Genomic DNA, 103,913 nt, shown 5'->3' with positions numbered 1-103,913 from the left:
GCTCAGTCTTTACTAGTATGTTTACAACTATATTTTATTACAATACGTGTTAAATATTGTTGTCCTTTGCTAGGAAACTTAAAAACCTTAAAGAACATCATTTGTGAGCTCTCAGTTGGCACAAATTACCGTTTCTTAACTTTTTGTGATAACAAGTGAAAACTCTAAAAATCAACTGAATAAGCTTTTATGCTGAAAAGTATTCTTAGGCCGGGCGCGGTGGCTCACGCCTGTAATCCCAGCACTTTGGGAGGCCGAGGCGGGTGGATCACGAGGTCAGGAGATCGAGACCATCCTGGTCAACACGGTGAAACCCCGTCTCTACTAAAAACGCAAAAAATTAGCCGGGCATGGCGGCGGGCGCCTGTAGTCCCAGCTACTTGGGAGGCTGAGGCAGGAGAATGGCGTGAACCCGGGGGGTCGGAGCTTGCAGTGAGCCGGGATCGCACCACTGCACTCCAGCCTGGGCGACTGAGCAAGACTCCGTCTCAAAAAAAAAAAAAAAAAGAATACTTAAATGATCCTGCTGATCACGGTGTTCTAGTAAGAAAGTGCTCTGCTAGTGATGTTACAGCATATTGCACATGAATAATATTTGATATCTTGCTACTCTTTTGTTATACTCTGCCTCAAACCCAAAGGAAGATTAAAAAGAGAAAAAAGGTAAAGGTATGAAAGAACCTTTGGTGACTCAGGTGGCTTCAGATTTACGAGTCACAAAAACTTGCAAGCAGGTTCTAGGAGACTTCACTGCATCCATATATGCTGTTATATATATATATATATGTATATATATATATATTTTTTTTTTTTTTTTTTGTGAGATGGAGTCTCACTCTGTTGCTTGGCTTGCTGCAACCTCCACCTTCTGGGTTCAAGTAATTCTTCCACTTCAGCCTTCTAAGTAGCTGGGACTACAGGCACCTGCCACCATGCCAAGCTAATTTTTGTATTTTTAGTAGAGATGGGGTTTCACCATGTTGGCCAGGCTGGTCTCAAACTCCTGACCTCAAGTGCCCACTCCGGCCTCCCAAAGTGCTGGGATTACAGGCATGAGCCACCGCACCCAGCTTGTTATAGTCTTAAAACAGCCTACACCAGGGGTTGGTAAACGTTTCCTATAAAGGGTCAGATAGTAAATATTTTATGTCACTATGCAACTCTCCACAGTAGCATGGAAGCAGTCATAGATAATACATAACTAAATTAGTGTGCTGTGTTCCAGCAACGCTTTATGGACACAGAAATTCACTGAAAATCCATATAATTTTCACATGCTATGAAATATTACTCTACTTTTTTTTTTTTTTTTTTTTTTGGTGGGGGACAGGGTCTGTCACTCAGGCTAGAGAGCAGTGGCACCATCCCAGCTCAGTGTAGCCTAGACCTCCTGAGCTCAAGCGATCCTCCTATCTCTCAGCTTCCTGAATAGCTGGGATCACAGGCACATGCCACCATGCCCAGTTAATTTTTGTATTTTTTGTAGACATGAGGTTTCACCATGTTGCCAAGGCTGGTCTTGAACTCCTGGATTCAAGCAATCCACCTGCCTTGGCCTCCTGAAATGTTAGGATTACAGGTGTGAGCCACTGCACGCAGTGATTTATTTCTAATAGATGTAAAAATCATTCTTAGTTGTTGGGGCAAATAAAACAGGCTTGCAGGCCAGATTTGGCTTGGGAGGTATAGTGTGGACTGGTCCACATGATTGGAGAGTCAGCAGGTTCTTACTCTCAGACTTCCTGGTCCTCACCAGTCTATTTTGTAGTGGCTTCTTCCTTTCAGCCACTGTTGATGGGACTGTAAGGCCACTGCATGTGACTGACACCAAAAGAGAAAGGTTCTTTTAATAAATCTTTCCATACTATCTAGAAGATTTTTTTTCAGTTTTATTTCTTAAACATATAACAGGGCATCATAAAATGACATAATAAAACTAGATAGGTTATAATAGATTTTCTTTTGTTTTTAAGAACAATGTTTTTAGGCCTAGTAATATTACTTAATAAAAAGAACAGATATTTAAGGGACTGTACATTTTTATTTAATAAACCACATGGCAAAACAACACTTTAATAAATGTATAGGAAATTACAATTTGTAAGTTGCAAATACAGTACATATATATATATATACTTTGATCTTAATTAACATGGACAAACCCCAGCTTCAAAATCTTTCTAAAATCAATTATATGCAAAATACCTGGTTTCTGAAAGGGCGTATGATAAAGTATATACAATTTCTTAAACTGTGATATGGCTTATTTAATAACATGTATTTATTGAGAGAAGCATAAACTTTCCAAATATACAGTATCTTCCAGGTAGAAAGACGACATACTGGCACATTTCAATTTTGTGTTGCAGTTATTTGAGAATATACTAAATTACACTATTTAAATGGACACTGTCATAGATTTAACTGGGAAAGTCTTCATAAATGTTTTCCAGTCTTATCAGAAATCAAATTGGTCCTCAGTGATTGGAAGAGCAGGTTAAACCCTCTATAAGCGAGAATTCAATGACGGGTGGGCCCGAGTGCACACATGTAATTCAATACTGAGGAACTCCCACAACACTGTCTTCTAATTTGCATGCTCCCACGAACATCACAAATAATATACCTGATTGGCAATCAGTAAAACAAATCTCAAGCCCTGGCTGTCAAGATTCACACGACACATCTGGAGTTAGGTTTTGCAAACTGTATTTTGGCTACAGAGATATTGAGCTTTATCAATTATTTGGAGATCAGACTTGCCTCCCCTCAACATAGCATATAGTGATGTGTGTTCATTTATGACTAATAACCAACTGGCTCATGAGCTTGGCTTGGTTCAAAGACAAACTGAACCAAATGAACTAATCTTATATCTAGGAAACACTCTGTAACTTTAAATTTGCTATATACAAATCAGAGCCGACAGCAAAACCACCTAAAACCTTATTTCAAAGGGGCTCATATTCTGTAAGAACACCATATTATGTTGAACCAATAACATATATGCATAAAAGGAAAACAGATTTAGCTAACTGCTTGTTTCAGAATCAAATGATTAATTCTACAAAAGCTGTGAGAATGGCTGTTTTGAGAAACATGACGCAGAGTCTTCTTAGCAATGATATTCACTAGTGGTTGTGCAGTGTAGTCTCTTTGTCTACCACACTTACTCTACGAAGTCCAGCATGCAGAGAAATCTGGATCAGAAACAACCAGCCATTTTAAAAAGGTTCTTTCCTACCTGGAAATACATTTCTAAGTGCCTTGTCTCTGAAAGATGATTTTCCTCACATTAAAATGAGAGAGAAGCTCATGTGTCTGATCTTGATTATGTCTATTCTGGAAAGTCTACCAAAGACAAACACTGTCAGGTGGGACACCTGGGTTCAAGAGGAACACTAAGTCTCATAAGAGCAAGAAACTTGGTTTTAGAGAATGGAAATAAAGCACCCAAAGTTGAAAAAGAAAACAGTAAAATAAGAAAACCGGTGATGTTGCAAAAAACACTGATGGGAACTCTTAAGTTGTAAAAATCTGCACTCACATTACATAAGGCATAGCTAATGGAAACGTATGTAGGAATTACAATAGCTTCCAGTTCTGCATATCAAAACCTTCTGAGATATGCTTTCTTCAATTACACTCCCATTACCTTTCTAAGGCAGCATATTTGTTAGTGGAATAATAGATCTTTTCCTGAAACAGATCAAAAGGCTGCATCTGGCCATAGTTGTAAAACACAGGTTTATGTACACAAGTAACTCTGATTATTTGCAAATATTAATTAAAATATGTCACACCAAAGAACTGCCAAGTTTTTATATTGTGGTCTGTGGCCCTGTCGTAATCTGTTTTCCCAGTGCAAAATTAACAATGCTATGTGTTCATCCAACTTAGTCACTGCTTTTCACAGGGCATAGAGCTCGTTGAGAGCTCAGCTGAGAAGTGTAATGAATGGTTGTAACTCAACAAGTGAAGGGTAGACCAAACGCTTTTTGTCAGAAGTCATTCAGTCCTTGGTCCTATCTGCTTTTAACGTCCTTTTCTGTGGGTTTTGTTAAGTTACAAAAAGTGAAATCAAATTCTCAAATCTCATAGACTCAGTAAGGTACAGATATAAACTAGGTAGTTCTTGCTACAAAAACAAAGTACAGGAAACTTTATGTGTACCTCACTTTAAGCAGAACACAATAGTTAAGATTTACAAAAGTTTAAATCTTAAACTTCTGGCCGGGTGCAGTGGCTCACACCCTGTAATCCCAGCACTTTGGGAGCCCAAGATGGGAGGATTTCTTTGAGCCCAGGAGTTCAAGACCAGCCTGGGCAACATAAGGAGACCCCATCTCATTAAAAAAAAAAAAAAAAGACTTACAAAGGTTTGCAGTGTTTCTGTATTTTACAAAAGGATTATTTTTGGCTGGGCACAGTGGTTCATGCCTACAATCCCAGCACTTGGCAGGCCAAGGCAGGCAGATCACTTGAGCTCAGGAGTTCAAGACCAGCCTGGGCAACAAGGTGAAACACTGTGTCTACCAAAAATACAAAAAATTAGCTGGGTGTGGTGCTGCATGCCTGTGGTCCCAGCTACTTGGGAGGCTGAGATGGGAGGATCGCTTGAGCTCAGGAGGCAGAGGCTGCAGTGAGCCGAATTGTGCCACTGCACTCCAGCCTGGATGACAGTGAGATAGCATCTTAAAAAATTTTAAAAAAAAATTCTTTTCAATACTCAAATGAATTTTAGCCTGTTTTATCAAATACATTTTAAAGGAACAGGTCGATATAAAAAGCGAGATATGCCTTTATAAGATAAAGAAAAGTTTATAAGAAGCTCAATAGATATAAAAAAAGATTAGAGTATGATGAATATTTTTTTCCTTTCTACTTGCTAGATACTCAAAAGTTCATAAATATGTCCAGATGTCCACTGAAATATCTCTCATTTATTCTTACTTGGTTTCTATATGTAAGAATATTTTGATTTAAATAGTTTATATGCTCCTGAAATTTCTGAGAAATTCAAGTCATTATTTTAAATGACTTTTCAATAGGAATCCCATCATGTACATTTTCTTTTCCTTTTTTTTTTTGAGATAGGGTCTCATTTTGTTACTCAGGCTGGAATGCAATGATGTGGACATGGCTCACTGCAGCCTCAACCTTCCGGGCTCAAGCACTTCTGCCACAGCTTTACAAGTAGTTGATACTATAGGTGTGCATGACGCCTGGCTAATTTTTATATTTTTATAGAGACAGGGTCTCCACAAAAGACCATGTTGGTTGTGAACTCTTGGCCTCAAGTGATACTCCCACCTTTGCCTCCCCAAATGCTGAGATTACAGGCATGAGCCATTGTGTCTGGCCACATAAATTTTCAGTTCAGTTCAACAAACATCTACTGGGTTTCATTAGAGAGACCATCAATCCTTTTATTGACACCATTAACTCCCAACAATCTTATAGGTAAATCTGGGTTTTCTTATCTTAGGTTTGCTTATAGTAAGGTACTTGGTAAGAAGATAAAATGTTTCCTATTCTTCATTTATATTGTAAGTCATCTGCATCCTTATCTAGAATTTCAACTCACAATTTGCCTGGTACATTGTTACCCTACTCTGATTCTTAGAGGAGCCCAAGAACCATATCCATTTTTGGTGTAAGAAACTGTCACTGTTGAAAAGGGACTCCAAATGTACATAAAAGATAATCTTAAAACCAATGGTTGCAAAATGAAAGATGAACAGTTAAGCTCCTTCTTTAACAGAGGCATTTACAATCAGGTTGCCTTCAGTTTGGAAACCTCTATGTTTAGTTTCCCTGCAACACAGATTTAATGTCCATCCCTATCTAGTGCTTTAAAACACACACATACAGGCCAGGCATGGTGGCTCATGCTGTAATCCCAGCACTCTGGAAGGCCGAGGCAGGCGGATCACCTGAGGACCTGAGGTCAGGAGTTTGAGACCAGACAGGCCAACATGGCGAAACCCCGTCTCTACTAAAAATACAAAAAAATTAGCTGGGTGTGGTGTACCTGTAGTCCCAGCTAGTTGGGAGGCTGAGGCAGAAGAACCACTTGAACCCAGGAGGCAGAGGTTGCAGTGAGCAGAGGTCACACCACTGCACTCCAGCCTGGGTGACAGAGTGAGACTCTGTCTCAAAAACAAAAACAAAAACACACACATATATAAGGTCAAAAATCCTTTACATTTCTGTTTTCTCAAAGTAATGTCTTCCCCCCAACCCCTTGGACATTTCTGCTATGGTATTATTGGAAGACCTCAAAATTGTATTTTAGGGTTTCTGGAGTCCACGGAGAATCCTAACCCATATCATAAAACATTAAATATATAATAAAACATAACCCACATCATAAAACATAAAATTCTCTCTGGAGTAATGTTGTGAAACTGTATGTGAAAGGTGGGAATTATAAACTGAACCCTCTAGCGTCTACCCTGAAAGGCACACACAGATGACCTGGTGTGGAGGCAGGAACCAACGTACCACACTTTTTGTACAAATTTTTGGCAGTTCTTAAAGGGACAGAAGATTACTGTTTACATTTTGCAGTCTCTTGCCTTTTTAAGACAATTCCATGAATGATAAAAGTGATGTCGGGAAGACATAAACCTGAAACTCCAACAGCCATCCTTGCTCCTTTATTTTGTTTTAAATCATTATATAGTAATTTAAGTTTAAGACTAACTTCAGCCATTCAGAATAATATTGCAAGTATTTCCTAAATCATTTAATAACAGCGACCACAATAAGTAAAGATTTGGTTCTAAGATTACAAATAATCAAAAATGTTAACTTTGAGGTTCAAAACCCTGTAGCATCTGGAAAAGGTTGTTTATAAAGTATAACCATAACAATAACATTAAAACTTATTTGTGAAATAAAACATTTCTGAAACACTTCGAATACATGCTTATTCCACTTTTGGGATAACTACTAGTACTTTCTGAAATATGTTGGGTAGTGATTTCTGTAAAAAGAAAGCAGCAATTCCAGAAGCTGGGTGTCGAGATTATTGTACATAATAAAAAAATTCAGTTTTCCAGCACTGGCTTAATATAAAATGGACTTAAAAAGTATTTTTAAATGCAAATATTGAATTCTTGATGCTTCCTTTAAGATATGTACTCTGTCAAATTAATGAAGTATGATCTTGGATTGTCTTCTATGAGGTATCTGTAGAGTCACGTCTCATTCTGTAAACAGTGTTTGGGAAACATCTTCATCTGAAAATTATGGCAAAGTCTCCTTTTACCATTAAACAGAGACTAGCACTGTCAGGCTGGGGTGACTGTTTGAGAGACTGATGCTTGATATGGACACAGCTGTCAGGGATTCCATTTTCTCATTTAGGTTTGCATTTATTGCTCTCAAGTCTGTGACTGCAGGATAAATAAGGCGGGAGTCCCCAAAATGTATAAAATTAGGGACTAGAACTCTGACAATTTGCACAAGTTCTGTCCACTTCTTGCCTGTAACTCTGAAGCTGAATAGTACATCTATACATGCCAAATGTGTTCAATAATAAATGGTTTGCTTTGGACTGTACTTCCTCCCATTTAGATGAACTTCCAGGAACTGCAATGTCAAGAAAGTATCATTACTATCCATTGTACAGTTACATCTTGAATAAGATACAGGGAAAAAAACAACTGAAACATACTGGGAATATATTTTAATTAGTCTGATTTCTACCCCCTCTAAGCTATTCTGTTAGATAAGTATGTCAATTTACACATCCTTAATGGCTTCTCATTATTCTAACTTCTCCAGTCTACTCTCACGTAGAGAAAGAATACCAGACATCAATTACAATCCTGTCATTAAAAGATCTTATGCACATTAAAAGTAAAACCTCATGCATGTATTATTTTGATTTAAAAAGCATCAATAGCATGAATCTGTGAAATGACTCGAAGAAATAAAAACGTTAAGAATCTAGCTTTTCCGCCGGGTGCGGTGGCTCACGCCTGTAATCCTAGCACTTTGGGAGGCTGAGGCGGGCCGATCACCTGAGGCCGGGAGTTCAAGACCAGCCTGACCAACATGGAGAAACCCTGTCTCTACTAAAAGTACAAAATTAGCCAGGCATGGTGGTGTATCCCTGTAATCTCAGCTACTTGAGAGGCTGAGGCAGGAGAACCACTTGAACTTGGGAGGCAGAGGTTGCAGTGAGCAGAGATTGTGCCATTGCACTCTAGCCTGGGCAACAACAGTGAAACTCTGTCTCGGGGAAAAAAAAAAAAAAAAATCTAGCTTTTCCTATGTAGAAAAGAGCATGGGAAACATTCTTTCTTTCTTTTCTTTTTTTTTTTTGAGATGGAATTTCGCTCCTGTTGCCCAGGCTGGAGTACAATGGCGCCATCTTGGCTCACTGCAGCCTCTGTGTCCTGGGTGCAATCAATTCTCCTGCCTCAGCCTCCCAAGTAGCTGGGATTACAGGCACATGTCACCACGCCCAGCTAATTTTTGTATTTTTAGTAGAGATGGGGTTTCATCACGTTGGCCAGGCTGGTCTTGAACTCTTGACCTCTGGTGATCCACCTACCTTGACCTCCCAAAGTGTTGGGATTATAGGGATGACCCAACGTGCCAGGCCAGGAAATATCCTTTTTTTTTTTTTTTTGAGATGGAGTCTTGCTCTGTCACCCAGACTGGAGTGCAGTGGCGTGATCTCGGCTCACTGCAACCTCCACTGCATGAGTTTAAGCAATTCTCCTGCCTCAACCTCCCGAGTAGCTGGGATTACAGGCATGCACCACCACGTCTAGCTAATTTTTGTATTTTTAGTGGAGACGGGGGTTTCACCATGTTGTCCAGGCTGGTCTCGAACTCCTGACCTCAGGTGATCCACCCGCCTCAGTCTCCCAAAGTGCTAGGATTACAGGCGTGAGCCACTGAGTCGGCTGGGAAATATTCTTAATGCCTTTAATCTGAAGGTTAAAATCAATTTGTAATATCTCTAAGAGACAGAAAATTATTGTTCTGGTATCAATACTGACCTGCAACTTACCCTTTAAAGAGCCTTTTGTTTAAGGCTCTTAACAAAAGCCTTTGTTTTTTAAAGACAAGGCTTTTGTCTTAAAACAAATCTTTTCAGCAGAAAAGTCTTCCTACATAATTATAAGCAGGGATGTTTAGTTTCAAAGGCAGAAGTCCACCAACCCCAGGCCCATTTACTACCAGCAACATACTTAGCTGTATGTGAACTATGGCAGTAGATTTTCCTGAAGTGAGAGACCAGATATTTAAATCTTCGACTGAATATACATCTTCTATTTTCATCAAGGCTTCTTTGACATAGTCTACATTCAAATGGCTTGGCACACCTATCAGGAATATATAATTTAAAAGTAAAATTTATTTTAGAAAAAAGGAACTTTTACATTACTGATAAGACATTTCTCAAAGAAAACAAATGGCTTTGCTAAATTCAGTTTAAACAAATACTTTAAAACATTAATACTTTAAGATAAACCATGTACACATATATTTTTATTGAAAATGTAAGATATATACAAGAGGGTAATGCATACTTTAAAGACATACTCATTCTCACTAAAAAGGAATGCCAATCAAACCAGAATACTTCATTAACAGATAAGCTAAGACAAAAAGGAAAAAAGAAGGAAAGAACATATAATGATGATAAACCTATTGTTAAGAACTTTTATTTTCATGCTTACACATAATATCAGTAAGGGAAGGAAGCAGTAAATACAACAAAGTCACAAGTTAAGTGGGAATTAAGGAATTAATACATAATCTAGAATTGCATTTTTGTCCTAGTGCTACAGTTTATTAGCAACATGACCTTAACCAAAGTATGTTATCCCTCTGAATCTCAATTTTCTCATTTGTAAATAGGGATAATTTACCACATTATCTGCCTTACCTACTCTGCTTAGCTATTATAAGTGTCAAATGGGTAAAAGATGGGAGAGTGCATTGATTCTTAAATGTTATATACATGTAAGGTACTGTTATATAGCCTAATAGGTATTAGTAGAAAGTAAAAGATGTAATTCCTATTCAGAATGTCCCCTGACTCCCAATCTGCTTTAGGGATGTAATAAACTCATAATGAGGATATTAGTGAGATCTTACCTTCTAGTATTATAACTACTGTATCCCATATGATTCGAAATGTTGTAAAAGCCACAAGTAATGAAAATACGTATGTACAGATGGGATCAGCAATCTTGTATTCTGGCTAAAGGGTAATAGATCAAAATTTATGATTAAATATAGACAGACATAAAACAGACTACGAAGCAAAGCAAGGAATATGTCCCTTCTTCCTTGATTTTCTTTAGCAGAATTATAGAATATCTTTAAAACTTGGATATTGTAATTGAAAAGCATCTTCACTCTATCCTAGACTATTTACATTACTTGCCTCATGGGACCTATTTCCAGAAATGTAATCACTTGTTCTATTGCTCCTTGTGCCGTCTCTAAATCTTCTAGAATATCAGAGCGGGAAAGAATTTTGCGTCTGTGTGTGTGTGTGTGTGTGTGTGTGTGTGTGTGTGTGTGTGTGTATTTTTAAAGACAAAGTCTTGCTATGTTGCCCAGGCTGGTCTTGAACTCCTGGGCTCAAGTGATCCTCCAGCCTCAGCTGGGATTACAGGCACAGCCACTGCACCCAGCTCTGGAAAAAGTTTTAGCAGCCACTAGTCTAAGCCCCTTACAATAAAGAAGAGGGAACTCAAGTTTAGAGTTGAGGCATTTGCTCTCAAGGTGAAAGCATTAATGGCAGAGCCAAGACTAGAACCCACCCAGGTCTCTGGATTTTTAGTCCAGTGCACATTTTACTACTAGCAATTCAATCACGAGTTTTAAAATTGAGTTATCTGGGCAAGGATGGTGGCTCACGCCAGTGATCTCAGCACTATGGGAGGCTGATGTTGGTGGATCACTTGAGGCCAGGAATTCAAGACCAGCCTGGCCAACATGGCGAAACCTTGTCTCTACTAAAAATATAAAAATTAGCTGGGCATGGTGGTGTGTACCTGTAATCCCAGCTACTTGGGAGGCCGGGGCACAAGAATCACTTGAGCCTGGGAGGCAGAGGCTGCAGTGAGCCAAGATAGTGCCACTGTACTCCAGCCTGGGCGAGAGACTGAGACTTTGTCTCAAAAATAAATAAATACATAAATAACAAAATTGAATTATCCAGTGAAGGCACTACAAAAGCCAAATATAGATAAGTTACCCTGTGATGTGATATCATCTTGTTTACTGCTAACAAAAGAACTATAATGACTGTCAAGTAAACTTACATCAATGTGAAATGAATAGAACTGGCATTGATGTCCAGTATACTGATAAGACAATCAGCCTTAGTTTTCATGTTGAAATTAAATACATTTTAAAATAGAAAAATTACCAATCATATTACCTTGAATCGTATGATGTATGCAGCTATTAGCACACCAACACTCTGTACCAAATCTCCCAAAGCATGTACAAATGCAGCTCTCACTGCCAGGCTATCCTGCCCATGGTTGCGTTCACACCCAGAACCTGTGGTAGGGGAATTTGAAGGCAGGGAGTGGGAATGGGAGTGATGGTGACCAGACTGGTTCAACAGAAACCCCATTCTGTTAAAAATAAAAGAAAACATTATTATTTTTCCTAATATTGACAAAAACATTTGTTACTAGTCAGACACTAATGAGGTAACATGGAACTCATTTATTTAATAAATTTGGAGCAACTATTATTTATCAGGTACTGTTCTAGGTGCTGGGGTCAAAACAATGATAACACAGACATATCCCTATCCCCATGGAGCTTATGTTATAGTAGAGAAGGCAGAGAAGCCAACAAATAAATACATAATGTACAGCCAGGCAATGTGAAATGCTTTGGAGAAACATAAAGCATTGTAAGGGAATGGAGTATGATAGGCAGAGTGGTAAGGGAAGGCCTCTCAGATTATCTCTGAGCAGATACCTGAAGGAGGTCAGGGAGCAAGTGGTAGAAGAGTGTTCTAGGCAGAAGAATAGCAGAGCAAAGGCCCTAACATGAAAATGTGCTCCGTGGACTTGAAAAAAAAAAAGACAGCCACTGTGGCCAGAACAAAGTGAGCAAAAGTGCTAGGAGATGAGTTGTAGAGGTACACAGAGTCTTATTAACAAGGATGCAGTAAAAATTTGATTTCATTCTAAGTATAAATAGAAGCCACTAGGGCAGGGATTGGTAAACTGTGGCTGGTAGATCAAATTTGGCTCACCGATTTTTTTTTTTTTTTTGTACATAAAGTTTTATTGGAACACAGCCATGTTCATTTGTTTACATGCTAAGTGTGGCTGCTTTTGTTTTATAACAACAGTGTTGAGTAGCTTTGAAAGAGAATATATACATCTCAAAGCTTAAAATATTTACTATCTAGCCTTTTACAGAAAAAAATTGCTGACCCTAGTCTAAATGATTAAATCTGTAACTTCAACTTTATTATTTTTTGTTTGTTTTTGAGACAGGGTCTTGCTCTATTGCCCAGGCTGGAGTGCAGTGGCCCAATCAGAGCTCAATGCAGCCTTGATATCCTGTGCTCAAGTGACCTTCCCACTTCAGCCTCCCAAGTAGCTGGGACCACAGGCACGAGCCACTGTGCCAGGCTAATTTTTATTTTTAGTAGAGATGAGGTCTCACCATGTTAGCCAGGCTGTCTTGAACTCCTGAGCCCAAGTGATCTGCCCGCCTTGGCCTCCCAAAGTGTTGGGATTATAGGTGTGAACCACTGTATGTGGCCTAACTTAAAACTTTAAAAAGTTTCTCCCCTAAAAAGTTTTAAGGGAAAAAAATTGATAGCTTAAGAAAAAAAATCTAGTTAACACAAAAGTATTCTAAAAGTTAAAAACAAAAAACTTTGTCCTACCTAAATTCATAATTTTGACTCAATCTCCAATATACCTGGGCAAACTAATGAGGAATTTATAATGTCCATAGTGTTTTATTTATCAGAAAAATTAATGAGCTATATCATTTTTAAAATATCAAAATATCACTGAATATTACTGAATGCATATGCAATAGTCTCTGAGTTCTCAGTACTTGAAAATATTAATGTGAAAAAATACAGCTTACATTACATTAACTGCAACTCCAACAGCTGCGGTGATGAGCATTATATCTCCATTTATTTCATAGTTCATATGGATAGTTCTTTGCACAGCTTCATATAAGAGGAATCCCATAAGTATATACACCAACAGCACACTAATCATAGCTGACAAAACCTCTAGAGGGAAAAATACATATAACAAATACATTTTCAGCATGGTTATTACACTTCATACCAACTAAATATTATACAGTCTTTTTTATATTCTTTCCTCTAAGGAGATAAAAGCACTATATCGTTTCTGTCACGTCAATTTTCTTTTTTATTTTTTTGAGACAGGGTCTCACTCTGTCACCCAGACTGGAGTGCAGTGACCTGATCATGATCATGGTTCACTGCAGCCTTGATCTCCCAGGCTCAAGTGATCTTCCCATCTCAGCCTCCAAGTAGCTGGTACTACTGTAGGCACAAGCCACCACACCTGGCTAATCATTTTTCTTACTTAAAATGTGTTTAGCACTTACAGAAAAAAAAAAATGTTTAGCAGCTTGACTGATCTGGATCCTCCACTAATTTACCCTTACCTCTCCCTACCCTCCACTCATCTCTCTCCAGGGTCAAATTATGCATATTTACAGACCATGCACAAGGTAAAAAATGACAAAATGAGAAAAAATATTTGTAACATATGTGATCACGACTAATTTCTTGATATAAAAAAGTACACTCAAAAGTCAGTAACAGGCCAGGTGTGGTGGCTCATGCCTGTAATCCCCTAACACTTTGGGAGGCTGAGATGGAAGGATCCCTTGAGCCCATGAGTTTGACATCAGCCTAGGCAACATAGTGAGACTCCATCTCTCTTTGTTCTTCCCTTCCCTTCATGTCAAATGGGTAATGTGCCAACATTATAACAAGGTTCCAGGGTGGCACATGTCACACATGTATGCGAACACTTAATTACCAAGCTCATGAACTACAAGAGGATCAAGGCTCTATCTCTAAAAAAAATTTTTTTAATTAGCTGGACATGGTGGTGAGTGCCTATGGTCCCAGCTACTCGGGAGGCTGAGGTGGGAGGATTGTTTAAACCCAGGAGGTCCAGGCTGCAGTGAACCATGTGCTACTGGACTCCAGCCTGGTCTCCAGAGTGAGACCCTGTCTCAAAAAAAAAAAAAAAAAAATCAATAAGAAAATTCATAGTAAACAGAAATGGCCAAATTCTCAAAATCAGTCATAATAAATGAAATTCAAATAGGAATAAGATTTATTTCCTCCTACAAAACTGGCAAACTTTTTTTTAAAAAATCAAGTTTGATAATAGCCAGAGTTAGCAAGGATCTACTGGTGGAAGTATCAAATAGTATTACCTTTTTGGAGAGCCAATTGGTAAAACTAATCAAAACTTAAAATGTATACATTCCTTGATCTAACAACTGTACTTTTAGGACTCTACCTGATAGAAACACCTCCACGTGTGCAAAGATACCTACAAGGCTTTCACTGTAGCATTGTCTGTAGTATCCAAAAAAAAAAAAAAATCTGGAGACATCCTAAATGTCCACCAAAGAGGAACTTCATAAGTTATGATTTATATCTATATATAGTGGGGATACCACACAACCATTTATTTTTCTAAAAAGGAAAACAAGAAAAATATCAAATTGATAATCACAAGAAAGTATTACATTTGGGAAGTGGTACTAGAACTTTAGGGGATTTATTTTTCACTGTATTATTTTTGGTAATATTTGAAGTGTTTTAAGTTTTTACCATAAACACATATTACCTTTAAGCTAAAAAAAATTTTTTAAGGCATGCAAATATTCATGCCTTCATGAAGGCTATTAATTAAATGCTGTATATAATAGCAAATTATTGGAAACAACCAAAAAAGTGATTAGTAGGGACCCTGTAACATGGAATACTATGCATGTATAAAGAAGAAAAAAGCTTATTCTGGTAAGGAATAATGCCCAAGACATAGTATTATGTGAAAAAAAGCAAAGTACACACTGTGTATGATATATTACCATTTGTGTAAAAAAAAAAAAAAGAAAAAAGAGAATATATGAATAATCACCTGTAAATGCAATCTCCAGAAGGATTATACAAAATACTCATAAAAAACTGGTTATCTCGGGTGAGGAGAACTGGTGGCTGGGAGACAGGGATGACCTTGCCCTATATATGCTTTTGTACCACTTGAATTTTCTACTATGTAAATATAAAGCAAAATAATTTTATATATTTTCAAAACAACAAAAAGAGCAACGTGAAGTACATTTAAAAACAATAAGGCCAGATGCGGTGGCTCATGCCTGTAATCCCAGCACTTTGGGAGGCCAAGGCGGGCAGATCATCTGAGGTCAGGATTTCAAGACCAGTCTGATCAACATGGCAAAAGCCTGTCTCTACTAAAAATACAAAAATCAGCTAGGCCTGGTGGTGGGTGCCTGTAGTCCCAACTACTTGGGAGGCTGAGGCAGGAGAATCGCTTGAACTCAGGAGGCGGAGATTGCAGTGAGCCGAGATCATGCCACTGCACTCCAGCCTGGGTGAAAATTAACATTATTATGTGAAACAAGCATTAACCCTCAAACAATAAAAGCAAGAAAATAATTTAAGGAATATTTTTCCTTTAGAGAAACCTGACGCTAATCCTGTAAGTGTTAATAGGTAAAATAATCTGGAAAACTGTTACGTAGGACAAATCATTGCTCAAAAGTTGTTTAAGTATATTGGACTTTGACACATTTTCATTCCAACTTATAAATTATAACACAAAACAATTATCTAGCAATTATAGGCTATTTCCTGAAGACACCTAATGTAGCTAAAACTCCTATAAAAACTGCCAGGCACGGTGGCTCACGCCTGTAATCCCAGCACTTTGGGAGGCCGAGGCGGGTGGATCACAAGGTCAAGAGTTCGAGACCAGCCTAGCCAATATGGTGAAATGCCATCTCTACTAAAAATACAAAAATTAGCCGGGTGTGGTGGCAGGCTCCTGTAGCCCCAGCTACTCGGGAGGCTGAGGCAGGAGAATCGCTTGAACCTGGGAGGGCAGAGACTGCAGTGAGCCAAGATCATGCCACTGCACCCCAGCCTCCCCGACAGAGCGAGACTCTGTCTCAAAAACAAAAACAAAGAAACACTCCTATAAAAACCTGTGCATCAACAGAACAGATATTAGAATAAAACAAAGACATACCATTTCTATTCAAAAATCATGGAACACCTATTACTAACATACAGATAATCATACTTTGAAAGAGATATATTAATATACTTTTAAAAGAGATATAAGCTGGGCTGGGCGCGGTGGCTCAAGCCTGTAATCCCAGCACTTTGGGAGGCCGAGACGGGCGGATCACGAGGTCAGGAGATCGAGACCATCCTGGTTAACACGGTGAAACCCCGTCTCTACTAAAAAATACAAAAAACTAGCTAGGTGAGGTGGCGGGCGCCTGTAGTCCCAGCTACTCCGGAGGCTGAGGCAGGAGAATGGGGTAAACCTGGGAGGCGGAGCTTGCAGTGAGCCGAGATCGTGCCACTGCACTCCAGCCTGGGCGACAGAGCGAGACTCCGTCTCAAAAAAAAAAAAAAGAGATATAAGCTGAAAGAGAAAAGATCAAATGAAATATACAAAGTTATGGAGAGACCTCTATATTAAGTACAGACTATACGCTTTTTGAGGATATGGTCCAAGTCTTATTCCATGTCATATTTACTGTAGTACTTAGGAGAGTAGTTCACATATAGCAGGTATTCAAATATTTATAGATGATTTTGTAGAATGAAATTAGTCAAGGGTTAAGCAAGGGAAGATGATAAAAGGCTATACAATTAAGAAAATGAAGCTAAATATGAATAATAGGTTATTACTTAATCCCCCAAAAAACAAAAAGTAATAAGTTGAAAGAGAAGGCGTAAGCCAAATAAAAAAAAGAAAATACATGGGATTTCTTGTCAAAGTTATAACTGCTGATGGTAAAGTACACATATAAAAATACTGTAAAGAGGTTGGTGGCAGTGGCTCATGCCTGCAATCCCAGCACTTTGGGAGGCCGAGGTGGGCGGATCACCTGAGGTCAGGAGTTCAAGACCAGCCTGGCCAACATGGCAAAACCCCATCTCTACTAAAAGTACAAAAATTAGCTGGGTGTGGTGGCAGCCACCTGTAATCCCAGCTACTCAGGAGGCTGAGGCACAAGAATTGCTTAAACCTGGGAGGTGGAGGTTGCAGTGAGCTGAGATTGCACCACTGCACTCCAGCCTGGGTGACAGAGTGAGACTCCGTCTCAAAAAAAACCACAAAAAACAAAAAAAACAAAAACAAAATAAAACTGTAAAGAAGAAATAATTTTAAAAATTCGAAACTGTAGAATCTCGTGTGCTTGTGGTAGCCTCCTACCACCAGGAGAACTTTAACCAAGTATCAAGGCTGAAGCCAGCAGTTAGCTCACCATAGTTTTTAAGGTGCCCTAATCAAAATTTTAATACAAAAATTATAAAGCATGTGGTGGCTCACACCTGTAATCCCTGCTACTTGGGAAGCTGAGGGGGCAGGATAACTTGAGGTCAGGAGTTCAAGACCAGCCTGAGCAACATAGTGAGACCCTGTCTCTCCACCCAAAATTGGCCAAGTGTGGTGGTGTATGCCTGTTGTCCCAGCTACTTGGGAGGTTGAGGCGGGAGGATCACTTGGAGTTTGAAGCTACAGTGAGCTATGATAGTGCCACTACACTCTAGCCAGGGTGAGAGTGAGACCCCTGTCTCTCAAAAAAAAAAAAATTACAAAGCAATACACTTTACATTTACAAAGATTCACAGCCACACAAGTTAATGACATAGAGATGTGCTTGGTTATGAAAATTTAAAACCCATAATTAAAAATTAGTTCAAAACCCCTTATATAAATTAGGTTGTCTATACTTTCCAATTTTTCTGGGATAGTCCCAGTTTATGTTTGCTGTTCTGGCATAATTATGAATAGTGCCCCGTTTCACTCTCAAAACTGTTCTGGTTTGGATGATAAATTACAGTTACTCTAGTAGGTCTGTCAGATATAATATTGGATGCCCAGTTAAATTTGTATTTCAGACAACAAATAATTTTTTAGTGTAAATATGTCCTATTCAATATTTCAGATATATTAGGCATGCTGTGAGTATGCTAAATCTGGCAAACCCCACACTCCAGTGATTTTACTAAACCACTTAAAAATCACCTTTTTGTGAATTCTCAGATAAGGCAAACCTACATTCAAGATAAAGTGAAATGAAAGTCAAACAAAAAGCATGAACAGAGCTCCCTGGCAGAAGGACTCCCACCCTTACAAGGCCCACTATATTCTGGCAGCCTGCGGCTGAAAAGTCAGTCCTCTATGCCACAGTTTTCACCTACATGAGCAGGATAAGAGATTCTAATACCTGCCTACAGTTAACAGTAAAGGAATTCAGCTGATTTCTAGAAACTCCCAAAATAGCATATTAAGATACTGCTATCAATGATATTCCTTTTCTAGTCATTAATAAAGAATATGCCTCATTAATAAGGAATATCGTTCCCTTGGTGAAAAGCAAAGACACTCGTCTGTTATCTTTTATTCTAATCACCTGCCAAAATGTCTTCTGGGATACAGTAGTAATAAATGCAAAAGGGAAAAAAAGAAAGTAAACTTTTAAGTAGATTTTTAGGGCTGAGACTTATAATTGGAAGTATAAAGCACAGACAATACTATCTAAAAATTCTAAGAGCAGAAATATAATCATTTATTCTGATAAAACAAAAAACTCTTTCATTTGAATACATTAAGCTTTGGTGAAATACCATAAATAGGACTAACTTAGGGTTTAAAAATTTTTCCTTCATGATATTCTTAACATGATGGAATGCAGATAAAAATAGGCAAGATTCTGCTCCCTCCCACTCCCCTATTTAAGAGAGAGGGAAGCTTTCAATCAACAACCAAATTATATTATTTTATATATATAATAATATAATTATATATATCCTATTTTCTCCTTCTTGCTCTGGGTTGGTCTTCTGTCACATAACTTACAATAAAGTTTTCCACGACAAAAGGAGTACATATCGGATGACTACTTCATTTTCTTAAAAGAGACGCAGGAACTTTCACAATTAAAATTCTGGATTTCTGTGAAAGCTACCACCCCATTAACTTCAGGTAAATTCGTTTTTTTAAATAGAGGCCGGGTATCACTATGTTGGCCAGGTTGGTCTTAAACTCCTTGCCTCAAGCAATCCTCTCACCTCAGCCACTTTAGGTGAACTTGAATGGTCATATTTCAATCAAAATAGAAATTTAGCATTTAAAAGTCTTGAAAAATGGCCGGGTGTGGTAGCTCATGCCTATAATCCCTGCACTTTGGGAGGCTGAGGAGGGCAGATTGCTTGAGCTCAAGAGTTTGAGACCAGCCTGGGAAACATGGTGAAATCCTGTCTCTGAAAAAATAAAAATAAAAATAAAAAAAAAGTCAGGTGTGGTAGCACGTGCCTACAGTTCTAACTACTCGGGAGGCTGAGGTGGAAGGATAGCTTGAGCACAGGAGGTCAAGGCTGTAGTGAGCCTTGATCATGCCACTGCACTTCAGCCTGAGCAACAGAGAAAGACCCTGTCTCAGAAAAAAAAAGATTTTTATGAAAATACTACAAAACCCATTAGTATAGTTTTGTTTTGTTTTGTTTTGCTTTGCTTCTCTCTGTCACCCAGGCTGAAGTGCAGTGATGCAATTTCGGTTCACTGCAACCTCTGCCTCCCAGGTTCAAGCAATTCCCTTGCCTCAGCATCTCGAGTAGCTGGAATTACAGGCACATGTCACCACGCTCGGCTAATATTTTTTGGTATTTTTAGTAGAGACGGGGTTTCACCATGTTGGCCAGGGTAGTTTCGAATTCCTGACCTCAGGTGATCCACCCATATCGGCCTCCCAAAGTGCTGGGATTACAAGCGTGAGCCACCACACCCAGCCTAATATAGTTTTAAAATATATTTTGCCAACTAAGTCTACACATATATATAATTAAATCACTCTACTTGGCTGAACTGGAGCATGAAAGGAGGCAGTAAGATGAGTGATTATGTGTATTTGCTACAAGATCACGGGTCTTTTCATTCAGCTGAAATATAAACAAATGTTTATAGTCAATGATCTAATAAAAACTAAAACACATCCTGAATTTCATATATAGAGAATAAACAGTTTGAATGGCTAATAAATGCTAAAAGAAAAAGTTAAATAGGAGAAAACATAGATGATTATCAAGTTTTAATAGTGCCATAAAATATGAAAATTGTTTACTGTATATTTTAAAACATCAATACATTGCCAAAACTAGGAGTTTGCAAGGTTCACATGAAAAACACTGGAGTCCTTCTCTGTCATCCTGTTATTTTCCATCAAGTACCTTATTCTTCCTCTTCCTAGCATTTATTACAATTTGTTATCACTTTTATGTTTGTATACATACGTACTACCTATTTCCCCACCTATACTATTATTCATTCATTCAACAAGTAACTATGAGGCACTATAACAATTTGCTTCAACTAGGTAAACCACACACAACCCAAGCATATTTATTTTCAGGGGTGTTATATAAATGTACTGACCTACCATACCTGTTAACTTTGCTAAGGCTATGATGCCAGTAAGGAGTACCGTTCACTTAACAAAACTCAGTCAGTTTCACTTAAACTATGTAACACTTGTCTTTCCATTGCTGAAAAAAACTATATATAGCAAACATTCAGAGGTCTATAAAAATGAATAGGGAAGGAGAGTGGAGCTATATTCTCTCTTCTACTTCCTTCTGCGCTATTTTTCTTTTCTACCTTCTTCCAATAGAGGATAGGAAGGAAACAGAAGGAAAAAGAGTGGGCTATATTGGATTTGCCTAGGACTTCTAAACTAGTACACATTTGTGCACCCCTAATGAGAAAATTCAAAACTCGAAATGCTCCAATATTTGAAACTTTTTGAGCACCAATATGATGCTCAAAGGGGCATTTTAGATTTTGAATTAAGGATGCTCAACCTGCATTTGTATTTCAACTCAGGCTAAAGACATCATATAGGATTTCCAGTGGCCCACTGTCACCACCAGAATGGCAAGCTAAACTCCAAAGTTTGTCTTTCGATCTTCTCCCCTTCCATTATAAATAATCTCCTACTCCTGCCTTATTGCTCCCCCTACACCACACCCAAGGTGCCTTCTACTCTCAAGGTGATGTCTAGCTATCCATCGTGGACTACCTCACTCATGCCTTCTTTCAGTTTCAATAAAAACTCCCATCCCTAGGAAATTCTAGGAATTTATTCTTTTCCTATAGATGTTTATTTGATGTGATTAAATTCTCACTAAGACGTGAATAATTAATAGGCATAACTTTTGTCAGTGGTGGGAGGAAGTTTGTCAAAATCAATCACTAGGAGATTATGGGTTTTTTTTTTTGGCTGTGTGTTTGTGGGAAGACTTTTTAGCTGAATACTTTTCTATCCCTAGAGCATGAGGGGATTAAAAAACCCAACTACACAGAATTAGCATTGTAACCAGGTACCTAACCCAGGACAATGCATCATCTAGCCAGCTCTGCCAGGGTTTCTGCTCAGTAAAACTACACATCATTAGGAAAGACACCTATCCTATACTGTCACTTAGCCATGAGCCTAGGTTTTGTTTTTTTTTTTTTTTTTTTTGAGACGGAGTCTCACTGTGTCACTCAGACTGGAGTGCAACCTTCAGCTCACTGCAACCTCCGCTTCCTGGGTTCAAGCGCTCCTCCTGCCTCAGCCTCTTGAGTAGCTGGGACTACAGGTGCATGCCATCATGCCTGGCTAATTTTTTTGTATTTTTAGTAGAGACTGGGTTTCACCATGTTAGCCAGGATGGTCTCAATCTCCTGACCTCATGATCTGCCCGCCTCGGCCTCTCAGAGCGCTGGGATTACAGGTGTGAGCCACTGTGCCCGGCCCAGGCTGAAGATTTTTATTACCATAGTGCAAATCTTGCTTTTTATTTCAAATACAAACAACTCTGCATGCTACAGTCCTTTCACATGATTGTTATCTTTATCTTATCTAATTCGCACAACCTCTTCAGCCCACCATCTGGAAGAAAAACCATATAAATATAGTCAATTACTTTCACCAGAAGGACAGAAGGATAGAAGGATAGAGGCAGAAAGTAAGCAAGGGGGTGGAGCCTGTTCTCTTTAGAATGGCATCTCCTCTTTGTCTGGAAGAGAATGCTATTCCTCCTGAGAACTTGTGGGATTTCTCCTGCAGTGTGGTTTCATTACATTCAAAATTATATTAGCTTCCAGAATAAGATTACATGCCCACAATCAAATAAATCCAGGCATTTAAAAATAACTCACATATGGCTCCTACCCTGCTCTCCATCTTCCTACACAAAGCTGTGATTGTAATTCATTATAAAACAATGAAATAAAATAGATGAAAAATAAAAACCTGAATGATTTTATACAATCCATAGTCTCACATGAAGGAAAAGTAGCAACAAAACAGAACTGACTCCTGGAATAGCCACTGTATCCCACAAATCTAAGACTACCCTTCTTTCACCTTGACTGATTTTTGCTAAAATGAACTGTTACATTGCAAATAAATTACCAAAGACTTACAAGTTTAAAAAGCATGTCTTTAAAAACTGTTATTTAATCATCAGAGTGAATCATCTTTTTTCCTACTATTTAGCTGAGATAAGAATTCTGATTGGGGGAGAATAACAGTAGGCCATTCTGGACCATGGTGCATCTTGAGAGATACGAAAAATCTGGGTAAGATGATATACAGGCAGGAAGAAGAGGTAAGGAAAAACAGAAGGCTGAAGTTAACTTTTATTGGGAATTTACTCTGTGCCAGAACCATGTTAGGTACTTTATTTTCCTTACCACATTATTTACTTTTCACAATTCTGCAATACAAATATTATCACCCCTAGTTTACAGAAGAAGAAACCTCTAGTTCAAGAGAGTAACTTACTCTCCAAAAGGTCATATAGATGGATCTCAGATTTGAACCAAAGATGATTTATTTAACCACGAAGTTCTAAGTGGTAAGTACTAAAGCAAACAAACAGGACCCGCCGGCTTGAGTATTTTTAGTCTATTCTGTGAACATGACCACAGTTTTAGAATTAAAGAAAAATATTTTCAAGTTCCAAATATTTAGTCCCCAAATTACAAAAACACCACTACTCCAAGTTTGGCAACTGGTTTCATTTACTCCCAAAACAAATGATTTAAGGATTATGCACTGTTCTAAATTGTCTGTTTCACAGCTTTCATGCCCTTATTTATTCAGCCTGAATACGCAAACTTACGTTTTTGTCCTGTTTTAGACAGTCTTGCTCTGTCCCCTAAGCTGGAGGGCAGTGGCATGCTCATAGCTCACTGTAGCCCTGACCTCCTGGGCTCAAGTGATCCTCCTGTCTCAGCCTCCTGAGTAGCTGAGACTATAGGTGCGTGCCACCATGGCTGGCTAATTTTTTTAAAAGTTTTTGTAAAGATAGGGGTCTCGCTTTATTGCCCAGGCTGGTCTCAAACTCAAGGGCTCAAGAAAACTTCCTACTATGGCCTCCCAAAATGCTGTGATTATAGGAGCGAGCCACCACGCCTATCCAACAATTAGTGCCAGACACAGAGTTTAATATTACCTGTTCCTGTCCTGATTTACTCATCGTCTAGGAGACAGAGTTTCACAAAAATAGCTACAAAGGCCGGGTGCGGTGTGGCTCATGCCTGTAATCCCAGCATTTTGGGAGGCCGAGGCAGGCGGATCACGAGGTCAGAAGATTGAGACCATCCTGGCTAACACGGTGAAACCTTGTCTCTACTAAAAATACAAAAAAAATAAAAATTAGCCAGGCGTGATGGTGAGCGCCTGTAGTCCCAGCTACTCGGGAGGCTGAGGCAAGAGAATGGCGTGAACCCGGGAGGTGGAGCGTGCAGTGAGCCCTGATCGTGTCACCGCACTCCAGCCTGGGCAACAGAGCGAGACTCTGTCTCAAAAAAAAAAAAAAAGCTATAAAAGATGTGATAAATGCTGTTAACCACATATAAATTGTTATGAGAACATGAAATAAACTTAGAGGATGATACTACTAATATCTGTCATTCACAGACACAAATCCTTTTTTAAAAAAAAATCCAAACTTATAAACAAATCAAACAGGGGTGATTTCATTCTAAAAACAATTCTTCATTACATATTTTTACATTAGTGACTTTTTACTTTTCTTTTTTTTGAGACGCAGTTTCACTCTTGTTGCCCAGGCTAGAGTACAATAGCACAATCTCGGCTCACTGCAACCTCCACCTTCCAGGTTCAAGCGATTCTCCCGCCTCAGTCTCCTGAGTAGCTGGGATTACAAGCATGTGCCACATGTATTTTTAGTTGAGATGGGGTTTCTCCATGTTGGTCAGGCTGGTCTCGAACTCCAAGCCCAGGTGATTTGCTCGCCTCGGCCTCCCAAAGTGCTAGGATTACAGGCATGAGCCACCACACCCAGCCTATATTTTTTTGTTTTTTTGAGACAGGGTCTTGCTCTGTCACCCAGGCTAGAGTGCAGTGGCCTAAACATGGCTCACTGCAGCCTCAACCTCCTGGGCCCAAGCAATCTTCCTATCTTAGCCTCTCAAGTAGCTGGGACCACAGGCGTGTGCCACCACATCTGCTAAATTTTCTTTTGGGGTCTCACTATGTTGCCCAGGCTGGTCTCCAACTCCTAGGCTCAAGTGATCCTCCTGTCTTGGCCTCCCAAAGTGCTGGGATTAGAGATATGAGCCACAGTGCCTGGACTATTAGTGACTTTAAAAGGTTCCATTCATCAGGCCTGGTGCAATGGCTTATGGTTGTAATCCCAGCACTTTGGGAGACTGAGGTGGAAGGATAACTTGAAGCTAGGAGTTCAGGACCGGCCTGGGCAACAAAGCAAGACCATGTCTGTACAAAAAATTAAAAAATGAGCTGGGTATGGTGGTATGTGCATGCAGTCCTAGCTACTCTGGAGGCTATGAGGGTAAGATTTCTAGAGCTCAGGAGTTCAAGGGTGCAGTGAGCTATGATGGTGCCACTGCATTCCAGCCTGGAAAACAGAACAAGCCCCTGTTTTTAAAAAAAAAAAAAAAAAAAAAAAAAAAAGACTCCATTCATCTAAAGATAATTTACACAAAAATTTCAGAAATACATCTGCCTGTTTGTCTACTATCAGTTTCTATACCCCTTCACATGTATAATATACTTTTATTGAATACTACTAGATAATCCAAATTAGATACATGTATCAGCTATAATTTGACATTAACCACAATATTAGAAGTAAATATTAAAAACTCTTTATTACACAAGGAGAAGCAAAGGTACAGTAAAACTATTTACCCTAGATCAACAGGACAAAAGAAAACCCGAAATTAAGTTTCATTTCCTCATTTTGTATTTTATTCAATAAAAGCTAATCCTTTTAGAATATCATGGACTCACTGGGCACGGTGGCTCATGCCTATAATCCCAGCACTTTGGGAGGCCGAGGCGGGCGGATCACAAGATCAGGAGTTTGAGACCAGCATGGCCAATATGGTGAAACCCTGTCTCTACTAAAAATACAAAAACTAGTTGGGCGTGGTGGTGGGCGCCTGCAGTCCCAGCTACTCGAGAGGCTAAGGCAGGAGAATCGCTTCAATCTGGGAGGCACAGGTTGCAGTGAGCCAAGATCAAGCCGCTGCACTCCAGCCTGGGTGACAGAGCAAGACTCCATCTCAAACAAACAAACAAACAAACAGATCGTGAACTCAAAACAAAACAACAACAACAAAAAAACCAGGCCGTGCATGGTGGCTCACGCCTGTAATCTCAGCACTTTGGGAGGTGGGAGGCCGAGGTGGGCAGATTACCTGAGGTTAGGAGTTCAAGACCAGCCTGACCAACATGGAGAAATCCCATCTCTACTAAAAAGACAAAATTAGCCAGGCGTGGTGGTGCATGCCTATAATCCCAGCTACTTGGGAGGCTGAGGCAGGAGAATTGCTTGAACCCAGGAGGCAGAGGTTGCAGTGAGCTGAGATTGTGCCATTGCACTCCAGCCTGGGCAACAAGAGCAAAACTCAATCTCTAAAAAGTTAAAATAAAATAAAATAAAAATAAATAAAAATTTAAAAATAAGAAAAAATAGCTAATCTTTGGGTTACAGAAGAAACAAAAATGATTCCTTCTTCACTCCAGACCATTTGGAGGAGCTGAGAGGGGAAGTCATAGTCTCCAGAGTAACTAAATGGACAGTACTTGATCATGTAAAGCTAATTCTCTATTAAGAAAATTCCAGATTCAGTTTAAACTATACAGAAAGAACTAATGGGAAGAGGAGAAAACTAAAAGGTGAATAGCAGATAACAACATCACTGTTTTACCATCAAGTAGAATTGCCCCTTCAATTTCTTTTATTTCTACCTTTTTAGCAAAACTATTCTCACTTGGGTGAGAACCCATTTTTATTGGTACTTCAAAACTATTCGTAGGCAAAAGTCAGTGTCAAAAACATGTAGTAACTCAAAAGAAACAAAAGGTGAAAGTAGAGACTGACAAGAATCTCTCCGGCTTTCTCCCACTGGGCTCATCGTATTTCTCTGTTCCATTACGTAAGGGACTAAAACTGACAAACTGTTTTATCACTAACACCTAAAAGCAATAAATGTGATTTGTTACCATATTATGATGAAATTTAACCAAAAAATTTTAAAGATCGGATATCCTACAGTTTACAGTGACATTTATGTATATATGCCTAAAAGCTACATATAAACCTTGAATTCATTGAAAATTATTTCCAAAGAATAAATGAAGGCTGCTTTTGAAGTGCCAGGCATTTTTCTAATTACTTTACAAATATTAACTCATTTAATAATTGTAATAACTCTATTTTGAGGTAGGCACTATTATTAGCTTCCTTTTACAAATAGAAAATGGAGGCACAAAGATGTCAGGTAACTTGCCCAAGGTCAAACTGGTAGGAAGTTAGGGGGCCAGGGCTTGAGCCAAACTATTAGTCTCAGGGTCTGTTCTCTCGACGACTTCTCTTTGTTGTTTCTCATGGGTCCTTGTCAATACCAATCAAAAGTCTATAATCAGCCAGGCGCGGTGGCTCATGACTGTAATCCCAGCACTTTGGGAGGCTGCGGCGGGCGGATCACCTGAGATCAAGAGTTCAAGACTAGCCTGGCCAACATGGTGAAACCCCGTCTCTATTAAAAATACAAAACTCAGCTGGGCATGGTGGCACACGCCTGTAATCCCAGCTACTTGGGAGGCTCAGGCAGGAGAATCGCTTGAACCCGGGAGGTAGAGGTTGCGGTGAGCTGAGATCACGTCATTGCACTCCAGCCTGGGTGACAAGAGCAAAACTCCATCTCAAAAAAAAAAAAAAAGGAAAAAAAAAAGTCTACAATCAATAGTCCATACATAAATATAAACCAATCTAAAGCCTACAGAGGCCGGGTACGGTGGCTCAAGCCTGTAATCCCAGCACTTTAGGAGGCCGAGATGGGCGGATCACGAGGTCAGGAGATCGAGACCATCCTGGCTAACATGGTGAAACCCCATCTCTACTAAAAAATACAAAAAACTAGCCGGGCGAGGTGGCGGGCACCTGTAGTCCCAGCTACTTGGGAGGCTGAGGCAGGAGAATGGCGTAAACCCGGGAGGCGGAGCTTGCAGTGAGCTGAGATCTGGCCACTGCACTCCAGCCTGGGCGACAGAGCGAGACTCTGTCTCAAAAATAAATAAATAAATAAATAAAGTAGAAAACACATCCATATAACAACTAAAATGGCAATTACAGCTAAGCTATGGTTTGATATTTACTATTGTCAGATAGAGTATAAAATTTCATTCTTCAGTATAGAAGAAATTTCCAGGAAATCTAATTTTCTGCTTCCTCGTGCAGAATGCCAAGACAATATCCTGTGTTCAATTTTTATTCAAAAGGAGCAAGGGAATATTACTTCTTTCTGAAGAGTTAAGTGGTTGTTCTCCTTCTTTAAGCTCTGACATTTTCAAACCAGAAGCTTCTATGTACTGTTATAAAGTGATCTCCTGGAGGTGGAACTCTATATAGAATCACTGCCTCCAGGTCTAGAGTTGGGTATACAGTATACTACCTATTGCATAAAAAAGGGTGGTAAGAAGCAGGATATGAACATATATATGTATTTCCTTATGTTTTCAAAAGGAAGTGCTGGAAGGATAGGCCAGAAACCAATTAAAAGGGTCTACTCCTATGGAATGGGATGGGGGGATGGAGTGGAGGGGAATGAAAGCAAGACTTCTCTGTGTTTTCTTTTAAAAAATAATTTTTGGCCAGGCACGATGGCTTATCCCTGTAATTCCAGCACTTTGGGAGGCCAAGGTGGGTGGATCACTTGAGCCCAGGAGTTTGAAACCAGCCTAGGAAACATGGCAAAACCTCGTCTCTACAAAAAATACAAAAGTTAGCCAGGCATGGTGGTGCACGCCTGTGGTCCCAGTCCCAGCTACTCGAGGGGCTGAGGTGGGAGGATTGCTTGAGCCTAGGAGATCAAGGCTGCAGGGGGCTGAGATCACTCCACTGCACTCCAGTCTGGGCAACAGAGTGAGACCCACTCTCAAATAAATAAATTAATTAATAAAATAAAATTTGACTTTTGCAACATGTTTTGCATATTTACAAAATAAGTCAACAGAGAGAAAACCCATCCCTGTCCCACGCTGCCATGTCATCAAAACAAAATCAACAACAATGGTAACAAACCAAGTTTCTTGTAGGGATTCCCTCTGTAAAGTTCTTCAGGACCTGAATCTCCAAGTCTGGAATTAAAGATCACATAAGCTACCCTACTTAAGTGTGTCCAAATGTAAATATATCTCTCTCCATAGAACTTTAAGAGATTACTCTGAAGCAATGGTACTGTGGAACTCAGGGACACCAACTGCTTTGGTTTACAGCTTTATTAATCAAATTCTATGTATCTTTGAATCTTCCTCAAGCAAACTAAGTTTTTTCTCCCAAATCTCTACCATTACTTCATAGAGCAGAATAAGTGAAATAAGGTCTATATCTAGATATCCCCTCATATCTAGAGGGGATACAGGGGATTTAGAATACAAAACAGAGAAAAGAAGATCCCAAAAGTTTCAGTGTGAAGCTTGAGTACCTCCTTAGCTCTGGAAATACCCATCTATCTATATCTTTAACAATTCCCTACCTTTCATTTTTTTAGATGACTTTAAAAAATTGAGATAAAATTCATGTAACAAAATTCACCATTTTAAAATGTACAATTCAGTGGTTTTCAGTACATGTACAAGGTTATGCAGCCATCATCACTACTAATTCCAGAACATGTTCAACACCTCAAAAAGAAATACCATATGCATGAAGTGGCTACTTCTTTTTATTTTTTAAGTTATATTTTTCTGAGGTTCTTAATAGTAAGACTTGGCTGGGGGCAGTGGCTCATGCCTATATTCCCAGCACTCTGGGAGGCCGAGGTGGGTGGATCATGAAGTCAGGAGATCCAGACCATTCTGACCAACAATGTGAAGCCCTGTCTCTACTAAAAATACAAAAATTGGCTGGGTGTGGTGGCGTGTGCCTGTAGTCTCAGCTACTCAGGAGGCTGAGGCAGGAGAATCGCCTGAACTCAGGAGGCGGAGGTTGCAGTGAGCCGAGATGGCGTCACTGGACTCCAGCCTGGGGGACAGAGCGAGACTCTGTCTCAATAAATAAATACATAAATAAATAAGGCTTTGGATTTCCTAGATTGTTCTTTTATAGTTTTTAACTTTTTCCTCCTGTTCCTATCACATCTTCTTGTTCTGTAGTCTGGAAGACTTTCTTGACTATGTTTTCTAGTTTTTTTTTTTTTTTGGTGATGCGATCTGGCTGTCACTGAGACTGGAGTGCAATGATGTGATCTCGGCTCACTGCAACCTCCACTTCCTGGGCTCAAATTATCCTCCCACCTCAGCCTCCCGAGTACCTGGGGCTACAGTGTGTGCTACCACACTCAGCTAATTTTTGTATTTTTGGTAAAGACGGGGTTTCGCCATGTTGCCCTGGCTGGTCTCAAACTTCTGGCCTCAAGCAATCCTTCTGCTTTGGCTTCCCAAAGTGCTAGGATTACAGGAGTGAGGCCTTTTTTTTTTTTAGAGGTGGAGTCTTGCTCTGTCCCTCAGGCCTGAGTACAGTGGTACAACCACAGCTCACTGCAGCCTCAAACTACTGGGCTCAAGCAATCCTCTTGCTTCAGCTGGGACTACAGAAACATACCACCATACCTAGCTAATTTTTAAAATTTTTGTAGAGATGGGCTCTCACTTGGTTGCCCAGGCTGGTCTTGAAGTCCTGGCTTCATGCAGTCCTCCCACCTCAGCCTCCCAAAGTGCTAGGATTACAAGTGTGAGACACTGCACCCAGCCTAGGCCTTCTGTTAAAAATAAAAATTTTGGCCAGGCACAGTGGCTCATGCCTGTTATCTCAGCACTCTGGAAGGCCAAGGCAGGAGAAACACTTGAGCCCAGGAGTTCGAAACCAACCTGGGCAAAAAAGTGAAGCTCTGTCTTTACCAAAAAATAAAAATAAAAATAAATAAGTAAATAAAATAAAATAAAATAAGATAGCAGGGCCCAGTGGCGTGTGCCTATAGTCCCAACTACTTAGGATAAGCTGAGGTGGGAGGATCCCTTGAGCCCAGGAGTTTGAGGTTGCAGTAAGCTATGATGGTGCCACTGCACTACAGCCTGGGTGACAGAGTGAGACCCTGTCTCAAAAAAATAAAATAAAATAAAATAAATTTTAATTTCGGGAATGGCTGGGTGCAGTGGCTCACGCCTGTAATGCCAACACTTTGGCAGGCTGAGGTGGGTGGATCACTTAAGGCCAGGAGTTCGAGACCAGCCTGGCCAACATGGTGAATCTCCACCTCTACTAAAACAAATACATATATATATATATTAGCCTGGTGTGGTGGGGCATGCCTGTGGTCCCAGCTACTTGAGAGGCTGAGGCACAAGTTGCTTGAACCCAGGAGGCGGAGGTTGCACAGTCAAGATCCCACCACTAGGCCAGGCGCAGTGGCTCACGCTTGTAATCCCAGCATTTTGGGAGGTCGAGGCGGATGAATCACGAGGTCAGGAGTTCAAGACCAGCCTGGCCAACATAGTGAAACCCCATCTCTACTAAAAATACAAAAATTAGCCGGGTGTGGTGGCACGCACCTGTAATTCCAGCTACTCCAAAGGCTGAGGTGGGAGAACTGCTTGAACCCCGGAAGCAGAGGTTACAGAGAGCTGAGACCATGCCATTGTACTCCAGCCTGGGTGACAGAGTGGGACTCTCTCAAAAAAAAGATCCCACCACTGCACTCCAGCCTGGGTGACAAAGCAAGACTCTGTCTCAAAAAGAAAAGAAAAGAAAAGAAAAAAAATAGGCTGGGCGCAGTGGCTCATGCCTGTAATTCCAACACTTTGGGAGGTCGAGACAGGCGGATCACCTAAGGTCAGGAGTTCAAGACCAGCCTGGCCAACATGATGAAGCCCTGTCTCTACTAAAAACACAAAAATTAGCCGGGCATGGTGGTCCACACCTGTAAGCCCAGCTACTCCGGAGGCTGAGGCACAACAATCACTTCAACCCGGAAGGCAGAGGTTGCAGTGAGCCAAGATCGCGGCACTGCACTCCAGCCTGGGTGACAGAGTGAGGCTCTCAAAAAAAATAACTGGTATAAATAAAAAATAAATTTCAGGAATAATTTTAATTTCAAAGAGCTATTCTTGTGTTTATTTTTCTAAAACATTTTACTGTTTTATTATTCTGAGCACATTAATAAGATAATTTAAAAACTTTTCTCCTGGTTCTGTTCTTTTCTTTTGAGACATTGTCTCACTCTGTTGCCCAGGCTGAAGTGCAGTGGCTGGATCTTGGCTCACTGCAAGCTCCACCTCCCAGGTTCAAGTGATTCTCCTGTCTTAGCCTCCCAGGCAGCTGGTATTACAGGTGGGCACCACCATGCCCAGCTAGGTTTTGTATTTTTAGTAGAAACAGGGTTTCACCATGTTGGCTAGGCTGGTCTCAAACTCCTGGCTTCAGGCGATCAGCCCACCTTGGCCTCCGAAAGTGCTAGAATTACAGGCGTAAACCACCGCGCCCAGCCTCTTCTGGTTCTTTAAGTTACCTCTCTTTCCTTTAGGGTTAATTTTTCTGTTAGTTTAGTTTTGATCATTTTAGTTCATGCTGCTGGTTCTTCCCACATGCTGGAAGATTCTTGGTTGTCTATTCATACTTAGGGCAGAAGGATAGGGAAACTATCCTTTATAAAAAGGAAACGCTGGAAGGATAAGCCAGAAATGAATTGAAATAATATTTTTTGGTAGAGACAGGGTCTTCCTATGTTGCCCAGGCTGGTCTCGAACTTCTGGGCTCAAGGGATCCTTCTGCATCAGCCTCCCACAATGCTGGGATTGCAGGCATAAGCCACCATGTCCAGCCTAAAATGGTTATTAATATGGGGTGTAGGGCAGGGCAGAGAACTATATTCCTTTAGGGTGAGTAGATGGAGAATCAGGATATGAGGTGGCAGAACTCTGAATTCTAGTAAAAATAAGACTTATTTTGGAACATCAACATCCACACTAATTCTCAGTTTTCCCCAAACATTTTGTTCAGTTTTTTTTCTAGAAGAAATATCTGGTGTTTTACCTGGGGGAAAGTGTAAGCTGCCCGAGTAGAAGTAGGAGTAGGAAGGGAGGCAGGGGCATAGTGACCACTGGGAATGGCTTCCCATTTATTCAATTAATCTTCCCTGTTTTCAGCCCCAATTCTCATTTCTGCTCATCTCTGTCCCTAAGCCTTAAGATCTGTTGGGCTGGTCCAGTTCCTAGTTCAGAGTATGTTCTACACATTGCTTCTTGGCTTGTTTTCTCCTTCAACCCACTCCTATCTACTTTACAACTTCCAAAAATTTCTGGAAATTTGTTTATTGGTAACCCAATCATGTAATTCTCTTTGGTGTTTTGGTACCTCTATGTTTTTATTTTAATGGACTCTCAGAGAGACAGGAATCAAATGGTGCTGTCTGGTCTACCTTCTTGGAACTTAGTACTTTTAAGGAAAGGGAAAGATTTGACTTTCTATAGAAAATTCCAGAGACACAATAGGACCAGTCAGTTCTATTCTCTCTTATTTTTACACAGTACTTATTTATGAAGAAGCAAAGTGACTATGTAGAACAAACACTAAGTACTTCTTTAACAGAATTTTCATCATTATGGGTTCTTATATGTGTAGCATCTTCTATATTCTGTTATTGCATGTTTCTGAGGGAGTGCTTTCATCAGAATTCCAAGGGGTTTATAACCTAAAAGAGTTTAAGAACCACAGGACTATATAAATGTACTCTCTCAAACAGCGTTAAAAGATTCCCATTCCATGATGATATGTTTACATTTTAGATCTTAACTGCAGGTATTTAAATCACAAAAAAATTAATATTTAAAAATAATTTTGAAGCTGTTTAAAAATCCCAAGGCAACCAGTAAACAAATGACTATATAATATGTTGAGAAGCAGTGGGGTTTCTTTTAGGAACACATTCTTTTTTTTTTTTTGAGACAGAGTCTTACTCTGCTGCCCAGAATGGAGTGGACTGGCATGATCTAGGCTCATTGCAACCTCTGCCTCCCAGGATCAAGCGGTTCTCCTGCCTCAGCTTCCTGAGTAGCTGGGATTACAGGCATGCACCACCATGCCCAGCTAATTTTTTGTATTTTTAGTAGATACAGGGTTTCACCATGTTGGCCAGGCTGGTCTTGAACTCCTGATCTCAGGTGATCCACCTGCCTCAGCCTCCCAAAGTGCTGGGATTACAGACGTGAGCCATCACACCCACCACGAACACATTCACATGCATTATGCAGTAGCTTAACAAAAGAAAAACTTCACTTGGGGCTTTAGCTCTTTTGTACAGTAGCTGAGAGTACTGAGGGCTGGGGATGCTAAATAATTTTTCCACCCAATGACCTGGATAGCTACTTGGAATATCACCATTTAGGTACAGTGTCAAAATTTTGCACCAGAAGACCTAGTCACTAAGTAAGAAGTCCTAGATGCTGTGGGCCGGTTATGGTGGCTCACACCTGTAATCCCAGCACTTTGGAAGGCCAAGGTAGGAGGATGGCTTGAGCACAGGAGTTTGACATCAGCCTGGGCAAGGGATGACTCCCTTGTAGGGAGACCCTGTCTCTACAAAAAACACAAAAATTAGCCGGGCATGCTGGTGCACACTGATAGTCCCAGCTACTCGGGAGGCTGAGGTGGAAGGATCACTTGAGCCTGGAAGGTGGAGGTTGTAGTGAGCTGAGATCACACCACTGCACTCCAGCCTAGGCAACAGAGCAAGAAGATCACACCAATGCACTCCAGCCTGGGCAACAGAATAAGACTCTGTCTTAAAAGCAAAAACAAAAAACAAATACAAAGAAAACACAGGTAAAGAAACAAAAAGTTTACTGCACTCCAGCCTGGGCAACAGAGCAAGACTCTGTCTTAAAAGCAAAATCAAACAACAAATACAAAGAAAACATAGGCAAAGAAACAAACAAAAAATCTACAGTCTAAGATTTTTTTAGGCTAAAAAATAACAAAGAAGATGAGGAATTGATTGATATATTAGCCAGGAGCATCAGTATTCCTACAAAATGAAATTATCAGATATTAACTCTAGTTCTTTGAGGCAAGTTTTGCTGAAGCTACTTAAATGTCAACTTTTGCATTCTGACTCTGGATAAATGTTACTTCATATAATAGTTCAGGTAATTATTTTATATATATTTTCAAAATAAGCAAAAAATTTAAAAACAGTAATACAGTAAGAAGCAGAGCTGTGTAGATCACAATGTATGATTTTAACTCTATAAACTTTAATATTGTTCAAAACAGGCAAATAAAAATATGTGTGCATTTGCACACTTATGTTGATACAATGGCTGCAGTCAAGTTCAGCCACACAGTATACATTTACATGTGATAGCTCTGCTTAAAATCTAAGCCATGGTAGCTTTGGCTGAAATATCTGAAGTAAAAGGGAGAAGCTAATGCTCACTAATGGGTTAAACCCATGTGGTTTTGCTTTGTTCAATTAACTGAAAGTAAACTTTTTTCTGATGATATCTTCAGGACACAGGGAACAACGTTTGAAGATTAATGATTATCATATAATTTTATATGTGTAAACTGTTTAGCTGACTGGGCTGAATGTACCCTGGCAAAGATGTTTTTGAATAAATCTTGTTTATCTATTTTCATTTGCTTTGTTCAAACAATGTATCACTGGAACGAGTTCAGTTAATCAGGGTTATAGTTCATTGTGGTTTTACTATAAAACATTATAAAACAAAAGAAACGCCAACTACCTACCTAAGCGATGAAATCCAAAGGTGAATCTTTTGGTTGGTGATTTTGATGATAGCCACAAAGCAAGCAGGGTGAGTATGATGGCGCTTAGGTCAGTTAACATATGAAGTGCATCTGTCATGATTGCTAGGCTATTTGCAATGTATCCACCTTAGAGTTACAAGTAGGAGGAAAAAAGGAACAAGTTAATTTTTTTAAAAAGCAAGCAATGAAACTAGAAATATGCAATATCCTACAAAACATGAACTTCTAACTAAATCTTTGTCCCATTACAATTAAATCAAGGTATTCTGAAATTGTATTCAAAATATTAGATACAGGTACATTTTTCTGGTGAAATATCAACTTCTTTTCTTTCTTTCTTTTTTTTTTTTTTGAGAGGGAGTCTCACTCTGTTGCCCAGGCTGGAGTGCAGTGGTGCAATCTCTGCTCACTGCAACCTCTGCCTTCTGGGTTCAAGTGATTCTTGTGCCTCAGCCTCCTGAGTAGCTGGGACTACAGGCATGCACCACCATGCCAAGCTAATTCTTGTATTTGAGAGGGTTTCACCATATTGGTCAGGCTGGTCTCAAACTCCTGACCTCAAGTGATCCGCTCGCCTTGGCCTCCCAAGTGCTGGGATTACACGCATGAGCCAATGTGTTCAGTCAGAATATCCATTTCTAGTAACACATTCTGCAAGGAGTCAATGACCTTTAGAAAGTTAAGAACCACAAAGAAAATATATATAGAGAGATTTTGTGTCTTGGTACTGAAGCTTTTGTTCAATTTACTAATTCTATTAGACAGTGAATTAATAACCATAATATCTAAATATTACAACAAAGCTGAAGAAAAGGATGTTCACTTGTTGAGGGGCATTTGAACATAAAATTAAAGTGAGGAAACCTACAAAATGTATGTTAGTTCGATATAAAATATGTAAAAATTACCTGATTCACTTAGCAGTATCTCTGAAGAGGGGTACAAAAGGTGGTATTGAGGATACAACTTTTGTTATTGATTTTCCAGGCATTTAATATATATATTACACATTGTTTCACTGTGTGTCTGTATTGTCCCATAATGGACAACCAATTTTCCTAGCACTACTCATTGAATAAGCTTTTATGTGTATCAGAATCACCTGGAGGGCTTGTTTAACTACAAACTGCTTAACCCCACTCCCAGAATTTCTGATTCATTAGGTCTGGGATGGGGATGGGGATGGCACCTGAGAATGCATATTGCTAACATGCTCCCAGGTAATGCTGATGCTTCAAGTCTTGGAACCACACTTTGAGAATCACTGTTATAATGTACAGCAGAACTGCATGATCAGGTTAAGTGTGCTGAGCTGTGGATCCTCCTCATTCCTGGGCTGGGTATGTAGAGACAAGAGCAGCAGGAGACTAGGGGCTGATGATCTTTTAGTCACATCCATTTACCCCAGTGTGCTCTATACAAATAGCATTTTTATGTATTCCCCAACATGAAAAAGCTGGAAAGCACCAAGAGAAGGTTGGAGGTAAACAACATGAAGCTTTGGAGTCTCAGAAAGTCTGAATGAATTAATCTTTTTGAACCTCAGTATACTCATCATTTTATAATGAGGATAATTCCTTAAAGCAACTCTGTCCAACAGAACTTCAAGATGATAGAAATGTTCTGTATCTGAGTTGTCCAATGGTGTAATCACTAGTCACATGAGGCTTTTCAGCATTTGAAAAATGGCTAGTAAGGGTGGGGCACAGTGGCTTATGCCTGTAATCCCCCCTGTTTGGGAGGCCGAGGTGAGAGGACTACGTGAGCCCAGGAGTCTGAGGCTGCAGTAAGCTATAATGGCACCAGTTCACTACAGCTTGGGTGAGAAGAGTGAGACACTGACTAAAAAAAGAAAGAAAAATGGGGCCAGGTGCAGTGGCTCACGCCTGTAATCCCAACACTTTGGAAGGTTGAGGCAGGCGGATCACCTGAGCTCAGGAGTTCGAGACCAGCCTGGGCAACATGGTGAAACCCCATCTCTACCAAAAGAATAAGTAAGAAAGAAAAAGAAAAATTGTTAGTGAACCTAAGGAATTTAATTAATTAAACTTTTTTTTTTTTTTTTTTGAGATGGGGTCTCACTCTGTCGCCCGGGCTGGAGTGCAGTGGCCGGATCTCAGCTCACTGCAAGCTCCGCCTCCCGGGTTCCCGCCATTCTCCTGCCTCAGCCTCCCGAGTAGCTGGGACTACAGGCGCCCGCCACCTCGCCCGGCTAATTTTTTGTATTTTTTAGTAGAGACGGGGTTTCACTGTGCTAGCCAGGATGGTCTCGATCTCCTGACCTCGTGATCCGCCCGTCTCGGCCTCCCAAAGTGCTGGGATTACAGGCTTGAGCCACCGCGCCCGGCCTTTTTTTTTTTTTTTTAAAGAGTCAGGGTCTCGCTCTGCCACCCAGGCAGGAATGTAGTGATGTGATCATAGCTCACTGTAGCCTCAACCTCCTGTGTTCATGTAATCTTCCCACCTCAGCCTCCTGCTATGTTGCCTAGGCTTAATTATTTAATTAACCTAAACTTAAAAAGCTACATGTTGGTGATATCAGCCAAAAAAAAAAAAAAAAAAAAAAAAAAAACACGGTAAGGACCTCTGAAAATCATCTTCACAAAAAGAATGAAAACATTGACAAAAATAGTCAAAATGAGCTTTTTCAGAACTTCGGAAGTTAGCCAAAAGCTTATACACATAGCACTTAATCAAGAAAAATAGCTGAATCTCAACAAGAACAGTTACCTTTGTGGTGTTTTAATTTGCGGTGTACCCGTTTGTTGTCCTCCAGCTCTATGGTAGCCTTGAAAACCAACAGGCCACAATCACTGTGAAAACCTCATGTTGGCAGCCACTGGAGGATACAAAATGAGTTTGGAGCTCCTTCAATGCCCCATTCCCAGAGAACTGTCATTATTTGACCTGCCTAGTAGTTCCCTAAAGGACGTGCAAGGATGCTTTTATTTGACTGGACACTTGAAGCTGGCCTTGTATGAACAGCCCCCATCTCCCCATGCTTGTCAAAAATCAGAGGCAACTAACACTGCAGCTTCCTGAGGTAGGTAATGATGGTTCCCTGTGTTCAGAAATTTCACAATGTCTACCCTGGCATGGATCTTTTTTCCCCCAATTTGCTCTTTCAATCTAGAAATTTGTGGCCAGGCGCAGTGGCTCACACCTATAATCCCAGCATTTTGGGAGGCTGAGGCAGGTGGATCACCTGAGGTCGGGAGTTCGAGACCAGCCTGACCAATATGGAAAAACCCTGTCTCTACTAAAAATACAAAATTAGTTGGGTGTGGTGGCACATGCCTGTAATCCCAGCTACTTGGGAGGCTGAGACAGGAGAATTGCTTGAACCTAGGAGGCGGAAGTTGTGGGGGGCGTGGAGGTTGTGGTGAGCTGAGATTGTGCTATTGTACTCCAGCCTGGGCAACAAGAGTGAAACTCTGTCTCAAAAAAAAAAAAAAAAAAATTATAGAAATGGTATTCAAGCCAGCGCTGGTGGTTCGCTCGTAATCCTTAGCACTTGGGAGGCCAAGACAGGCGGATCACTGTGGCCACAGGAGATCAAGACCATCCCTGGCTAACACGGTGAAACTCCTGGCTCCTCTACTAAAAAAATACAAAATAGCCGTGGGAGGTGGCGGCTAAGTTCTGGAAGGATCAGGAGGCTGAGACAGAGAATGGCCCGGTCTCCGGGAGGCGGGAGCAGTGAGCTGGATCTCGCCATCGCACTCCGGTGCCTGGGCTACGAGCTGCATTCACCTCAAAGAAATGGGTATCCTCCAGTTATGGGAAAACTTCCTAAACTATAAACTATAGTGTTGAAGATTTCATCAACTTTGCTTTCTCTCTTTCTCAAACTCCTTCCTGTTATTTGGAGTTTAGACTGAATTCTAATTTTTTTTTTTTTTTTTGAGACAGAGTCTCACTCTATCACCCAGGTTGGAGTACAGTGGTGCAATCTCAGCTCACTGCAACTTCCGCCTTCTGGGTTCAAGCAATTCTCCTGCCTCAGCCTCCTGAGTAGCTGGGATTGCAAGCATGTGCCACCACGCCCGGCTAATTTTTGTATTTTTAGTAGAGATGGTGTTTCATCATGTTGGCCAGGCTGGTCTTGAACCCCTAACCTCAGGTGATTGCCCGCCTTGGCCTCCCAAAGTGCTAGGATTACAGGCATGAGCCACCACACCTGGCCTCTAAATTGTTTTTGCCCTTTCTCTCCAATTATACAACTTTTTGCTCAATTCTATGAGACAGTACCTTAATTCATCTTTTTTTGAGACAGGGTCTTGCTCTGTTGTCCAGGCTGCAGTTCAGTGGCACAATCATGGCTCACTGTGGCCTGGACCTCCTGGGCTTAAGTGATCCTCCCACCTCAGCCTCCTTTGTAGCTGGGACTACAGGCATGTGCCACCACACCTCACTAATTTTTTATTTTTATTAGAGACAAGGTGTCACTATGTTGCCCAGGCTGGTCTTGAATTCTTGAGCTGAAGCAATCCTCCTGGCTTAGCCTACTAAGTTGCTGGGACTACAGGAGCATGACACCATGCTTGGCTTTTTTTTTTTTTTTTTTTTCCTCAATTTTTAGTAAAGATGAAGTCTCACTATACTGCCCAGGCTGATCTCAAATTCCTGGGCTCATGTGATCTTCCCACCTCAGCCTCCCACAGTGCTGTGATTTCAGGCATGAGCCACTGCACCCAGCCCTTAATTTATCTTCTAACTTTTCTGTGGAGTTTAAAAGAAATTTCAACTATATGTTTTTACTGTGCAAAAGCTCTTTTCTTTATCCTGAATTTCTTTGTTTAATTTTTTTGAGACAGGATCTCACTGTCACCCAGGCTGGAGTGCAATTGCACAAACACTGGGCTCACCACAGTCTCAACTTTTTGGCATCAAGTGATCCTCCCACCTTAGCCTCCTAAGTAGCTGGGACCACAGGTAGGCACCACCATGACCTACTATTTTTCTTTCTTTGTTTCTTGTTTTTGTAGAGACAGGGCCTTGCCATGTTGCCCAGGTTGGTCTTGAACTTCTGGGCTGAAGTGTTCCTCCTGCCTCAGCCTCCCAAAGTGCTAGTATTATAGGCATGAGCTATTGTGGCCACCCTGAATTTCTATTTTAAAGCAGTCTGTTCTTGCTTCATGGATACATGATCTTCTTTTATCTCTGAGTATACTAATTATATAATTTTACTATTATATCTGACTGGCTCTTAAATAGGTTTAACTAGTTTTCCTTATTTTAGCCGCCTTCTTCACCCACACTTCCAGAGGTACCTGGTACAACCAATCTGGAGCCTACTTAGGATTTTCTAGTGCAGTAGTTCTCAGATATGGTCCCTGAATCAGCAGTGTTAGCATCTCCTGGCATCTTGTGTTTTAACAAGTTCTCTACGTGATTCTGATGCACACTAAAGCTTCAGAATCACTGCTATAGTATAAACTGGGTTGGTTCTCAGCCTTCCCCACTGCTGGCTTAGGTGTATGCTTTCCTGAGTCTACTATAGTCAGTTACCTCTTTATCTGTTTCCTTTCCAGTTTCCAAAATTTTTGTAGCTATCTTTTCCTCTCCAGTTGTCCTCATATGCATGGATTTATATCTTAAAAAAAAAATCTTTATTGTATAAGAGGCCAGGTATGGTGGCTCATGCTTGTAATCCCAGCACTTTGGGAGGCCAAGGTGGGCGGATCACTTGAGGTCAGGAGTTTAAGACCAGCCTGGCCAACATGGTGAAACCCTGTCTCTACTAAAAATATTAAAAATTAGCTGGGTGTGGTGGTGTGCACCTGTAGTCCCAGCTACTCAGGAGGCTGAGGCAGGAGAATCACTTGAACCCAGGAGGCGGAGGCTGCAGTGAGCTGAGATGGTGCCACTGCACTCCAGCCTGAGTGACAGAGCGAGACTCCATTAAAAAAAAATCCCCTGATTGTATAAGAGAGGCATCAGGAACAAGCAAAATTAGATGCATGAGTTCAATTTGCCATCTTTACCTGGAAGGTTATATTCACTCTCAATTAAGCATTTTCATTTTCAATAAAAATGCAATTGTAACTCTGTTACCAAATCCAAAGGATATTTTAGTTCTCATCTAATTAGGCCTCTCAACAGTTTCAACCTATTTATTTCCACTTTGAAATACTTTTTTTTTTTTTTTTTTTTTGAGACGGAGTCTCGCTCTGTGGCCCAGGCTGGAGTGCAGTGGCCGGATCTCAGCTCACTGCAAGCTCCACCTCCCGGGTTTACGCCATTCTCCTGCCTCAGCCTCCTGAGTAGCTGGGACTACAGGCGCCCACCACCCGGCTAGTTTTTTGTATTTTTTAGTAGAGACGGGGTTTCACCGTGTTAGCCAGGATGGTCTCGATCTCCTGATCTCGTGATCTCCTGACCTCGGCCTCCCAAAGAGCTGGGATTACAGGCTTGAGCCACCGTGCCTGGCCAATACTCTCTTTTTTTAAAAAAAAAATTTTGGAACACCTTTTTCCCTCTGCCTGACTTCTAAAGTTGGGAGTTCCTAGAGACTTGAGCTCTCTAGGTAATTTTACCTATTCCTACGGCATTATATACGTATCTCTCTCTACCTTGACCTCTCTTCTAACCACAGACTCATGCTCTTGCTTCCAAGAATATACACTCCAGTCCATTCTTTTTTTTTTTTTTTTTGAGATGTAGTTTTGCTCTTGTTGCCCAGGCTGGAGTGCAATGACATGATCTCGGCTCCCTGCAACCTCCGCCTCCCGGGTTCAAGTGATTCTCCTGCCTCAGCCTCCCGAGTAGTTGGGATTAAAGGCATGTGCCACTGTGCCTGGCTAATTTTGTATTTTTAGTAGAGATGGGGTTTCGCCATGTTGGTCAGGCTGGTCTCGAACTCCTGATCCATTCTTCACGTAACAGCCAGAGTAATCTTTCAAAAAAGGTAAATCTCATCTTGTTACTCTCCTGCTTAAAACCTTATCTGGTTTTCCACTGCACTTAAAATAAAAACTACACTCATTTAACATGGCCTACCAGGACCTGCCTGATCTCTTCCTCCTGCCTCTTTCCCTCATGGTTACACACTGAAACCAAACTGGCCTTCTTTCTAATTCCTTTTGAAGAATTGAAGGCTTTAGGACCTTGGTACATGCTGTTCTCTTCTCCTGGAAAACTCCTTCACTCTGTTTGGGTAACTCCTACTATTCGTTTTTTTGGCTTAAACGTACCTGGTCCATGCACAAACTATGTCCTACTGGTTACTACATCTTATTGTACCTTGTTCTTTTTCTTCCTAGCACTTAGGACCATCTAAATTTTAAATTTACTTAAGTGTTTAATGTTTGTCTCTTCCATTAGATTCTCCAGATAGTAGGGATCGTAATAGTTTTGTTCTGCATTGTATATTCAGAACATGTAGCACAGTGCCTGGCACATAGTGTAAGTACTCAAAATATACTTCCAAAGAGACGAAAAGAATGGACCTTGACCAAGGTCTCAAAGCAAGTTAAGTGGTAAAGCCAACCAAGTCTATCTCAGATCATTAAATTATTTCTTTTTTTTCCCTTCTTTTTGAGACAGAGTCTCACTCTGTCACCTGGGGTGGAGTACAGTAGCCAGATCTCTCAGTTCACTGCAACATCCGCCCCCTGGCCTCAACCGATCCTGCCACCTCAGCCCCGGAGGAGCTAGGACACAGACACACACCACCAGGTCAGGCTAAGTTTTTGTATTTTTTGGTAGAGAGGGGGTTTCATCATGTTGCCCAGGCGGTCTTGAACTCCTGAGCTCAAGGGATCCTCGGCCTCCCAAAGTGCTGGGATTACAGGCATAAGCCACCGCATCCAGCCAAATTGCCTCTTTTTTTATTACTCCGTATTTCCTATATGAGACACTTCCTATACCTGGCCAAACTGCTTCATTTTTAAAAATTATTTCATTTAATGTAGTCTCACTCTGTTGCCCAGGCTGGAGTGCAGTGGCATGATCTCAGCTCATTGTAACCTCTGCCTCCCGGGTCAAAGCGCTTTCCAGCTAATTTTTGTATTTTTAGTACAGACGGGGTTTCACCATGTTGGCCAGGCTGCTCTCGAACTCCTGACCTCAAGTGATCTGCCCGCCTCAGCCTCCCAAAAGTGTTAGGATTTCAGGTGTGAGCCACCGTGCCTGGCCAAATTGCTTCATTTTTTATTTCTCCATACTTCCTACATAAGATGCTTTATTTCTTTTTCTTTTTTTTTTTTGAGACAGAGTCCCATTCTGTCGCCCAGGCTGGAGTGCAGTGGTGCAATCTTGGCTCACTGCAACCTCCACCTCCCAGGTTCAAGCAATTCTTGTGTCTCAGCCTCCCCAGTAGCTGGTACTATGGGCACGCTGTGATGCCTGGCTAATTTTTTTGTGTTTTTAGTAGAGACGGGGTTTCACCATGTTGGCCAGGATGCTTTCCTCCTAACCTCAAGTGATCTGCCTGCCTCGAAGATGCTTTATTTATAAGCGCTTCGGACACACTTTAATAAATGCTGTATTGTATACAACTGAATTCCATATAACATTCTGAATAATATTGTTAATGCTTACCCTAAGTATTACTATCATTTCTGTATTGTTTAACAAAATATTTCCACATTTGAGAATAAAGTCAGTATTTGAAAGGAAATACTTATTGTGGCTTTCATAAAACAACATTTACCAAATAACAGATTTCAGAATTGAGAAGCCAAGACAATTATATCTTAATGATTTTTACTTAGGTGAAATAAACTCTGAATTATTAATCACTTTAAGGAGGGATGCTGTGATTAATGTTATTTTAACTTCAAATATTCAATGTTAACTTCAAAAATCATTAAACCTGAATGACTTGATATTCTAGTTGTGTTAGTTTGGGCAAGTCACCGAATCTTAGTCTGCTGAGACCATGGTGTTTCATCTGGGGCACAGTTTCACTCGTCTTTTAATTTCTTTACAGCTTAAGCATTTATAATTATCTAACAGAATAAAAATTAACTAATTCAACAAGCTTATTGAGTATCTACTTTGTGCCAGTCACTGTTCTAGGTGCTAGGAATTCAGCCTATATTTCAGTGGAAACAGACAGGTAACATTAAATGAGTAAATAAATAAGATATCTCAGATGCTGAGGACTTTGAAAGTTGAAGAGGGAACAGGGGACAAAAGGGATTTACTTTAGTCAGTCAGAAAAGGTCTCTCAAAGGTGTTTTTTTGTTTGTTTTTCATTTTTGGTTTTTTTTTTTTTGAGACAGAGTCTTATTCTGTTGCCCATGCTCGACTCACCACAACTTCCGCCTCCCAGGTTCAAGCGATTCTCCTGCTTTAGCCTCCCAAGTAGCTGGGATTACCGGTGCCCGCCACCACGTCCAGCTAATTTTTGTATTTTTTTTTTTTAGTAGAGACAAAGTTTTACCATGTTGGCCAGGGTGGTCTCAAACTCCTGACCTCAGGTGATCCACCTACCTCGGCCTCCCAAAGTGCTGGGATTAAAGGCGTGAGCCACCGCACTCAGCTGGGGTGTCTTTTTAAATAGGACAAGAATGAGAAGAAACTGGCCAAGAAAAGATTTGGGAAAGGCAGTCTATGTAAAGCAGTGTTTTTCAAACTAAGGCCCTGACCTACTGCAGTGGACACATGAAATCCATTTAGTGAGCTGGGACCACAATTGAAAAACTGTTTGTATACATCACACGAAGGAAAACTTTTGTTTCAGTTATAAGTATATTATACACATGTGACCTGTGTGTATTCTCATACATATGAAAGCATGCATGCCTAAATGAGTCACAATATGAAGTGTATTTCTTACTCTAGTGAGGTCAAAAAATGCTTGAAAGCCACTGAGATAAAAGGACCAGCCACTCTGAACGCCTTAGAGGCAAAAAGAGCTTTGGAGTTGGAGGAGGAAAAAGAAGACCAGCATGGCTGAAGTGAGCCCTGGGGAGGAGTGTTATGAAAGGAGGTAGGAAATGCATGTAATTTTTCCTATATAGAACCCTACAGTCAAGCATCTTAAATCTGGACTCCCACCTGTTTTTGTCATGGTTCATCATTAAGAGATAACATGTGAGAATCATCTCCCTGCTTTAATGTCACTTTGTAAACTGTTACTGAAAAGTTAGTAGTTACACCGATGTGACTGAAAATAACCTCTAAATTAAGAATGTATCTTATATTGAGAACGGATTGTTCGTATAATTAAAAAATGAACAAGAAAACAGGCTCATAGAAATCTTGCGGAGTTCTCTGGTTCATTTCAGGCCCTCCTTATAATGTAAAATTTTCATGTTAGTTGGTAATTAATTTTACAAATCTCTTGGCTATAAATACAAAAAGAAACAGCATAAAAGAAACCACTTAGGTCAAATGTAGAGGGAAAAAATGCTGGGACTGTAGATATGGCTCTTCCACTAACTCCCTGAGTGACCCTCACGACTTATTTCACCGGTTTGAGCCCTGGAAACCCTTACATGTTTAAAAAACAAAACAAAACAAAAAAAAAAACAGGAGGTGAAGTAGGTGTTCAGTAAGGTCCCTTCATACTGTAAAATTCAATGATCCTAAGTAATTTACGATCATTTACTATTTTAAACGTTGCAAAAATTAACCTGGTATTTTACCAGAACTTTGTAAAAAGAGGAAGTTACACGACATACAATGAAGATAACGTCCTTAACTTTACGGTAGATGACAGTGTTTGAAGAACTAGAAGATAAAGTCAAAGTGATCTCGGGGAGTTTATGTTGTACTTAGATTGAGCTGCACTTTGGAACCGTGTGGCCTTTTCACATGAGATCAGTGTCTCGATAAATACAAACTTCCTGAAAAGATGGGTTAAACCTCAAAGCCTGTGTAACTACAGCTTGACAAAGACTCTCGAGGAAAGGTAAACGGAAAGTGAGTTGGCAACACAACTCACCTACAAGTTCTCCAATCATGAAAAGCAAGTAAAGAACGGCAGCAATGGTCAACCTGGTCTTCACCTTTCTCTGCTTCAGTATCTCTCTCTGTTTGCTGCAGTTGTCACAGGAGTCCACCTTCAAACTCAGCTGACTGTTGGTCAAAGGTAAGTCTTGGTCCAGTAAGGAATCATCGTCGGCCTGGAGGGTCGGGTGCGCCCCGTTAAGAGGCCTTTCCGGGGCTTCGGAACCGTCATCGGCCACCACAACTCGAAGTTTGTTGAATCGAGAAAGCCCCTCGTTCCCCACCTCATCCGAGAAGTCAAAGGCGCTGGTGTCATTTAAAAACAGCGGCGCATCATCTTTCCTGAGCAGAGATTTGAGGCGCTTCCACGCGCCAGAGCCGGCCATGGCAGAGGCTGAGCGGCCGCGGTGCGGAACGGCTTGGGGGAGGCGGACGGCCGGCGGCGCCTACTTCACCGGAGCGCCAGTTCTCGAGGGCAGTGCCGCGCGTCCCTCCCCATCCTGTGGAAAACGAAACACGTTATAAATTAAAGGCGCCCAACCCCGTCCTCAAGTTCCGAAGCCACTGGCGGCGGGTCGCAGGGCCGGCCCCGAGGCTCCGCCAGGGCTCCGCGAGGGGGCGGCACATCTATTTAATACCTGGGGCGCTGCCGCGGGGCCGCAGCTCATCTCCCCGCCCCCAGCCGGCTCAGCGAGGCCGGCTCGCGCTGCTCCACCCGGGGCAGCGGGAGAGGCGGATAGTGCTCGCGTCCGCCGCGCCGGCCGCTGGAGGCTGGCTCCCAGGTCTGACAGGTTCGGGGCCGGACGCCCACAGCCGCCGCCTCTCCGCGCCCTGCGCGAGGCCACGCGCGTGCGCCGGGCGAGGCGCGCGAGGGAGGGGTCGGCGCCAGGACACGCAGGCCTGGCGCGCAGGGCTGGGGCGCCCGCGAGGGGCGGGGGCGCGCGGCCCGACCCGACCCGCCCCTCGCCCCGAGGCTGGCTTGGGGGACCCCGCGCCGCCTCCGCCCAGGGATCACTCACTGGCGAACCAAGGGGACTCCGGACGGCCCTTTCCACCTCCCCAGGCTGGGAGGCAAGTGCGGTCGGAGGGTCACGCCGGGGGCTGGGCGTTGCTGCTAGGAGTTCCCTTCACCAAAAGTGGGTCTCAGGATTCTTGGGTCGGGATCTGGGTTGCGGGTGCTTGGCAGAAGACAAACCCAGCACTTTTCTTGCTAACTGGAAAGGCAAGCAGCTTTTCTCTCCTCGAATTGCTTGTCTCTGGCAAATTGGCAACATGTGCTGCAGTCAACTGGAGAGGGCAAGGCTGTCGTCAGCAGTTCTGTGTCCTACTGTTTTTCAGCAAATATGTATTGTCCTCTTTGTGCTCTCTGCCATGTTCCTTTTTCCTTCAGGGTATTTACGATATGGACTAAACCCAAGCACAGAAAATCTAGTACAGGCATACCTCGGAGATATTGCGAATCTGGTTCCAGACCACCGCAATATGGCAATAAAGTGAGGTGTCACAAATGTTTCATGTCCCAGTGCAAATACAATCATATATATAATGTAGTCTATTAAGTGTGTTATGTCTAAAACAATGGGCGTACCTTAATTTAAAATATTGGGAGAGAGGGAGGAAAAAGTATATGTACTTTGGTTAATTGCTCTGAGGAAGGAGGGTCGCTTGAGCCCAGAAGTTGGAGATTACAGTGAGCTATGATTGTGCCTCTGCACCCCAGCCTGGCGACAGAGTGAGACCCTGTCTCTAAAAATAAACGAGTAAATAAAATACATGACTGCTAAAAAATGCTAACAATCGGCTGGGCGTGGTGGCTCATGCCTGTAATCCCGACCCTTTGGGAGGCTGAGGCAGGCACATCACCTGAGGTCAGGAGTTCAAGACCAGCCTGACCAACGTGGAGAAACCCCGTCTCTACTAAAAATACAAAATTAGCCGGGAGTGGTGGTGCATGCCTGTAATCCCAGCTACTAGGGAGGCTGAAGCAAAAGAATCGCTTGAACCCGGGTGGCGAAGGTTGTGGTGAGCCGAGATTGCGCCATTGCACTCCAGTCTGGGCAACAAGAGCAAAACTCCGTCTAAAAAAAAAAAAAAAAAAAAAATGTGCTAGCAATCATCTAGGCCTTTAGCAAGTCATTTTCTTTTCTAGTGGAGGGTCTTTGCTCCATGTTGATGGCTGCTGACCGATATGGATGGTGGCTGCTGAAGGTTGGGATGGCTGTGGCAATTGCTTATAATAAGACAACAATGACATTTGCTACATCTGTTGACTCTTGTTTTCATGAAAGAGTTCCTGATGGCGTGTGATGCTAGTTAATAATATTTCACCCACAGTGGACCTTTCAAAATTGGAGTCAATCCAGTTTTCTCAAACCCTGTCTCTGCTTTATCAACTAAGTTTATGGAATATTCAAATCCTTTGTTGCCGTTTCAACAGTGTTCACAGCATCTTCACAAGGAGTAGATTCTATCTCAAGAAACCACTCTCTTTGCTTATCTATAAGAAGTAGCTCCTCATCTGTTCAAATTTTATGAGATTGCAGCAATTCAGTCACATCTTCAGGTTCCACTTCTAGTTCTCTTGCTATTTCCACCACATCTACAGTTACATCCTCCATTGAAGTCTTGAATCCCTCAAAATCATCCATTAGGGTTAGAATCCACTTCTTGCAAAATCCTGTTGATGTTGATATTTTGACCTCCCATGAATCACGAATGTTCTTAATGGCATCTGGAATGCTGAATCCTTTCCAGAAGTTTTTCAATTTACCTAGGTCCATCAGAGGAATCAATGGCAGCTATAGCCTTATGAAAGGTATTTCTTCTTCATTTATTTTTTTTTTGAGATGGAGTTTCACGGTCGTTGCCCAGGCTGGAGTGCAATGGTGCAATCTCAGCTCACCGCAACCTCTGCCTCCCGGGTTCAAACGATTCTCCTGCCCCAGCCTCCCAAGTAGCTGGGACTACAGGCATGTGCCACCACACCTGGCTAATTTCATTTTTTTTTTTTTTTTGAGACGGAGTCTGGCTCTGTCGCCCAGGCTGGAGTGCGGTGGCGCAATCTCGGCTCACTGCAAGCTCCGCCTCCCGGGTTCACACCATTCTCCTGCCTCAGCCTCCTGAGTAGCTGGGACTACGGGCGCCGCCACCATGCCTGGCTAATTTTCTGTATTTTTAGTAGAGACGGGGTTTCACTGTGTTAGCCAGGATGGTCTCGATCGCCTGACCTCGTGATCCACCCGCCTCGGCCTCCCAAAGTGCTGGGATTACAGGCGTGAGCCACCGCGCCCGGCCGGCATTTTTAGTAGAGACTGGGTTTCACCATGTTGGCTAGACTAGTCCCGAACCGCCGACCTCAGGTGGTCCGCCTGTGTTGGCCTTCCAAAGTGCTGGGATTACAAGCGTGAGCCATTGCGCCAGATGAGCTATAGAGCACAGGTAGAGTAGATTTAGAATAATTCTTAAGGGCCCTAGAATTTTCAGAATGGTAAATGAGCACTGGCCTTAACTTAAAGCTATGGGCTGCATTAGCCTCTAACAAGAGAGTAAGATTGAAAAACTTCTGGAAAGGATTCAGCATTCCAGATGCCATTAAGAGTAGGATTGTCCTTTTGAAAGTCTGAAGCCAGGCATCAACTTCTCTCTAACTATGAAAGCCCTAGGTGGAATCTTCTTCCAATAGAAGGCTGTTTCCCCTGTATTGAAAATCTGTTGTTTAGTGTAGTCACCTTTAATGATTGTAGCTACACCTTGTGGACAGCTTGTTGCAGTTTCTCCATCAGCATTTGCTGCTGCTGCTTGCACTTTTATGTTATGGAAATCACTTTTTTCCTTAAACCTCATGAACCAACCTCTGCTAGCTTCAAACTTTTCTTTTTTTGTTAAAAAAAATTATTTTATTTATTTATTTTTAAATAGAGACAGGGTCTTACTATGTTGCCCAGGCTGGTCTGGACATTTCTACTTTCCTTCAAGAACTTTTCCATTTCCCAGAGTCAAGCGATAAAAGTTTAAAACAAACAAACCCGAACAATCAAAAAGAACTTTTCATTTGCATTTACAACTTGGGTAAGAAAAGGCATAGCGCAGGCGTGGTGACTGACACCTGTAATCCCAACACTTTGGGAGTGGCCAGGCGGATCACCTGAGGTCAGGAGTTCAAGACCAGCCTGGTCAACATGGTGAAACCCTGTCTCTACTAAAAATACAAAAATTAGCTGGGTGTGGTGGCACATGCCGAGTAGCTCCCAGCTGCTCAGGAGGCTGAGGCAGGAGAATCACTTGAACCCGGGAAGTGGAGGTTGCAGTGAGCCTCATACTATTACACTCCAGCCTGGACAACAGAGCAAGACTCCGTCTTGAGAGAAAAAAAAAAAGAAAAGGCATAGCTTTCAGCCTATTTCAACTTTCTTTCTTTTTTCTTTCCTTCCTTCCCTTCCCTTCCTCCCTTCCTTCCTTCCTTCCTCCCTTCCCTCCCTCCCTCCCTCCCTTCCTTCCTTTTTGGAGTGCAGAGGCACAATCATGGCTCACTAAAGCCTCTACTGCCTGGGCTCAGGCAATTCTCCCACCTCAGCCTCCCAGGGTGTTAGGATTATAGGCGTGAGCCACCATGCCCATCCCTGTCTCAGCTTTCCATATGCCTATCTCACTATGGTTAATAATTTCAAACTTTTGATTTAAAGTGAGAGATATACAACTCTTCCTTTCACTTAAACACTTAGAGGTCATTGTAGGGTTTTTAACTGGCCCAATGTTAATATTGTGTCTCAGGGAATAGGGAGGGCCAAGGATAGGCAGAGTGAAGGGGGACGGCTGGTCAATGGAGCAGTCAGAACACATACAACATGTATCAGTTAAGTTTGTCATCTTATATGGACAAGGTTCGTGATGCCCACAAATAATTACAATAGTAATATCAAAGATCACTGATCACAGATCACCATATCAGATATAATAATAATGACAAGGTTTGAAATATTAAGAGAATTACCAAAATGTGACACAGAGACATGAAGTGAGCCCAGGTTATTGGAAAATGATGGTGACAGACTCGCTTGACACAGGGTTGCCATAAACCTTCAATTTGCAAAACTGGCAATATCTGAGAAGTGCGAGAAAGTGAAGCACAGTAAAACAAGGTATGCCTGTAGAGATGTCCTTTGGCTTTTGGATCTGTTTAACGAAAACAAAAAACAACAAGATGCGGTAACTCACACCTGTAATCTCAACACTTTGGGAAGCCAAGGGGAGAGGATCTCTTGAGGTCAGAACTTCAGGACCAGCATGGGCAACATATTGAGACCCCATCTCTCCAAAAATTTTTTTAAAAGCCTCCAAGGAATTGGCAGTTGCAGTGAGCTATGATTGTGCCACTGTACTCCAGCCTGGGTAATAGAGTGAGACCCCATCTTTAAAACCAAAACGAAACAAAACCAAAAAAAGAGGAAGAAGAAATAATTGCGTTTTTTTTTGTTTTTTGCTTTTTTGAGACAGGGTCTCGTTCTGTTGTCAAGGCTGGAGTGCAGCGGTACGATCTCAGCTCACTGCAGCCTTGACCTCCTGGGCTCAATCTATCCTCCTGCCTCAGCCTTTTGACTAGCTGGGACCATAGGCGCTTGTCGTCATGCCCGGCTAATTTTTGTATTTTTTTCCTTGTAGAGATAGTGTTTTGCCATGTTGCCCAGGCTGGCCTTGAACTCCTGGGCTCAAGTGATCCTCCTGCCTCAATCTCCCTAAGTGCTGGGATTACAGGTGTGAGCCACCACGCCCAGCCAATATTTAAATTCTGAGTAGTAGCTTCTGAGTTAAATCTAAATTATAATGTCACAATGGAATGGCAATATGCACCCCTAGCAAAGTCTTAAGAGTTTTTTTGTTTGGTTGGGGTTTTTTTTTTTTTTTTTTTTTTTTTTGAGACAGGATCTTGCTCTGTCACCCAAGCTGGAGTGCAGTAGTGTGATCTTGGCTCACTGCAACCTCTGCCTACCTGGTTCAAACAATTCTCATGCCTCAGCCACCCAAGTAACTGTGATTACAGGCAAGCACCACCATGCCTGGCTAATTTTTTTATTATTTATTTATTTATTAATTATTATTTTTTGAGACGGAGTTTTGCTCTTGTTGCCCAGGTTGGAGTGCAGTGGTGCGATCTCTGCTCACTGCAACCTCTGCCTCCAGGGTTCAAGCAATTCTCCTGCCTCAGCCTCCTGGGTACCTGAGATTACAGGCGCCTGCCAGCACCCCCAGCTAATTTTTTGTATTTTTAGTAGCGATAGTATTTCATCATATTGGCCAGGCTGGTCTCAAACTCCTGACTTCAGGTGAACCACACGCCTCGGCCTCCCAATGTGCTGGGATTACAGGCGTGAGCCACTGCGCCCAGCATAATTATTCTATTTTTAGTAGAGACGAGGTTTCACTATGTTGGCCAGGCCGATCTCAAACTCCTGGCCTCAAGTGACCCACCCACTTCAGCCTCCCAAAGTGCTGGGATTACAGGCATGAGCTACCACGCCTGACTGTTTTAGAGATTCTTAATCTAGATTTTCTGAGTGGGTTTTAGGGAGTTTGGGAGGCCTTAAACTTATGTGCAAAATTTTGTGGACATGTATATTTTCTGGAATAAGTCTTTTAGCTTTCATCATATTCTCAAATTGGATTGAGTCAAATTAGGTTAAAAACAATAACATTGTCAGGAGAGCTCATCTTAAAGGTCGAGCCCCTAGCTTCTACTTGAGTTGAATTGTAGGGCAAACTCCTATTTATCCAGCGTTTTTTTTTTTTTTTTTTTTAAAGACGGACTCTGGCTCTGTCGCCCAGGCTGGAGTGCAGTGTCGTGGCCTCGGCTCACTGCAAGCTCCGCCTCCCGGGTTCACGCCATTCTCCTGCCTCAGCCTCCCCAGCAGCTGGGACTATAGGCGCACACCGCCATGCCCGGCTAATTTTTTGTATTTTTAGTAGAGACGGGGTTTCACCATGTTAGCCAGGATGGTCTCGATCTCCTGACGTCGTGATCCGCCCACCTCGGCCTCCCACAGTGCTGGGATTACAGGCATGAGCCACCGCACCCAGCCATCCAGCGTTTATGAATGTTGTATTTTTATAACAGTCCACATGTATTACCAAATTTCAAGTCACAAGAAATACAATAAAAAGTCACATGAAACATCATTTTCCTCTGAAGATTGAAATGGCACTTTAGAATCTTGTATGCCTCAGATGCAAGAAATAAACTCCTTTAAATATGACTCCTCGGATTTAAATGCCCACCATATTTCTACAGAGCTGCAGCCATGGGAATCAAGGTAGGAAACCTAGATCAGAGATTCCATGTTCCCTAGACCAGGAAGGGAAAACTATTTCCCGGTTAACCAGGGCACTCTGGTAATAATCAGCTGAAAGGAGAAATCTTACTGGGAGTTGCTTTCCTAACTCCAAGTATTTTAATCCACCGGGTTTGGGAGTAGGTTTTTTTGTAGTTGTTTTGAATTTCACTTTGTTATACTGTCTGAAATTCTAATGAGAGATACAAATTAATAAAGAAAGTATTTTAGGAGTGTAGGATCATTTTCTCTTGAGTATAAATCCTTCAAAGAAGATTCCATTAAAGGAAAGTGGATAGATGTTTTTAAGAAAAGTTAAGGCAAGAGCATGGATTGTTTGGGGTACTTACAGCAAGCTTTGTTGAATAGGCCTGCAGTTCTGCATCCCAGTTTGTTTTTATTATTTTTCTCACTGGGTACCTGGAGAAAGTGATGGGAGGACAACAGAAACTCTATATGGTGATTTTAAAGTATATCCACAAATTCTGTGATACTCTATCCATCAAGAGGTGGAGCTTAATTTCCTTCCTATTGAGCGTGGACTGCACTAAATGAGTTGCATGTGTCCTATAATGAATATGGCAGAAGTGACTCTGTGTGACTTATAAGACTAGGTCATAAAAGGTATTGCAGCTGCCTCCTTATCCTCACACTGGGATCACTTGCACTAGGAGGAGCCAGCTACTGTGTCATGAGGAACTCACGCAGCCCTGTGGAAAGGCCTGTATGATGAGGAACTGAGGCCTCTTGCCAACAGCCGTGTGAGTGAACCATTTTGGAAGTGGACCTTCCAGTCCCAGCTAAGCCTTCAGATAACTATAGACTGTGCAGTGCTAACTAAAACCTCGAGAGATCCGGAGCCAGAGCCACCCAGCTAAGCCATTTGCAGATGACCCACAGAGACTGCCTGAGATAAGAAATGTTTGTTTTAAGATGGTAAGTTTTGAGATACTTCGTTACACAGCAATAGATAACTAATATGTTACGTATCAATTTTCCTCTGTACCAGGAAAGACACTTTTCTTATTCCTTTATCACATGGGCTCTTGTTCCTCAGCCTGTCCTCAGACTAGTGGCATGATTCTATCATTGAGCTTCAAAATGGGCTAAATACATAGACTTCTGCAAATAGGCTTGGAATGTAACTGCAATTTGCAACCTTATTTCTACGCACTCAGAATTTTTAACAATAGACAAATGAACTTTTGAAACAGTGCCCACTTATAATCTCGGTACTGCCTGCAATTCTGTTTGCTAGCTATTGCTCAGTAGGTCATTCTTTTTTGAGACTTCATATGGTTTTCTAGTCTGAAAAATTTATTTATTTTTTATTTTAGTGAGACAGGTCTTACTATGTTGCCTAGGCTGGTCTTGAACTCGTGGGCTGAAGCGATCCTCCTGTCTCAGCCTCCCAAGTGTTGGGATTACAGGTGCGAACCACCAAGCCCAGCCTGAATAACTTCTTTGCATGTCAGATGGAAAAGGTTGCCAGCCATTTAGCTAGTCTCTCAACCAGGCAACTCATAATATGCAGATTTAGGCAACAGCAGAAGCCTGTCAACTGAATTGCAAAACACATACCTTGGGACAGTTGAATGGGATGGACACAAAATTTCCTATGTCAAAATTTGTTTTCTGGTTCACATATCTCTTGAAAAAAATGGCTGGTTGTTGTGGCTCACGCCTGTAATGCCAGCACTTTGGGAGGCTGAGGTGGGCAGATCACCTGAGGTCAGGAGTTCGAGACCAGCCTGGCCAACGTAGTGAAAACCCAGTCTCTACTAAAAATACAAATTAGGGCTAGGTGTGGTGGCTCACGCGTGTAATCCCAACACTTTGGAAGGCTGAGGCAGGCAGATCACGAGGTCAGGAGTTCGAGACCAGCCTGACCAACATGGTGAAACCCCTATCTCTACTAAAATACAAAAATTATCAGGGCATGGTAGTGCATGCCTGTAATCCCAGCTACTCAAGAGGCTGAGGCAGGAGAATTGCTTGAACCCGGGAGGCGGAGGTCGCAGTGAGCCGAGATCATGCCACTACACTCTGGCCTGGACAACAGAGGGAGACTCCCTCTCAAAAAAAAAGAAAAGAAAATTAGCCGGCTGTGGTGGCGGGTGCCTGTAATCCCAGCTACTTGGGAGGCTGAGGTAGGACAATCTCTCGAACCTGGGAGGCGGAGGTTGCAGTGAGCTGAGATTGTGCCATTGTACTCCAGCCTGGGTGACAGAACAAGACTCCGTCTCATTAAAACAAACAAACAAACAAAAAACCTACTGAAAATAATATCATAGCTAGGATACTTAAGGCTTGTGTGCCAGGTACTATGAGGGCACCTGACTTACATTAACTAATTTAATCATTACCACATCACTGTGATGAAGGTAGTGATTGAAAGCATGGGTCTTGGAGTCAGACAAATTGTGTTTGAGTCCTGGCCTCACCACTTATAGTTGTATGGTCTCTGGCAAACTATTTAATCTCTTTTTGCTTCAATTTTCTTACATATAAAACGGATATAATAGTACCCACTTCACAAGGGTTGTAGTATGGATTAAATAAGATAATGCCAGTAAAGCATGTAAAACTTAGCATACATAATTCCTAGCACACAGTACATGTTCAATCAATGCCAGCTATTATTATTTTTATTTTTATTTTCCTTTTTTTTTTTTTTACTTTTGACACAGCCTCAGGAGGTCCTGAGGACATGTGCCCCAAGCTATTATTTTTTTATGTAGATGAAGACATAGAGTCTCAGGGAGGTTAAGTATCTTGGTCAGGATCATGCAATTAGCAAATAGAGCAAGAACTCAATTTGGATCAGCTTTGTTTCTGAGCTCAATCTCTTAACCATTACCCCACACTATCTGCTCAGTTTCTTTCTGCCCAAAGTGGAATGATCTACAGAAAAGCATCTAGGCTCTGAAGCATGTCAGGAGAGATGCCTGTTTCGCATATCAATGATTTTTCAGAACCTTGAGACTTCAGTATCATCCTGTGAAATCCCCATTGAAAATCAGCAAAAAGAGGCCGGGCGCGGTGGCTCAAGCCTGTAATCCCAGCACTTTGGGAGGCCGAGACGGGCGGATCACGAGGTCAGGAGATCGAGACCATCCTGGCGAACACGGTGAAACCCCGTGTCTATTAAAAAATACAAAAAACTAGCCGGGCGTGGTGGCAGGCGCCTGTAGTCCCAGCTGCTCGGGAGGCTGAGGCAGGAGAATGGCGAAACCCGGGAGGCGGAGCTTGCAGTGAGCTTTGAGATCCGCCACTGCACTCCAGCCTGGGCATAGAGCGAGACCTGCTCCCCAAAAAAAAAAAAAAAAAAAAAAAAAGAAAATCAGCAAAAGAAAGTGGAAAAATTTTTTTAAATTGAAATATGGGAGAAGGTGCTCCTTGGTTGAGGTTCAAATTCTGCATATTCCCCATCCCGAGAATGCATCTCTATTGGAGTATGTGGCCGTAGGAGGTTCCCATAGATGTTTTAGAATGTGTCCCCTTATCTTCTTCAGGAGGGGATGAAAGCTGTTGAATGCATGGAACAAGGATTAGTGATGTGATACACAACTACAGTGAGTGTAATTGTTTATTCCTTCTATGAGTTGTTACCAGAAAGGAGTCCTGATCCAGACCCCAAGAGAGGGTTCTTGGATCTCGTACAAGAAAGAATTTGAGACAAGTTCGTAAAGTGAAAGCAAGTTTATTAAGAAAGTAAAGGGATAAAGCAAGGTGACTCCATAGGCAAAGCAGCCCTGAGGGCTGCTGGTTGCCCATTTTTATGGTTATGTCTTGATTATATGCTAAACAAGGGCTGGATTATTCATGCCTCCCCTTTTTATTATTTATTATTTTTTAGACAGAGTCTCATTCTGTTGCTCAGGCCGCCTAATTTTTGTATTTTTAGTAGAGACGGGGTTTCAGCATGTTGGACAGGCTGGTCTCGAATACATGGCCTTATGTGATCCACCTGCCTCAGCCTCGCAAAGAGCTGGGATTATAGGCATGAGCCGCTGTGTTGGGCAATGCCTCTTCATTTTAGACCATATAGGGTAACTTCCTGACGTTGCCATGGGATTTGTAAACTGGCATGACGCTGGTGGGAGGGTAGCAGTGAGGACAACCGGAGGTCACTCTCATCGCCATGTTGGTTTTGGTGGGTTTTGGCCGGCTTCTTTACTGCAACCTGTTTTATCAGCAAGGTCTTTAAGATCTGTATCTTGTGCTGACCCTCCTATGTCATTCTGTGACTTAGGATACCTTAAGTGTCTGGGAAGGAAGCCCGGTATGTTTCCGCCTTATTTTACCTAGCCCCTATTCAAGATGGAGTTGCTCTGGTTTAAATGCCTCTGACAGAGTGACTGGAGTTTCAATTTAATACCTCCTCTCAGGGAGGAGAAAGAGAAGGAGAAGGACCCAAAATAGATAAGAGAATTGCCCAAAGATGGCAAAGGCCCCCTTTTGGACAGGGAGGAGATAAAGGAGAGGGTCAAGAGTCCATCTACCCTGTAAGGCAAACCAACCTGCCAGCCAAAACCGAAATGAAGTCAAGTTCATTGTATTCATAGCTTTGTTTTTTGCTTTCCCTTAGTTTTGTTTTTGTTTTGTTTTGAGACAGAGTTTCGCTCTTGTTGCCTGGGCTGGAGTGCAATGGCACAATCTTGGCTCACTGCAACCTCCACCTCCCGGGTTCAAGCAATTCTCCTGCCTCAGCCTCCCAAGTAGTTGGGACTACAGGCATGTGCCACCATGCCCGGCTAATTTCTGTATTTTTTTTTTTTTTTTGAGACGGAATCTCGCTCTGTCTCCCAGACTGGAGTGCAGTGGCGCGATCTCCACTCACTGCAAGCTCCGTCGCCTCCCGGGTTCACGCCATTCTCTTGCCTCAGCCTCCCGAGAAGCTGGGACTACAGGCGCCCACCACCACGCCCGGCTAATTTTTTTTGTATTTTTAGTAGAGACGGGGTTTCACCACGTTCGCCAGGATGGTCTCGATCTCCTGACCTCGTGATCCGCCTGCCTCGGCCTCCCAAAGTGCTGGGATTACAGGCGTGAGCCACCGCGCCCAGCCTAATTTCTGTATTTTTATCAGAGATGGGGTTTCACTGTGTTGGCTAGGCTGGTCTCAAACTCCTGACCTCAGGTGATCTGCCTGCCTTGGCCTCCCAAAGCGCTGGGACTACAGGCATGATCCACCGTGCCCGGCCAAAGTGAGACCCTTAGTTTTAAAGTAAATGCTCCTATGGATTTCTCTAAGCATATCTGGCTGAAATTAGCGGGAGTAGGAGATCCAAGATGAGAAGGGGTTTTGAGTGTTAGGATACCAGCCCCAGAGCCTGAGGTGGTGACTGGACTGGAAGAGCTTAAAGTTGAGGGTGGAAGGCTGAACTTGGAAATGCATTGGGAGTTTCATCATAGACAGGAGCACCACAAGAGAACTCAGAGAACCTGATTCAGTTTCTAATTTTGTAATCCATTCACTGTGATCCCTAGCAGTGTAATATTAATAATTGTTCAGCTTATTTTCTTGTCTGTAAAAAGTGGAAAATAATGTTTGTCTTACCTATTTCATAGCAACACTGTAAGAATCAAATGGGATTTTGTATTAAGGGAGGAGACCACCCCTCATATCATCTTATGCCCAATTTCTGCCTCCAAAGAAAGAAGAAGTAAAAACTAAAAGGCAGAAATGAAATCCACAGGCAGACAGCCCGGGCGCTGCACCCTGGGCCTGGCAGTTAAAGATCGACTCCTGACTTAATTGGTTCTGTTATCTATAGATTACAGACATTGTATAGAAACGCACTGTGAAAATCCCTGTCTTGTTTTGTTCCGATCTGATTATCCCTGCATGCAGTCCCCAGTCACATACCCCCTGCTTGCTCAATCAATCACGACCCTCTCACATGCACCCCCTTAGAGTTGTGAGCCCTTAAAAGGGACAGGACTTGCCCACTCGGGGAGCTCAGCTCTTGAGACAGAAGTCTTGCCGATGCCCCCGGCCGAAGAAACCCCTTCCTTCTTTAACTCGGTGTCTGAGGAGTTTTGTCTGCCGCTTGTCCTGCTACAGTATATGAAAGCATCTTCCTTCACCACTTTACCAGAAAGAGACATTAAAGACCATGCCACCTGAACTAAACTACAAAGCAAGGGTATGGGCAAATGCTAATCATCAAGAATTCTCAGTCGGGGGTGGTGGCTCACCCCTGTAATTCCAGCACTTTGGGAGGCCGAGGCAGGCAGATCACTTCAGGCCAGGAATTCAAGATCAGCCTGGCCAACGTGGTGAAGCCCCATCTCTACTAAAAATACAAAAATTAGCCGGGCGTGGTGGTGTACTCCTGTAATTCCAGCTACTCCGAAGGCTGAGGCATGAGAATCACTTGAACCTGGAAGGTGTAGGTTGCAGTGAGCTGAGATTGCGCCACTGTACTCCAGCCTGGGCGATAGAACAAGACTCTGTCTCAAAAAAGAACTTTCCACTTACGTTTGTCTCTTCTTCGGATTGCTAAACCCAGTCCTTGGTTTATTAATGACACATTCAGACTTATTTAGAACTTACTTAGAACTCCACCACACATTGTTACTTCATTCCTATCCTAAGCTGTTTTTGCATCCATAGCACCTGACCTCGTACTTGCAGCAGGAACCCTGTAAATACTCATGGACAAATATATGCAAATATTTTAATCAGAGAGAGTTTATCCATAACCTTAAATTCTCCTTTAACATAAACATTTCTATTTCTTTAAGCTGGAGTGTAAGGCCATTTCTGAGAAATTTTTTAAGTGGTGATGTCAATGTGTCTTATAAGATCAGTGATTATTAATACACTGATAGTTCGTATTTATACTATATCTATTTCAAAGAACATTATAACATTTAGGAATCAAGCCAGAACAAAGAAGCAACTTCAGACAAAGTGACTCTTTTGTGGCCTCTAGTAACTTGTGGCTTCAAACCATGAAGGCCATTGTATAAACTCCTTTGAGGGGTTATTGTGAGAATTAATTAGATTAAAATCTGCAAAGTGCTTTGAAGTTTTTCCAGAATTCCGTTATAAATAAAGATGACATTAATTTTTTTTTGAAGTATCTTTATGTCGGTCCTCCCAGAATCAAATGTAACAAGTTCACCTGCTATTGAACTGCCTGTGTTCCCTGAAGCAAAAACCCACGACTAAGCCAAATTTTACCTTTGGTGATTTTAAGCTGACCACAAGAGCACACACAATGGAGCACAATTTGTTGCCTTTATCACAAAGAGCTTGGTGTATGATATGCATGATGCAGTGTCTCATAATCCCTATGCCCCATGGTAATTACATATAAATTACTGTAGTTATTACAGCTATTTTATAGTGACCAATGAAGTTTTACCCTCCTCTTTGTTATTTATATTTGGATAATTTACATTCAGTTCATTTACAATAGGATTTAAAGCAGCCTTATCCCTAAACAATGTAAATGCTGAAAAACTTTCCTGATTCCAGTAACTGTTTAATCCTCATTGTATGAACAGAAGCACAAGCAGCTATTAAAGACAGGAGTCTTATATTCAACTGTCTAACAGCTAGGGCTCCTTGGGAACCCCTTCTCCTTAGTCTCCTGGTCTTCTCTGATCCCAATCTTATCCCCAATGACCCCCTCAGCCCATGCTGTCCTCCCCCCTTCCCAAGAAGGAGCAGCTCTGAATATTCTGAGTGCTGGGCAGAAACTGTGGAGCAGCCCCAGGTGGGCCCTGGGGAACAGCGGGATAAGAGGCCTGTTGTAAATGAGGAACCTGTCTGGCAGGTGACCAACCTGGTTTGCTTGGGACTGAGGGGGGTTCCCAGCACATGGGACTTTCAGTTTACTGGAACTAATTGACCTGGGCATTAGATTAGGGTCTGGGACCCTGATATTGGCGGAGTCTTTTCTGGGTGGGGAGAGAATCTTACTTGGGAAACACACCTTGTTCCTTTTGGTTCCTGCAGCACACTGGTCTGGGTATGTCTTCTCAGGGAACTCTGGATGTGACTCCTGTACATGAAAATGGAAGAGGTCAGAGTTGTCCAAGAGGGAGGCCAGCCACATCCAGGCAGGGCCCCCATGGCCAGAACCCTGCTAGAGCCACCAAGGTCCCAGGTCAGTTCTGCAGCTTTGCAGGTGTTGAAATGACACCTGTGGGTCAGGCTGGGGGAACGAATGTATGTTAAACAACTGCCCTGAGAGACTGGGTGGATTACTGTTCGATTATCTTCCTAATCCTGGGGGAATACACCTTTGCCATTTCCCTGGATGGCCCCCTTCACAGGACCAGTGATATGAGGAGCCAAGTTACCTTAGAGCTAGAACAAAGGTTTTTGTTTGTTTGTTTGTTTGTTGAGACAGAGTCTCCCTCTGTCACCTAGGCTAGAGTGCAATGGCACAATCTTGGCTCACTGCAACTTCCGCCTCCCGGGTTCAAGCGATTCTTCCGCTCTAGGCTCCCAAGAAGCTGGGATTATAGGCACCCGCTATCATGCCTGGCTAATTTTTGTATTTTTGTAGAGATGGGGTTCCACCATGTTGGCCAGGCTGGTCTTGAACTCCTGACCTCAGGTGATCCGCCCGCCTCGGCCTTCCAAAGTGCTGGGATTACAGGCATGAACCACCGCACCCAGCCTAGAACAAAGGTTTTGAAAGGAGAAAAAGGTTGGTTGGTTGGTTGGAGACAGGGTCTTGCTCTGCTGCCCAGGCTGGAGTGCAGTGGTGTCATTTGGGGTCACCTCTGCCTCTTCCTATGTGTAATTTTTTTTTTTTTAGACGGAGTCTCGCTCTGTTGCCCAGGCTGGAGTGCAGTGGCGCAATCTCGGCTCACTGCAAACTCTGTCTCCCAGGTTAAAGTGATTCTCCTGCCGAGGCCTCCAGAGTAGCTGGACTACAGGTGCCCGCCACCATGCCCGGCTAATTTTTTGTATTTTTTAAGTAGAGACGGGGTTTCACTGTGTTAGCCAGGATGGTCTTGATCTCCTGACCTCGTGATCCGCCAGCCTTGGCCCCCCAAAGTGCTGGGATTACAGGCGTGAGCCACCATGCCCAGACCCTATGTGTAATTTTTAAGTGAAAGTGCAAAATCCTAGTCTAATCTTCCCGGAAATTTTTCCCCAGGCCCACATCAGGTGAGGCCCACAGATAACCAACCCCTCTACTATGTACTGATTCTTATAATTTAGAGGAGGACACTCACGTACTACTACTCTAACTGTCTTTAATCCTCCCAGTTGTGTTTAGTCCTGAGTTGTGACCTCAAAGCTCATAGGCCTGTCTTCCTTTTGTAAATAGTTTGGATATTTTTATCTCAAAGTGCATTATTTTGCACTTGCTCCCATGAGTGCTCGTTTGTCAATTGTCAGATCACATGGTCAGATTTATAGGCTCTTCTGATTATCTAGCTCAGGGATTGGCAGACTTTTTCTGTAGAAGTCCAGATAATAAATAATGTCAATTCCACCACTATTGGTCTGCAGTTCTTCTTATGGTAGCAGTTGTTGCATTTCTCTGTGGGAAAGAAAAGAGGATTAAACACCTCTTTCTTAGCAAAACAGAGAGTAGGCATATGTGTGACAGACACAAGATGTATTCTGTAGTTTTGTTTGGCAGGAGATGATCCATTTCAAAACAAATTAAGAAGACTTGGAAAAAATATAATTCAGTATTTGAATAATGCTGTTTCTTGTTCTTTTAAAAAAATAATTTTAGCGGCCGGGCGCGGTGGCTCAAGCCTGTAATCCCAGCACTTTGGGAGACCGAGACGGGCGGATCACGAGGTCAGGAGATCGAGACCATCCTGGTTAATACGGTGAAACCCCGTCTCTACTAAAAAGTACAAAAAACTAGCCGGGCGAGGTGGTGGGCGCCTGTAGTCCCAGCTACTTGGGAGGCTGAGGCAGGAGAATGGCGTGAACCCGGGAGGCGGAGCTTGCAGTGAGCTGAGATCTGGCCACTGCACTCCAGCCTGGGCGACAGAGCGAGACTCTGTCTCAAAAAAAAAAAAATAATAATAATAATAATTTTAGGCCAGGCGCACTGGCTCACACCTGTAACCCCAGCACTTTGGGAGGCTGAGGCGGGCGGATCACGAGGTCAGGAGATCCAGACTATCCTGGCTAACATGGTGAAACTCGTCTCTACTAAAAATACAAAAACTTAGCCGGGCGTGGTGGCAGGTGCCTGTAGTCGCAGCTGCTTGGGAGGCTGAGACAGGAGAATAGCGTGAACCCGGAAGACGGAGCTTGCAGTGAGCTGAGGTCGCGCCACTGCACTCCAGGCTGGGTGACAGAGCAAGACTCCATCTCAAAAAAAAAAAAGTAATAATAATAATAATTTTAGCTTTGCAGCAATCCTCAGGTGTCAGTCAGTCACTCTGCCTTGTAGCAGCAGCCAACAAGAGAGTAAACAAATGAGCATGGCTGTGTTCCAATAAAACTTTATTTATGGAAACTGGGATGTGACTTTCATATAATTTTAATGTGTCACAAAATATTAGTTTCTTTCCATTTTTTTCAACCACTTAAAAACGTAAAAACCATTCTTAGTTTGCAGGCTGTACAAAAACAGGCACTGGCGGGATTTGGCCCAGCACTTACTGACCCCTGATCTAGACCTATCTGTGTAGAAGTGTTGTTAGAGGTTTTATCGCATATGCTCTCCTCCAGATCATTACACATGTTAGTGTGTCCTTTCCTAGCACGGATGCCCGAGACTTAGGCTCTTGGTTTCATCAATCCTCACTTCCCAATGTTTTTAAAAATTTATTTATGTATTTATGTATTTATTTACTTATTTTGAGACAAGAGTCTCGCTCTGTTGCCCAGGCTGGAGTGCAGTGGTGCCATCTCGGCTCACTGCAGCCTCTGGTGCTCCTGGGTTCAAGCAATTCTCTACCTCAGCCTCCTGAGTAGCTGGGATTACAGGTGCCCGCCACCATGCCCGGCTAATTTTTGTATTTTTAGTAGAGACGGGGTTTCACCATGTTGGCCAGTCTGGTCTTGAACTCCTGACCTCGTGATCCACCCACCTCAGCCTCCCAAAGTGCTGTGATTACAGGTGTGAGCAAAAGCACCTGGTCTATTTTATTTCTTATTTTTATTTTTATTTGTTTTTCTTCTGAGACAGACTCTCACCCTATTGCCCAGGCTGGAGTGCAGTGGCACAATCTTTACTCACTGAAACCTCAGCTTCTGGGTTCAAGCAATTCTTCTGCCTTAGCCTCCCAAGTAGCTAGGACTACAAGCACCCACCCCCATACTAGGCTAATTTTTTTTTTTTTTTTTTTTTGAGACGGAGTCTTGCTCTGTCACTCAGGCTTTAGTGCAGTGGCGCGATCTCGGCTCACTGCAAGCTCCACCTCCCAGGTTCACACCATTCTCCTGCTTCAGCCTCCTGAGTAGCTGTGACTACAGGCACCTGCCACCATGCCCGGCTAATTTTTTGTATTTTTAGTAGAAAAGGGGTTTCACTGTGTTAGCCAGGATGGTCTCTATCTCCTGACCTCGTGATCCACCCGCCTCGGCCTCCCAAAGTACTGGGATTACAGGCGAGAGCCACCAAGCCCAGCCTCATGCTCGGCTAATTTTTGTATTTTTAGTAGAGACAGGGTTTCACCATGTTGGCCAGGCTGGTCTTGAACTCCTAACCTCAAGTGATCCATCCGCCTCAGCCTTTCAAAGTACTGATATTACGGGCATGAGCCACTGTGCCTGGTCCTCAAATGTAGTATTAAGGTGGCAGTATTTATACCACCCAACTGCCTTTGTTTGGGTCGGGTATAGCTGGGGCCCTGGAACCCACCAGAGTGCTAGCTTGTGGCTGTTCAAGCCTCTTAGTGGCTCCTGTGAAAATACACTGGACCTTTCTTTTTTTTTTTTTTTTTGAGACGGAGTCTTGCTCTGTCGCCCGGGCTGGAGTGCAGTGGCCAAATCTCAGCTCACTGCAAGCTCCACCTCCCGGGTTTATGCCATTCTCCTGCCTCAGCCTCCTGAGTAGCTGGGACTACAGGCGCCTGCCACCTCGCCTGGCTAGTTTTTTGTATTTTTTTTTTAGTAGAGACGGGGTTTCACGGTGTTAGCCAGGATGGTCTCGATCTCCTGACCTCGTGATCCGCCCGTCTCGGCCTCCCAAAGTGCTGGGATTACAGGCTTGAGCCACCGCGCCCGGCCACACTGGACCTTTCAAAATGGAAATCTGATTGTGTCTCCAACTTCTTCCATGCCTCCACCCTCAGCTCAGGCACTTGCTTTCCTCCGAGCTGTGGCTGCGCTAAACTTATGTTTTCTGGGGTTCTGACCACAGGCCTTTTCATGTGCAATTTCCTCACTTGGAATGCCTTTCTTCATAATTCCTTTAGCTAGTTAATTACGTAAGCTCTCTAGAGCCACTCTCCTCCATGGCACCCATCATGCCTCAAGTCTGGAAGAGTCCATTTGTTACATGTTTCACTGTGTGATGTTATCTTCATTAGTGGCATTATTTGACTAATGGCTGCTACTAACTCTCATTAGACTCTAAGCTCCAAGAGAGTGGGGGACTGTATCTTTGCACACCACTGTATCTTCTGCACCTGGCACTGTGCCTGGCACAGAGTAGGTGGTCAACAAGCACCCCAGTAGGCCACGGCCTGCTGCCTGGGGCACTGATGCCTATGACAGTTTCCTCCCTTTACTAGCAGAGTGAACTTAGAGGAATTATAAGATCTCTTTGAGCCTCAGTGTCCTTCTATGTAAAATGGAGGTAATAACATAACTAGTGTCTTTGGGTTATGGTGACTTAAATGAGATGATGTGTCTGGCACATGGCCCGATCTAGTCACTACTAGATTAACATTAGTCTCCTTCTCCCTTCCTTTTATTGAGGTCCATTCCGTGGGTGCCTGACACCCAAATATCACTTGCCCAGATTCTCCCAAGTGCACGGGTCTCCATCTTTCTGTTGAGAACTGCACAGTTCCCATCGATAAATCCAGAATTAGAGATGTGACTACCTATGCCCTTCATATATCTGCTGCCTTCCCAGGAACTGTCACTTGGGCCTCTACTTCCCTCCCCTACCTTGAATCAACAGGCCCCACCCATTATTTTTGCTTCTGAGCTAGTTCCTTATTGCCTCACAAAACATTTCACTTTCACACAACTCTTGTTATTAGCCTGTCCTTTGGAAACCTGTCCAAGGTTTTATTAAGGTTTCTAGGTGAATAATACTAAGCTGTTCTTTATCTACTTTTCCATTTTTTAAACCACATAAAAATATAAAAACCTAACAGAAATTTGTCAAATTTTTTCTTTGAAGATATCATCTTGACAGTCTTCTCTGAAATTAATTTTATTTATTTAACTTGCCTATTTCACAAATGAACCATAATTTCCTAGGTTCCCTTTATAAATTTTTAAATGATAATAAATATTGTCTTGTAATAACAATTTTAATATTTTGTGCCCACTGTGTTAGGAACCTTACATACACTAATTAATTAATTAATTATTATTATTATTTGAGACAGAGTCTCACTCTGTCACCCAGGCTGGAGTGCAGTGGCACAATCTCGGCTCACTACAACCTCCACCTCCCGGGTCCAAGGGATTCCTGGGCTTCAGCCTCCTGAGTAGCTGGGATTACAGGCATGCGCCACCACGCCCGGCTAATTTTTTTGTGTTTTTAGTAGAGACAGGGTTTTGCCATGTTGACCACGCTGGTCTTGAACTCCAAGTGATCCACCCACATTGGCCTCACAAAGTGTTGGGATTACAGGTGTGGGCCACCACGCCCAGCCCACTATTTAATATAATCCTTATAACAATCCTGCATAGTGGACACTATTGTTCCCATTGTATACATGGAATAAATAAAATTTTATAAATATTTTGTTCTAAGTCACACAGTTAGGAATCAAGATTTGTATCAGGTTTGTATGAGTCAAGTGCCCATTGTTTTTCACTCTGACGTTTTTCCTCTCTTCTTATGCTTGTTGGTTCATAATGGTGGTGGGGAGGGTATGTGTGTCATATTTTTACTTTTCCAACCTCCTAAATGTACATCCAGTTGTTATAACCAGTTACCCAATTTTGCCAATGGCCCCTCAATGTCATGTTGCACTTCCATCAGAAGTTGGGTAGGTCTTGAAGTATCATCCTTGTGTTGAAAACAGTAATTATCCATCAATCTATCCATCCACCCATCCATTCAATATTCCTTAAGAGTCTATACCAGATGCTATACTATGTGCTAAACATGTCTTAGGCCAAAGAAATGCGTCCCTAGTTTTTAAAATGAAGACATTGTGGAGTTAATGGAAGAGGCATTGGTGGGTTGGGGCATTAGGATAGGGATGGAGAAGAGAAAGGAAGGGAAAGGAAAGAACTTCCTATGAAGTCATTCACCTGGGCACATGAGTATGATGGGGGAAGGCAGGGGAAGATATTGAGATTCTTACACAGCAAGATAGGAATGATAAGGCAAAACCAACAGAATTTTGCCCTAGCATGAAATACTGCCTGTTTGTGGTACCTTATGATTTTCAGTTCCCTTCTCCAGAAGCTGATACTTTCCTGTATCTCTGATGTTCTGTTTACTTTTTTTCAAGCCACTTTTAGAAATTGGCCAGCGTATGGACATGGTGGTGCAGCATATGGATGTGGTAGTCCCAGCTACTTGGGAGGCTGAGGCAGGAGGATCACTTGAGCCTGGGAGGTTGAGGCTGCAGTGAGCTATGACTGAGTCTCTGCACTCCAGCCTGGCATGATGACAGCTCACTGCAAGCTAGGTTAGTGGAAGATAAAGGCTCTCTCAGGCTGCCAACTCTCAGGCTGCCAAAAAAATCAAGTTTCTGACTCTAATCAGGTCTTGAGAGCAAGACCGTCTCAAAAATAAATAAATAAATAAATAATCAGCCAACATAGATGTTAACCTTTGCATTTTGTGTTCTCTGTGTAGGTAGCATCCCCACTTATCTCAACAGCCTACCAGAATTGTGACAGTAGATTCAAGTTATGCTTTTTAAAAGTTTTAAACTGATTTACTGGACTTAAGAAGGGGTTTACTTCTTTTTTTTTTTTTTTGAGATGGAGTTTTGTTCTTGTTGCCCAAGCTGGAGTGGAATGGTGTGATCTCGGCTCACTGCAACCTCCGCCTCCTGGGTCCAAGCGATTCTCCTGCCTCAGCCTCCCGAGTAGCTGAGATTACAGGCACGTACCACCACATTTAGCTAATTTTTTGTATTTTTAGGAGAGATGGGGTTTCACCATGTTGGCCAGGCTGGTCTTGAACTCCTGATCTCAGATGATTTGCCGCCCTCAGGCTCCCAAAGTGCTGGGATTACAGGCGTGAACCACCACGCCCGGCCTACTTCATTTTTTCCCTTGGTTTTCCATGTGTTTGTATGTGTGTAGTAGTCTGTTCTCACACTGCTATGAAGAAATGCCCAAGACTGGGTAATTTATGAAGGAAAGAAGTTTAATTGACTCACAGTTCCACATTGCTTGGGAGGCCTCAGGAAACTTACAGTCATGGCAGAAGGCAAAAAGCAGGTGCCTTCTTCACAGGGCAACAGGATGGAGTGAGTGCAAGCAGGGGAAATGCCAGATGCTTATGCAACCATCAGATGTCATGAGAATTCATTCACTATCAGGAGAACAGCGTATGGGAAACGGCCCCCATGATCCAATTACCTTCACCTGGTCCTGTCCTTGACACGTGGGGATAATGGGATGAGGTTTGGATGGGAACACAGAGCCAAATCATATCAGTGTGCATGATGAATGCATGTGCACACAAGTGTGTATAGATTTGTACATGTGAAAAGCAAGGGGGACCTGGATTGTTGTTCAATCATTAAAACATGCTCAGTCAGAGAAATCCTGGTGACTAGAAGAGTCCTCACAAAGTGGCCTTTATCTTGGTAAGTTCATTGTGAAATCAGACTCTGAAACTTGATTTTATTAACAGCCTGAGAATGCCTTCATCTCCCACTAACCTAGCTTACGAAAACTTGTAAATACAAAGGGAAATATCGTGAGTATGCAAGAAAGTGTTTGTATGTTTTAGAGATCCATACTAAAGTAAATGGTTATCTTGGTCAGCCTGGGCTGCTACAACAAAATACTATATACTTGGTGGCTTAGAAACAGCAGGAATATGTTGCTCACATTTCTGGAGGCTGAAAAGTCCAAGATCCAGGTGCCAGCAGATTCCATGTCTGGTGAGGGTCTGCCTCCTGCTTAAGAGATGGCTGTGTGGGCTGGGCGCGGTGGCTCACGCCTGTAATCCCAGCACTTTGGGAGGCCGAGGAGGGCGGATCATGAGGTCAGGAGCTCGAGACCATCCTGGCTAACACGGTGAAACCCCGTTCTCTACTAAAAATACAAAAAATTAGCCAGGCGTGGTGGCGGGCGCCTGTGGTCCCAGCTACTTGGGAGGCTGAGCAGGGGAGTGGCGTGAACCCGGGAGGCGGAGCTTGCAGTGAGCCGAGATCGCGCCTCTGTACTCCACAGAGCTAGAGTCCGTCTCAAAAAAAAAAAAAAAAAAAAAGAGATGGCTGTGTTCTCCCTCTGTCCTCACATGGTATAAGGGGCTAGGGGCCTCTTGAGATCTTGGCACTTATCTCATGAGGGCTCTGTCTCCATGACTTAATCGTCTCCAAAAAGGCTCCACCTCCTAATATCACCTGGGTGGGGTAGGATTTCAACATATGAATTCTGGGGGACAGAAACATTTACACCATGGCAGTAGGGAGGGATCTAGGATTTTCTTTAATATAGTTTAGTTTTTAAAAGTGGGAGAAAGTGAAGCAAGTGTAAGAAAAACTTGATTATGATCAAACATGGTTATAGGGTATTTCATACTATTCATTATACCTTATATATATTCATCATATTATTTCCTTCACTTTTTTCCTTTTACTTATTTAAAAACCTAGAATACTTTTGTATGTTTCAAATTTTTCTTTTTTTTTTAACTTTTATTTTAAGTTGAGGAGTACACGTGCAGGTTTGTTATACAGGTGAACTCTTGTCGTGGAGGTTTGTTACATGGATTATTTTGTCACCTAGGTATTACAAGCCTAGTACCCACTAGTTATTTTTCCTAATCCTCTCCCTGCTCCCACCTTCCACCTTCCAGTAGGCCCCAGTGTGTGTTATTCCCCTCTTTGTGTTCATGTGTTCTCATCATTCAGCTTCCACTTATAAGTAAGAACATGTGGTATTTGGCTTTCTGTCCCTGCATTAGTTTGCTAAGGATAATGGGCTCAAGCTCCATCTATGTCCCTACAAAGGACATGATCTCACTCTTTCTGGTGGCTGTAGAGTATTCCATGGTGTATATATACCATATTTTCTTTATCCAGTCTACCATTCATGGACATTTAGGTTGATTCCATGTCTTTGCTATTATGAATAGTCCTGCAACAAACATATGTGTGGATGTGTCTTTACGATAGAATGATTTATATTCCTTTGGGTATATCCAGTAATGGGATTGCTGGTTCAAATGGTAGTTTTGTTTTTAGATCTTTGAGTAATCACCACACTGTTTCCCATATGGTTGAACTAATTTACACTCCCACCAACAGTGTATAAGCATTCCTTTTTCTCCAAAACCTTGACAGTGCCTGTTATGGTTTTACTTTAACCACAGCCATTCTGACAGGTGTGAGATGGTATCTCATTGTGGTTTTGATTTGCATTTCTCTAATGATCAGTGATGTTGAGCTGTTTTTCATATGCTTGTTGGCCGCATGTATGTCTTCTTTTGAAAAGTGTCTGTTCCTATTAATGGAGTTGTTTTTTTCTGTAAATTTGTTTAAGTTTCTTTAAAATAGTTTAGTTTAGTTTTTAAAAGTGGGAGAAAGTGAAGCAAGTGTACGAAAATCTTGATAATGATTAAATCTAGTTATAGGGTATTTCACAGTATTAATTATATATATTCATTGTATTATTTTCTCCACTTTTGTGTGTTTGAATTTTTTTCTTTCTTTCTTTTTGTTTTTGAGACAGAGTTTCGCTCTTGTCACCCAGGCTGGAGTGCAGTGGAGTGATCTCAGCTCACTGCAACCTCTGCCTCCCAGGTTCGAGCGATTCTCCGGTCTCAGCCTCTCCAGTAGCTGGGACTACAGGCATGAGCCACTATGCCCAGCTAATGTATTGTATTTTTAGCAGAGACAGGGTTTCACCATGTTGGCCAGGCTGGTCTTGAACTCCTGACCTCAGGTAATTCACCCTCCTCAGCGTCCCAAGGTGCTGGCATTACAGGCGTGAGCCACTGCACCCAGCCTGAAATTTTTCTTAATATAAATTTTAAAAATATTAAGAAAATGACAATAATTTACAGAAATAAATAAAACAGTCAGGTGGCCTGATTATTCAAGTTACCTTAACTGGATATACAACATAGAAAACTAATTTGATTAAGACTTCTGGGTCCACCTGCAATCCTAGCAAGGACAGATAGCTGTAGGATCCAAGCACAGAAGATTAATGCCCTACTGGTTTAGTCTGTGTGTGCTATAACAGAATACCTTAGACTGGGCAACTGAAAAAGAACAGAAGTTTATTTCTCACAGTTTGGGAGGCTGGGAAGTCCATGATCAAGGTACTGGCAGGTTTGGTTGTCTGGTGAGGGCCTCATCCTCTGGAGGGGAGGTGGAAGGGTAAATTAACCAAATACTGCCCGAAGCTTCTTTTATAAGGTACTTAATCCCAAACCTGAGGGAGGAGCTCTTACGGCCTGATTGCCACTTAAAGTCCCCACCTCTTGAAACTATCACTTTGCAGCCTGGCCAACATGGTGAAACCCTGTCTCTACTAAAAATACAGAAATTAGCCAGGCAGTAGTGGTGTGCACCTGTAATCCCAGCTACTCAGGAGGCTGAGGCAGGAGGATCACGCAGAGGTTGCAGTGAGCCGAGATCACGCCACTACACTCCAGTCTGAGCAAAAAAGTGAGGCCCTGTCTCAACAAAACAAAAATTCTATCACTTTGGCAACATCTGAATTTTGGAGGGGCCGTATTCAAATGATGGTACCTACTATCCGTATGAAATGAGGTAACTACCTGTTTTTGTTCTCATGTCTTTCTTCAGAAAAAACGGATTTGATCTCTGTTTACTAAATTACAACTTCAGTACAGTCCTGCCTCCCCCAAAATACTCACAGAGCATCTTCGAGGGGCCCAATCTCTTTGATTGCTCATTTACAGCCTCCTGGTTTACTCCAACAGATAACTGATTCCCTCCTTTGCATTGAATTCTTGCTAGAATAACCTTCAGAGAGTGACTCATTCTCTCATCTGCAAATTTTTTTTTTTTTTTTTTTTTTTGAGACAGAGTCTCGCTCTGTTGCCTAGGCTGGAGTGCAGTAGTGTGATCTTGGTTCACTGCATCCTCCCTACCCCAGGTTCAAGTGATTCTCATTCTCATCTGCAAATCTTGAGGAGTGCCTCACTATTGTTCCTTCCTCACACCAACCATATCTCAGATAGTGCTATCCATTATCCAGCACATAGCACAATTAAAACCTAATCTGCTCTAATCCCAGTACTTTGGGAGGCTGAGGCAGGTGGATCACCTGAGGTCAAGAGTTCGAGACCAGCCTGGTCAACATGGGGAAACCCCATCTCTATTAAAAACACACACAAAAAAGCTGGGCGTGGTGGTGGGCACCTGTAGTCCCAGATATTTGGGAGGCTGAGGCAGGAGAATCAATCACTTGAACCCGTGGGGCAGAGGTTTCAGTGAGAGGGGATAGTGCTACTGCACTCCCGTGAAAAACTCTGTCAAAAAACAAAACAAAACAAAAAACCTAATCTGCTCAAGTCCACCATGAACAAGCCTGTGGTCTGACAAGGGAGTGCACTTCAGAATTGTGAAATGCTGCCCTCAACAAGGTGTTACGGGTGGGTCTTTGTTCTTAGAGCTCCCAAGATGGCAGCAAGCCTTTTGTTCTCTGACCAGAGGTTCTTGGCCTCACCGATTCCAAGGAATGGAACCTTGGGCCGTGCGGCGAGTATTATAGCTCTATTAGAAGCTGTGGGTCACGGAAGAGAACCATGAAACCCAGCGACTAGTGTTCAGCTCAATTAGGCACCTAGCTGTGCAGGAACAATGGTGAGCCTGTAGCTGGAACGGGAGCAGCAAAGGGCACCTCGCTGGATCAGAAACGCAGTGGACACCCTGCCGGATCCGGAGGGGTGGAAGTCAACGGTGGGTCTGTGACAGCGGCGAACAGCAGTGGTGGACAGTGGGCGAAAGCTCACCTCGAGCCGGAAGAAACACGGACCAGAAGAGTGTGCAGTTGCAAGATTTAATAGAGTGAAAACAGAGCTCCCATACAAGAGGAGGGGACCCAAAGGGGGTTGCCCCTCCCTGCTCGAATGCCTGGGATTTATATCCCAATCATTGTCCCTCCCCCTGTGCTCTAAGATGATAAATTATTTGACTATTTCTTTACCTCCTGCTTTTAGCTTAATTAGTGTTTTAGTGAGCCCTCTTTACTACCTGATTGGTTGGGTATGAGCTGAGTTACAAGCCCAGTGTTTAAAGGTGGGTTTGGTCACCTTCCCCAGCTAGGCTTAGGAATTCTTAGTCAGCCTAGGAAATCCAACTAGTCCTATCTCTCAGTCCCCGCTCTCAACAGGAAAACCCAAGTGCTGTCGGGGAGGTTGGCCAACGACCACTCTAACTGCTTCCTGCTGAACTGGGGCATAGTAGGGGTCATGCAGTTGAGATTTCCTTGGGACGGGTGCCTTCAGTGACATCAAACATTGGAGCATGGGCTAGCAGGCCAGTCCAGGGGTCTGCGGTAGAGCTTAGTCATGGACTGCATCTAGGGCTCCATTTGAGGAACTTATAGCTTCGCTTCTGGAAGAGACAAACTTAACAAGGAGGTTAAAGATAAAGGGATTGAAACGTATAGCTTGAAGTGCAGGGGATTATTTCTTTGGCACACTTCACAGGCCCTGACTATCCACTTGATAGATTTGAAAAGGCCTGGTCCAGTAAATAATGATTTGGCCATCTGATGGGTGCTATCAATGCCTAAGTGAAAGGTTTGGTGAAGAGTTTTAAGTAATTTCCATTGCTTAGCTCCAGGCAAAAGTATTTTTCTTTCTTCAGTGGCTAGCCACCCTGAGGGGAGGAAACTATGTCCTCGTGAGGTCCCCCATTCTATTTCTTCTGCTGAGTACTGGGGCTTGGTTTCCCGGAGGGGATTACACACCTCTCGCTGCCGTAGGGTCCTTCAATAAGCATTTCTAATCGAGGATCCCACTCAGGCTCTTTATTTCAATATCCTTTACAGTTCCCTTCTATTTCCTTTCCTTTTCCTTTCTGATGACCCTGGAAGTGTAAGACCTGTACCCTTTGTATTTCTGCACAGCCACAATAATCTCCTAATGGCTTCCCAGATGTTTGATAATGTTCCCTTGAAGTTGTGGGAATTCCCTTTCTCTCTCCATATTGCAATGGAGGACTAGGGTAAGCATATACTTAGAGTCTGTATATATATGTACCTTTTCCTCTCTCCTGCCTCCTAGTGGCATTGGCCCCCTGCTTTTGCTAGGGGATGTTCTCCCCAACAAAAGGAGTGGGGCTCTCAGGCATAATTAGAAAGGCATGTGAAGAGAGTGAAAGTTCCCCAGTCACAACTTAGTGGCTGGTGAAGTATCTAGTGACTGCCTGTCCTAGGGACCTCGGATAGTGACAGATCTGGAGGACAGTTGTCCAGGACAGAAGAGTAAGACTGAGGGAGCAAAGCAGTGTCCAGGGAGACAAGAATCCGCCCCCACGTCACATCCAGCACCGTGATGCGATGGGTACGGTTGCCTGCGCCCCAGTCCGCCCACCCAAGCGCAAGCCTGACCAGTGACCCCACCCGCAGTGGGGCTCTCAGTGATTCCTGACATAAGGGATGTGGGAAAAAGGTGGCTTATTTCTTTTTTTTTTTTTTTGGACGGAGTTCTCGCTCTGTCGCTTCAGGTTGAGTGCAGTACGGATCTCAGCTTCACTGCAAGCTCCGGGCCCCTGAGCCCATTTTATTCTCCGCCTCAGCTCTCCGAGAAGCTGGGACTACAGGCGCCCGCCGGCCTCGCTAGTTTTTGTATTTTAATAGAGACGGGGCCTCACTGTATATTGTATACCCTGCATCTCCTGACTCGCGGATCCGGGCCTCGCCTCGGGCTCCCAAAGTGCTGGGATTGGCTTGAGCCACCGCTACCGCCAGGGTGGCTTATTTCTATTCGGACAGTTTTTTTAACATGTCCTTGTAGACTCCACTGGAAGCAAGCCCTATTAGGCATTTGATTTTCCCAGCCTTTCCCTTTTCCAGAGCCTCCAAAGTCTGCTTGCCTGAGGGTCATGACTAAAGTGGTGACCTTCTTTTTATCCCGTTTGTCCTGTTCTGCCCGCTCCTCCTGATCTCTATTATAAAAAAATGGAGGTTGCCAAGTTCAGTAGGGTTTCTAAGTTTTGCTCCAGGCCTAAGGTGGACTTTTGAAGTTCTTTCTAATGTCTGCAGCTGACTGAGTGATAAACTTATCCTTTAAGATTAGTTGGCCTTCAATAGAGTCAGGTGACAGAGAGGTATGCTTCCTCAATACCTCCCTTAGTCTCTCCAGAAAGGCAGTAGGATTTTCTTCCTTTCCCTATGTTATAGTGGACATCAGTGAATAATTTATAGGCTTCTTTCTAGTTTTCCTTAGTCCTTCTAGCACTCAAGTTAGCATTGTCTGTGGCACCAATCTCCATGTTCTGATTCTGCGTCCCAGTGAGGGTCTACACTGGGAACTGCCTGCTGGCCTGTGGGGAATCATTCTCTTTCCTCTGTTGTCATCCTATTATTGACCTGACTGAGATACCAGAGATCGCCAAACTCTCAGGCTGCAGTTAGGGCGGCACTTCTCTCATTTGGGGTTCATGTCTGATCTAGCAGTAACATTGTCTCTCTCCATATCAGATCAAAGGATTGTCCTAACCCTTGTAAAACATCAATATAGCCATCCGGGTTGTCTGAGAATTTACCTAGGTCTATTTTAATTTGCTTTAAGTCTGAGAGGGAAAAAGGTACATGCACTCTGGCTGGGCTGAATTCTCCAAAATACATCTTAGGGGCATTTTTGCCTTGGAGGGAACATTTCCCATCTGAAAAAAGAACATAGAGATGCCAGCACCCCTAGTCATTTCCTGATGAGCATTAGTCCTCGAGCGTCCTCTATGGTCCTAATGCTTATTGCTTTCCAGGGTGCATAACCACCCACGGACCTCTGCTTATCGGATTAGTTACGCTCACCCATGTAGCAGTGCTGCATCTGTTTTCCCACCTTTCTTGACCACAAACAAAGGGGTCCCGGCTCCTGGATTCTAGTGGTCCTTTACCAGCATGCCCAACATTGCCTTTGCACTCAGGGGTGAGTTCCAGAGCTGGGCTGGGTTCCTGAGTATTTCATAACAACCAAGCTGCCCCATCAAGATGTACTCCCATAAACAACAGTTCTTATGCAAATTCATTTCAGAGAGGGTGTAGGTAACCTTTTAAGTCAGGATTGAGATAGAGTTTTTTGATTCTGTAAGTACTTTAAGACTTGGCTGAGTGCAAATAGCTTTCACCTTTGAGCAGACCAATTATTAGGCAATTTTCCTAACTCTGCTTCTATAAGAGTTTCCCTATTAATTACTGAATACCTATTGTGTGTGCGTGTTTTTTTTCCCTCAGTCACCTGGGAGGACCCATCTATTGTCCTGTCCCGATGGGAGTTCCTCCTAGGTCTGGTCAGACCTTTGTATGGTAATTAAGATTTAAATCCCTCATTAGGAAACCTGCTAGGTTAAGGGAATTTTCAGTGGTTAATGTTAAATCACCTTTTTCTAACAGAATAGCCCCACACTTTAGATTTTTGAGTTAGTAACCTACCTTTTTGCTTTATTTGACTTAGAATAGTTCTGAACTGGTGAGGTGTGCTCACAATGAGATTTCCTCTAAAAGTTATTTTTCTAATTTCTTCTGTTAGCAAAGCAGTTGCCGCTATAGATTGAATGCATTTGGGCCACCACGGGTGACTGGGTTGAGGATTTTTGATAGGAATGCTAGGGGTTGTCAGTGGTCTCAGTGCTTTCGGGCTATGCCCTTGTTTAACAACAAGTTGGTATTGGAATGTTATAGGGTCATGGAGAAGACCTTCAATTATTAATTATAGGTTCTAAATTTACCTTGCTTCTAAAGGAATAGGGTACACTTCTTTTCTTTACTACTTCTCTCTTTCTTTCTCTCTTTGACTTTGTCTCTTTCTTTGACTCCCTCTTTGACTTTCTGTCTCTTCCTCTCTCTCTCTGCCTCTTTTCCTCTCTTTGTAGATGGATTTTGGAAACACAGAGGAAGGACGTTCCCTTGTTGCTCCCATTTGCCGCTATAGGAATATGCGCCTCCCTTTAATTTACTCAATTCGCTTTCATCCTAATCTATTATGTTGTCGTAGACCTAGTTCCAGTTGTTAAAGTATTGGGTTATCAGTTCTAAGGCCCTGGCCAAGGAGCCAAGGCTTGGAGATTGTATTGCAGGGAGGATAAGCTGGGTAGAAACTGGGGGGAGGAGAGCATATTATACAATGGGAAAGCAATTCTCTTAGCCATTTACAAACTTGGGGCCCTGGCAAGGGTGGTGGGGAATGGGTCCCACATAACTGCCCATGTCGAAGCTATATACCTAAATTCGGGGGGCACCGGGGCAAGACTCCCTGGGTTCATAGCCTAGATGCCTAAGGACGTAGCGTAGAGCTTCCCTAGATCCCTTTGGCGATAAAACTTGCTTTAATACTTGGGAGAGGGAGTGAAAGTCTGAAGCACTAGTATCTAGCAGGCAGGGATCAGAGGAAGTAGATTCCGAGGTAAGGAGAATTTTGGGGCTACACTTTCGAGAAAGTTGTGGCCGGGACCCAGAAGGTATGGGTCAGAAGGAGAGGTAGGGGTGCACGCATGGTGACTGTTGAGTAGAGACTTCTGGCTATGCCATGATCTCGATCAGCCAATGCTGGGAGTTCGGGATGACAACTTTCTGCCTCTAGTCGGCCCTCGGCTTCCCCCAGGAAAATTGTGAAAGCGGAAGCTGGTTCCAGGCAGACCAACTCTTCCAACCCAGAAGGGTTGGGGGTTGTTAGAAAGCCTTTTCCCAGGAAGCCTCACACCTGAGTCTTAAGTTTGGCGGCCATGCTAATCATTTTTAACCAGCTGACAGGTGCCCAGTATTTTCCTCCAATTCTAAGGAAGAATAGGACCGAATAGCAAGTGAAAGTGGTCCGATATTAGTCACCGCTTTGGAGAATCCTTGTATGCGGCTACCAAATGTTATTGGTGGTTCTTTGTTCTTAGAGCTCCCAAGATGGCGTGGGCCACTCCCAAGATGGTGGCAAGCCTTTTGTTCTCTGACCAGAGGTTCTTGCCTCACAGATTCCAAGGAATGGAACCTTCGGCCATGTGGTGAGTGTTATAGCGCTATTAGAAGCCATGGATCACAGAAGAGAACCATGAAACCCAGCGACTAGTGTTCTGCTCAATTAGGACAAACCTGGGCACTTAGCTGCCCAGGAACAATGGTGAGCCTCTAGCCCAAACGGGAGCAGCAGTGGGCGCCTCGCTGGATCCGAAACACAGTGGACATCCTGCCGGATCTGGAGGGATGGAAGTCAATGGGAGGTCTGTGGCGGCGGTGAACAGCAGTGGTGGACAGTGAGGGAAAGCTCACCTCGAGCCAGAAGAAACATGGACCAGAAGAGTGTGCAGTTGCAAGATTTAATAGAGTGAAAACAGAGCTCCCATACAAGGGGAGGGGACCCAAAGGGGGTTGCCCCTCCCTGCTTGAATGCCTGCGGTTTATATCCCAGTCATTGTCCCTCCCACTATGTTCTCAGATAATAGATGATTTGACTATTTCTTTACCTCCTGCTTTTAGCCTAATTGGTATTTTAGTGAGCCCTCTTCACTACCTGATTGGTCGGGTGTGAGCTGAGTATCAAGCCCCGTGTTTAAAGGTGGGTTCGGTCATCTTCCCCAGCTAGGCTTAGGAATTCTTGGCCTAGGAAATCCAGCTAGTCCTATCTCTCAAAGGGAACTCTAGCAGCTGCATTCTCATGGAAATGTTTAGATTAACTAGAGGACAAACTTTTTTTTTTTTTTTTTGGAAACAGAGTCTCCGTCTGTCACCCAGGCTGGAGCACAGTGGCGCAATCTTGGCTCACTGCAACTGCTGCCTCCCGGGTTCAAGGAATTCTTGTGCCTCATCCTCCCAAGTAGTTGGGATTACAGGCTTGCACCACCACACCCTGCTAATCTTTTTTTTTTTTTTTTTTTTTTGGATTTTTAGTAGAGTCTGGTTTCACCATGTTGGCCAGGCTGGTCTCGAACTCCTGACCTCAAATGATCCTCCCATATCAGCCTTCCAAAGTGTTGGGATTACAGGCATGAGCCACTGGACCTGGCCTGAGGACAAACTTTCCTTGTGTGTCTACAAATGAGTGAATGAAAGATCATTTTTAGAGAATGAAACCTAATTTCAAGAGAGCAGAGAGAGGGCAGAGACTTCTGGGGTCTGAGCTCTCCCATGTGACATTCACGCCCTGGGACTGTAGTAACTTCTCATGTGTGTGTGTGTCCTCAATCTTCCTGGCATGTGACGACGAACCCCAAGTTTATACTCCAGACAACATAGCCGCTTCAAAACCTGAGAAATAGCAGGACTGTATGAGGATTCTTGACCTGTGGCCCAACCTCTCTGCCCTGTTTGCCCAGCACCAGCCTCCTGGAATAACAGAGATGGCTAAAGCAAAACTTCCTCTGTGTTTACAAATTGTTCTCAAAGACATGGTTTAATCTCATCCTCCTTCAGATCTGTGAGATAGCTATTATTTCTATTTAAAGAGACAAGACACTAGGTCACAGAGAAGTTAAGTAATTCGTTCACGGTCACAGAGTTAATTGATAGCAGAGCCATGATGTGAACTGAGATATTCCATCTCCTGGAGGAGTTCATCTGTATCTAAATCCAAATTATCACTAAGCTTTGAGCTACAATCTTTCTTTTCTTTTCTTTTCTTTTCTTTTCTTTTCTTTTCTTTTTTGAGACAGAGTCTTACTCTGTCACCCAGGCTGGAGTGCAGTGGCGTGATCTTGGCTAACTGTCGCCTTGACCTCCCTGGGCTCAGCTGAGCCTCCTGAGTAGCTGGGACCATAGGCATGTGCCACCACACCCAGCTAATTTTGGTACTTTTTGTAGAGACAGGATTTTGCCATGTTCCCCAGGCTGGTCTCAAATTCTTGGGCTCAAGGAATCCGCCTGCCTCTGCCTCCCAAAGAGTGGGATTACAGGCATGAGCCACTGTGCCCAGCCTATGATATTTCTCTAAGAAAAATATTGGTTATAGCCACCAAGTTATGTTACCACAAGAAATGACTCATTATTAGCTGCAGGCTTAGAATGTTCATAGCCAAAAGCCATATTTCATTCTGTGTTGAACTCATTAATTTAAACCATTCCTAATTTTTTATTGTGATGAGTCAATAGATATTTACAGTTAATAAATCAAGAAAAACAAATATAAGTATATTACATATACCGATTCAATGGTAATCAACAATATAACTTAAAAGCAAACTATTAATAAATCTGGGTAATGGGTGTGGAGTGTGGGTGTTGTGGAGATGGGTGCAAGAGACATTTGTTTTTCATTTAAAACTCAGTACAGTCTAAATTTTTCAAATATGCAAATGTTACTGCTATAAATTAAAAAAATATATTTTATTTTATTTTATTTGAGACAGAGTCTTGCTCTGTCACCCAGGCTGGAGTGCAGTGGCGCAATCTCAGCTCACTGCAACCTCTGCCTCCTGGGCTCAAGCAATTCTCCTGCTTCATCTTCCCAAGTAGCTGGATTCACAGGCGTGTGCCACCACGGCTGGCTAATTTTTGTATTTGTAGTTAAGATGGGGTTTCACCATGTTGGCCAGGCTGATCTCAAACTCCTGACCCTGTGATCTGCCTGCTTTGACCTCCCAAAGTGCTGGGATTACAGTCATGAGCCACTGTGCTGGGCCTAAAAATTTTTTTTAAATAGAAAAATAAAGTAAAAAATATTTTATCGATGAGTGCTTGCTTAGTCATATGTAGTGCTATGTAGCCAATAAAAATAAAATGAGGTACCTCTATACAAATTTTAAGTAAGAAGAACACACTGCAGAATGATACTAGAATAATACTATTTATTTCAAAGTGTGTGTGTGCGTGTGTGTAGATAAACTTGCACACCAAACTGGAAGGATATATACCAAAGTGTAGGAATAAAGAAAGAGTAGGGAGGAGGGAAAGACTTTATTTACTTTCTTTTTCTTTTCTTTTTTTTTTTGAGACGGAGTCTCGCTCTGTTGCCCAGGCTGGAGTGCAGTGGCACCATCTCGGCTCACTGCAACCTCCACTTCCTGAGTTCAAGTGATTCTTCTGCCTCAGCCTCCTGAGTAGCTGGGACTACAGGTGCACACCACCACACACAGGTAATTTTTGTATTTTTAGTAGAGACAGGGTTTCTCCTTATTTGCCAGGCAGGTCTTGAAATCCTGACCTCATGGTCCTCCTGCCTCAGCCTCCCAAAGTGCTGGGATTACACGCATGAGCCACTGTGCCCAGCTGATTACTTTCTGTCACGTGCGTCCATGTGAAGAGACCATTAAACAGGCTTTGTGTAAGCAATAAAGCTTTTTAATCACCTGAGTGCAGACGGGCTGAGTCCGAAAAGAGAGTCAACGAAGGGAGATTGGGGTGGGGCCGTTTTATAGGATTTGGGAGGTAGTGGAAAATTATAGTCAAAGGGGTTTGTTCTCTGGTGGGCATGGACGGGGGTCATCAGGTGCTCAGTGGTGGAGCTTCTGAGCCAGGAGAAGGAATTTCACAAGGTAATGTCATCAGTTAAGGCAAGAATCGGCCATTTTCACTTCTTTTGTGATTCTTCACTTGCTTCAGGCCGTCTGGATGTATACATGCAGGCTTGGGCTCAGAGGCCTGACACTTTCCATACTTCTATATATTGTTTGATATTTTTCAGGGAGCATGTGCGTTGAATATGAATGTATATGGACAATTCTGCAGGTTCAAAGCTAAAGTGATTCTGCGTGTTTTCCTTTTCTTTTCATGCCATGAAAGAGCCCAAATGCGGTTGTATGGTGTTATGTATGAGAGTCAGGATCTTACACTGATTTGTAGTGAGGAAATCCACTGGTTCTCTGCTCCGTGGTATTGTTGCAGAAGGGAAGTTTATGAGTCAAATAACTCCACTCTTGTGCCTTAACGTCACCACAGAGCTGACCAAAAGTCTGACTCATGTTTCTTTTTATATTGTTAGATTTCCTTTCTCTGCTTGGTTTTGAGCATATGTCACCAGAACACATGGAATTTAAATCCCCAAATCTAGAATTAATATTTCGTGACTGTAACAAGGTATCTGTCCCACGCTTTGGAATTCTGGACTTTGGGTCTTGATTTACCCTGGTACTTATTAGAATCTTTTTGAGACCTTGGCAATGAAATGATTGACTTTGAGCCTTGGTATCTTCATCTGTATCATGAAGATGTTAATAATATTAATCCCACAGTATTATTGCCAAGATCAAATGGGATAACCTATATGAAAGCCTTTGAAAATTATAAGCAATATACAAATAAATATAACATACTATTATTTTATTAGTCCTAGTAACAAAAAGATACTTAATTCTCACTGACTACAGGGTTAGAGAATGAACATGCCCTGCCTTACTTCTCCTTTCCATGCCGTGCAAAATGTTCCCGCAACTCCATCCCACAAAAAAAGATTTGCTTGGCAGTACAATTTTGATTGCTTGATGTTTCCATAGTGGTGTACCAAGAATCATAGGCAAGACAAGGAACTTGTAGCAAAATATTTCCTTGTTCTGTCCCCAGCCCAGATTTGTCCCCAGCAATACCAGGTTATTTATATCTTTTCTTCCCTTTATACTTGGCTCCTAGGAGAGCCAGGGCCCATGGCCTGTGCAGTGTTTTATTAAAGGGTCTTCCAGTAGGATTGTAATGGTTTTAAAAGATGATCACAAATTCTTTGACATTTCTCCCATTGAGTGTGGGATCTATATTCCCTTCCTTTGAATCTGGGTGGATTCATGACTGCTTTGACTGATAGAGTATGGCAGAAGTGTTGCTCTGTGAATTTCAAGCCTAAGTTACAGAAGACCATGCAGCCTCTGCCTTGTTAACTAGGACATTTGTTTATAGATTCTTGTCATCATAAAAAGTCCAGCTACCCTGAGCCACTGTGCTAGAGAGGCAATGTGTAGATGCTGTGATCAGTAATCCCTGTTTAGCCTGGTCTTCTAGCCAAGATATCAGAAACACGAGGGAAACCAGCTTGGACCCGCCACACCACTCTGCATGCCAGATGAATGCCAAGTGTCCTCCACCAATGCCTCATGGAACAGAATTCTCCACCTGGTCTCTGCTTAAATTCATGACCTACAAAATTGTTTTGGGGTAGCTTGTTACATAATAATTGGTAACCAGAACAGGAACGATAACCCCATTTTAGTTCAACTTTTGGACAGATTATGCATAATTATGGGGGTCAATTTATCTTTCTTTTTTCTTTCTTTGCAGTGAATTTTTTTTTTTTTACAAAGTCTTGCTTTGTTGACCAGGTTGGAGTGCAGTGGTGCCATCTTGGCTCACTGTAGCCTCAACTTCTTGGGCTCAAGCAATCCTCCCACCTCAGCTTCCCAAGTAGTTGGGACTACAGCTGCGTGTCACTATGCTTGGCTAATTTTTGGTTTATTTTTTGTAGAGATGACATCTCACTCTGTTGCCTGGTCTCAAACTCCTGGGCTCAAGTGATCCTCCCATTATGGCCCCCAAAGTGCTGGGATTGTAAGCATGAGCCATGATGCCTGGCCTTCCTACAGCACTCAGTATTCCAAGAGGTCTCCCATCCAAGCACTAACCAGGCCCAACTCTGCTTAGTTTCTGAGATCAGATAAGTTCCTTTTATTAAAAAAGAAATAGAGCTTACTGACTATTTTTGATAACTAGGTATTTAGATAAAGACTTCCAAAGAGATATCCTAAGCTTGAACTCTTACCCCAAATAGGGAGCACCAGAGCTTCTTTGCTGTCATCTTGCCTGAGAAACTTCCTTGCACTGGGGCTACTGAGTCAACAACATTCTTCATAAAAAGAATTTTCCTTTGGGAGTCTGAGGCCGGTGGATAATTGAGGCCAGGAGTTTGAGACCAGCCTGGCCACTTGGTGAAACTCTGTCTCTATAAAAAAATACAAAAATTAGCCAGGTGTAGTGACAGGTGCCTGTAGTCCCAGATACTCAGGAGGTTGAACCTGGGAGAGGGAGGTTGCAGTGAGCCAAGATTGTGCCATTGCACTCCAGCCTGGGTGACAGAGCAAGACTCCGTCTCAAAAAAAAAGAAAAAAAAAGAATTTGGTAAGAATATTCATAGGTACTCACCGTTTCTCTTAGGTAAAGAGCTAAGAGTGGAATTCCTGGGTTATGGGATAGATATATGTTTAACTTGGCAGGAAATTGCTAATTTGTCAAAGTATTTATATTGTTTTACACCTCCATTAGGAAAGTATGAGTGATCATTCCTCATCTCACCAATATTTGGTATTGTCAGGTGGGTTTTTTTTTTTTCATTTAATTTTGGTGAATTCTACTTTATGTGTTTTGTTGTTGTTGTTGTTGTTGTTGTTGTTGCTGCTGCTGCTGCTCCTGGTGTTTTTGGTATTGTATCTTAGAAATTGTTGACTAATCCAAAGTCACAAAGATTTACACCTGTGTTTTCTTCCAAGCGTTTTATAGCTTTAGCTCTTACTTTTAGGTGTATGATCCCCTTTGAGTTAACTTTTGTACCTGATGTGAAGAAATGGTCCAAACTGATTCTTTTGCATGTGGATATCCAGATGTCCTAGGATCTGTTGTAAAGACGGTTCTTTCCTTACTGAGTTGCCTTGATCCCTTTGTGGAAAATCAGTTGACCATAAATGTATGGATTTATTTCTGGACTCTCAATTCGACTGATGTATATGCCTATCCTTATGCATAGTTTTAATTGTGGTAATTCACTGTAGTCTTAATTGTGGCAATTCATCATAGTCTTAATTTGCATTTAATTGTATTTTCCTGATGACTAATAATTGCCCTAGAAAGTTCCTTCTTACCCATGCCAGTCAATCCCTTTCCTCAGCCCCATTCCCCCAGAGCTAGCCACTGTTTTGATTAGTTTCCACTGTAGATGAGTTTTAACCTGTTCAGGACCATTATATGAAAGGATTCACACAGTGTACACTTTTTAGTATGGGCTTCTTTCACTCAGCCTGTTTTTGAGATTTATCCATGTATGGTGTATATCATAGTTTGTTCCTTTCAGAAGAAATTTTTACCACAAAGATTTTCAAATTTATCTCAACTTATTTATTTTTATTTAATTTGTATGTGAAAAATTTTAGCCTTTTTTTACATTTCTCATCCAATTGCAGATTATTTTAAATTTACAGTTTTAGGTTTGCCCACTTTTGGATCTCTAACGTTTTGCTTATTTCTGGTTTTTGTCAAGCCCAGGCACTTAACTTCTGCTAGTCCCTTGAAGGCTGGACCACAGTCAAGGGCCGTTTTCTTCCTTCTTTTAAAGCCCACATACATTGCCATTTTTTTATTAGCTGACGTGTGTATTTATCCAAACATCTGATTTATTCCAGCTTTAGATTATATTTTTGCCTCTGAGTTATTAAAATACACATTTAGTTTACAATACCTACAAGCATTTATCAAAAATTTACTGAAGTTATTCATGGTATTTGGGGGGAAACACGATCTAAAAGGGACCCGTGATTATTTATTTATTTATTTACTGCACTTGATTTTGCAGACGAGTCTGGAAGTGTTAGTTGCAAAGGTATGCATTTGCTTCTCTGGCTACAAGAAAGAACAGAAATGCACAAAGAGGAGCAGTGTGAAGAAGAAGAGGCGATGATCCCCAGACCGACCAAAGCCCGCACTCCGCTGCATCCTGCGCCCAGCGCCCATGTCCCACCACGGTCGCTGCCACCATGCCTGGGAGTAAGGCTGAAGGGGATGCTAAAGGAGATAAAGCCAAGGTGAGGTAGAACTGCAGAGAAGATCCACAAGGTTGTCTGGTAAACCTGCTCCTGCAAAGCCAGAGCCCAAGCCTAAAAAGGCCTCTGCAAAAAAGAGACAGAAGGTACCTAAAGAGAAAAAGGGAAAAGCTGATGCTGGCAAGGAGGGGAGTAACCCTGCAGAAAATAGAGATGCCAAAACAGACTAGGCATGGAAAGCTGAAGGTGCTGTAGATGCCAAGCGAAGTGTGTGCATTTTTGATAACTGTGTACTTCTGGTGACTGTACAGTTTGAAATACTATTTTTTTTTTTTTTTTTTTTTTTTGAGACGGAGTCTTGCTCTGTCACCCAGGCTGAAGTGCAGTGGCGCGATCTCGGCTCACTGCAAGCTCCGCCTCGCGGGTTCACACCATTCTGCTGCCATAGCCTCCCGAGTAGCTGGGACTACAGGCGCCCGCCACCACACCCGGCTAATTTTTTGCATTTTTAGTAGAGATGAGGTTTCACTGTGTTAGCCAGGATGGTCTTGATCTCCTGACCTCGTGATCCACCCGTCTCGGCCTCCCAAAGTGCTGGGATTACAGGCGTGAGCCACCGCGCCCAGCCTGAAATACTATTTTTTAATCAAGTTTTATCAAAATGCAGATTTTGTTTTGCTTTTTTTTTGTTTTTTTTAAGCTATGTTGTTACTACACAGAACACTTAATTATTGTTTTGGGGGGAAGGGCCATGTGTCGCTAATAGAAAATCCTCGATACTGGACTGATGTGGGGAAAACACCTTTTCCTTCTAGTTTTGAGAGACTTCCTCTTGGGCCCCAGGAGGAGGGATTCCCTGACTTTGACACACATGGCCACCTTGGTACAAAAACCTTGTGGTATGAAAAAACAAATTCATTTTTTATGTCCTCTTCTTTCTACCTTTCAGAATAGACTTAAATCCCTTAAACCCAGACATCTTCTAGGAGCTGACCTCCAATAACTGGTTACCAGTGTGTCAGACAATCTGGACTTTCCCCTCAAAAGAGCAGTGGTTCCTGTTTCTAGGTTGGGGATCTTCAGATAAATTCTGTCATTTTCGTTTCACTTCCTGAAAGCCAGGGTCGGCTCACGACAAGTTGTTAAACAGCATATGCTAAATGTGAAATGTCAACCCTCACTCTAAACTTTCCCTGTTCAGAGCATCAGAGGAAGACTTCACTGGATGTTACAGTGGCTTTCTGATTTTTGGTAGTCCATTGAAGAAGGGAGTTTGAAAGTTGTTGTATACTGTTAACGATTGTCTGCCCATGTGCTGCCCAAAATACCACGATTCTTTGTGGAAATTATCTTTAATAAAGCTGGATACAGTTTGGCTTGGGAAAAAGAAACGCACAAAGAAGGCAAAGTGAGCTTGTGCTGTTCTGAAGAATAACTTGAAGAAGAGTGAGTTTGTGGGATAGCCAGTCTCCTCACCTTTTCCACCTTCACTCTTGAATTCTTGGTCTCCTCTGGCTCCTGTCTTTTTTGTCCCCTTTTTTTCCCCCAAATAATACCTGCCTTGGGCAAAATTATCAAATCAACCCCCCTGCCAGTACTCCCGTTGCTGCCTGATTCTCCTCCTTTATTCCTCTGTGCAAGCCCCCTTATGCTGAACCTCCAACCCTCAGGGTTCAACCAGACAGACAAAACCAGCAGGAAATATATATTAAGAGAGTTTTTGCACAGAATTGGCTTGTGTGATGGTGGCAGCTCGCAAGACACCCTAGAAAAGCAGGCCTGGTCTCTTAGACACCAGCTGAAGTTAACTACAGAGAAATTTCTTCTTCTGCAGAGAAGCCTTAGTTCTGCAATTACAACCTTTCCACGGATTAAATCAGGCCCACTCAGATGATTTAGAATAATCTCTCTTACGTAAAGTCAACTGATTATGGATTTAATTCACATCAACAAATTACCTTCATTGAAACACCTAAATTAGTGTTTGATTGAATAAGAGGGGACTGTAGTCTAGCCAAACTGACACATAAAGCTGACCATCGCACTCTATTTCCTACAGGAGTTGACTTTCACATACTGGCTCAACTGGTAACTAAAATGTAGCTGATAGAAACTGAATGCTCAGGAGTAGTTTTGTTTTATGAAGAAATCTTCAAGAAACAATATGAAATAAAAATAGCGAAGGTATGTGTGGGATGGGGTACCTATTCAAAAGGCAAGAACTGCTCACAGGCATGGTCACCCTGTCTCATTGTCCCCTCAATCTCCTGAAATATCAGCCATTCCGAATCTTTTATGTTATCTCTACATAGTCCTCTACCACCCCCACCAATGTACCCACCCAACAGCTCTTGACCAGCACCTCTAGGTTTCCTCCCATGAAAACACCTTGAGATCTACACCTAACATCTACTTTTAGGCTTCCCCCATCTTCTCAGCCCTGTGCATATTTTTAGGGACCGCACTTTTCTCTCATATTTAATTTGTCTCCTGTGGAAGTCTTTATGAAGATCAAATTATTCATGTATTCATCCATCAAATGTATGTCTAGGGCAGTGGCAGGTGGTGCATATAAAATAAATGGATTCACTTCCTCTATGTCCTGGGCTTGTTTCATTCTGTCCCTGTGTGCTAGAAGCCCAGGACACAGAGGAAGAAGCAGTGTGTTCTGACTGAGGGATTTTGGAAAGCTGAATAGAGTCCATCAGCTGGTTAAGAAGGATTTTGATGGATGGAGAAGAGCATTTCAGGTTTAGTGGACTACATGAACAAATGCAAGGAGTCCTGAAGATGAAGGCATGATTCAGAGCCTGCTCCTGGATTTGGATGCAGTATGTCGCTGGCTGAAGAGTCACATTTGGGGCACCAGGTTTTCACCAGCCTCACTTCATTTAAATGAGACTGAAGCCTACTGATAATTAGAAGACACTAAGGCTCAGGACAGATTTAGAAGAAGTGGTTAAAAAGGTGGAATGTCAGAGAATACAATACCCGAAAGTCAAGGGAGGATGTTGTAAATTATGTTTTGTTGCCACAGACATAAATCTAGTGTCTTGTGACTCAGTGCTCAGCTTTCTGTCTTGCTGGGCTGCCCTGTTTGAGTCCTTTGGCTAGAGATAGCAGGCTTTTCTTGGTGTTTTTTCTCCCCCGTGCACAGTGACCCAGGCTTCTCCAGCACATAGTCCACAAAATCTTTTTTATTTTTATTTATTTATTTTTTGAGACAAGATCTTGCGCTGTCGCCCATGCTGGAGTGCAGCGTCGCAGTCATAGCTCACTGCAGACTTGAACTCATGGATTCAAGCAATTCTCCTGCCTCAGCCTCTCAAGCAGCTAGGACTACAGGTGTGTGCCACCATGCCCAGCCCATTTTTAAATTTTTGGTAGGCACAAGTCTTGCTATGTTGCTCAGGCTCAGGATATCTTTATAAAGTTTTTTCCTTTTTTATTTTTTTGTAGGGGGAAGACACAGTCTCACTCTGTTACCCAGGTTAGAGTGCAGTGGTGTGATCACAGCTCACTGCAGCCTTGACCTTCTGGGCTCAAGTGATCTTCCTACCTCAGCCTCCTGAGTAGCTGGGACTACAGGTGCATGCCACCGTGCCCAGCTATTTTTATTTTATTTTTTTAAATAACAGACAAGGACTTGCTATGTTGCCCAGGCTGGTCTTGCACTCCTGGGCTCAAGTGGATCCTCCTGCCTTAGCCTCTCCCAAAGTGCTCGAGTTACAGGTGTGAACTACTGTACCTGACCTTTAAAGTTTAAAATCTTTTTTTTTTTTTTTTTTTTAGGTATCCTTTACCTGCAATAAAATGTACTCATTTCAAGTGTACAGTCCTATGAATTTTTTCTTTTCTTTTTCTTTCTTTCTTTTTTTTTTTTGAGATGGAGTCTTGCTGTGTCGCCCAGGCTGGAGTGCAGTCGCGCGATCTCGGCTCACTGCAAGCTCCGCCTCCCGGGTTCACTCCGTTCTCCTGCCTCAGCCTCCTCAGTAGCTGGGACTACAGGCGCCCATCACCACGCCAGGCTAATTTTTTTGTATTTGTAGTAGAGACAGAGTTTCACCGTGTTAGTCAGGATGGCCTCAATCTCCTGACCTCGCGATCCGCCCGCCTTGGCCTCCCAAAGCGCTGGGATTACAGGCGTGAGCCACTGCGCCGGGCTTTTTTTTTTTTTTTTTTTTTTTTTTTGAGACACAGTCTCACTGTGGTCACTCAGGCTGGAGTGCGGGGGCATGATCATAATTCACTGCAGCCTTGAACTCCTGGGCTCAAGTGATCCTCTCACCTCAGCCTCCTGAGTATCTAGGACTACAGGCATGTGCCACCATGCCTGGCTAACTTTTTTTTTTTTTTTTTTTTGGTAGATATCAGGGTCTCACTGCATTGCTCATTGTTCAGGCTGCTTTTGAATTCCTGGTTGCAAGTGATCCTCCTTCTTCGGACTCCCATCTGGAACTATAGGTGTGAGCTAGCATGTCCAGCCTTGAACTTTGAAAAATACATGCAATTTTGTAACTATCATTATAAGATACAGAACTTTTTCGTCCTCAAAAAGTTTCCTTTTTTTTTTTTTCTTTTTTGAGACAAAGTCAACCTCCGTCTCCTGGGTTCAAGCGATTCTCCTGCCTCAGCCTCCCACGTAGCTGGGATTACAGGCACACACCACTATGCCCAGCTAATTTTTGTATTTTTTAGTAGAGACAGAGTTTCACCGTGTTGGCCAGGCTGGTCTGGATCTCCTGACCTCAAATGATCCACCTGCCTCAGCCTCCCAAAGTGCTGGGATTACAGGTGTGAGCCACCATGGCCAGCCAAAAGTTTTCTTATTTAAGATGTTAATACTACCCACAGTGAACCACAGATTCAATGTGATCCCTATCAAAATCCTAACAATGGCTGGGCATGGTGGCTCACCCCTGTGATCTCAACACTTTGGGAGACCGAGGAGGGAGGACTGCTTGAGGCCAGGAGTTCAAGACCAGCCTGGGCAACATAGTGAGACGCCCCCAGCTCTCAAAAAAAAAAAAAAAAAAAAAAAAAAAAAAAAATCTAACAACCTTTCTTGCAGAAATAGGAAAATATATCCTAAGATTCATAAGGAATCTCCAGGGACCCCAAATTGCCAAAACAATCTTGAAAAAGAAGAAGAAAGTTGGACTTCTTACACTTTCCAGTTTCAAAACTTACTACAAAACTATAATAATCAAAATAGTGTGGTTCTGGCCTAAAGAAGGACATATGGATCAGTGGATTCAGAAATAAACCCTCAGATATAGGGTCAAATGATTTTTGACAGGAGTGTCAAGACCATTCAGTAAGGAAAGGATAGTCTTTTTCAACAAATGATGATGGGAAAACTGGATATTCACATGTGAAAAAAAAAAGAAGTTGGACCCTTACCTTACACCATATACAAAAATCAAATAAAAATGGATTACAGACCTACATGTAAGAACTAAAACTATAAAACTCAAATGAAAACATAGGGGAAAAGTTTTGTGGCATTGTTTTAGCAATGATTTATTAGCTGTAACTCAAAAAGGATAGGCAACAAAAGAAAAAAGATAAATTAGATCCCATCAAAATTAAAAACTTGTACATCAAAGGACACTATCAACAGATTATAAAGGCAACCCAGGGAATGGGAGAAAATACATGCTAGCTAATCATAGCTCTGATAAGTCATTGATATCTAGAATATATAAAGAAGAAATATATTTCAACAACAACAAAAAACCAAACAACCCAATTTTTAAAGTGGGGCAAAGGACTTGAATGGCATTTCTTCAAAGAAGATATACAAATGGCAAATAAGCACATGAAAAGATGCTCAACATCACTAATTATTAGGGAAATGCAAATCAAAACCACAAGGACGCCTGGCCTGGTGGCATGTGCCTGTAGAGTCTGGGGCTATTAGGGAGGCTGAGGCAGGAGGATCCTTTGAGCCCAGGAGTTTGAGGAGTGGGTGATAATTGCACCTGTGAATAGCCACTATATTCCAGCCTGGACAACATTGCAAGATCCTATTTATTTAAAAAATCTGCATACAAGGAGTTACTACTTTCCACTTTACACTCATTAGAATGGCTATTATACACACACACACACCTATAGGTGTTGGCAAGATGTGGAAAAATTGGAACCTTTGTGCATTGGTGGGAATGTAAAAACATGCAACTAGGCTGGGTATGGTGGCTCATGCCTATAATCCCAGCACTCTGGGAGGCGGAGATGGGCTAAACACTTGAAGTTAGGAGTTCGTGACCAGCTTGGCCAACATGGAAAATCATGTCTGTACTAAAAATACAAAAATTAGCTGGGTGTAGTGGCGCATGCCTCTAGTCCCAGCTACTTGGGAGGCTGAAGCAGAAGAATCACTTGAACTCAGGAGGCAAAGTTTTCAGTGAGCCAAGACTATGCCACCGCACTCCAACCTGGGCGACAGGGCAAGACTCCGTCTCAAAAAAAACAAAAAACAAAACAAAAACAACAGTAACAACAATAAAAACCATGCAACTGCTATGGAAGATGGTGTGGTGTTTCTTCAAAAAATTAAACATAAAATTACCGTATGATCCAGCCTTTCTACTTCTGTTTTCACAAAAAAGTGAAAGCAAAAACTTGAACAGATGCTTGTACATCCATATTCACAGCAGCATTATTCACAATAATCAAAGGAAGGAAGCAACCCAAGTGCCCACAGGTGGGTGAAAGAATAAACACAATGTGTGTACGCACAGTGGAATATCATTCAGCCTGAAAAAGGAAGAAGAGTCTAACACATGTTCCAACATGGATGAAACTTAAAGATAGTATGCCAAGTGAAAAAGACAGCCACAAAAGGGCTGGGTACGGTGGCTCACGCCTGTAATCCCAGCACTTTAAGAGGCCGAGGCAGGAGGATCATGTGAGCCCAGGAGTTTGAGACCAGTCTGGACAACATAGGGAGACCCAGTCTCTACACACACAAGAAAATTATCCAGGCATAGGCTGGGCACGGTGGCTCACACCTGTAATCCCAGCACTTTGGGAGGCCGAGGCAGGTGGATCACCTGAGGTCAGGAGTTTGAGACCAGCCTGGCCAACATGGTGAAACCTTGTCTCTACTAAAAATACAAAAATTAGCTGGGTGTTGTGGCGGGCGCCTGTAATACCAGCTACTCAGGAGGCTGAGGCAGGAGAATAGCTTGAACCCAGGAGGCGGTGGTTGCGGTGAGCCGAGATTGCACCACTGCACTCCAGCCTGGGTGACAGAATGAGACTCCATCCCCCCTGCCAAAAAAAGAAAAAAGAAAAAAGAAAATTAGCCAGGCATGGTGGCATGTACCAGTAATCCCAGCAACTCCAGGAGGCTGAAGTGGGAGTATCACATAAGCCTGGGAAGTCAGCAGGGCAATGAGACATAACTGTGCCACTGCTCTCCAACCTGGGTGACAGAGCAAGACTCAGTCTCAAAAACAAAAGAAAGAAAGAAATATGATTAACTTTTATAACAATATAATGACTAGGAATGTTAATTTATTTATAGCACAGGAAAGGTGAAGGAAGGAATAGAGAGAGAGATACTACATTATGAAGGGGACATTGGCAATCCCATAGTCCCACTAACAAATCTAGACTTAAAATTTGGTTAATATAGAGAATATGGTATAAGCAGGGAGGACTAACAATTTCTCCTTAAGTTTTTCCTGTGGTTTCTGTCAGGCCTCTGAGCCCAAGCCAAGCCATCATATCCCCTGTGACTTGCACATATATGCCCAGATGGCCTGAAGTAACTGAAGAATCACCAAAAAAGTGCAAATGCCCTACCTCACCTTAACTGATGACATTCCACCACAAAAGAAGTGAAAATGGCCGGTCCTTGCCTTAAGCAATGACATTATCTTGTGAAATTCCTTTTCCTGGCTCATCCTGGCTCAAAAAGCTCCCCCACTGAGCACCTTGTGATCCCCACTGCTGCCCGCCAGAGAACAACCCTCCTTTGACTGTAATTTTCCTTTACCTACCCAAATCCTATAAAACGGCCCCACCCTTATCTCCCTTCACTGACTCTCTTTTCAGACTCAGCCGCCTGCACCCAGGTGAAATAAACAGCCATGTTGCTCACACAAAGCCTGTTTGGTGGTCTCTTCACATGGACGGGCATGACAGTTTCATCTTGCCATTCCTTGCCATCTTCCTCCCCTTAAATGAAAGGGAGGAAGAGAGGAAGGAAAAGGGCAAGGAAACGGAAGATGCACCCATAACTCCCAAAACTAGAGAAGGTTTGGGCAAATAGTACTTGAAAGAGAGATAACTCGGGTTCAGTGGCTCACGCCTGTAATCCTAGCACTTTGGGAGGCTAAGGTGGAAGGATCACTTGAAGCCAGGAGTTCAAGACCAGCCTAGGCAACAAGGCGAGACCCCTGTTTTTTGTTTTTTGTTTTCTACCATTTTTTTTTTTTTTTTTTTTTTAAAGAAAGAAAACTCTAAACAGTTGAGATACCTAGTTTCTTGAAATAATTGTTGGTGGTGACAATCCTGAGTTGTTTCTTATTTCTGACACACCAGAAATGTGAATCCTATTGTAGTCTCAAGTGACTTTGAAGGAGTCCTTGCTGAGGCATATAGGGCCATCCTATTGGGAGAGAACTGGGCTCCAACCAGCCAGGGGCCTCTCATGATAATGCCAAGGGGGCAGGGCATGCTGATTCTCTTTCTTGCTTCTCTCTCATCTCATCTCTCTCTTTTCTTTGCTGTTCAGCAGCTATCTTGCTATCTTGTTCCAACGGTGTCTTTTTTTCTGTCTTACCTTTTCCCTTTCCCATTCTTCCAGCATACTTTCTCTGTCAGTGAAATTTCCCAATCTTCCAGCATACTTCTGTCAGTGAAATTTCCCAATCTTCCAGCATACTTCTGTCAGTGAAATTTCCCAATCTTCCAGCATACTTCTGTCAGTGAAATTTCCCAATCTTCCAGCATACTTCTGTCAGTGAAATGAATGCTTATGGTTTTTAATGAAACTTTTAAAAGCAAACACCCACTGATTCTGTAGCAAGACTGCTAGTTGCTTTCCAGCCATCCATACTCCCCGTCTTTCCAATGTTTTACCTGTGTTCATGGCTGTTCAGTGAAAGACTGCATCTCAGCCTTTTTTGCAACTAAGACTAGCATGTGACTAAGTTCTGGTCTTTGGGATTTGAGTGGGGGTGATACATGCAGTTCCAGCTTATGGCACAGAGAGGTGTCCTCTCTTTCCAACCCTTCTCCATCCTGCTTCCTGACACGGGCATGTGCTGGGGCCCTCTGGGACCGCACAGATGAGGCCAGTACCCAAAAGGTGACAGAGCTACAAGCTACCAGGACCCCATGTCCCTGTGTGAACAGATAGACTTCTGCCTTGTTTGAACCATTGTTACCTTGATCTTTGTTACAGCAGCTGAACATATACTCTAATATAAATCCTACCATGGGCAAGAGACTGGATTAGGCAATAAACATCTAAAGATGAGTGAAATGACTTGAAAGTGCAAATCCTGAAAGAGTTCGAAATTGTCCCAGTTGTCTCAGAGAACTAATATTTATGATTTTTGAATAAATGTAGCAATTGATTCTCCCGGGTCTTAAGAGTTGAAACTTACATTTGTCTTACCTCAGTTCCTTCCTCAGGAAACTGACCCTCAGGCAAAGAATTGAAACTCATGAGATCACCACATCCAGACAATGAGTGGCCAGACTCCCTCATCCATCATGATTGCTTCCCTACCCCTCCCTCATTCCTTTTCTCCCCAACTTCCCCGCTACATAAACCTCCCAATTTTAGTTGGTGGGGGAGACGTATCTGAGACTTACCTCCCATTCTCCGCTGCTGCAGCACCCAATTAAAGCCCCTTCCCTGGCACTACTCATTGTCTCCGTGATTGACATTTCATACAGTGAGCAACAGGACCTAGACTGAACCCCTGGTGTTTCTGTAACAAGTTCACAACCAAGTGGAAAACATAGCCACAAACTTAGTAACTGTAATACAGGGTAGACTATGGAAACGACTTTATTGGAGATGTAAACAAAGGCTGCTGCGAGACATTAATTCTGGTTGTAGTGGTACTAAGAAAGACTTCCTGAATGAGGCAATATATGACTTGGGATTTGGACAGTGAATTGAATTCTAATAATGAAAGAGGATAAACAAGGCACTCCAGGAAGAAGGAACAGTATGTGTAAAGGCACGAAGACATAGAAGTGCACGTCGTATCTAGAAAATAACCATTAGAACAGGCAGAATATCAGTGAATGTTGAGGAATAATAGCCCAACTAGGTAGGGACCAGATTGTCACGGCCCTTGAATGTCATGTAAAGGAATTTGGGCCAGGCTCAGTGGCTCATGCCTGTAATCCCAGCACTTTGGGAGGCTGAGGTGGGTGGATCACTTGAGGTCAGGAGTTTAAGACCAGTCTGGCCAACATGGTGAAACCCCCGACTCTACTAAAAATTACAAAAATTAGCCTGGTGTGGTGACGGGCACCTGTAATTCCAGCTACTCGAGTGTCAGCTCTGTGTCCCCATCCAAGTCTCGTGTCAAATTGTAATCCCCATGTGTTCAAAGTGGGGCCTGGTGGGAGGTGATATGATGGGGTGATTTCTAATGGTTTAGCACCATCCCCCAGTGCTGTCTCTTGATAGAGTTCTCATGAGACCTGATGGTTTAAAAGTGTGTAGCAGTTCCCTGCTTGTTCTGTCTCCCTCCTGCCCAGCCATGGTAACAAATGCCTACTTCCTCTTCACCTTCCGCCATGATTGTAAGTTTCCTGGGGCTGGCCATGCTTCCTGTTAAGCCTGCAGAACTGTGAGCCAATTAAATTTCTTTTCTTCATAAATTACTCAGTCTCAGGTAGTTCTTTATAGCAGTGTGAAAACGGACTAATACAAATAATGACATACGAAAGCCAGAGGGTCTCCTAGGCAGGAAATAACTAGACTCTCAAATCTTGAAGTCAGATGGCAGCAAAAGTTGAAGAAAAGGCCCAGGACTAAAACAGGAGCCAAACTTGCTCCATAGAAGAGTGAATTTTTGGCCAGGCGCGGTGGCTCACGCCTGTAATCCCAGCACTTTGGGAGGCCGAGGCAGGCAGATCATGAGGTCAGGAGATCCAGACCATCCTGGCCAACATAGTGAAACCCTGTCTTTACTAAAATTTTTTTTTTTTTTTTGAGACGGAGTCTCGCTCTGTCACCCAGGCTGGAATGCAGTGGCGCGATCTCGGCTCACTGCAAGCTCCGCCTCCCGGGTTCACGCCATTCTCCTGCCTCGGCCTCCCGAGTAGCTGGGACTACAGGCGCCTGCCACTGCACCCAGCTAATTTTTTGTATTTTTAGTAGAGACGGGGTTTCACCGTGGTCTCGATCTCCTGACCTTGTGATTCGCCCGCCTTGGCCTCCCAAAGTGCTGGGATTACAGGCGTGAGCCACCGCGCCCAGCGTCTCTACTAAAATTACAAAAATTATCTGGGTGTGTTGGTGGGCACCTGTAATCCCAGCTACTTGGGAGGCTGAGGCAGCAGAAGCGCTTGAACCTGGAAGGCAGAGGTTGCAGTGAGCCAAGATTGCACCACTGCGCTCCAGCCTGGGCAACAGAGCAAGACTGTTTCTAAAAAAAAAAAAAAAAAAAAAAAGAAGAAGAGTGAATTGGCAGGGCACTGTGGGTGGCTCACACCTGTAACCCAAGCACTTTGGGAAGTTGAGACGAGTGGATCCCTTGAGCTCAGGAGTTCAAGACCAGCCTGAGCAACATGGCGAAACCCCATCTCTACAAAAAATAAGCCGGGCATGGCAGTGTGCACCTGTAGTCCCAGCTACTTGGGAGGCTGAGATGGGAGGCTCACCTGAGATGAGAGGCTCACCCGAACCTGGGAGGTTGAGGCTGCAGTGAGCCCTGATAGTGGCAGAGCAAGATCCTATCTCAAAAAATTAAAAAAAAAATACATAGAAGAGTGAATCCTCAGCCATGCCAAGTGTGTTACATCAATGTCAGTGTCTTTGCTGGGAGGAAGTGGGATCCTGAAACTTGAGGTGGAAAAATCCAGGTTGATAAACTTGAAAATCTTGAATCCTCAGATTCCCCTGAACCCTCTGGGTCTGAAGAAGCAGCTCAGTCCTTCCTGTGAAAGGCCGATGATCCCACTTTACTTAAAATGATGTAGATGGTTAGGCCTAGCTTCTGCGGGAGAGTGGTTGGTTGTGAGGGTCTCAAGATGGGAATTCTTCCAGAATGTAAAAATATCTCACTGTGGGTGGAAGTTCCCAAAGACCTGGAAGATTCAGAGGTGTTTCAGGCCCAGAGGCGGCTGCTAGAAGCCACGTATGGCCCAGAAGGGTCACAGATCCCTTACATTGAGCAGGTGAGCAAGGCCATGTTTGAGCTGAAGGCTCTGAAATCTTCAGATCTCACTGAGGTTGTGGTTTTTGGCTCCTATTTGTACAAGCTCTGGACCAAGTGGATGCTGCAAGTCCGTGGCTGAGTGGTTCCAGCTTGGTTTAAACTCTGCTCCAGAGTGATGAATTAAGGAAAAAACCATCTGTTTTGGCGTCTCTGTCCTTGCTCTGACTCCAGTTGTGAATATCGTTTTTGAATGTTGCGAATTCAAGAATAAAGTTTTAAATAAACTGTAAACAGTTTTAAAAAATGACTTAGAGGCCTTTGACTTGCATCATCCCCATAATGCATAAGATCACATCCATCCATCCCCATAATTAACTCTCATCTCCCCACCCGGCCACCAGACCAGTGCTGGGATCAGGGAGCACCGTACCTAGCACCTCCCTTAGCTGCTAAGGGAAACATGGATCACATGCTAAAAGAGATGCAGGGTATAGCTAGTATGTATTGGCAGGAGCTGGGAGTGAATATATGGAACTGGATGCTAAGGAGGCTGGATCAGTGGAGATAAAGAAGAATTTATGGATAAGGGAGCACTCTTCCATAACACAGGATTTAACATCTTGGGAAAGAGTGTTAACTTGCTGCCAAGATAGTTTTTGAGAAAGCTTAGAAGAAATATAATAGAAAATTCAGACTGCTTTGAAACATAGCAAAGGAGTAAAGGGTTCAGAGATATGTGCTTTCTAGAGTAGTTATATAGGTCTAGAAAACCCATCTGCTATGTTCTGCAGAAGAATCCAGATGATACTCCATTTATTAAAGGGATAAGGAATGTGCTGGTAAAAGAAGGCACCAGAATCATTGAGAAACTCAGTGATCTTCTGTAGGCCAGGGCCACAAAAGTAAGATATGCCGTTGTAAAACTGGGCTCCCTAATAGACAGGGGCAGGATAGGATTCTATCATGTAACAGAGGTTAGGTAGTAGCACTTAAACCATCACATGCAAAGTAGGTGAGATTATCATAGTAAGCAGAAGAAAACAGAGTGGTTCCCAGAGGGGTCTGAGACAAAGAGGGCTGTGGAGATGGTTGTGAGATGATGGGTCTAGGGGCAAGGTGGACAACCAGTACAAGTTTTGACTATTGCTTAATCTATAAAATGAAAAGAAATCAAGAATGAATGATCAGGAGGCTGAGGGCAGCTGCCCAAATAAAAAGACATGGTTGCTTGGCCAGTTTCTGTATCTGAGCCAGTTTTCAGGTCCAGAACCCAGTGGGTGAAGTCTGCCGTGCCAGATGTATCCTTGCCAGTGAAGACTAGTATGATCTCAGGTACAGACTGTTGGCCTGATGAATACAGTCATTTCCATCCTGATAAGAAAGGAGAATAAGAATCAGTTCAGGCCAGGTGTAGTGGCTCACGCCTGTAATCCCAGCACTTTGGGAGGCCAACGTGGAAGGATCCCTTGAGCTTAGGAGCTTAAGACGAGCCTGGGCAACATGGCGAAACACCATCTCTACAAATTGCAAAAATTAGCTCAGCGTAGTGACTCACACCTCTAGTCCCAGCCACTTGGGAAGCTGAAGTGGGAGGATGGCTTGAGCCTGGGAGGCAGAGGTTGCAGTGAGCCAAGATTGCACCACTGCACTCCAGACTGGGCAACAGAGTGAGACCCTGTCTCAATTAAAAAAAAAAAAGAAAGAAGAAGAAAAAAAGAATCAGTTTGCATTCATGTGGGAATGGACACAATAAGTATTAATTTATGTTTCCACCCTAGGGCTATGTTAACTTTTCTGTCCTTTCACATAATATAGTAGAAAGACATTCAGATCACCTGGAGATGCAGATTATCACATTGGTTTATTACAACTATCACTTCATTGAACTGGATGAGCAAGAAGTCGCCAACATGTGGGTGGCCCTGGAAAAAAAATTTGTGCTCCAGAGAGTGGGAGAGAAACCTTATGAAGATTCAGTGTTCTAAGACATCAGTGAAGTTTTGTTTTTTTTGTTTTTGTTTTTGTTTTTGTTTTTTTTTGAGACGGAGTCTCGCTCTGTAGCCCAGGCTGGAGTGCAGTGGCTCGATCTCCACTCACTGCAAGCTCCGCCTCCCGGGTTTACGCCATTCTCCTGCCTCAGCCTCCCGAGTAGCTGGAACTACAGGCGCCCACCACCACACCTGGCTAGTTTTTTGTATTTTTAAAGTAGAGACGGGGTTTCACCGTGTTAGCCAGGATGGTCTTGATCTCCTGACCTCGTGATCTGCCCGTCTTGGCCTCCCAAAGTGCTGGGATTACAGGCTTGAGCCACCGCGCCCGGCTGGAGTTTTTAAAGGTTTAGTGGAGGGCATGCTAGGACATCCCCTCTGAAGTAAAGGATACATTGTTGAGTTTGTATCTGCCATCACTAGGAAGGAAACGCAATACCTGGTAGAACTCTATGTTCTGGTGGCAGCATATACCAAGCTCCAGCTCATTTCTGGTGTAATGTGGAAAGCTCTCCAGAGCAAGACATGGCTTTGCACCAGGTCCTGCCTGTGGTGCAGGCAGCACTGTTATTTGGGCCTTAAGATGGAGAAGCCCCTATGATGTTGGAGGTATCAATGGTGGGAAAAGATGTCTTGTGCAGTTTATGGCAAGCCCACATAGACCCTACGATTTGGAACACAGCCCACCATCTACACAGAATTTATAGACCTTTTAAAAATCAGCTTCTGGTATGCTACTGGCCTTGACAGAAATAGAGCATCTGATTATGTAATATGTATCCATGTGACCAGAAGGGCCCATTATGAGCTAGCTTCTGGGTTCTACAAGAACCACCAAGTCATAAGGTCAGGTAGGCCTAACAGCAACCCATTGTAATTGGGAAGTGGTACATCTGGACTGGGTACAAGCAGGCTCAGAGGGTACAGCTATCACATAGGCACAGCTATCACACAGACCCCAGTTACATTGACAGACCCCAGTTACATTGACAGACATCGCCACTTTTATGGTTTTAGCTAACATTACCTAGGTGAAAAGATATTAGCAAAACTTTGTCTTAGTAAGGTTCCAATTAGGAAGACATAAATGATTCTGAGTATTTGAAAATAGAGTTTATGATAGAGAATTGTTACTATTGATAGAGAATTGTTAATCAACAGGGGATGGTGAGGCAATCCAGAGATTAGCAATGATAGGCAGCCACTGTACCCTTGGCTGGAGAAGAAGTGGTATTCCTGGAACCCAGGGGTAGGGGTTACCTGGTATGCCAGTCATCAATTTATTGTCTCTTCACTCCAAATCCATTCTTCATTGCCTGTAGTCATAATTCTAAGATGGCCCCCAAGATTCTTACAGGACCTTGTCCAGGTCCTGTGTAATCCCTTTTCCTTGAGTATAGATGGGACTGTGAACATGATGGATTTTACTCCCGTGATTAGGTTACATCAGATGACAAAGATGAAGATGTAATTGAGATCTCAAATCAGTTGACTTCGAGTTAATCGAAGGGTGGTTTTCCTGAGTGGGTCTGACCTACTCAGGTGCTTTCTTGAAAGGGAAAGAGGACTTTTCTTGGGAGAGGAGATTCAAAGTTAAGAGGGCCCATGGAGGGGGCGACATGGCCAGAGTACCCTCTAGTTGTTGAGAGTGGTCCCTGGTTGACAGCCAGCAAGAAACACAAGGTCTTCAGTTCTACAACTGCAAGGAACTAAATTCTGCCAATGACCTAAATGAACTTGGAAGTGGATCACTTCCTACTTGATCCTCCAGATGAATATGTAGCCAGCTGACACCTTGATTTCAGCTATGTGAGACCTTAAGCAGAGTACCCAGACAAGATGTGCCAGACTCCTAAGCCGCAGGAGCTGTGCAATAATAACTTTGTGTTGTTTAAGCCACTAAGTTTGTGGTGATATGTTATGCATCAATAGCAAACTAATACAGGCCCTGTAAATAGTTCTCCTCCTACATGATATTAAGCTTTGCTGGTAGACAGTGCTGGAGAGACATTGCAGGAGGAAGGTTTTTTTTTCTCTCTCTTTCTGACTTCCATGTGTTCCTCTCACGGTGTTCCTGCAGTATGTACAGCATCTGCCATACTTGGCTCCTGCAACACACATGGCTTCTGTAGTGCCCAGCTTGTGCATGCAGCTTCTGCAGTATTTCCTAGCTGGCAGCACACAGTACCTCCCCATGGGGAATTTCCCCAGCATCGCCTAAGGTAGCTTTGCAATGGGTGGCAAGGTTTGGTATCTCTCTGTAGACAGCTTCTGTTAGTACCTCAGCAAGTGCTTCTGGCATGGCACCTCAGCTTCACTATCCAGTGAGCCAAGCCTATTCCCTCTCCAACAAGATCTGGATTTTTGTCTTGGTGAGGTTGCAGAGATCTTACTTGGATGCTTTATCTCAGTCCCAGGGTTGTGACTGCTCCTTATATCTGCTATTCTTGTATTCTTTAGAATTCTCTTTCTTACTGCGTTACTCCAATATCTCTCTAATAAATTTTCTTTTTTTAAAATTTTAATTTAACTTAATTTAATTTTATTTTTTGAGTTGGGACCTTGCTATGTTGTCCAGGCTGGTCTTGAACTCCTGGGT

The 103,913-nt window shown here is 42.7% G+C and overlaps 2 protein-coding genes and 2 non-coding genes across 8 annotated transcripts; 2 read left to right on the top strand and 2 right to left on the bottom strand.

The window, feature by feature from the left end:
• Nucleotides 1-2,021: 2,021 nt before the first annotated feature.
• SLC30A4 (solute carrier family 30 member 4) lies at nt 2,022-54,279 on the bottom strand. 5 transcript variants are annotated; one of them, XM_021940530.2, is made up of 8 exons: nt 47,149-47,345; nt 46,506-47,010; nt 35,588-35,734; nt 13,117-13,270; nt 11,426-11,627; nt 10,129-10,234; nt 9,216-9,350; nt 2,022-7,599 (listed from the first exon to the last, which is right to left on the bottom strand). In XM_021940530.2, exons 2-8 carry the CDS (start codon nt 46,894-46,896, stop codon nt 7,445-7,447), a joined length of 1,290 nt encoding a protein of 429 aa, XP_021796222.1. In that variant the 5' UTR covers nt 46,897-47,010; nt 47,149-47,345; the 3' UTR covers nt 2,022-7,444. The 5 variants fall into 5 exon arrangements, with proteins under 5 accessions (XP_021796222.1, XP_021796221.1, XP_017816074.2 ...); XM_021940529.2 differs by lacking the exon at nt 47,149-47,345 and adding an exon at nt 54,183-54,276 and having other exon boundaries at nt 6,648-7,599; XM_017960585.3 differs by lacking the exons at nt 35,588-35,734; nt 47,149-47,345 and adding an exon at nt 54,183-54,279 and having other exon boundaries at nt 6,648-7,599.
• LOC116276265 lies at nt 13,978-14,081 on the bottom strand. The gene has a single exon (XR_004185688.1). It is a non-coding gene; the product is annotated as a small nucleolar RNA U13 (small nucleolar RNA).
• Nucleotides 53,531-90,230, top strand: LOC103885799 (putative Dresden prostate carcinoma protein 2). The gene is made up of 4 exons (XM_021940532.2): nt 53,531-54,768; nt 61,808-61,958; nt 86,775-87,003; nt 89,021-90,230. The coding sequence occupies exons 1-4, from the start codon at nt 54,766-54,768 to the stop codon at nt 89,025-89,027; spliced, it is 390 nt and encodes a 129-aa protein (XP_021796224.2). The 5' UTR covers nt 53,531-54,765; the 3' UTR covers nt 89,028-90,230.
• LOC116276221 lies at nt 63,301-63,428 on the top strand. Its single transcript, XR_004185651.1, has one exon. It is a non-coding gene; the product is annotated as a small nucleolar RNA SNORA41 (small nucleolar RNA).
• Nucleotides 90,231-103,913: the final 13,683 nt, after the last annotated feature.

Source organism: Papio anubis, chromosome 7 (assembly GCF_008728515.1).
Source record: "Papio anubis isolate 15944 chromosome 7, Panubis1.0, whole genome shotgun sequence".
Classification (NCBI taxonomy): Eukaryota; Metazoa; Chordata; class Mammalia; order Primates; family Cercopithecidae; genus Papio; species Papio anubis.
The sequence above is the reverse complement of the archived record's forward strand: the minus strand, read 5'-3'. Positions and strand labels throughout refer to the sequence as shown.

Excerpts from the sequence above, each read along its gene's own strand:
- SLC30A4 (XM_021940529.2), bottom strand. The coding sequence starts at position 46,896 with ATGGCCGGCTCTGGCGCGTGGAAGCGCCTCAAATCTCTGCTCAGGAAA. Across the intron at positions 35,735-46,505 it reads CATGATTGGAGAACTTGTAG|GTGGATACATTGCAAATAGC; the intron begins GTGAGTTGTGTT and ends TGTAACTCTAAG. Across the intron at positions 10,235-11,425 it reads CATACATCATACGATTCAAG|CCAGAATACAAGATTGCTGA; the intron begins GTAATATGATTG and ends ATTACCCTTTAG.
- LOC103885799 (XM_021940532.2), top strand. Across the intron at positions 61,959-86,774 it reads TAGAGCCACCAAGGTCCCAG|ACGAGTCTGGAAGTGTTAGT; the intron begins GTCAGTTCTGCA and ends TTGATTTTGCAG.